This window comes from Protopterus annectens, chromosome 11.part0 (genome assembly GCF_019279795.1).
Source record: "Protopterus annectens isolate FY-2018-M chromosome 11.part0, PAN1.0, whole genome shotgun sequence".
Taxonomy (NCBI): domain Eukaryota; kingdom Metazoa; phylum Chordata; order Ceratodontiformes; family Protopteridae; genus Protopterus; species Protopterus annectens.
In genome coordinates, this window is record NC_056745.1 from 947,493,940 (window position 1) to 947,638,118 (window position 144,179).

Genomic DNA, 144,179 nt, shown 5'->3' on the forward strand with positions numbered 1-144,179 from the left:
ACACACACACACACACACACACACACACACACACACACACACACACACACACACACACACACACACACCTTCCTCTCCACACACAAAAACAAGCTCTCTACTACATACACCCCTACCTAAATATTCTAACTCCGAGGTCACACTACATACAAACGCACACAAAACATGACCACACAAGCTACATTCTCTTCGCACACATCACAGGAACAAAACATACTAACACACACCACAGCCCCTACCCAAAACCCTTAACACATACACACTTAGCTGAATACATAACCACAGTGAATTCTCTGAAGCGTGAAATTGAAAACCTTTGGTGTTTGAGGTTTTGAATTTCAAGCTTCTGAGGTTTTGCTCTTCTCAGTATTCCATTTTATGGGCTCAAAATACTGAATTTTGATATTTCAGTATTTCAAGCTTTTAAAGTGAATCTATATATATATATATATATATATTTTTTTTTTTTTTTTTTTAGGTATTTATGTTTCCATGTATATATAAATATATATATATATATATATATATATATATATATATATATATATATATATATATATATATATATCTATATATATATATATATATATATATAAATATATGCATCTCCATACACATATACATTTATATATATATGTATATATATATATATATATATATATATATATATACATATATAAAGTCCACAAACATATCCAGCACTCGAAATAAATCCAGCAGGTCAAAGTGAACAAAAAGTTTATTAGACAAAATGTCCAACAAAAGCACAAACCGGTGGCCGGTTTCGCACAAGGCATCCTCAGTGCCTCTAAATGTGCCATTTACCAACCTATTCTTAAAATTGTCCCACACTCAGAGAGTTGTAGTACTGTAGAACCCTTGCAAGTTGAACATCGAGAATTAGATACTTGTTTTAATAATAGATTAATTCTGACATACTGTAATAACAGCCATCTCATTATGGATATTATTATTAAGAATTGGAACATTTTTCGTTCCAACAGTGCAGTATTGGGTAAGGTAGACGACAAGCCTGGAGTCACCTTTAGGAGAGGTAAAAACCTGAAAGCACTGTTAGAACAACCTGAAGGCAACTTTACACGAACGCCGGGCATGTTCAAATGCCAAAACTGCAATCAGTGCAGACATATTTATGAATCTAATAGATTCACAATTAATAACATTAGTTTTGACATACATTGTAGGTGTACATGCAACTCTAGGATGGTAGTCTACTTAGCCCAATGCCAAAGATGTGCAGGTTTTTATGTTGGCAAGACAGAGCGTAGATTTAAAGAGCGTATTTACGAACATCAATACGCCATTAGTAAAGGTAAACTAGAAAACGCACTTGCCAAACACATTACCCAGCACAATGGTCACTATTTTAGATTCATGGTGATAGACCAGATAATTGAGAACAAGAGGGGGGCTCCTATACACTTACTTTTGGAAGCATCAGAACTCCATTGGCAAATCAGATTAAATGCATATATGACACCAGGATTGAACGATAGCTGCTCTATTAGCAGCCTTTTAAAACTTAAAAATTTGTCTAGATGATTTATTTATGTGTTTATTTTGTTTGCATTTATGGGTTAATACTACTGTATTTATGATAACATCGAAATATATTTTTTTAGTAATATGCATTTATTTTTAGTACTTTAAATATTTGTTTAGCCTAGTATGGTTAGAAGATTAGGTTTTTAACTTCTGTACTTCAGCACTGTTGTTTTATGCGAATGAATTATAGATTTTAACTTAATATGGGAGTGATTAATTTAAAATGTTTAATTAGGTTGCTTTTACGTGATTGGTCATTAGTTTATTACTAATGAGCATAGTACTACTTAAGTTCCTCTGCTACTAGTGTTTAATGTCTGAAGAAGTCTGCATATGTTTGCAGACGAAAAGCGCTTCATAAAATAAACTAGCCTGTCCTGTTACTGCCGGAATTGTTTTTTTGTCTTCCTTCACTGCTTTGATCCGCTTTAGTTTCTTGGTTTGAGTCTGTTATTTTTTGAAGTTTATGGCATCCGGATCGTCTAGCAGTGATGACTTTTCACCAAATGCTGTCCCAGCATTATTTAGGAGCTGCAATAGTTCCTTACCGGCACCAGCTATATCTCCTACGGCAGCTCAGGACAGTCTGTTCAATTCTTTATTTAATAGAATGGACTCGCTTTGTGCGAGATTGGAAAAACTCGACACTCAGCAACAAGAGATGAAAAACCTGTTTTTGCCTTCGTTAAGCAACCTTAAAGCCATTTCAGTTCAACCAACGCCAGGGGGCGTTGTACAACGTCGAGAGGTGAGTGTTCCACCTTCCTTAACAAACGGACGTGATGTGTCGGATGTCCATGATGAAACAAGTGATTTGCCTTCTACCAACAACGGTATGCTATCCTCAACCACTTCTAACCTCCCCAACAGCTTAGAATGACTACCACCTCTAACTGTGGGGAACATTTAACAGCAGGAGAATGCCTACTAGGTTCGGCTGTACAAAACGATGTTCAGCGCCATCCAATTTTGCAGCAGTACAATGAGAATGCCAATGTTCAGGCTACCTGTAATCTTCTAAACGGAGCTCCAGCTTTGCAGCAGGACAATGAGAACGCTAATGTTCAGCCTACCTGTAACCTCCTAAACGGAACTCCAGTATTGGGAAATTGGTTAACAGAAGATTTTGTCTTTTTAAGACACAGGGATGATCCAGTGGATACGAGGTTCACTAATCACGTTGACCACCAAGAGGTAAACAATAATTTACTATCAGATAAATTGAAATTATTTGATAGGTTACTTCTTAAAATTAAAAAGTTAAAATTAGAAATTTCGTATTTTAAGGAATGTATTGAATGTAAGGTGATACCAAAAGGCCTGAGACATTTCCAATATCCAACAGGCCTAGCTCCTAATTCTGACTTTCACAAGGACCTGCTCAATTTGTTTGACCAGCAAGGGTTCGATTTATTACACTTAATGATTAAACATTACTCAATTTGGGTGGTGCAGCTAACTTCTGAAATAACAGAGCTGGACAATTTTATTAAAACACATGATGAATTTTCCAGGTACAAATATGATTATAGCAGATGCTTTAGTGGCATCAACCAGTACCTGAACAAACTGAAGCAAAACAAAGTTAAAAAATTAGAGCGTGACCTCAAGGCTTACGAACAAGGGGTGGCGTATCCTCCTCCTGCCCCTTCGCAAGTCTGGCAATTTAATACCATCAACGACAACTGTCCTACGGGTCCAGCTCTTAGGGAAACACCTGACAATAATATTGGTGATTTGGACACCTTTGGTGACTTACAACCTGAACAAGTTGTGAGGAGGAGCGAGAGGTTGCAAAACCGGAGGCTGCAGTCCAGTAACAACACTACCTCTTTGCAGACTGGTCAGCAGCAGGTTTTTTACCATGCCAGTCACCAAGGTGCCATCCCAAAGAAAAGGAACAATTACAAGTCACTAAACAAGGGGTACCAACAGAAACGCAATCAACAGAGACTGTAACCATCAGTTCTGTCAGCAACAATGTCCTTACCCTTAACTTCGAGACAGGACTTGTGAATGCTGACAATAATTCTTCTTGCGTTTACCCCCCTCTAAACTTGCTTTCTATTCCAGTTACAAGTCCAGCGAATGTTCCAGATAGGAGCTACTCTGCACTTACTCATCAGGATATGAGACCAGTTATCTCCACAAATCATATAGGAGATTTTAACATCTATAACTTTTCCTCTGTTCCTGTACCGAATGAACTAGCAGATTTCTTGTCAAAAGGACATACGTATGTCCCTCAACAAAAGTTGGACCTAGTGGGGACTATCATTGACATTAAATTGTTTACTCGCAAGTTGAATTTCAACTTGCTGTTCGACCACAATACTGACAGTAACAATACATATGGTAACTCTATTAGGGTCCCTAGTCTGTACAACCCTCCATTACATCCTTTAATTCAATGTTTCAAAAACATGTGTGAACTTGACTTAAGGGATAGGAAGTTATATTCATCAAATGTCGGAATTAATGATATTTGTAAGGAAGAAATGTTACTACTTGAATTTGTGAAGTCACATTGCTTACGCATTTGTAAACCTGACAAAGGCGGAGGAGTTGTAGTATTTGACAATGTTGACTATTTTGACAGAATGCTAGACTTACTTTCTAATGAGGCATATTCTGTGAGTTCTAGGTCTGAAGTTAATAACGCTTACCGCAAAATCAAAAACCACTTAGACGAAATGTTCTTTGAAGGTAGACTAGACCAAGAGCAACACAAATACCTTACTACCTTATTCCCGAGATTTCCCTGTCTCTTTGGGATCCCTAAGATTCACAAGGATCTAGAAAACCCCCCATGCGGCCATTAGTTGATGGAAGAGGTTCTCCAACTTATCCCTGTGCCAAACTGGTCGACACTATTTTACAGAAATATTTGCAGGATGAAGAACAAATTTGCAGAGACTCATGGTCCTTTCTAGCAAAAGTAGGGGAGTTTACATTTAACAACTACTACAACTTCTTGACAATAGATGTCAAGGACTTGTACACTTGTATCCCCCTACAGATTGCGACTGAGTGGGTGGCCTTTTTTCTTAACAATAAGGGCGCCCCATCTAATGAAATCTCACTAGTACTTGAACTTTTAGATATGATTTTATTTAACAACTACTTCATGCTAGGTGAGAATTTTTATCTTCAAAAAACAGGGGTGGCCATGGGGTCGCCTTGTGGGGCCAGTTTGGCTAATATTGTAATGGCTTACTGGGAAAAGGAGAAAGTTTTGAATAACCAAACCCTCATGTCTAAGATCAGGTACTATACTCGGTACCTGGATGACATATTTATACTATTAGAGGGTAGTGAAGAAGATAGTAAACAGATTTTGGATTCGTTTAATACATCTACCGACTTTCTGTCTTTTACTTCTAATTTCGGTGTTGATGCTATTGCATATCTGGATATCTGGTTAGCAAAAAAAGAGGAGTTGAATAGCTATGCGGCAACCATATATAGGAAGCCTAAACACTCCAACTCTTTCCTCCACTTTAGCAGTTGCCACCCTAACCACCAAAAAAGTCAGTAGTTAAAGGGCAACTTGTTAGAGCAGCCCGGATGGTAAGTTTAGAAGACGACTTCCTGGATGAATGTAAAACACTTATGAATATGTTCCTTCATAGAGGGTATCTACCTGAATTACTTGAAAGTTTGGTAAAGGAGGTTACTAATAAGAGACGGAACGGCATTTACCAACCTATTCTTAAAATTGTCCCACACTCAGAGAGTTGTAGTACTGTAGAACCCTTGCAAGTTGAACATCGAGAATTAGATACTTGTTTTAATAATAGATTAATTCTGACATACTGTAATAACAGCCATCTCATTATGGATATTATTATTAAGAATTGGAACATTTTTCGTTCCAACAGTGCAGTATTGGGTAAGGTGGGCGACAAGCCTGGAGTCACCTTTAGGAGAGGTAAAAACCTGAAAGCACTGTTAGAACAACCTGAAGGCAACTTTACACGAACGCCGGGCATGTTCAAATGCCAAAACTGCAATCAGTGCAGACATATTTATGAATCTAATAGATTCACAATTAATAACATTAGTTTTGACATACATTGTAGGTGTACATGCAACTCTAGGATGGTAGTCTACTTAGCCCAATGCCAAAAATGTGCAGGTTTTTATGTTGGCAAGACAGAGCGTAGATTTAAAGAGCGTATTTACGAACATCAATACGCCATTAGTAAAGGTAAACTAGAAAACACACTTGCCAAACACATTACCCAGCACAATGGTCACTATTTTAGATTCATGGTGATAGACCAGATAATTGAGAACAAGAGGGGGGCTCCTATACACTTACTTTTGGAAGCATCAGAACTACGTTGGCAAATCAGATTAAATGCATATATGACACCAGGATTGAACGATAGCTGCTCTATTAGCAGCCTTTTAAACTTAAAAATTTGTCTAGATGATTTATTTATGTGTTTATTTTGTTTGCATTTATGGGTTAATACTACTGTATTTATGATAACATCGAAATATATTTTTTTAGTAATATGCATTTATTTTTAGTACTTTAAATATTTGTTTAGCCTAGTATGGTTAGAAGATTAGGTTTTTAACTTCTGTACTTCAGCACTGTTGTTTTATGCGAATGAATTATAGATTTTAACTTAATATGGGAGTGATTAATTTAAAATGTTTAATTAGGTTGCTTTTATGTGATTGGTCATTAGTTTATTACTAATGAGCATAGTACTACTTAAGTTCCTTTGCTACTAGTGTTTAATGTCTGAAGAAGTCTGCATATGTTTGCAGACGAAAAGCGCTTCATAAAATAAACTAGCCTGTCTTGTTACTGCCGGAATTGTTTTTTTGTCTTCCTTCACTGCTTTGATCCGCTTTAGTTTCTTGGTTTGAGTCTGGTATTTTTTGAAGTTTATGGCATCCGGATCGTCTAGCAGTGATGACTTTTCACCAAATGCTGTCCCAGCATTATTTAGGAGCTGCAATAGTGCCTTACCGGCACCAGCTATATCCCCTACGGCAGCTCAGGACAGTCTGTTCAATTCTTTATTTAATAGAATGGACTCGCTTTGTGCGAGATTGGAAAAACTCGACACTCAGCAACAAGAGATGAAAAACCTGTTTTTGCCTTCGTTAAGCAACCTTAAAGCCATTTCAGTTCAACCAACGCCAGGGGGCGTTGTACAACGTCGAGAGATGAGTGTTCCACCTTCCTTAACAAACGGACGTGATGTGTCGGATGTCCGTGATGAAACAAGTGATTTGCCTTCTACCAACAACGGTATGCTATCCTCAACCACTTCTAACCTCCCCAACGGCTTAGAATGACTACCACCTCTAACTGTGGGGAACATTTAACAGCAGGAGAATGCCTACAAGGTTCGGCTGTACAAAACGATGTTCAGCGCCATCCAATTTTGCAGCAGTACGATGAGAATGCCAATGTTCAGGCTACCTGTAATCTTCTAAACGGAGCTCCAGCTTTGCAGCAGGACAATTGAGAATGCTAATGTTCAGCCTACCTGTAACCTCCTAAACGGAACTCCAGTATTGGGAAATTGGTTAACAGAAGATTTTGTCTTTTTAAGACACAGGGATGATCCAGTGGATACGAGGTTCACTAATCACGTTGACCACCAAGAGGTAAACAATAATTTACTATCAGATAAATTGAAATTATTTGATAGGTTACTTCTTAAAATTAAAAAGTTAAAATTAGAAATTTCGTATTTTAAGGAATGTATTGAATGTAAGGTGATACCAAAAGGCCTGAGACATTTCCAATATCCAACAGGCCTAGCTCCTAATTCTGACTTTCACAAGGACCTGCTCAATTTGTTTGACCAGCAAGGGTTCGATTTATTACACTTAATGATTAAACATTACTCAATTTGGGTGGTGCAGCTAACTTCTAAAATAACAGAGCTGGACAATTTTATTAAAACACATGATGAATTTTCCAGGTACAAATATGATTATAGCAGATGCTTTAGTAGCATCAACCAGTACCTGAACAAACTGAAGCAAAATAAAGTTAAAAAATTAGAGCGTGACCTCAAGGCTTGCGAACAAGGGGTGGCGTATCCTCCTCCTGCCCCTTCGCAAGTCTGGCAATTTAATACCACCAACGACAACTGTCCTATGGGTCCAGCTCTTAGGGTAACACCCGACAATAATATTGGTGATTTGGACACCTTTGGTGACTTACAACCTGAACAAGTTGTGAGGAGGAGCGAGAGGTTGCAAAACCGGAGGCTGCAGTCCAGTAACAACACTACCTCTTTGCAGACTGGTCAGCAGCAGGTTTTTTACCATGCCAGTCACCAAGGTGCCATCCCAAAGAAAAGGAACAATTACAAGTCACTAAACAAGGGGTACCAACAGAAACGCAATCAACAGAGACTGTAACCATCAGTTCTGTCAGCAACAATGTCCTTACCCTTAACTTCGAGACAGGACTTGTGAATGCTGACAATAATTCTTCTTGCGTTTACCCCCCTCTAAACTTGCTTTCTATTCCAGTTACAAGTCCAGCGAATGTTCCAGATAGGAGCTACTCTGCACTTACTCATCAGGATATGAGACCAGTTATCTCCACAAATCATATAGGAGATTTTAACATCTATAACTTTTCCTCTGTTCCTGTACCGAATGAACTAGCAGATTTCTTGTCAAAAGGACATACGTATGTCCCTCAACAAAAGTTGGACCTAGTGGGAACTATCATTGACATTAAATTGTTTACTCGCAAGTTGAATTTCAACTTGCTGTTCGACCACAATACTGACAGTAACAATACATATGGTAACTCTATTAGGGTCCCTAGTCTGTACAACCCTCCATTACATCCTTTAATTCAATGTTTCGAAAACATGTGTGAACTTGACTTAAGGGATAGGAAGTTATATTCATCAAATGTCGGAATTAATGATATTTGTAAGGAAGAAATGTTACTACTTGAATTTGTGAAGTCACATTGCTTACGCATTTGTAAACCTGACAAAGGCGGGGGAGTTGTAGTATTTGACAATGTTGACTATTTTGACAGAATGCTAGACTTACTTTCTAATGAGGCATATTCTGTGAGTTCTAGGTCTGAAGTTAATAATGCTTATCGTAAAATCAAAAACCACTTAGACGAAATGTTCTTTGAAGGTAGACTAGACCAAGAGCAACACAAATACCTTACTACCTTATTCCCGAGATTTCCCTGTCTCTTTGGGATCCCTAAGATTCACAAGGATCTAGAAAACCCCCCATGCGGCCATTAGTTGATGGAAGAGGTTCTCCAACTTATCCCTGTGCCAAACTGGTCGACACTATTTTACAGAAATATTTGCAGGATGAAGAACAAATTTGCAGAGACTCATGGTCCTTTCTAGCAAAAGTAGGGGAGTTTACATTTAACAACTATTACAACTTCTTGACAATAGATGTCAAGGACTTGTACACTTGTATCCCCCTACAGACTGCGACTGAGTGGGTGGCCTTTTTTCTTAACAATAAGGGCGCCCCATCTAATGAAATCTCACTAGTACTTGAACTTTTAGATATGATTTTATTTAACAACTACTTCATGCTAGGTGAGAATTTTTATCTTCAAAAAACAGGGGTGGCCATGGGGTCGCCTTGTGGGGCCAGTTTGGCTAATATTGTAATGGCTTACTGGGAAAAGGAGAAAGTTTTGAATAACCAAACCCTCATGTCTAAGATCAGGTACTATACTCGGTACCTGGATGACATATTTATACTATTAGAGGGTAGTGAAGAAGATAGTAAACAGATTTTGGATTCGTTTAATACATCTACCGACTTTCTGTCTTTTACTTCTAATTTCGGTGTTGATGCTATTGCATATCTGGATATCTGGTTAGCAAAAAAAGAGGAGTTGAATAGCTATGAGGCAACCATATATAGGAAGCCTACACACTCCAACTCTTTCCTCCACTTTAGCAGTTGCCACCCTAACCACCAAAAAAGTCAGTAGTTAAAGGGCAACTTGTTAGAGCAGCCCGGATGGTAAGTTTAGAAGACGACTTCCTGGATGAATGTAAAACACTTATGAATATGTTCCTTCATAGAGGGTATCTACCTGAATTACTTGAAAGTTTGGTAAAGGAGGTTACTAATAAGAGACGGAACGGCATTTACCAACCTATTCTTAAAATTGTCCCACACTCAGAGAGTTGTAGTACTGTAGAACCCTTGCAAGTTGAACATTGAGAATTAGATACTTGTTTTAATAATAGATTAATTCTGACATACTGTAATAACAGCCATCTCATTATGGATATTATTATTAAGAATTGGAACATTTTCGTTCCAACAGTGCAGTATTGGGTAAGGTGGGCGACAAGCCTGGAGTCACCTTTAGGAGAGGTAAAAACCTGAAAGCACTGTTAGAACAACCTGAAGGCAACTTTACACGAACGCCGGGCATGTTCAAATGCCAAAACTGCAATCAGTGCAGACATATTTATGAATCTAATAGATTCACAATTAATAACATTAGTTTTGACATACATTGTAGGTGTACATGCAACTCTAGGATGGTAGTCTACTTAGCCCAATGCCAAAAATGTGCAGGTTTTTATGTTGGCAAGACAGAGCGTAGATTTAAAGAGCGTATTTATGAACATCAATACGCCATTAGTAAAGGTAAACTAGAAAACGCACTTGCCAAACACATTACCCAGCACAATGGTCACTATTTTAGATTCATGGTGATAGACCAGATAATTGAGAACAAGAGGGGGGCTCCTATACACTTACTTTTGGAAGCATCAGAACTACGTTGGCAAATCAGATTAAATGCATATATGACACCAGGATTGAACGATAGCTGCTCTATTAGCAGCCTTTTAAACTTAAAAATTTGTCTAGATGATTTATTTATGTGTTTATTTTGTTTGCATTTATGGGTTAATACTACTGTATTTATGATAACATCGAAATATATTTTTTTAGTAATATGCATTTATTTTTAGTACTTTAAATATTTGTTTAGCCTAGTATGGTTAGAAGATTAGGTTTTTAACTTCTGTACTTCAGCACTGTTGTTTTATGCGAATGAATTATAGATTTTAACTTAATATGGGAGTGATTAATTTAAAATGTTTAATTAGGTTGCTTTTACGTGATTGGTCATTAGTTTATTACTAATGAGCATAGTACTACTTAAGTTCCTCTGCTACTAGTGTTTAATGTCTGAAGAAGTCTGCATATGTTTGCAGACGAAAAGCGCTTCATAAAATAAACTAGCCTGTCCTGTTACTGCCGGAATTGTTTTTTTGTCTTCCTTCACTGCTTTGATCCGCTTTAGTTTCTTGGTTTGAGTCTGGTATTTTTGAAGACTTGATTGTTTAATACTTTCAGAGCTATAGTTGCTATGCATAACCTGTACACATTTCAATTCATACAATACCAGAGTAAACACAACCAGTCCAGGGTTTTGAGTTTTATTGACGGGCAGTTACAGTTTTGTTTATATATAACCTATATGAGACTATTACTGTAATATTGTCTGGTTTATTCAGTACAAACCATACCCATTTTTAATACTGCCAGGTGACATTCTACACCTTTATATTTATTTGGTATGAATACTACCAGCTAGATTGTTACTCACCAGCCTCGCAACACAGTCTTTGCAACCTGCTTGCATGGGCTTCCTGGTTCGCAGTACACTCAGCTGGAGCTGTAAAGAAGATAGAGAAACATTTATGCATACCTATCCATCACATACACAGACTGGACTTTGGTAAACAGTTATTGATATAAATACTTACACATGGCTGGGACATCACCCCTCTGCCATGCTTCTTGGACCCACTGGTCCAAGAGCTTCCTCTTCCTCCTTTTCAAGTCGGCATAGTGGTGCTGGACATGCTCACCAGTCTGAGGGATGTCAGTGCACAGGTGAAGTTGTGGGCAAGACCTTCCCAGGCCTCTGCTTTGTATTTGGAGCCCTGGTACTGGTCCTGCAGCAGTCTCATGTCATGGTTTTTAACAAGTAGTCCTACCATGGCCTTGGACTCCTGTATGCCACAGCGCTACGCCCAAAAATGCATACCCTCTCCAATACCACCCATACTGCCTACAATGAGGAGCTACAACTATTTATGAGCTGTATTCCTGCATGCTAGATTTAAATACAGCCGATTTCCTGCACTTTGCTGTGACTGGACGGTTTTGAATATGCTGAGCTAAGCTAAGCTACAGGCAAACCTGCTTAGCTAAGGTTGGCAGTTCTTAAATGGGCAGGTTTAGCACTGCTTACCAATGGGAAAATCCACTTATCTGGCCTTTTCTTTGCTTAGCATTCATATTTAAGCAATGCTTACACCAGGAAAGCATAGCTGTGCAATGCTTAACATTGCTTAAGATTTATTTTATAGACTATCAGCTGTATGGGATTGAGTCACCATTCCTGACATATTATAATTTTGTTTACCTTCCCTGATATCCCCCTATGAGCATTCATTACATTTATTCTTGTGTTACTATACTGTATGGAGCACTTGTGTTTATACAGGGGTTTCATATCTTTTCTGGACTGACGCCTCATTTTTAGATCTGCTACACAACCCTGGGTGATAAACTTTATTTACTAGCTCATTTATTACAACATATGACTTTTACAACTAATTTCACATATAAAAGTGAAAAGACTTCATTGGAGGAGTTGAACCATGAATACCTGCATGCAAAGCTGCAATTCTAACCACTACACTATTTCAGATTACTTTCTTAGCTGATATTTTCCTATTTAACTCCTTCAGATATTTAAGCTATGCTAAGCACAGGTGTGCAAAGTGCACATCTGCTCAGCTATGCTTAAACTTTATTGCAACACAGAACAAAAATTAAAATATATGCAATTTAATTTTGTTTCATTTTAATGGTATAACAGGTATGGCATTAGCATGAATTTTCTGATGTGTATATGACAAACAGTTGAGTTTAAGTCTGCACATCCTTTGAAAAGTCATGCTAATTAGAAACCTGTTATTCTATCAACTTTCTGTTTGTAAGAGCTATATTTAAAATGTGTCCCTATTTGTCCCCCCAACATTTTCAATTTTGGCCATTGTTTGTGTCTTTGGGATTGAGAGATATCCTCTCTCATTTTGAATTGCCGAATGGCAATTCTGGAGTGTAGGGGGCATGTGTATTCTGAGAACACTGCTCTCGGACATGTCTCCTGTACTCGCATACAGAACCATGTCCATTTTAGAGCACAGCAGCGTGCCTTCATGCATATGCATGGCGCACTGCCATGCTGCATGGGAAAAGTCCCTTCCCTGCAGGAATAAGCTATTCCTACATGGAAGTTTGCTGAATCCAGGAGAGTGTTTTTTCTGGCTCTTATTCTAATCATTGCTCTTCCCTTCTTTTCAAAAGCAGTTTTGCTTACAGTTTGTTGCTGATGTCTTTTTTTGTCTGCTGTCACTGGTGCATATGTTTTGGTAACTACATTATTTGCTGCTACAAAAATCAGAGATCTCCTCAGTTTGTTGCCGCTTTCCTCTTTTACTTTCTGTTACTGCTGCATAAGTTTTTACTGCTGCATTTTCTTTTGCCACATCACTTGGTTCATTTTCCACATTACCATTCTCTGCAATTCTGAAAACAAATATCCCCATGTCATCTCATGTAACAGTTGAACTGAATCATACAGCTTGATTCTATTTAACAAAACAATATCTGCAAGCCCTCATGACACCAGTTCTATTATCTGCACCACTTCAGCAGACTTACTTCTCCATTGAGACAGCTAAGCATTGCTCATTTGTAACATCCACCACACAGGAATCGTTGTGTACATTCTGAAGCTCCTCTCAAGCAAATATTTCTCCAAATTCTTATTTTCCACCTCCAAACTCTCCATAGCTTTTCTCACCTCCTCCAGGCTACTGCTCTTAGGCCTCTTTCTTGTTGCCTTAGGAGAACTCTGGCACCATCTAGTAGCTCCAAAAGGTACGGAAATTTCCCTTGTGCTAGCTAAATTCCCATAGTAGTGTAAATACCTCTTGGGTCTCCCATGAAAAGAGGCCACTAACCTGGTTGTTTTAATTGAGACAACAAGGGATAAATAAAAAAATACCACCAAAACTTTATCTTATTGCACAGCAAGCATCACCAGCTTAACTAAAAGCACTGCATTCATTTTAACAGCTAGACTTACAGAGACATCAATGCATTCTAATCAATGTTTATAGGTGTCAAGCTTTAAGATATGTGTTTCTTAAGTATAGACAAACAATTCATTTATGCTGTGTTGATGAGATCACTAAAATGTCAAAAATAAGCATGCCTACAGCTAGCTGGGTTTGACTTTGTTGGACTCTATACTCACTAAAACATTAAGGTAAAAAGTTGTGGACATACAGTGTTTGTTTTCTTGCATTTGTATTGAATTTTTTTTTACGTGACTGTTTTATGCTTTGGTTTTGAAATTAGTTGGGATATTTTGCAGGCATCTTAATGTTTCTGGACATCAGGCTTTAAACTCTGTGCTTCTAAAGTATAGCAAAACAATTCACTTATGCTGTGATGAAGAGGTCACTAAAAAAAACTGAAGCATTTCTGGCCACATCTAGTGGGCATTTTGCTTCACTGGCTTGAATGTACTAACAAAAACTTTAAAGGAAAAAGGTCATCAGCATAAAGAAGCCATGTAGCTGAAACACAGTGTGTCCTTAAGGGTTAATTTGTATATATTCCACAGGCTTTCATTCTAGGAGGTTTAAGGCATAACACAGCTTGGCTAGACTTTTCTTGCAGCTTTTACAAAATGGTTTCTCTGTGTGATCTTTTTATCCTTTAGTTTTAATATCACAACAAGAGGATTTGATGGCAGCTGAAATCTGGTCCTCTAGGGCCAACTTGTCAAAGATGACACCTAGCTCACATGGCGAAATAAAAACATATGTCTTCACCACAATAAGTTATATTTGGTGACACAACTGTAATTGAAGAGACCATTAAGTGTGACATGGATTGCCCTTGTCATTATCTTGCAAGTGTTAAGTTTGAGCCAATTGCTGCCCATCCAGTCATGGATGCCATCTAAACTATCAGCAATTTGGTTAAAATAAGGCATGGATTCCTGATGGAACAAGAGTATATATCATCAACATAACAATGATATTATAGTCCTCTTGAATAGAGGCAATATATATATATACATATATATATATATATATATATATATATATCTACAGATATATATATATATATATCTACAGATATATATATATATATATATATATATATATATATATATATATATATATATATATATACACACATATATATATAAATATATATATATATATATGTATATATATATATATATATACATCTGTGTGTGTATGTATATATATATATATATATATATATATATATATATATATATATATATATATATAATATAATATAGCCAACAAAAGAAGCTCCAGAATAAAATCCTGCAGTACCCAACATTTACAAAAGGAGAAGACTGAATTCACTCCTGATACCACTTTATGGATACATCTAAGAGGTTGGAGTCAAACCAGTCTAGAACCACTCCAGAAATATTGCAGAAATGCTCCAAACAGTCAAGAAGAATAGACCCCCAAATTCTGCAAGCCTTGCATGGCATGCAGGATTAGTGCAGGAGCACCAGCAGGCAATATGTCTGCCATGCAATCCAGGAATAGCCTGTAGCGGTTTGCATGAGCGCTCCTGCACTAGTCCTGCACGGACTCAGCCCCTGTATGCAAATTACCCCATTTGCAGTAGAAATCCATGCAAATGAGGTGAATTTGTGATCCAGAAAGCTGGAAAAAGGCCATGCAGGACTAGTCTGCAGAAACGTACTCCGCTAGTAATGGAGTACATTTCTGCAAATACCAAAACAGAGCTATGACAGCTCCAAATAAAGGATGTATATCATTTATGAAGCATGCCAATGGCCAAGTATAAGGCCATTGGCATTGAAAACACTTGAAAATAAAATCATCTTTTAATTATTTTTAGCTGATCTTGGCTGTTTAAGCATAGGGCAGTGGCATGCAAATGGGATTGGGGGAAAATAAGAAAATAAATGTAAAATAAGCATTCCAACTAAATTCACTATTCTGCCATTATAGTCAATGGCAGGCAGAAGACAACATGGCCAGTTAGTAGTGGTTGCTAAGGGGGGAGGACCAGTGTGAGACATGTAACTATGCATTAACAGACAATCCTATGCAAATGAGGAGAATGATAGTGAATCCCAGACTTTCCCAGCATGCTAGTCAGCTCCCAACAATGTAAGAGCAAGAATAGCTTGGTGCAAGCCTAAGAGTTAGCTGACATCATGGGGGGGGTGTCAGGAATACTGTAAGCAGATTGGAGCCCTGTGGCTCAGGTTTGCTCCTAGCTTAACACAGCTAGGCATGGGGGTGTGTCTGAGGCTGCATAGCACTCTTTACATTGGTTAAGTGGGTGTGCGTGCCACACACCAGGTTTTAAAGGAAAAAATAAAAGTAACTAGGAAATAACAGCTCTGTGCACATCTGTGCACTGTGTTTGTGCAGCGCACCCCCAGCCATAAATAGGAAGGCAAAACAGCAGTAGGAAGGTAATCTAGGAGAACTAGCATAGCTGGCAGGTGAAATGTATCAGAATCAGCCAATTACACAGGCAGCAGACCAGCCCAACCCAGAACACTCTTATAAACTATGCAAACACCTTCCCCTCTGGTTTTTCCCATACTCTACAACACTGGTTTATACAAGCATGGAAGTTTTAACAGACAAAACAACAAAATGATAGGAGCTGCAATAGCTATCATACAACTTGTGGAAGAGGCTGAGGGTGGTGAGGATGTAAATGCTGTCGACCAACTCACAGTGAGGAGATGTAGAAGAGTGTACAGACCCAGGGTAACCTACCAGGGGCTACATGAGCATAAGATAGTGGAGCACTATAGGGTGGACAGGTACCTCCTACAGCAAATTGTTGAGTTGTGCTGGCCATGCCTGACACACAGAACTAACAGATGGGAACCCATCCCAGTGGATACCAAGGTATGTGTAGGCCTAAGAATACTAGTTACGGGTACCTTCCAAAGGCCAACTGGGGATATGATGGAGATCTCACAGGCATCAGCATCCTATGTACTCCACCAGTTCATGGATGCCATGTCAGCACATGCTGGTGAACATGTATATTTCCCCAACATTCGTGAGGTGTTGGCCAGCAATATGCAACTGTTCCACCAAATAGCAGAATACCTTGAGGTAGTGGGTGCTATAGACTGCACGCACATACACATCAAAGCAACACATGATGAGCGGGGTAAAGTCTACATCAACTGCAAGGGCTTCCCCTCCATCAACTGCCAGGTCATGTGCGATGCCCAGGGCATAATAATGAATGTGTGTGCTGGCTGCCCTGGAAGTTATCATGATTCCCACATCTGGCATCTATCTAATGCAGCTGTACCACAAATTTGCCAGTGGGGACATCCCTTACGGTCACCTAGTGGGGGATGCTGGACACAGACTGGAGCCGTGGCTGATGACACCCATTAGAAATGCACACACACCCGAACAAGAACTTCATAATGAGGCACAGGCACAGACTAGAATTATAATCGAGCATGTGTTTGGGATGCTCAAGTCAGAGTTCCGGTGCCTGGGTACATCCGGTGGAGCCTTGCAGTACTCACCAGCTACATGTACCCAAATTGTCATCATATGTGCCATGCTACACATTATGATCCTGTGGAAACAGCTGCAGCAGGAACAGCATGTGGCAGGCCCACACAGCCCCCCACCATTGCCAAGGCCTGCACAGGAACAGAGTGACTCAGAGGAGGAACAACCTGAGCCTGCCCCAGTAGGCAGAAGGAGGCGTGCCCAGTATACCCTGGCCTTGGCAAAGAGGCAATGCATAGCACATACACTGACACAGGAGGGACCCAGGGAATTACACCTCTCTCTGACTCTCACATACAGTAAAAGGGGTGCTATGTGCATCCAACATAGGAAGCTCTGCAGCACCACCCTCAATACTGTGACACGCACAAAGTAACTCACTCAACCTACCAATTGCTGGATGAAGTAGAATGTGTTGTTACCTGTATCTGTGGTACGGATGTGAGCATACAAGGGAATCGGGTGGCTGAATGGTATGCCAGCAGATAGTAGACACCTATAGTGGCACCATGAGATCTGTAACAAATACTGATGTCACCATAGTAACCAATACTACACAGGGAGACAAAACCTACTGCAGGAAATGTGCTGTGTGTCCATATAACTCACAGATGCCAGTCAGGGAGGTTCACATACCCAACAACAGTCTCAGCCAGCAGGACAGGTGTAGACAAACATAAACAAAGGCTGTGCTATGGCCTCTGAATGATGCCTATGTGTAACCTCCCACCCCAGACCTATACAGACAGACTACAGCAGGTCAGGCAGTGGTATGTTAGTTCTGAAGGGTAGGAAGTCAGAAACTAATATGTAGGTCAATCAAAGCTAAGACCTGTAGTACACTGATATGCCTCTAGTCAGCATAATAGGTTAGAATACAGAATGAAATGGAGTACCTGACATACCAGTACAGTCATAGCAAATGTGTACAGGTGTCAGTTGTGCCCCCCATCCTATGTAGAACTGTAAAAACAATCAGGTGTGCCCCCCAATCCTGCAAAGAAATGTAGAAATAGTCAGGTTTGCCCCCCCCCCAATCCTATGTAGAAATGTAGAAACAGTCAGGTGTGCCCCCTCCTCCAATCCAGCGTAGAAATGTAGTAACAGTCAGGTGTGCCCCCCTCCCACAATCCTGTGTAGGAATGTAGGAATGTAGAAACAGTCAGGTGTGCTCCCCCCAACCCTACTTAGACATGTAATAACAGTCAGGTGTGCACCCCAAACCTAAATAGAAATGTAGTAACAGTCTGCTGTGCCCCCAGTCAGACGTATACACATTGTAACAGTCAGGTGTGCCCCACCACAACCCTATGTAGAAATGTAGTAACATGAATGTGTAGGTATAATACCAGTGGAGCACAGATGCACAGAGGTGGCCAAGGTAGCAGGATAGGTTGTAGCATCTGCACAATATGCAGGTATGTGTGTGTTAGATTGGTGTGTGTTTCATATTGTGTGAGAGTGGTTGGTATGTATGCATGTTGAGGTAAGACCTGGTGGCCATTGCCCACTACTGCTGATGACAGGGACAAGTCCTCACAACTGCAGTGCCAAGCACAATACTCACCAGTATAACACACGCTAGCAGTACGCCATTGTAAATGTATGGTGGTAATATGTGTCACCATCTGAAAGACTGATATGGCATGGCTGTTGGGCTATATATACAAACAGTACACAGGGGTAAGTACCCCAGACATACAGTATATATTGTGTCACTGTGAAATGGACACACCATTGCAATAGCACATACAGGTATGCATCACATTATCTGGTCCTGTAGTAGGGGATACCAGTGTTGTCTGCCCAAACACTCGCAGATCACAAAGGAGGTAGGACTGATGCATTGGGAAACAGCTGATGTACCTGCACATGCAAGCATAAGTGGAATGCCCAATACATATCTGTATGTCAGATGCAAGTTGTGTCCAAAGCACACATGCACCCAGCTCCCACAAACACCATCCACAGGTACCTCCCTGGTTATACCCCTGCTGTAGGGAATGGGTACAATATGACCCCACCTGTATATGGCAATAGCAAAAGAATGCAGCATGCAGTGCAGGTGTACCATGCAGGCATGTTCCTAGCTGTAGGTAGCATCCTGTCAGCATCCACACCACCTGATCAAGGCTGATAGAAGGTATTGGCATGAACACCTAGCACACCTACCCTGTCACCCAGAGGGAATATACTGTATGGTGGTCTGAGACTGTAGGACTGACAGAATGCAACAGCCTGCCACATCTGGCCCACATCAACACCTAATGGCCCACAGGCCTCTGCCAAGGGCCTGTGTCTCACACATACTGCCAATGCATGTTATGTCATGGACACCCAAATAACAACACAGCACACTCCACATACGTCATATGCAAGGCCATGTGGACAAACCACAGTAACATGTACACCATGTCCCACTGCATGAACTGTGGACCAGCACCAACACACAGCTGTGATGAGGTGATAGCCATAGGGAAAGTATCAGAGAATGTATGTATAATGTAAGGAAGAGGATAGAATAACAGAGGGGGGTGGGAGCGTGGGCAGCATGGAATGTGCAAGGTCCGACACAAAACTGCATGCACACACTATCCCTGGCTGTAAACACATAAATGGGTGGCTAAATACCTGCCCATACACCATAATAGGGGTAATGTCATGACTAATGGCCCTTGCTTCTGGGTAACCTATGTGAATCTCTACAGCTGTGAGGTATTGCCATAGCAATATAAGGTCATACTCTGATGTTGATGGATGTACAAGTATGGGATCCTCTGCCAGCACTGCACCAAGGTACTGAAATGGATATACAGACCCAGCAGCAAGTGTCTGCAGCTCCCCCTCCAGGATGGCATAACCTACCATGAATATGTAGGCATCTGCCCAAAATACCGCACACAGCTGCAGTCACCCTTGTCCCCCAAGACATCACTATGAGCAGGAATATCCACCTGACAGTACATGAGGACAGAAAACATTGCAGTGTATAACAGTACACATGTCTGAATATCTCTGCTAACAGCAGTACCATGTAGCTGAAGCAGCACAGACACAATCACCTACAGTACACACTATCCCCAGCACACTTTGTCCCATATTGCTAAATCATTGATGGATACCCTGCAGAAACAGTTTGCTACTTGTAGGTGTACAAAACAAAGGTCTGCACTGGAGTACAAACTACCTGGAATTGATCCACACATGCAATACAGAAGGGCATACTGGGCATGCTCACACACTTAAATAAATAAAGCCCATGTCTGCAAACAACAGTGGACCGGACATATCTGGCAGTTGCAGATGTTAGTACAGACACTCCTCAGTATGCACCACTCATGCTTTGCATACACAGTGGATAGGAATACAGACATATATCCAAGGACAACACACTATAATATGCCAAAAGTAAATGCACATAGATATGTGGAAGAGAGTGACTGTGACAAGGAGACATCCATTATGAGGTCTGTCCCACCCAGCTCACAGCCAAATGGCTACAACCACATGAGGTTCAGATGTCACTCACTGTAGATGCTAGCCACTGGTATCTGTCAACATTACAGACTATGTGGTGCAACTGCTAGCTGTACAACATGACTGTACAAGGAAGTGGTCATCTTGCAGCTGTATACATGTACCTGTGGAATATATCCCTGAGTGTGCCCGCATGTGGTGTGTCAACGTCTAGATGAATGGGTTATGGCCCATCCACACACACTGCCCTCCCCATAGCCCTACTATGACAAGCCTGCTGAGGTCATCCACTTTAAAATACACCTTTGGGAAAATTGTATCCCAGTAATCTCTGAAGCGTGTCCTATAACTCCGTACTGCTGTAATGTGATAAGATAGTTAGGAAGGAGTTCTAATCCCTGACATAGTAACTGTGTGTGTGAGTGTGTGTCTCTGTCTGTATAGGGAGCAATGCTTTTTAGGCTAATCACACTCCCTACAATTCAAATGCCCTACTTTGGCAAGGCTGCTGATATCACCCACCTTGAAATACACCTTTGGGAAAGTTACAGCCCAGTAATCTATGTGGAGTGTCCTATAACTGCATACTGCTATAGTGTGATAAACTAGTTAAGTAGGAGTTCTAATCTCAGACATGGAAACAAAGTGTGATATCGAACTCTGGTAACGGTTCTATCCCCACACATGGCAGTTGTGGATGTTTTGTGTGTGTATCTATGTCTGTATAGGGAGCAATGCATTTTAGGCTAGTCACACTCACTACAATTAAAATGCCCTACTTTGGCAAGCCTGCTGGTGTCATCCACTGTGAAATACACCTTTGTGGAAGGAGTACTCTAGTAATCCCCATGGTGTGGCCTCTAACTGCTTCATGCTGTAGTGTGATATTGAACTCTGGTAAAGGTTCTATCCCCACACATGGCAGTTGTGGATGTTTTGTGTGTGTTTCTTTCTCTGTGTAGGGAGCAATGCATTTTAAGCTAGTCACACTCGTTACAATTCAAATGGCCTTCTTTGGCAATCCTCCTGATGTCATTCACTGTGAAATACACCTTTGGGGAAAGAAATACTCCAGCAATCTCCATGTTGTGTCCTATAACTGCGTACTGATGTACTGTAATAAACTAGTTAGGTAGGAGTTCTAATCCCAGACATGATAGGTGTGTGTGTGTGTGTGTGTGTGTGTGTGTGTGTGTGTGTGTGTGTGTGTGTGTGTGTGTGTGTGTGTGTGTGTGTGTGTGTGTGTGTGTGTGTGTGTGTGTGTGTGTGTGTGTGTGTGTGTGTGTGTGTGTGTGTCTGTGTTTGTAATTTGTATCCTGTGGGGAGGTGGCTGTGAGTGTGTAACAACTGTACTCAATTTGCAGTAGGTTTTCCAGATTTCTTATATGGTGGCCCTAGTATACATCATATTGTCCACAGTACAGAGATAACAGTTGTGAAATAGCCAAGAGTCTGGGGTGCAAATCCATACCCCTACATGTGACATCAAGGCCCGGTGAACAAGGTGAGCAACCCTAGTATTACCCAGAGAACACTCTCAACCCATGTCTCATATACACACACACACACACACACACACACACACACACACACACACACACACAAACTTGCTTAGCCAACAGCCACTATGTTGGTAGTACCCTGCATATTACCCACTGATAATAACCATGGTGTGACTGCAGTGGGCTACCGAGGGTATGGCACCCTGCCCATCAGTCCAATAGGCACATATATGCTGACAGTGCACATTCCCCATGTTCCTCACTGGACACCTGCAACACCTGTGGTGCCATCAAATGGTACACACAAAGGACATACCATGCCTGAAAATTATGCCCTATATGGACAGATGCCACTGGCACCAGGGTATACTGGCATGCTATCAATGTAGGTGCAGGGTAAACCTGCTGTCCATTAACAGTTCCCACCACATAAGGCCAGGACAGGCAATCTGATGATATCAATCTGTGTACACAACATGGGCCAGACAACCCAGGTACTGTTCCACATGTCACTGTACATGTATGTGGGAGGTGTGCATATCCCAGACACCGTCCATGTCATGGATTATGGAACACATACATGGCAAGCAATGCACAGCATTGGTCACAAGCAATTGTCACCCAGGTGACTGGATGGTGAATACAATACCCACCCGTGTGGGAAAATCCATAAACTACACCCCTGAACCACAATGCAGACCAATGTCATGTGACCTGATGCCAAAGTATACCCATCACCTAGCCTTCTATAGCCATCTGGTACAGTCGATCACTACACACCAGTGAAGCAATGCATCCATGCATGTCAGTACTGGCACAGTGTGTATGTGTGTGTGTATGTGTGTGTGTGTGTGTGTGTGTGTGTGTGTGTGTGTGTGTGCGTGTGTGTGCGTGTGTGTGTGTGTGTGTGTGTGTGTGTGTGCGTGTGTGTGTGTGTGTGTGTGTGTGTGTGTTGTATGATGCTTATGATCACATTCACACTCACTACAACACCCACTGGCATACTGAAGCATACTGTCTGATGTCAGACACCTCCATATACCCTTTGCCCATATAGCCTCTGTACAACCTCTGTGGTGCATGTGATACCTGCACAGTAATGTGCTGTGGCAATCTCACTAGTGATGAGTTGTATTCCTGGCCCTGCCAAGTGTGTCAGTGTGTGTGTGTCCCTGTGAGAGTGTGGCTGTGTTGACACTGGCACCTGTTCATGCGGACAGGCATGTGTACTACACCTACCATATAGGTAGCATATCCCTGTTGCAAATGTTGCTCACCATCACATATACGGTTTGAGGGCTCCTCAACATGTAACCTATGTGGCACATCCAATAACTGCATAGAAATGTGATAACAGTACGTAGTCATCAGAGGTTTGATACCCTGTGCTGGTAGGTGTGTGACACAAATATGCTTAAGTGTTACTCTCCCACCCCTACCTGACTTTTCTTTGTCTCTATCTGCCTCTCTAACTCCCTCTCTGGTGGATTTGGAGACCTACACCTGCTTTGCTTAGGCAGCAGCATGTGTATTTTAAGTGATGCTCATGGTCAGCTGATAGCCTCCGCATGAATTGCAGCCCTCCTCTACCTGATTGCATGTGGAACAACTGTGGTAACATTCCCATAGCTAATTCCATGGAAACACACTCCAGTATCTAGGAACATCATCTTGATGTTGGGCCTTTTCATTCACTGTGAGCAAGAACTCAGTCTGTTGTTTGGCAAACAGCATCTCAGATGGAGTGGGGATTTACCTCTAACAACATACACTGTAGAGACAGGGCAACACACAGAAGGGGGATGTGCCTGACCTGACTACAGAGTGTAAGTGCTGCTATACTGCATTTGGAGTAATGTTGGTTTAACAGGGTGTGTGTGGATATGGCTGTCCTACATATTTTAATACCTGCCATGTCAGTGCTATGTTTATGAGGAAACCCCCATCTGTAGGGTCATCGGCAGACTGGGCAGTGTGTGGTGCCTTTTGTTTCATGTGTTACCCACAGAGCACCTATCTGTGAACTGCAGAAGGTAGTGTGAGGATTGCAGTCTGTAGATGGTGACAGCCATGAGAGTTACTGACTTCATATCCCTCATAGGACATATGTTGCAACAAACCCTGTTACAATAGTATATGTATGAGGTGTCAATACTTGCCCTGTGTATGTGCCTCCAGCCACAACCCTATCAACCTTTGCACATATGTCATGCAGTAAGAGGTGCATTTGTGCTGTACGCCATAATTAGTGATATATCTGATAACAAGCCAGTGAAATATCAGACTGCTACACATATAATGTATAGTAGAGGTTATATTTGATGACATAACCTGGACATTCTGTGGTTGTGTGTACAGTACTGAGGTCTGTGTACATATGGTGAATGTCGACACTGTGTGTATTGTTAATATGTACTTTGGCCTGTGTACAGACTGTGGTATTTCATTGTTCTTGGTCCCATTCTATCTGATGTTACATGTTGCTCCACTGTATGTTACCCTATCAGCCTACATGTTTGTAGGTCCATACACGTACATGTCCCATACCACAGACAGGCATCAGACCACACTGTGTAGCAGCTCAGTATATGTAGGGTTAGTGTGTGAGTGGCACATATGAGGATGGTGTTGAACAGATAGTCCATTTATTGTAATATTACGCTAGCTTAACATATGTGGCTGTGGCTGTGTCACATTGGTTGTCGTTATGCACTTTCACACAGGTGTATCTTACCCCGTGCTGTGACATGCCTGTGGAGCCTGCTATATATGCAGGTACATGTGCATTCCCCCATAGGAAATGTAGGCCATTGTTGAGCCAGTCCATCTGTAGCCTGCACAGTCCTTCGTTACATGCCTAGCAACTTAGTGTACTTACCCAGTGAGATGTCATATCCAGATACTTGCCAGCTGTACTGCTGCCAGGCTTTCCTTAACAGTCATGTATGTCAGACAGAGCAGTGGGATGCTGTACAGATGTATGTCAATATCAAGTGGGTAGTATGTGGCCATGGCACCTACCAGCAGTTATCATGTGTCAGGACAGACAGGGGTGTGTGACTGCATAACCTATGGGGGCAAATGTATACCATGGCTGTTAATATCCACATTGTCAGACTTAGTCCACATGTCTTGCACTAAGGGGTTCTGTGTATACCTCTGGACTGTCCAGAGTGTGTCAGAATGTCCACATATGTTGGTCAATATCTCTGCTGCAGTCCACAGGAGCATTACATGCTAGCAGCGGTACTCTATATTGATGTCCTTAGGATGTCTGTCTGTAGCCAATGGTGCACATGTTAAAAGCAGATGTGACTTCCCACACACACCATGTCTGTGAAGACAATCCCTATTACAGTAGCAATAGTCTACAAATATACCTGATATACATACCTGACATCCCTTGCACTACGACGGTACTATAGGGGCTGAGGTAGGGCTACACTCCATGTTCAGGACATATGGTGAAATATATGTATATATAATTATCCAGATATCTATACAGATATATACACAAATACATATCGACATATATAGATGGATATGTATATTTACAAAGATATACATATAAACACCCAGGTATTTACATATGCAGAGCAATATATGTCTACACATATGCAGATAGAGATGCATATGCACATATACGTACAGATATCTACATATATATTGACAGTAGTAGGTATATCAGAATAGATATGTATGCACATATAGTTATAGATATCTACATATATACCAACATAACTAGGCATATCTGTACACATAGGATTTGCATACATATACAGTTAGATATATATACATATATATATATATATATATATATATATGGATCTACTACTTTTGATCGACAGCACATTTGATCGAAAACCAGTATTCATGGCAATTAACAGGGATTTGTCCCCCTCCCCAAAGTCATGCAACCCTGGAGTTGATATATAAAGGTAAAGGGGTGGGGGGCACAGCCCCCACATTGGGGGATGTGGGGGCTAAGTCCCCCACCTAATTTCCTTTAAAATAAGAAAATAAAAGAAAATGTATATATTTTAAAAGAAAATAGGTGAGGGGCTTTGCCCCCCACACCTCCAAATATGGAGTTCTGTGCCCCCCACACCCCCCTACCTTTATATATCAACTCCAGGTTAGCACGACTTTGGGGAGGGGGACAAATCTCTGTTAATTGCCATGAATACTGGTTTTCAATCAAATATGCTGTCGATCAAATGAGTTTCGATCAAATGTGCTGTCGATCAAAAGTAGTAGATCCATATATATATATATATATATATATATATATATATATATATATATATATATATATATATATACACACACACACACACACATGCAAAGAGATGTACACATGGCCATATATATGTAGCACTATACAGATGTGTATACAGACATATGTATGAGTATACATGTGTATGTACATATAGACATATATATACACCTGTTATATATATACAACCATATCCTGTTATGAGTAAACCTCACAGTTGTGTATACCTTTCCAGATGTATCTCACCATATGTAGCTACTATGTGTACATTATGATAAAACAACATATGTGATGCAACAATCATATTAATAACAAGGACTACACAATTTTGGAACTAAAGGCAATTGATCAATACTACTCAATATGTGTATTGACAGCTATATTGGTAAAACAACAGTGGTCTTCACAGTAGTCATGGCATAGTGGTTAAGTGCTGTGACTTCAGTGTACAGGGTCCTGGGTTCAAGACCTGCAAGGACTGTTCATTTTGTTGCTGGGCAGAACAAGGGCTGTCAGATACAGAGTGGTTAAGGCAGTTTTGAGCAGCTTTAAGTGGGTTTGCACGGGTTTGCGTGAAGCCAAGCAGTGCTGAGCTATGGGTAAATGTACAGGCACTTACACAGTGTAGGCTTCACTTACCAGTGCGCAAATCAGCTCAGCTGTTATATTGCAGCAATGTCGATACGTGTTAAGCATGGCTTAGCCCTGGTAACCAGGTCACACCACCCAGTCTGGTAACATAGCAGGCTAATGACATTTGTATTAAGTGTATGTAATGCCATGTACAATACATGCGCCTATGTGCTTTCACTATGGTAGCAAGGGGCGTGAGTGTCATGTGTGGGCCACAGATGTATATGAGTCCTGTACAGCACTGTTAGCCATGTGAATGTGTTAAATACTGGTGTATTAGCCCAGGGTACATGCTGTCACTCTGGCATGTAGTGTATCATGGCAGTACTACTGTTGACAGCGCTTACCCAGGCAAAAGCAGAGTGCTAAATGTAGTACTGATAACAGGCACACCTGTGAGCATATATGGGCACTGAGGCCTTCCTGTTGTATCCCTGGTGTGTGAGCTGTGTCACAGTATATACCCCTTACTGGGTAATGATCTGTCATGTGGAATATAACTGTAGACTACCATCTGTACAGCACATTAGTGAGGGCTGCTGACATGTGGTTATGGCATACATATTGTTGTCAGACATCTATCTGTCAACACACTCATCCTACTGCATAGCTACTTGCCAAGTTGATGACTGTCAGTCCCTGTACAGATGTGCAGATGGCAGGTATCCAGCTGGGATATGTACAGGCAACCTAAGCTTGATTGAGACAGACATGTCTGCCCAGCTGTGTAAGAACTGGCCCATATAGGAGATGTCACCCTGTCTGCACCACATGCCATGGGTACCTTCTCTACACTACCACAGTCAACAGAACATGTTTGGGTACAGGTTTCCATCACAGGCACTAACCATCTGTTGTAATACATGCTGCATACATGTCGACTTGATCAACTCAGTGACCATGTGCAGGAGGTACCTGGAGGATTGGTTGATGCATAGCATTCTCACCCTGAAGGTCACCATAGTAGTGTCTGTCGATAGATTGCCCGCTGCCACCTGGCAGGTGGCAGGATACTACTGTACACACAACCCCTACACAACCCATCTCCTCTTGGACAATAGCTAGGTACACAGCTATGACCACCTGCAGCGATGCACCCCTGTACTGACACATGTGTACAAGCGCATGACTGAGTATAGCAGTGTCTGTGTGTTAGCACACCTGTACTTGGGTAATCCACAAGGGCCTTCACAAAAATTGCAACACCCATTGTCACAGTCAGTTGTGGTTGCTGCTGGACATTATATATACACTGTTAAGCTCCTCCCCATACTGGCTACACATGCCTTGCAGTACCAGCACAACAGTGTTTTACAAATGGGTTGCTAGACATGGGATACCCATTGTGTTCTGACATGTGTGTGTAGTTGTGCATGTCCGTATACCTGTAGGGTACAGCATTCTGAGGCCACATACTCTTATTACAATATCCATTGTCACACAGTAGGACAGATAGTGTTGTTGCTGCCCATAGGTGAGCCATGAGAATGCAACACCCTACTATGCATGTGGCATGTGCATTAGATGCATATCCCTGTAGTACCACTGTTGGGGTATACTATGGGTTGCATCGCAGTCACGGCCAATGTGTGATGGTGGGTATGGCAGTGTTATCATGGGTTTCAGGGAATACAATATCCACTGAGGGATGTGGGTGCTGTGTACACTGTCATTACACCAAGGTACACCCAGTATATGTCAAATGTACCATGTTATGGTTACCAATGTAGCCATCAACCATACAGGTAACTGATACCACAATCTAAGCCAGTTATGCATGTGCTGTGTGCAGCCCACCTGTAACACATTGGACACATGGTCTGGTTAGTATCTTGGATGTGCGTCTGGCTGTTATGTGTCTATTAATGTGTATATGAAAGTATGTCACACTACGTATTGTCCACATACACCCATTACATTCCCCATTACCATACTGTATATGTCTGGGGATGTTCTGCATGTAACAAGTAACCTGGGACACACATTACCCTAAACACTGTGTGTTGTGTGCTGTGTACAATGTAAGCCACACACTTCAGTATCACTACATAGCTAGGTAGGGGTCTAGTCCCAGTGTTGCCAAGTAACACTGTGCATGCATGCATGTGGATGGGTCTACATCAGGTTGCAGGGTATACACACCTCAGTGGGTCACCTGTCCATGTGGCACAGGCAATAACCATTTTAGTAACCTGTGACATATGTTCAACTGTACCTCAGATATGTCACAGCCATGGTGTCGCCACAGTGCCATACCCTGTTGTGGAATATGACTGCAGACCATCCTCATGCTGACACATGTACATCTACAACACAAATGGATAACATTATAGGGACCACAATCAACCAGTGTTGCTTGCAGCTATAATGCATCATTGCTGGACGGTTACACTATCTGCCATATATGAATTACACTTCACTTGTTACAACATATTACACTGCAGTACTGTGGTACACTGTAGTACAGTCACCGTGTGCATCAGAACCATATTGGCCTGTCCCTGCATTGATGGTATGGATGACAGGGATGTGGTACAGGTATCATCATATGCACAGGGTGTGATGTTGGTTTGCCAAAGGCCAAGGGTGGGCCATACTTTTTACACCATGTGTGAGGGTGAGGGGTGTACTGCGGTGAGCTGGGCATGGTGCTGTGGTGTGTGTAGGTATGGGGTTGTCCTAGATGTGTTTGCATAGTGTGTGGGTATGCATGCACACAGTTCTGCCATGTGGCTGCCCTACACAGGTAAATATGGACAGCTGCAGACCATACCTGGCAGGGTGTACAGTTCACCGCCTCTGGCCATGGGCATGTGGACTCTGCCTGCCTGGGTTTCCATGGGCATGTCCGGGTACAGGCCTCAATGTGCTACTCTCACCTGATGATGACAAATGTCCGCTAGTACCAGGTCCCTCCTGGGACTGGCCAGGACCATGTGCTCGTGGCCTGTTGTGGTGTGGTGTGGACAGCACCTCCCCTGCAGTGCCTGTGTTGGTACTGCCACTACAGGAGCCCCTTGGTGTCCTAGCACGTCCGAGTTGACTGCCAGCTGTTGGCATTGCTGGCCTATGCCCAAGTGACCAGTGCCACACTCCCATCATATGTTCAACCACGGACAGACCATGGTCGATGAGGGCCATCATCTCACCAGACCATCTATCCATGAACTCAGTTAATCCACGGATGGCAACAGCCAGTTCATGGGCGTTGTCACTTGCAGATGTGAGAGCAGCTCTCTGCAGCTTCAGGCCCTGTCTGGTATAATGTTCTATATGTGCCTGCACTGCCATGACAGCCTGAAACATGCACCTGCTGGTACCACCTATGTCACCTCTGCCAGGGGCATGATGTCCAGCGGCCCTACCATGAGCACCCTGGGACATCTGCCTATGTGGTGCCCTGCTGGACATCTGGCTATGCCTGCTGTGACCGGACACAGTAGGCATGGTTACCACATTTTCCTGTGCACTGCCACCAAATGCCAGCTGTCCCTCAGCTATGGCCACTGGTGATGTGGTGTGTATAGGCACTGAAACTATGTGTGGGGTTGGGGTGGCTAAAAGGGGCATGTCAAATGTTGGCACAGTGTTGGCCCCTGACAACCCCACCTGTGCCTCAACAGTACTATCATCATCTTCGGTGTCTGTATGGACACCAACATCAGATCGCATGCAGGAGGGACCCTGACCCACCTCACCACATGTGGGGAAGACAATAAATGCACTTCAAAACCTGTACAGCATTGCCTAACAGTACACCCACACACACACACACACACACACACACACACACACACACACACACACACACACACACACACAAACACCTCCATAATACCTACCTGTCCATGGCTTTACAGACAGTCCCACGTATATGTCCATGTGGTACCCCATTCTGCATCACACTTGTTAACATATACACATTGATACCTCTCATTAACATATCAGTCCTCTAAATGCCTACACAAGCGGTCACAAATCAAGACCTGTAACTACTTTACCTGCCTGGCCTGTGTGTAGTGGTTTTACATGGCCTCACTGCTGTCATTTGGTATGCACCCTCTGTATGTCGGACATCATGAGCATGGCCCCTATATGTGTGGACTACTATGTGCTATCCATAATATCACGCACTGGTGTGTCATGTGTATGTAATGCTCAGTACATGCCAGATATGCTGCTCATTCTGCCTAGCATGTGACAACTATAATATCTGGATACACTCCCTGGTGTTGACTAGTACTTCCCCAATGCATCTGTGGTGCTGCATATGTGGGTTGCAGGTGACATCTCTGCTGAATGCAATATAAAGGGTGCACCTGATGTCTGCCTTCCCTATCAATGCCTGTTCCATGCTAAAGACCATATTATACAACCAGCTGTCCTGTGATTACACACATGACAAGTATTTCTGGTCTGTAATGTGGCAGTCCATGTACATGTACTGTATGATCCCAGAGGGAGGTACTGCTGTATAAACACCCCACAATCACACATGTGCATAAATGGCCAGCCACACAAACACACAAACATGCACACACGCATCCTACATGCATCAACCTCCCTCCAATTCACCAGAGTGACCCTACAGACAAACTGACTACCCACCAGGATGCACATACACACATACAGGTGAAGTTGCACAATGAAAGTACACACAGTCCTCCTATTACCCCTCTGTCAACATGCATAACATATGGTACCCGACAGCATGCAGTGCAGCTATTGTCAATCCATGCTGGCAACAGTATACACTTAGTGATGCATGTGCTGTGTCACTAGGTGAAACCCCTTCCCTTGGATACCACTGCACACATGAACACAGTATTTCTGTGCACCTGTCTTCACCCTGCCATGTACTGTGCACCACACCTCACAGGTGTTATGCCCCATTGCTGAATGTGTACTACTGTGTCAGTTATGTCAGCTTTAATGCTCACAGCCCGTATGTTTTCCAGCAATGCATACCTGGTATGATATGTGGACAGATGTCATTTGTGAATGACTGATGTCTGATGCACAGCTCTCAACATCAGCAGACCATGTATGACCAATCCAATACTCTTACATTGACAACCATCAGTGCATACCATACCTATGAGGGGTGTACACACCTTTATTGATTTGACGCACCCATCCTTGATCCGCCATGGGACCACATCACCGCATATCTTAGCAGTACATGAGCCCAATATGTGACATATGTCCTGTACTTTCACATGCAGTGTCTACAGAATGTGTTAGATGCTGACTGTGATGCATACACACCGTGTGGGCATATGTGTTCACACCCTTATCATGACAGTTTATTGCACCTCTTGTGTGTACTACAGCAGTCACTACTCCTGGCAGGGGTATACCAGTGTGGGCCATCTGCATTTGCCAGTTTATGTTCAGTCAGCCCTACACATGTCCCCCTATTCTGCATGATTGCAAGGTCTACTCATGTGCACATCCCTTGGTGTTCACACATTGCTGTCACTATTGCTGTGGGGGTAGGGTTATGGTTGTCACAGGTCCTGAACCTGACTATGTGCAGATAGAGCCATTCCTACCATCCTTAGGATCTCTGCTGCAGTGCACTGGTGCGTCATGCTGACACTCCCCCCTCCTTCAGCCTTTTTGCAGATGCATGTCAAGTAAGCCCTACACATGTATGTCACTTTGCAATACCACATACACTGACCACCACATGTTACAACCTAGTCCCAGCTGATAATGTGCACTACTGTAATGCCTTATGCCATAGTGTATCTCTGCAGCAGTTGCCATTGTCCTACAGGAATGTACACTGCTGTTGCACTGTATATGGGTGCTGTTCCGAACATGTCCCTACTGTAGGCCATGTCTCCCACCATTAAGTTACTCCCTGTGGACACATTCTGCAATGACAGGATGTTAGTTATCATGCAGGTGTCTGACATACCCTTCCAATACCCCATCATAGTCACCCCTGTGACACCATGCATTTCACAGCAACAATACGTGCACATGTACAGCATGCATTCTGGGTAGGTGTGTTAGAGGTGTGCATGGAATATACCATCACCATTATATGGCCGGTGTGTTGGCAAGCATCTACATAAACCATAGTCACCAGCTACAGGCTGCTGCCTTGGTGGTATCCCGGAGGGACCTACATAAGAGGGTGAGAGATGCAATGTCAGTGACCACACCTGTGGCAGTGCTACAGGGTGGGTGCAGTATTACAATACATCAATGGTACATTACCACAATACTACCACATATGGACATCTGTTTATCATTACTATGCAGCAACACAATATATCTATGACATGTGAAATATGCATGATCTTCCTGTACCGATGTGGATGTATACGCAACAGTGGTCTACTGATGTGCCCTGTGGCCTTACCTGCACGCTCCTCGGCCAGTGCGTGGGTGGCACCCACCTCCACAAAGGTGTCCAGCAATTGGTGGCTGGCCAGATGGGCAGGTGCCATGAGGCTGACCAGGAGCTCCTCCACATGTGTCAGGGGATGGATGGCATGCCCCCCTTGTGGTGAGGTGATCCCTCTGGACTGCAGCAGCATGCTGATGGGCATTGCAAAGCAGGTCAGAACATGATGCTGGACCTGCTCATAACTGCGGTTGTGCAGTCTGACATCATTGACCCTGTGGACTAGGTCGTTCCACAGGGTGGTCAACTCCTGCTGCTCATGGGTCACCAGCCAAACAGGACAGGGTAGTGCTGTATTAAATGGGTGAGCAGTATCTCATTTTCGGCAGCTGAATATGATGGTAGCCGTGCATGCGACATCTTGGCTGAAAGACATAAAGATGGAAGCAAGTCTGAACAACTCATACAGAAAGGTTACCACAGTTCTTAATACACATCTCTGTCAGCCCCTTCACCATATCTGTGACAGCAAACTGTACACACAACTCATTAGGCATAGCTACAGCTTATCTACTAGTGGGACAGATATTTTATTGTACCACACTTTCTGCTATGTGTTTGTAGCCATGTTCCTTGTGTGGACACTATAATTGCTGGCCTGTTACAGACTATTCACCTGCATGCCACTGTCAGGGTCACCATAGTCCTATATATCCCTGTGTTATGGCTGCTTTGCGATTGCTGCACATCTGACATGCTGTTGGGCATGTTCCAGGATTGTGAACACTATTACTACCAACATATGTTCTATAATGGTGACACAATAGCATGTATATGTACTATTGCCCAGCAGAACCACCTCTTCAAACCCATCTGTCCATGTTACCCGGCCACATCATATGTATGTCCCACCCTTGGGCCTTCTCATGTACTGGTCCTGCAATACCATCAGGTGGAACCAGCCCAGAGAATGTTAACCCCCCCAGGGGCACACACAGACATGTTCCTGTCCCCTGAGGTCAGGTCCAGGGTCTGGTCCATAATGGGCTCCACAGACACATGTGGGATGAGTTACATCACTCTGAGGCACCCAGTACACATTCACATGGCTGACATGCTCCTCCTGCTCAGCCTCCAGGCCAGGCACCTTCAGGATGTGGACTGCTGTTGTGAGTAGCAGTGGGTGGGGGCTCATTCCCATTGTGTCCATACTGGGGCCCATGGTTCATAGGTTCATAGATTAGTACTAGGCTAATTGCCCTTGTGAGCCATTTTAAGCCTATCTAATTATCTCTTGTGAGACTCAAACCCTGCACCTTGTGTTTGCAAGGCAAACACCTTAACCACTAGGCCACCTTTCCATGCATTATCTCTAGATCTTAATAGGGCTGTAATGGACTTAGTAAGCCATGGAGCATGGTGAAGTTTAGATCTAATTGTTCTTATGGGGCTATTGAATCAAGGATCTTAGTAAGAGTACTATTAAAATAGTCTACTGCTTGGTCCAAGTGGAGGATATGTAGTTGTTCTCAGTTACATTTTTTTAATGTAGAGTTGAGCTCTAGAGGGTTAACATTGCAATCATTTATGACATGTCTATAGACTGTTGGTGTGGGTATGTTAATACGTTTGTGTAGGAGGAAAGTTGGCAGGTGGTCACTTGGTCCATCTGGCAGACAACCTGTTTGCTAGTTGTGTTCTGGGTAGTTTGCCAATGTTCAATCTAGTATAGATTCCTTTTGGGACATTTTATTTACTCTAGTTGGTTCTTGAATGAGTTGAGAGAATCCATACAGGTTGATGTAGTTAGCGGGGTTTGTAGAATTGCAAGCTAGCCAATCAGTGTTTAGGCCTCCTAGTAGAATAGTCACTTGTGGGAGGTTATCTTTCACCCATTGAATAATTTCCTCAATTATTGGAGAGTTATTACCTGGAGGGATGTACGCAGATAGAATATTGATGCTCTTTTTCTTGTTAAGGAGTAGCATGGAGCCTATGATCTCAGCAGTATTAAAGTTTGGTAGAGGAATTAGAAGAGGTTGTAAGGTAAGTGTATTTTTATAGACAATTTCAACACCCCCTCCCTTTTTTTCTATCCTATCTAGTCTTAGGATATTATAGCCCGGAGGGAGAATTTCCTCATTCTGTGTGCTGATTTTTTGCCAAGTCTCTGTTATGGTTAAAATGTCAGGGGAGTTATGAGTTATGAATGTGTGTAAGTGAGGGAGTTTGTTTAATATACTGTGTGAGTTAAGGTTAATGATAAGTAGATCTGTAGTGTTTTTGCTTGGGGGTATAATGTTGCCTGGTCCTGGATTTTGGCGAATATCTCCAGAGGTGAGAAGGTATTTTTTAATAATAGATGAAGTCTGATTGTTTGTAAAATGTCTATGTGGAGTTTACATGATATTTTTTTAGAGTATGATAATGGAAAGTGCTTGTTGTGTACAAGTAATGTGTTGGGGTGTCCACATCACAGACCATGCAGACCATCCAGGGTGTTTACCCCCAACATGTGTCACATACCACCCCTGTAGACTGTTCTCAATATCTACTAACCCTGATCACCTCCACAACTATACCTGCCATACTTCCCCATATTCCTATTCCATACTTCACAGACAAGGGCAATGTGATCCCAACAAGGGGTTCACATACATACCTGTCCATGTTTCACACACTGCCAGCTGTAGATATCTGTGTGTATTGCTATGTGTGCTGTTTCCTCGCACATAGCATGCAGCACTGTGGTGGTAATATAGTGGACATGTATTTGCATACATATATGTTTGTGTGTGTTTTTATATATGTAGACATGTGCATATATGTATATATCTATATATATATATATATATATATATATATATATATATATATATATATATATATATATGCAGATATATGTGATGTATATATGTGCTCATATATGTGTCTACAATGGGTATCTGTACATTTGTGGACATACATGTAGATATATATATTATATATATATATATATATATATATATATATATATATATATATATATATATATATATTATATATATATATATATATATATATATATATATTTATTTTTTGATTTGTTTTATATATTATATATGTGAACATATGTACACATATGCATATCTATATGTAGGGTACATTCAGACATCAGGTCCACAATCTCACAACACCTTCCTGCACAGCTGCACTGTTCTGCCTTGCTACAACACAGACAGGTGCCACATATGGACACAGCCTAACATTGGGGGGGGGGGGTATATGTAGGACCAGATTGCAGGTAACCCTATTACACACCTATGGCATTCCTGCATGCTACATTACAGATTAACCTGAGTATCCTGCAAGGGGTGGAATGTGGGTCCCACGTGTCCATCATAATGGCATTACTTCCACCACCAGCTATTGGCCACGTAATATACATACTTCCCATTACACTACACACACTATGATGGTTTACATCTTGTCAGTCTGTGCTGATCTGCACAGTTGATGGCCATGGTCCACTACCCACAGGGACAGATACTATTGTCCATAGCAGTTGTTCAGTTGAACATCATTACAACAGCACCTGATGGCACATATAAGTCATTCCACATCATCTATCCCATTATAATGGACCAGGTACTACATTCAATTACATGCATATATACTTCACATACCTGCTGTGGGAATGATGTCTGTCCTGGATAGTTTGCTGGATATTATTATAGGTTTCCTTTTGCTTTGTCTTTTGTTGTGCCTTTGCCTTGGGCTTTTATTTATTCCTTTTTTCTTTCTCTTTCACTGTCTCTCTCTCTCTCTCTCTCTCTCTCTCTCTCACTTGGTCTCTCTCCAGTAAATGGATTGAGCTGCTTTGAATAGATTGGAGCATGGCTTTTGTAGGTGATGCACATGATCAGGTGATAGGCTCTGCACCAGTGTCATTCACTTGCTACCTACATGCAGCTTACTGTGTAGTACTTCCAATTACCACTGTCATGGCAATCACCTACTATAAATCCCTACATCATGTGAGTGTGGTCCCTTTACCTTTCCTGTGTGATGGACATCCTTCCTGTGTGTGGGCATCAGTGTTACAGACAGCAGGTAGCAATACCTCTTACAGGAGAACCTGCACACTCAGGCCAGCTACATATTTGTAGGAGGTTCCAGAACTATAGACAGAGTGCGAGTAGAGGAGTTGTTATATGCATTGTATAGTACTGGTGTTACAGGGTTTGTGTGTACAAACCAGTTTACCTTGGAAAGCAGTCTGTCTGCATAGCTCTCAACTGTGGGCGTATCCTCGTGATGGCCATAGGTGTGCCTGTTATGCTTTGCCTGTCCACCACACAGGTCTTGTGTCAGATATTTCACTGGCAATGTGTGTTTTGAGTGCTATCAGTACATGGCTACATCCATTTCTGTTTCTAACTTCAAATCCCTGACTAAGGGTATGTTTCAGACTATCCAGTAACATGAGCAACTTGCTTAGTGTATGACAACGGTTTTCCACATATGGGCCTGTGTTTCAGCCTCTGTCCTCCACCTACATACCAGGCTTTGCACATATGACATGCTGTCAAGGGTTGTTCTGTAGTGGGCTATGATTAAGTCATGTTGCTATTCCTGCCATCAGTCCACTTCTGTTGTGTCCCCCCACACATACAGTGGGGCTGGGGCCATATATATGTGGGCTTCACTTACACAATACATGTGTGCCCTTATGCACTCCAGAGGCCAGTGTATGTAACAGTGGTATATAGCCCTGTATTACTGAGTCTAGGGGGGATGCACCATAACTAACCTAGGCTATTACAACATGTGGGTGTATCAGGGGTAAGCTGCCTTAATGTATCTGGATGTACATTACCATACAATCCACCTTGGGTAAATGCAGGCCTACTGCCTTCTGCCATACAGACTGTTCTGTTTGTCAGTGTGCTTGTGATGATGTCAGTTATGCCTTGTTATGTAACAGTTACATCCCATTGTGTCAACTGAGGTCTTTACCCCCTAGGGATTGTCTACAGAGTGTAGATAGAGGCTGCTGAACTATACATCTGCATTACTTACTGTTGACTGTTGGGTATCCTGTGGCCCAGTCTGTCTTCACTATCATACTACTTGAAGGCCTTGGCCTGGACAGCAACATTTGTAAACCTTTCCAAATTACTGTATTAGTATACCTGTTTCACAGTTGCATTACTCAGTTTATATGGATGTCCCTGTCTACACAGCTATATGACATGCCATATACAACTGTAATAGTACACAAATAAAGCTTTCCCATTTATGCAAGCCTGTGTGTGGTGTTATAGCCTTTGGCCTCTCTGTGGGAATATGTTGCAGGCAACGATTGTCATTTGTATGGGTGGCTCTTACACTGTTCAGTTGGTAAGGTGGTAACTGTAGGCATAGTGGCTGTTCCATATTGTGTGCACCTTCTACATATGTATCTTACTATACATATCTCTGTGTGTGTATCTGTAGTTACATATATATCTATATGGAATCTGTACAGATCCCCAATTGCACTTTCCACTGAAACATAAATCACCGAGCATACTTAACCGAAAGTGCTGTTCACCAAAGCAGCACTTTCAGATAAGTATGCTTGCTGTGCCAGTTGTACAACTGTGCAGATAAGGGAAAATTCCCTTTTCCCCACTGTAGTGCGACCTCGGAGTGAGAATATTAAAGTAGGATGGGGTGTGGGGGTGCAGGGGGTCTTGCCCCCCTGCATAGCAGTAGGTTTAATGGGGTTTTTTTTAAACATACTTTAACAAAAGCACTTTTTTGGTAAAAGCGCTTTCGTTAAAGTGTTCGGTAATTATGGATTTGGACTTTTGATCTTTCGATCAAAAGTCCTAGATCCATCTATATATATGTGTATATGTGTATATATATATATATATATATATATATATATATATATATATATATATATATATATATATGTGTGTGTGTGTGTGTGTGTGTGTGTGTGTGTGTGTGTGTGTGTGTGTGTGTGTGTGTGTGTGTGTGTGTGTATCTGTATCTGTATCTGTATATATGTGTCTGTGTATATGTATCCTAGAAATGTTGATTGCTTCCACATTGTACATTCCCTATAGGAGCCAGACTGTACTGCATGATATGTTACTGGTACTAGCTGACATCATACAGGTGGGATGGAGTACTGTTAACATCTTGTGCCCATGTCATGTCATATCCTGCTTATGGGATCTGCAACAGTTGGCAGTGTATTGCAGGGCAGACATGTTTGGCTGTGGGGGGAAATACCTATTCATGCAAGACGTATGTTGTTTGGGGCCTCCCAACCCTAGTAACGGTGCATGTGGACAGATATGTTTATGTTATGTTCCCATTGTTATCTACAGATATATGTCCGTATATACCTATGTATATATATATATATATATATATATATATATATATATATATATGTATATATATATATATATATATATATCTGCTTACATACAGTATATATAAATATATATATATATATATATATATCTGCTTACATATAATATATATATATATATATATATATATATATATATATATATACATACATATAGATGTAGATATATATATATATCTATAGATGTATGCATTTGTATGTATGCATGTTTATATATATATATATATATATATATATATATATATATATATATATATATATATATATATATATATATATATATATATATATCCATATATATATTATAGCTATATCTACATATATAGATATGTTATATCTATGTTGATATTAATACACACACACACACACACACACACACACACACACACACACACGCACACACACACATATACATCTACATGTTGGCGTACATTTCCTGTACTGTTGTATGACTGGACTGGATGATATGTTTGTTAAAAAATCAGGGTTATGTATATCTGACATGTCTTAGTGGTAAATCACTTTGGTTATGGTGTGCAGGGTCCTGATATTGAGCCTAGCGGATGCTGTTTATTTTGTTGCTAGGCAGAACAAGGGCCATTTGATACAGAGTGATTAAGGCACTTTTGAACAGTTGTAAGTGGGTTTGCGTGGGTTTGGGCGGAGGTAAGCACTACTAACTTCTGGTTACAGTTTCTTATACTCAGTTTGCTTTTAAATTGCTTAACCTGTGTAGGCATTGCTTACCCCCATGCAAACAGGCTTAAACCTGCTTACTGCTGCTTAAAAGTGCTTACTCCCACTTACCCCCACGCTAATTTCTTTAAAAGAAAAGAAAAAAGGGTTGATAAGAAAGTGGTGAAAAAGGGGCACAAAGAGGGAAAGACAGTAGGGGAAAATAGTTAGGGATGTGCAGGAAGGGTGTATGGAAGGTCCATAGCTGCCCATTACTTCTACAGCAGCAGCTGTGCATATTTACTAAATTCAGAGGTAGATTTGGACACTCAAACCCCTGGGAGAGGGGTGAGGATAATAATAATAAGTTGTGATGCCAATTAGGCTGGATTACATGTGTCCAGTGGACACGTGTGCGAAATGGACAGCTATGTATGGGGCAAGATTTTTCTTTGGGAACAGATTACCCTTTTTTTTTCAGGTGAGAGTGGGATGTTGGGGAGGGATAGTAGGTATATTTGGGAAGGTAGGTTGGGTAGTTTAACAGACAAGACAAACAAGATGCATACAGGAGCAGTATATGACACATGTGGGGGGTAAACATCTTGATGGGGAGGGGTGGTGGGAAATCGGAAGCCCATGAGCCCCCTAGTGGAAACAGTGGAACTGAGGTCCCCACCCATGGGCAGTCACCACTGCACCTTCACTGTCCCGATGGTGGATCTGCTGGGGGCTGAGTCGCAGAGCTAGATTGACTCTCTAGTTGCGACATGCAGCCCTCGAGCTGACGTAGATCACCAAGCTGCTGGTTGAGCTCTCTACACACCACAATCCAGACCTCGTGACGGGTGACAGGTTCCTGTCTGTGCCTGCACCCATGGGGAGGGTAAGCCCCATCCCCTGAGGTGGTTCCACCAGAAGTTGGTGCAGGACCAATGGATGAGGAGGTCCCAGGTTGGGGCCCAGACATGCTGGTGCCCTGTGCCATGGCCAGCTGAGATGGGACAGGTGGGTCTGCTGGGACCGGCCTTCCCAAACGTGCCATAGTGTTTAGATTTTATCATCATATGTGGGTTAGCAATAGTCAACATATTCCAGGGTTAGGTATAACAGCATGCATAGATATTCCCATTAACCCAGACACCAGATTTGGAACAGTTGCATAGCAAACAGAACATGTGTATATATGGGACCACAGTAGTAATAACAAAAGCATGCAGGTACATTGATGGCATCATGCCACCAATGTTGGAATAATTCAATATAGCACATGCATGGAAACAAATATAAATATTTATCAACCAATAAGACATAATCAGAACATTGGAGCCATTACATACTGGTTGAGGTGGGTATGTAGTTTATTGTTGGTGATATGGTTGGGGGGAGAGAAAGCTGTCAATGAACAAGTAGTATATTCCTGTAGTCCACATTGCTTTCCTAGTCAGTGCTATTATCTGTACCTTACAAGTATTACTACACTACCCTATAACCTTAGTTTGAACAGTGACATGGCTGTTGTCATCGTTATACATGAACTACTTTTTCCTGCAGTATACACCTCTTACCTGGTATACCTATGGAAGAAATGTTTGTTAACACTAACTGTTTCTACACATACTCCCAGGTTCCAGGTTGATGTTGTGCACATAGCTATCCAACTCTTTCTGCACAGTCTCTGGCCATGTCTTGATCACATGTAGGTGTACTGGGACATATATAGACTATTGCCCTCTTCAACCTTTATTGACTTGACACACACATATACATGCTTTCCTACACAGTTATATTATGTAGCACAGTGTGGGTGACAGTGATCAGTGATACTTTATTATTCAGAGAAACTGCAACACTCACTATTCCCTAGAATACCAGAGTAAACAGTACCAGTACAGGTTAAAATTTTTTTTATTTCTCAGCACAGTGTTCGTAACCGACATACCTGTGGGAGCAATGTTTGTTAGCACTACCTGGATGTTGCCACACAAAGTTCCAGATTACACATTAGTATTATGCACATACATCTCACTCTGTTACTGTACACACTCTGGTCACAGCTTGACAACATGGGGGTGTAGACAGGACATACTTGGCTTATTACTCTTCTAACAGTTTCTGGAGTTGCTACAGTGACAGGTTTGTTCTCATAGATGTTTGACAATCACTTGTATTCCCTGTTTGCTAGCTAAACATCTGGGATTATTCCACAGACTTCCCAGGGGGACAGGGGACAGGGTGACAGGCAGCAGATATGGGCCCATATACTGGACATTCTGGTCTTATCTGTACAGTTGCGAGGTATGATTCTGTATGCAGCCTACTTCCACTCCCAGGATTCAGACCATGGCTGTGTCTGCTACAACTTAAAGACTGTCCATCAGAATTGTGTCTGCTATATAGATATTGCTGTATATCTCCTATCTGCTTTCTGTCTTATAATTCTCCTGTACTTTGGCATTCTGACCTTGTATTACAACATTCTTATACAGATTTCCTAGACAGTTATATTTTGTAGGACAGTGTGGGCGACAGTGATGAGTAATACCTCATTATTCAGAGCAACTGCATCAGTCACAGTGCCATACAGTACCAATGTAAACAGTACCAGTGCAAGGTATCATTCTTGTATTTCTGGGCACAGTGTTGGTATCTGACAGACCTGTGGGAGAAATGTTTGTTAGCACTACCTAAATGTTGCCACACACAGTACCAGATTACACATTACTATAATGCACATATATCTCACTCTGTTACTGTACACACTCTGGCCACAGCTTGACAACATGGGGGTGTAAATGGGACATACGTGGCTTCTTACTCTCATAAGGTTTTGGGGAGGTGCTAGTGTGCCAGCTTTGTTCTCATAGATGTGTGTCAATCAGTTGTATTTCTTCTTTGCTGCCTATGCGTCTGGGATCATCCAACTGATTTTCCAGGGGGACAGGTTGACAGGCACCAGATATGGGCCACTTTACTGGACATTCTGGACATATCTGTACAGTTGTGGAGTATGATTCTGTATGCAGACTACTCCTACTGCCAGGATTCGAACCATGGCTGTGTGTGCTAAAAAGACAACAGTTCACCTCTCAGTTGGATGTGCTTTTCAGGTTTTGTTGTCTACCTTTTCCCTGTTTCTTGTCTCTGTGTCTCTCAGTTGTACTAAATAGCCTCTGGGGATTACACCAGTCATATACAGGCATTCTTACACATCCTATTTATGGTGTACAGTGCGGGTAAGAGTGCTTAATTCAACAGTACTATTACGTGATTGCAAATCTACATTACCATATGATACCAGAGTATACAGTCTAGTGTTAGACCTTTATTGCCATGCTATTATGCTTTTATTTACATACAAACTATATGAGACTCTTCCTGCCATATTCTCCAGTGTATGCAGTACTTGCCTTGAACAATACAGGATTTATACAGGCAATTAATTTACTAATACTTTTAGTTTTATTTCCTATGACAGTAAATACATGAGCATTACTGACCTGCCTCACATCACAACATCACTAGGTGACTTCCATGGGCCTCCTGGTTCACAGCCCACTCCATTGCAGCTGTGGGGGATATAAGAGAAATATTTAGCCATACCTATCCATGATATATATGAGCTGGCAATTATTACACACATAGTAGGGTGATACTTACACTCAGCTGGGACATCCCATGCCATTCTAGTCTCTTGGATCCACTGCTCCAAGAGGTCTCCCTTATGCTGCTTCAGGTCGGCATAGTGATGCTTGACCTGCTCACCAGTTCGGGGTATGCCAGTGGCACTGGTGAGCTCACAGGCAAGACGGTCCCAGGCTACTGCCTTATATTGGGAAGCCTGATACTGGCCCTGCAGCAGTCTCTGCTCATGGTCTTTGACAGGGAGTACTGCTATAACTCTAGAATTCTGTATGCACCAGCGCTGTGCCGAAAAGCGCACACCCTTTCCCCTTCCTGACATGGTACCTGCAAGAGGAAGCTACAACCAGTTATGAGATGATTCCTGCCTGTTTGGTTTAAGTAGGGCCAATTTCTCACTCTTTTCCATGACTGGCCAGTTTTGAAAATGTTAAGCTATGAGCAAATCTGCTTATCTAAGGTTGGCATTGTTTAAATGGGTATACCACTGGGTAAACTGAGTTAGCTGGCCCACACATTGCTTACACCTCCTAAGCTAGCCTGTGCAATGCTTAGCATTGCTTACATTAGACTTTGCGTTATATTTTCTTTTTGGCAATGATTTCTTATTCATTACATCTATATATATGCCTGGTATCCATGATTAATGTGTACGTACACTGTATGGTGTCCTTGTGTTTTATTGGGGACTTCAATACTCTATTACTATTACACCTCGCTTCTGGACTTACTGCAGTACTCCAGTTCACATATTTATGTTATGTAGTTGGTTATGGAACATATGACTATATACTGACTCCTTTCACAGGTTCAGTTTGATTTCACTATAGTGAGGACTTGTTTGGTAATACCTCACTCTTCTGTATTGATGTGATGGCTTGGTGGTTAACTACTGTGACTATAGTGTATAGGGTCCTGGGTTCAAGACCTGCCAGGCTGTTTATTTTGTTGCTGGGCAGAACATGGGCCATTGGCTACAGAGTGATTAAGGCAATTTTGAGCAGTTGTAAGCAGGTTTGCGTGGGTTTGCATGAGCGTAAGCACTGCTAACCTCTGGTTACATATGCTTACACAGAGTTAGCTTCAAAATTGCTTAACCTGTGTGCGCATTGCTTATCCCCATGCAAATGGGCTTAAACTCACTCACTAGTGCTTAAATATGCTTACTACTGCTTGTTGGTGCTTACACTTGCTTACTAGTGCTTTATTCATTATGACACTGACATCTCACATGTGCATTTAATGTGGTACTCCGGTTCACAAATATATGTTATTTAGTGGGTTATGCAACAATAATATTGGTCATAACATGCTTTGCCATGGAAAATGGAATATGCTGCAGTGGGATTTGAACTGGGAATGCCAGCTCGTAAGGAAAATGATCTGCCCACTACACTATTGCTATGCTGCTTCATTTGCATATATCTTCCTTGTTATCCTCTTCAGCCATTTAAGCTGCATTAACCATAGCTAAGTGATGGGCACACCCACACACCTACAGTTAGCTTTCATCAGATTTTAAAATAAAAAAGGATTTGTTCATTTTATTTGTATCTGATATTGCTGTTGTACACATGGGGGAATGTTGCTGGGATATGCAGACATCTATGAGCGGTCTCACTGATTTTGTAGGTCTTTCTGCTGTTTTCCATTGTGGGGGCGTGTATATTGTGAGAGCTCTGCTCTCAGACACTCCCCCTGCACTTTTACTTGCTCCGTATAAGGTTAGGAGCTCAGGCAGTGCACCTCGTTACTATGCATGGTGAGCTGCCGTTCTGCTTGTAAATGGCCACTTCCATGCAGGACTAAGCTAGTCCTGCACAGAAGTTTAGTAAATCCTGGGGAGAATGATTGATTAGATCAAATAACAATGAGCAGAGGCATATCTTGGTTAGGTTTAAGGGGGCAGCCACCCAGGGTGCAAGATGTCAGGAGACACAATCTTCATTAATGGGACTCAGTTTCTGAAAGTTGATATTGCATTTGCTGAAACACTTTAGCTCTCTATATGTTGTCTGGTGTTTTTCTAACATTCAGAAATGAATGCTGATAATGTATTTTCCATCAGGGTTGAAATTCCTAGTGCTATGTTTGATGTAGAAAGCTGCTTATTACATTTTTAGTGAGAAATATTTGTGTTTTAACAAAGAGAAACTTAAAGTTGAGGGGTGCCAGTTGAGGGAAATGACCCTGAGAGCCAAAAGGGCTAGCAGGTCCTCTGCCAAGGCGAGATCAAGCAGTACTAAAATAGTGAAACAATGTCAATCCTCAGTGATAAGGAGATCATTCAAAACTCTAATTAGAGCCATCTCAGCACAATGAACATCTTTATAGTGACACAATAAATGTTCATCGATGCTATTATTTTACAAGTATTTTATTTTTATTTATTGCATTTGTTGGCTGGGTAAGTCTGGCTGGGCAGAGAGTCCTCTTTTCAGTGGGGGGCCAGGGAGAAAAACACCAACTTATACATGTTATAGGTTTATACACAGTGCGGAAAAAACAGCATTTTATGAGTATATATATATATATATATATATATATATATATATATATATGTATATGGTTTATGATTAAAGATATTTTGCAAATGTTTATACAATGTGTAGAAAAGGCATTTTGAAAACTCTGCATAGTAATGAAGTCATTGCAGATAGTACAATATGACATGGACACAGGTTATTGTTTTGATCAAAGGAAGATGATAAGCATAATTTGATACATAGCATTTTCAGTGGACCGGTAGCACTGTATACCTCAGTAAGCAGTTTTATAACAAAGACATAAAATAGACAAAGTTGCGTAAAAGCAGCATTCTTTTATATTTTAGTTTTTTTTTTCTTTTTGCTGTTTTTCTTTTTGTTTGTTTTTTTGTAAGTCAGCAACAGGTGTAGTAAACTAAAGACTGATTGAAGATAGAGAAGGACAAAAGTAAGTGAAAGTGCAAAGAAGGAGGAGATGGAGGGGAAAATGAATATCCTGGCTCTCAATGAGAATTGATGGTGCCTTGACTAGCTGCCAGTGGAGTCAATGACCTGATAAGAGAAAGCTTGGCGGAAAGTAGCAAGTTGCTAATTTGCACTCCTCTGATGATAAATCTTTGCATGTAAGCAGGCAGTCTAAACAGGTCTATATTATATTATCAAAAGTTGATTTCAGCAAACGCTCACATGAGTGAAAACGCTGAAAATCAAACTTCTTATTGTTGGGGGCTGCGCCCCCCGCTAACTATATATTCCAGCTCTGAGATTTCACTACAGTGAGGAAAGGGCCAATACCCCACTCCTCACTCTACCACAACCCCACAAACACCCTTTTGATTTCCAGCGTTTTCACTCACGTGAGCGTTCGCTGAATTCAGCTTTCGATAATATAATAGGGAACCATCTAAACTGCTCAGCCTTCATACTGTATGGAACAGAGTAGCTGGTCGGTTTGCCAAAGCATAGAACTCCCAGGATAAATAATCAGGTTTCTTCCCAGAGACCTCCAGCCTGGGAAACAGAATAATAAGAATCAAAAAACAAACTTGTCCTCAAAGAGACTCATACGGTTATGCTTGTGGTCCAGCATTTGTTACATCTTCCCAAGCTCTTTGAGCAAAGTCTTACATGACAGCTGCCATCATGGAATGTATAACTTGGGTCCATATTGTTTAGTGAGGAAATCAGAATGTCATTGTAAGCATCACAAGTTTTTCAGTACTGGTACTAATCATACAGATGTTCAGGACAGGTGAAAAATCTCAGGGATGACACAGCCTGTGCTCCTGCACATTGTATAATCAGCATCAGATGAATCCAGGAGACACTATTCCTCTGTGAAATGAACAAAAAGTGATTGGACCAAGTGATGGGCTATACCATCCAATGACTTGTCATCACTTTCAGGTGAGAAACTAAGTCCAGGTTATGACCAAATTTATGTGTGACAGAAGTAATCACCTGATCAAACTCATATCCCTTTATAATAAAAAGGAATTCCCTTATAAAAATCACGTATTCCTTTTCAGCCTGAATATTAAAATCATTCAGAACTAACGTCTATATGAAACATCAGCAAAGTAAAAGTAAAAAAGTCAATGAACTCCTGCAGGAACATTCACACTACCAGATGGACAGTAGATAAAGAGGTACCCACAGGTAACGAGTTGCTAGAATGAAAATTGATCAGCTTCAGATCAAAAGTAAAAAAATAAACACTGGTAATCCCACTACCAATCCTCCTTGAGTGCTAACACACCAAGAAGGTCCCAAGGAGACCAATACTTTAACAAAGTTCTCAGTTAACCAGGTCTTGGTTATGAAAGCTAGGTCCTCATTTCACAGCAAGCCTAACAATATTCCAGAATTGCTGCAGTGTTGACTCTACAATACCACACAAGTGCAGGTCCTGCTTAGCTCTGCATGGTGAAATTAGGGAATAATGAGTACTTCATGCAGGGTAGGTGCATTACAATCTGCATGCAGTTTCACTGCATTGTGGGAACTGTTATGAATATGTATTAGTTGAGGATCAGAACTGTTAGATTACCAAACACATGCCAAGATCTAGAATTACCAAATCTAAAACAGATGTAAGTAACTAGCCTGGGTAAACTGGGTGGAAAATGAGAGCTAGAACCATAACTGGCCCTTTGCATAAAGGATAATAAACACCATGATGCACACTGTATGAAAAAATCATCAAGTAAAGCAAGATTCATAACAATAATGATTGTTAATTTCAGAGCTTTGGCCGGCTAACATCCACCTGAAATCAACTGGACGTATAAGTGAATTTAAGTACACTTTTATCTGCTCTTTTTCATATAGTACTGTGTTTATTTATTCGTGTTTTTCACTGAATATTAACTCAACTGAAGTTGTGGCTGTCTCTCTACACTTAGTTCCTCAGCCACCCTCCCTGTTCTTGTTTTGGTGTTAATGTTGGTGGCTTTGAAATTGCCCGCCCAGAAATTGTAGATTTGTATTTGGATACTCCTTCTGGGCCCATCTCATTTGCTCACTCAACTGAGTGCAGTGACATCATATTCTGATTTCCGGCACTCCTACTGTGTACAAAGAGAGCATTTGGGAAGGACAACCTCTGTAGCCTCTTAATCCTGCTCTGTTCTCTCCCTCAAAAAAAACAAACAAAAAAAAATATATATATATATATATGTATATATATATATATATATATTTTATTCAGCTGCTCTTACTGTAACTGCCTTAGTTGCTGTTCTGCGTGCTATCTGTTCAGTCGCTCTTACTGTGCACTTATTTCTGCTTGTAAGTAGCCTTCTAATTTATTGCCTTCTGCACTTGTTTTTTAGTCATTTGTTAATTTAATTGCATTTATTTTAACTGTATTTGCAGTAGTGTTGCTACACACACGGATGTGCTGCCCTGCACTGCAATTTGAATTGTATTTACTGCTGTTTTAGCTGCTTTTCTGTATCAAAAAAAAAATTCTAAGCTTGTTTCCTGCCTTTCCTGTAACTTGTCAAGTCCAGATACAGACTTGCTGTATCCAGGACTGTTGGTAAGCTTCTGAGCCCCCCAAGCCTTTCTGTGTTGGAGAGAAGCCTTCTAGCTTATCAGTGGGAGTGATAAGCACTAGATAGCCTATCTACCATGGGAAGAGTGGGTTTTGGCTCTGAAATTGTAGTTCATTGTCCGCTTGGGCAGTTTTTCCATCTCTTTCTACTTTCTGGTTAAAAGCCTATTTTGCGTTTGGTCCCCGCCTTTCCTATAACTACTGTAGTCCTGGTACAGATTTGCTGTATCCAGGACTGTTGGTAAGCTTCTGAGCCCTCCAAGCCCTTCTGTGTTGGAGAGAAGTCTTCTAGCTTATCAGTGGGAGTGGTAAGCACTAGATAACCTATCTACCACAGTAGGAGTGGTTTCTGGCCCAGAAATTATAGTTTTTGGCCATTTGGGAAGCTTTTCCATCTCTTTCAACCTTCTGATTTAAAAGCCTGTGTTTGCACTTGTTTCCTGTCTTTCCTGTTACTAGTCTAGTCCAGGTACAGACTTTCTGCATCCAGGACTCTTTGTAAGCTTCTGAGCTCCCCAAGCCTTTCCGTGTTGGAGGGAAGCCTTCTAGCTTATCAGTAGGAGTAGTAGGCATCAGGTAGCCTATCTACCAGAAGAGGAGTGGTCCCTGGCCCAGAAATTGTAGTTATTGGCTATTTGAGCAGTTTTTTCCATCTCTTTCAACTTTCTGGTTTGAAAGCCGCACTTGCTCCTGTTTCCCGCCTTTCCTATAACTAGCCTAGTCCGGTTACAAAGTTACTGTATCCAGGATTGTTAGTAAGCTTCTGAGCCCCCCAAGCCTTTCTGTCTTGGAGGGAAGCCTTCTAGCTTATCAATGGGAGTGATAAGCACTAGGTAGCCTATCCTCTATGGGAAGAGTGAGTTTTGGCCAAGAAATTGTAGTTTATTTGGCTGTTTGGGCAGTTTTCCATCTCTTTCAACTTGTACTTGTTCCCCCACCTTTCCTGTAGCTAGCCTAGTCCAGATACAGAGTTGCTGTATCCAGGACTGTTGGTAAGCTTCTAAGCCCCGCAAGCCTTTCTGTGCTGGAAGAAAGCCTTCTAGCTTATCAGTGGGAGTGGTAACCACTAGGTAGCCTGTCTACCACCAGAGGAGAGGTTCTTGGCCCAGAAATTGTAGTTTATAGACCATTTGGACAGTTTGTCCATCTCTTTCAGCTTTCTGGTTTAAAAGACCACTTCTGCGCTTGTTTCCCATCTTTCCTGTAACTAACCTACTGGGTAGCACTAGAAAGCTTTAAACTGATACAAGCCTTCTAGCTTAAAAGAGAGACTTTTGAGTTATTAAGTATCAGTTTTCTGTACTTTCTTGCTGTACTTACCTGTTTTCCGTTTAAATGCAGATTTTCCAGCATTTACTGTGATTTAAAAGCTTGTTTTTTTCACATATTGTACTTATTTGACTGCCTGCCCTTTTAAAAAGTTTTTTGTTTAAATAATTTGTTTAACTGTTGTAGGCTACACACAAAAGTGCGATAGCCTTTTCTGATCATTTGTAGTTGTTTAAAGCTGTTTTAAGTGCATTTTGTACTGTTTTTGCCTTATCTTTTCAAAAAAACAACAAAAAGAAAAAACAAATACATTCCTTGTTTCCCACCTTTCTAAGCTAGTATATCCAGTTTTCAGGCTAGTGCTGAATTCAGGGCTGTGATACTAGTTTATAAGTTGCCCATACCTTACTTGGATAGAAGGAAGCTTCTCTGTTCACCTGTGAGAGAGAGAAGCTTTGAGCAACATATCTGTCTCTGGAGGAGTGATTCCAGCCCAGAAGTTAGTAGTTTATTGGCCATTTTGGGCTAATTTCTATCTCTTTCATTTCCCTACTATAAAAACCAAGTTTGCATGGTTTTGTGCACCGGACAGTGCCAGTTAGCTACGGTTAAATTATTCCCGGCTCCACTAAGTGTCCTCTTCAGTTTTTCCCTGAAACTAGTCTAACTCTCAACCTCATCATCATCTTCTTTCGGCTGTTCCTGTTAGGGGTCGCCACAGTGGATCATCTGTTTCCATTTCTTCCTGTACTCTGCATCTTGCTCTGTCACACCAACCACCTGCATGTCCTCTCTCACCACATCCATAAACCTTATCTTAGGCCTTCCTCTTTTCCTGTTACCTGGTAGCTTCATCCTTAGCATCTTTTTCCCAATATACTCAGCATCCCTCCTCAGCACATGTCCCAACCAATATAATCTTGCCTCTCTGGCTTTGTCTCCAAACCTTCCAACCTAGGCTGACCCTCTAATATACTTATTCCTAATCCTGTCCACCCTCGTCACACCCAGTGCAAATCTTAACATCTTTAACTCTGCTACATCCAGCTCAAACTCATGCCTTTTTGTCAATGCCACTATCTCCAACCCATGTAACATAGCTGGTCTCACTAACCTCTTATAGACCTTCCCTTTCACTCTTACTGGTACTCATCTGTCACAAATCACTCCTGACACTCTTCTCCACCCACTCTATCCTGCCTGTACTCTCTTCTTCACCTCTCTTCCACACTCACCATTACTCTAAACTATTGATCCCAATTATTTAAACTCATCCACCTTCACCACCTCTACTCCTTGTATCCTCACCATTCCTCTATCCTCCCTCTCATTCACACACATATATTCTGTCTTAGTCCTGCTGACCTTCATTCCTCTTCTCTCTAGAGCATATCTCTATCTCTCCAGGGTATCCTCCACCTGTTCCCTACTCTCACTACAGATCACAATGTCATCTGCAAACATCATAGTCCACGGGGACTGCTGTCTGAACTCGTCTGTCAACCCGTCCATCACCACTGCAAATAAGAAAGGGCTCAGAGCTGATCCTTGATGTAATCCCACCTCCACCTGAAATGCATCTGTCACTCCCACCGCAGATCTCACCACTGTCACACTACCCTCATACATATCCTGTACCATTCTTACATACTTCTCTGACACTCGCAACTTCCTCATACAATACCAAAACTCCCCTCTAGGCACCCTGTCATATGCTTTCTCTAAGTCTACAAAAACACAATCAACTCCTTCTGGCATTCTCTGTACTTCTCTATCAACACTCTGAGAGCAAACATTGCATCTGTAGGGCTCTTTCCCGGCATAAAACCATACTGCTGATCACTAATCATCACGTCCCTTCTTAACCTAGCTTCCACTACTCTTTCCCATAACTTCATGCTGTGACTGATCAATTTAATCCCTCTGTAGTTACTTCAGCTCTGCACATCACCCTTATTCTTAAAAATCTGTACCAAAACACTTTTTCTCCATTCCTCAGGCATCCTCTCACTTTCCAAGATTTCATTAAACAATCTGGTTAAAAACTCCACTGCCATTTCACCTAAACACCTCCATGCTTCCACAGGTATGTCATCTGGACCAACAGCCTTTCCATTCTTCATCTTCTTCATAGCTGTCCTTACTTCCTCCTTGCTAATCCATTGTACTTCATGATTCACTATCCCCACATCATCCAACATTCTCTTCCTGTCATTCACTTCATTCATCAACTCCTCAAAGTACTCTCTCCATCTGCTCAACCCACTCTCCTCGCTTGTAAGTATGTTTCCCTCATTATCCTTTATCACCTTTACCTACTGCACATCTTTCCTAGCTCGGTCCCTCTGTCTAGCCAATCAGTACAGGTCCTTTTCTCCCTCCTTAGTGTCCAGCCTTTCATACAACTCTTCATATGCCTTATCCTTAGCTTTCACCACCTCTCTCTTTGTCATGCACCTCATCCCTTTATACTCCTGTCTACTTTCTTCATCTCTCAGACATTCCCACTTCTTCTTTGCCAACCTCTTTCTCTGTATACTCTCCTGTGCTTCCTCATTCCACCACCATGTCTCCTTGTCATCCTTCCTCAGTTCAGATGTCATACCAAGCACCTTTCTAGCCAACTCCCTTACCAGTTCTGCTGTACTCTCAACCTAAGCACTCAAAAAGCACTTGATAAGACCTAATAGCAAGCACTAATATACCCTGTCACTGATTGCTCAGCAGGGCAAGGCTCTTTATTCACCCCTCACCAACCAAACAATTAAGCAGCTCACCCTACTATTCAGGCATGACTAAAGAGCAATTTCAGGTGTACTCTCCTGTCCAGCTGGTGAATCTGGGTATCCTGAGGCAATGTTACAACTGCCCTCTCCTCCTACCATAAAACACTAACATATGTGAGAGACGCAATTATACAGCCAAACTGGAAGCTAAGCTGTCTCCACCCAAGACTAGAACAGACAGTCAAGAGGAGAAGGTTAACACTTGCACCACACCTCCAGCCGCACACAGACCTACTATAACAGCACTGGCAAAAAATACACATAAATACACAAAATAATACTTGGAGGCCCTAAATAAAAACCTGCAAAAGCATCAGAGACCTCCAAAGCAGACAACAAACAACCTGCACCTCCCTTCACAAACCAGACAACACATAAAACAAAAAATCAGTGTGCCACACAATCACAGCCCGTAAGGTGAAATAACATACCTAACACACTAGTAATAGGTGACTCTATAGTCAGGCTCACTGACGTCCCACTCACTAGGCTGGACAAGCAGGTTACTGTTGGCTGCCTGTCGGGAGCTAGAATCCGCCACATAACACAAGCACTCAGGTCACTCCAGAACAAGTACAAATATGACTCTGTCATTGTTCATGTTGGTGTGAATGACCTGAGATGTACCTTCCTGGACTACTTGAAAAGAGACATGGAAGAGCTCTCTGATCATGTAGCCCAGGCTGGTGTGACCCTGATCCTGAGTAGCATTCTGCCCTCACCAAGAATGATACCTCAGTATAAAGAAAAAATGATCAATTTCAACAATTAGCTAAGCTTCTGGTGTCATTCAAAGGTGATCCAGTGTCTGTCCGCCTGGGACGACATGCTTGACAAGCCACTTTGCTTTGCAAGAGACAGCTTGCACCTGTCACCCCTAGGCTTTCAAATACTGGCAAGGCCCTTGCTGCCCCCATAGTGCCTTTTTTAGGCAAGGTTCAAAAGTCAAATCCACCTCCGTAAAAGCACAATTAATGAAAAAACTGAGGGTTATGCTACTCAACACCAGGAGTTTAAATCTCAAAATGCATGTGCTCGAAGCTCTCCTCAGTATGGAGAACATTGACATCTGTGCAGTAACTGAAACCTGGTTCAATGCTCCAGAGACCACCCCAGCACTACTGGGCTACAACTCATACCACACGTTTCGGCCACAGAACACGGACCGAAACACAAAAGGAGGGGGTGTATCCATATTCATCAAGGATACCTACACCTCCAGGTTAGTGGTGCAGCATGATACCTCTGAGATCATCCATGTGCAACTAACATCGGGCAAATCTGCATTGCACATTGTGGCCTGCTACAGATCACCCTCCATGACCCAGGACCACCACTCCACCTTTCTGGAGACACTGGAAAATATGAAGGTCCTACCAAACCACCCTGATATTGGGTGATTTCAATTACCTTACTATTCACTGTGAAAACTACTTGAGTACAAACTCCCAGGCCCAGTGCTTCCTGGAATTCATCAACTCAAATGCCCTGGATCAGCTGGTAAACTCCCCTACCAGAGGTGAAAACATATTGGACCTGGTCCTCACCAACATGGGAGACAGGTGTTCCATACCGGAGGTCAACCCGTCACTGGTTAGATCAGACCATAAAATAATCACTCTAGATGTCCACACCCCACCACCACCCCCAACTAAGGAAACCACAGTAAAACACTTTTCTAAAGCAAACTTCACCTCACTTAAGACAGAGGTGGTAAGATTCACAATCATATTGCCAAAGTAGCTAGGAAATCCTTCTATGTGGCCCATCTAATTACTAAAGGGTTTACATCTAGAAATAAAGAGGTTATAATACCCCTCTACTCGTCACTCATTAGACCCATCATAGAGTACAATGCCCCATTTGGGATGTACCTCACAAGACACTTCCAACAGCTGGAAAGACCACAAAAGTACCTCACCAAGAGGATTACTGGCCTCAAACATATGTCCTATGCAGCTCGACTGAAAAAACTCTGGCTGTACTCAGTGGCATATCGCTTACTCAGAGGTGATCTCTGCCTGACTTACAAAGCCATGTCCAATTCAGAATTGATGGACATGCTCCACCTAAAGAAATCCAAGTCACTGTGAGCAACTCGCTCTAGTGAGCTAAACCTCGCCACAACAATAAATAGAACATGCTTGAGGGATAGATTCCTGTCACAGAGACTCCCCATGCTTTGGAACAAAATTAACTACATCAGGCAGAGCCCCTCACTAACACTCTTCAAGAGAAACCTTGATGAGTGGATGGATAAGAGAAAATACACCCCTGGGATCACTTCATTGGCTCTGCTTGACAGAGGATCAGTTAATTAATCAATGGGGTGGCGAAAGCCGACACACTCTGGTTAGGCTTAGAAATGCCCTTGAGCAGATAGCCTAGTACTTACCTATGAACCTATGATAATCCTAAGCACAGTGAAAGTACAGAAGTATAATATCCAAAGCACTGTAAGAAAAAAAGGTGATGAATTAAACTGCACAAATGGTAAAATAATACTGAGATGAAGTATCTAAATGATTAAAACAAACAATAGGGGAAGTGTGCCAGGGAGCTTAAAAAGTAACTTGCATTAGCTACAGACACTAGGGTATTGTTTTAAACACTGCTTTCAACAAACTCCAATTACTAAGTTATGAAACTAATTCTGAATGTGTTCCTTAAGAAAGTTGTCAGCATTTGATAAGTATTTAAGTGTATGTAGCTATAGGCCACTCCAGTTTCATAGAGCGATAAAGCCTTGATTGCAGTCCAGCCAACCTGGGTTCAATTTGCAAATCATACAACCGACAGAGCAGCAGAAAGGATTGAGCATTACCATCTTGGGGGAGGGGAGGGGCTGGTTCTGTTAATGTCGCTGATGACAATCCTAGGTGGAAGTTGAAGACATTGTTATCAGGGAGCATGCTCAAAATAAGAAAATAGGGTTTGGGCATGACTGAGCATGTCCCTACTGCATGCCCATACCAGACTTCACCACAGGAACTGGAAGGGAAGGAGGACGGTAGGTCATAAGAGAACCCCCCCCCCATTAACAGCTGGACAGTGATACCCCATTTGGGCATTGGACTAGAGAGTGAACTAGAGTGCCAGTAGACCAAGCAAAGGATGTGAGGCACTTTGGAGGCTGCCAGAATGACAGTTAAGGGGAGAAAAAATAATTAGGAAAACATATATGCAACTGTTTGCTGAGGGTATGCAGCCTCATGGTTGACTTGAGAAGCCTGGAGCAGAAGGTAGACTTCCTAGTGTTAATTAATAAAATGTTTATGGGTACTGCAGAGATTAAGTGTATTTTTCCTAAGATTGCAGAGGATGTCCAGAATTTAATGGTCAGGATGGACTTTCTACTGTTTGCAAGAGATATAGTTAATAATTGAATACCACAACATGATGACTGAATCCCTCACAATCATATCTGATGAACTGAAGAAACAGCAACAGTGGAATAACCTTCATTTGGTGGGCTTTCCACAGGGAATGGAAGGAAAAATCACACAGGCTACCTAGAGGAGAATTTGGCAATGGTCCTAAAACTCCCACATAATATTCTTATTGAAAGAGTACACAGACATCTTTGCCAGCCTTCTAAATCAAATGGCCCTATGAGGCATATTAACTTGTAGTCATTCTCTTTTGAGAAAAAAGAGCTCTAGCTGAGAGTGGTTGGTGAGAGAAGAGAATTTATTTTAACTGGCTAAAAAGTAAAACTAGTGAAAGACTTCTTCCAATATTTATTAGAGCACAGAAAAACTTTTAACCAGATCTGTTCTGTGTGATACAGAAACATACTCACCTCTCACATTTAATACCTAGTAACCTTGCTGATTACATGAAAAGGAAGAATCATGTTTTCCAAACCTTGGAATCAGAAAACTTCTAAGTTTCTTGCAAATGCAGTTTCTTGCAGAAAGCATGCCTAGCTTGTCAATGGACTTTCCTTCTGCTAGAGCTGATTTGTCTAGACCTGAAGATAAGAAGAAACAGTCCGATGCTGATAGCTACCCCACCCCATTGGACTGTTGCCTTCTAACTTGAGAACATTTACTGCACTTCCATTATCCAGAGAGGGCACAACTGCATTGGGTCCATGTAGTACTAACAGTCTACCCAAACTGGATAAATGACCAGAAAAGCTATCAAGGAAGGTAGTAGCTTGGTAATTGTTTGCTGTCCCTATTGATAACAAAAAGCCTGTATAAAGATAAAGAGAATGTGCAGTGCCTCATGCCCCAGACTCTAGCACTACCAGGTGTTATCACAACAGGTAATTTACCTGTAAAATGGTTTACACTCATATCTGGATAACAGCGGCTACATACGTCAGTGGGGTTCTTCATTTGTTTTGTATTATTATTTGTTAAAATGTTAATCTTTCAACCTTAAATCTGAGAGGTATTTATTCCAAAGTAAAATGGAATGCCATGCAGACATGGAAGTTACATCTTATAGGTTCATCGATTAGTACTAAGCTAACTGCTCTTGTGAGCCATTTTAAGCCTGGCCAATTATCCCTTGTGAGACGCAAACCCGCCACCTTGCGTTTGTAAGGCAAACACCTTAACCATTAGGCCACCCTCCCAAGGTGTCCTATTTGTGCAAGGGCTAAAAGTTGTGAATAGACTCTGTTGATGTTTGGGATACTTTCTTGGAGGTGCGAAGATAGTAAGTCTCTTTCCCACTTCTAAAAGGGGGTACCAATATCTGTTAATAAAATTCTGATAGGAAAGGTGGGGCAGGGGCTGGCTTTAATGTCTATGTATGTTGGTAAAACTGTCTTGGTATAGTTCATAGACCCACTACAGCTCTTTTTTTTCAGATATCTTTGCAGCAGTCAGCTAATTTAAAAGTAACACATTCTCATTGATAATGTGTGAGATTTTATCTGTGTAGTAGATCTCATACTGGATAGGTCAGACCCTAAGTCTGAGTATCATATAACAGTGAGGGAGTTGGCATGTCATGAGATTCAAAGAATAGAGTTAATTGATATTTAGTGTGTCCTGCAAAGGATCAAGGGTTTAGATACCTTACATGTAATAGTGGACAAGGTAGTAAGACAAATTAGTTTCTATCTTTCCCAGATCTGCTAAGACCAGAACTGGATATTTAATTTGTACAGTATACGATGGCAGACCTCAGCCTAGGGAGTAAGACCTCACCTCCAGCCAAGGTATGGAAGTTAGACTCCTTAGTTCTAGTGGAACCCAAGCTGATGAAGTTCATATTTCATGAAATTTATAATTATATGGAACTCAACCCACTACACTTCATGCTAATCTTAGTCTGGTGGGAGTCCTTAAGTGAAAGATCTGCTCACCAACCAAGGCATTATTGTTAGAGAGGCTAGGCAAAGAAATCAGATATGAGGAGACTGAAGACCAGACTTTATGCTAAGTGTCACTCTTCTGGCTTTAAAAATAAAATGTACCTGAAACAGTATAGTATGCTAAGACCACTCTAAATAAGGCTACGATGGAGAAAGCCTCCATCTTTGTTAAAAGCGAATGCCTTGCAAGAATAAGCAATGGCTGATAAGCCTAGTAAATTACTAATTTTCAGGCTAAAAAGGAGACAGGATAAAATAAGGCCAAGAATAATTAAAGATGATCATCAAATACTATCGCACCCTAAGGCAATTAATGGAGCCTTTTAGTGATACTAGTCCTTATATTTGAGTCCTGAGATAAGCAAACCAGAACTGCCCCCCAGGCTAAGACACCTACCTTGTGAAACTATTGACCTCAAGACTCTCTGATAATAACAAGGACAAATTACCATGCAGTATTTCAGTGACAGGAGTTAGGTTAGCCCATATGGGCACTAAGAAATGTAAAGTGTCAGGCCCATATGCAGGGGTCTACAAGTTGTTGCAAACACAGCTGACTACAATCCTTACAAAGCTTTTTAGCACTATTATGACCTGAGGCTCCTTATCATTATCCATGAGGGAATCCCAGATAGTTATTATCCCATAGCCACAGGAAGATCACCTTAAGTTAGGAAATTACAGGACAATTTCCCTAATAAAGTCAGACACCAAGTTGTATGCAAAAGTGCTGGCCCTTCCCTTATTGGTATATCCAAAGCAAGCAGGCTTTATAAATGAAAGGTCTGGTGCTTAAAACCTTCATTTTTATCCTTCTCCACCTTCATGTAGAAAGGACTCTCCCTAACCCAGCAGTAGTTACACTGGTGGACTTCAAAAAGGCATTTGATTAAATACAAGGGAACTACTTATGGTTGTTGTTTCTTTTGGCTTTTCCCAGTTAGGGGTCGCCACAGCAGAACTCCGGTCTGCTAATGATTGGTAGTTAATTTTTACATGCTGAGTTACCAGCCCTGATGAACAACCTTCAACAAAGATATGCCCATTCACGCATGTCTCCACACAGAAGACGCTCTAGCTGAGAATCGAACCGGACAGCATCTTACTGTGAGGCGACAATGCTACTGCAGCACCACAAGATCTGTTATTCCATCAGACTATACTGCAAGGATAAAGTTACATATTCCTCCCCCTTTGCCAGGGTATACATAGGGGGTTGATTGTGTCAGCCCTTCTTTTTATGCAGAGACACAACTCAGTTGCCATTTGTTTCCTGTGTTATTTCTGTTGGTACAAGAGACCCTGGCTCTGTCTCTTAGAAAATACTTTGACATACATGGTTGTAAACTGATGGGAAAGGAATTAAGAGTCCTACTATCTGTGGATAATTGATTTATATTCTCTGAAGCCCCTCTGAGTGATATCCTTGTAGCCCTAGGTATGCAGTCCTTCTTCGATGCTGTTCTATTTCTATGTGGTTTCTCATTTAAAAGTGACACTAGAAAAGACAGAATTGTCCCAGACTAATGTGATTTCATTACTTCTATCAAATGATAATTAGGTGCCACCTATTAAGTGGTGTACAGCAGACTGGGGTATCTAGGTACCAAGCTGTACAGAAATCCACTAACTATCTAAACTCTTCTTATTGCTTGATGTAACATGCTTGATGGAAATTACAGCTGTACTAGTGGGGAGGAATTTCAAGGATTAAAATAATGTTTTTTTCCAAAATTGTATTACATTTTAGACATAGTCCAACTCTCTCTAGTTTTTACTGGTTCTCAAAAATAAAAGGCTCATCAGACAATTTATATAGTAGGAAAAAGGGGATTGATTCCTAACTCTGTTCTCTTCCTTACTAGCATGGAGGGAGGCACAAGATGGCAGTTGCCTTTATTTTGCAACACTAAATTGGAAATTCCTTCTTATCCACATCTGTTTGGGCAGAAATTGAGACTGAGCTACTGGGGAGCAACTCAATCAGTGCTTTAGGCTGGTTTGCATGATCCCTCCCCCAAACATTTGGCAAACTGATTTACATTGACAACCACCTTTAAGGCTTTAAGCATTTTAATAAAGTGTACACCAGGGAGAGGCACTGTCATTTTGAGATCTCATTATGGGGGTATCCAAAAACAAAGATAGGTGAGGACAAGCTATGGTGGGTAAATTAGATCGGTAAGCTCATAAAGTAGATATCATCACTGTTCCAGGAGATAGACGGTAATAAGACTTTGACGACTTTGACACAGTGCAAGCATATTTATTACATGATGGCAACATTCCATACTAGTGATGTTAGGAATGTTAGGAATGTTCACATCAATGAGGTTAGTTAGTCCAACATGATTTTAATTAATTATTGAGTTTCATTGATAGTTAATTAGTATTGACTTAAATGGTTTATTGTTTGTTAATCAGTTCATAGCTTAGGAGTTGATATTTAGATGCTAGCAGTTACAATAATATATGTCCGTCTTATGATGATAAGAAATATGATATCTGATCAGTAGTCTCAATAAGTCTTTTATATCCAGTGCTGCATGCCAGACTTATTAAAAAGAATATCTGTATTAATGTATAGTTATATTCTCCTAGCTTGTTTGCACAACAGCTAGCCACTGCCAGGGTAAAGGTCCCAGAATCCAAGTCAAGTGTATAACAAATGAATTGATACAGAATTAATAAAAAATCCCGGGAATTCCTAGTAAGGCTGCAGTGAGAAGAAAAGAAAAAGCATCAGATAATCCAGGCAGACCAGTAGCCACACACACCACAGTAACTGGAAAAAGAACCAAAGATATGAAATTACATCCAGCCAAGATAGTCTACAATCAAGAAGGTAGGGGACAGATGGAAAAAGGATACGTGGAAAGTTAGGGATGGAAAGGAGGTGGAAAATTAAGACACTTAAAAAGGTAGAATAGATAGGCTTAATTGTCTCCTTTTACCATCAATCTAGTATAATGAAGGTGCAAATTTGTGTTCCTAATCTCTTATTTCCTGTGCGTTGGGGAATGTAACACATATCAGAAGTTTATACCTCATGTTATCAGCAGCATTTTATTCTTTTTGAATGGCAGCCAGCATGCCATTACTGCTGGCTGTATGTCCACCCAGTAATGTCCTTAAGTAGCAATGCCATGCACTCTCCGGTCTTTCAAAATGGTGTCCAGTGAGTGAGGCGCTCTCTCTGCCCGCTCTAGAGAATAACTCTTGAATAGGATGCTGCCTTGAGTCAATATTTAAAGGAAAATTTTACCAGCACATATAACATTTTATAGCTACTTGGTATTTTTAACTGTTTTTGTTAAAACTTATTCTCTTTGGAGTTACAGTTTTATTGTGTTTTTGTTAACTTTTTGCATTTACACTTGACTGGTTGAAAACAAATTCCTGGCATGGATATCAGATGGAGTGAGCACATGTATTCTCAAACTTCCAAAACAAAGCTCTCTGCTCTCTCTCCACAGATCTATGTCAAAATAATGAATTGCCATAACGTCAAGTTGCAAAACAGCGAGACAGAAATGACGAAAGTTTACATTCACGCATGTCCAGATCTTCGTATGTTTTCACCGTGAAAGGAGTCAGCTGGCCAGTGTGGGGAACTTTGCTCTTTTCTCCACTGTAGTATGATCTCAAAGTTGGTATATTTAGTTGGGGGAGGGTATGGAGTGCTTCAGTTTTGTTTTTTTTTTGTTTTTTTTTAAGTTTTATTGGCCAATTGTTTACTTACCAGGGGAAAATTTACGATGATATAGACGTTTGTGAATATAAACTTTCATTGTTTCCCTCTCACTGTTTTTCATCTCAACAATATGGTAATTCATTATTTTGACATAAATCCCTCTCCACACCCACAAATAAGTAAATCCAAAAGGAGGAAGACCAAGAAGAACTTTTGTCAGAACTTTAAGAAAATTTGTCATATTGCAATTGAAAAATATTTACACAGCTTGAGAACATTTACAGTTCTTTCATGGAACTTGTTAAATGAACTGACAGACAGAAAAGAGAAATTTCCAATGTGAAGATAAGATTTCTACTATTTCCACTAAACCTCATACAAATAAATTTGAGAGTTCCTTGCTGAAACAAAAACTCTTGACTTAGAAGTTTATGTAGATGCAATAATAGGCATCATAATGCATCATAAACCAAGGACTGTCTGAAGAATATGAGGCTTCTTCATTAATTTAAACAGTGTGGGAAACCTCTTCTTAACTTGATGGAAAACCTATTACTGAAGACAGCATGGTGATAGAATGTGTTAATCATGCCCGCTGTGTCAATGCATCATCAAACCCACCCAAATGAGTTCTATCAGAGTTAAACTTCCAGCATACCGTCAAGATGCTTAAGATGGCCAAAACATCAGTTTTACCTGGAATAGTTCCAAATTAAGATTTTCTCTAGACTTCCATTTGGAGTAAACATTAATTAAGAAGAAGCTTTCAATGAATTGTAATATTTAAATTAAGAAAATAATTTGTTTCCAGATATAATTTCAGCTGAACTGATAACCTCTGGAATAGACAAAAATATCAACTTGGAGATATTAAGGACATATTGGCTTTTTCTGTTAAGTAATTTCCTTTTAATTTGTGCTGAATATATTATTATTCTTTATTCTGGTTATTCCTTAAAGATTTTAAAATTGTACATTTCAGATCTCTTTATGAAGTTGCTTTTAGTGCTGCAGGTGTATATAATATGCCCTGGAAATGCCTTTTCATTTTGTTGTTATAATTTACATACGTCTTTAGGTTCTCATTTCTGTATACAGTTAACACATAATTATTTCCCTGTCTTATTTATAAAATGGATCAATAACTTCCTTGCCTTGACATCGGTTACTTAAGCAATAACCCACGCCTGGTTGTGGGTAATTCTGGATTTACCCACGGATGGTGTGGTTTGGTCACGAGGCTGAAGCCTGAATGGCCAAACAAAGACAACTGTGGGTAAATCCAGCATTACCCACACCCAGAAGTGGGTTATTGCTATTATACAATGACATTATTTAAGAAAAAAATACTTACTTTTGTTAAATAATGGCATTGTATAATGCCTTCTTGCTGCCCATCTGCAGCTGTCCAGTATTCTGCAGCAGTTCTGATGTACTACGCATGCATATGGTTACGCAGTACATCAGAACTGTGTGTGGAAGCAATGGAGAAAGGAAGGTCTCTGTTGCTTTTAAAAGCATGTCTTGCTATGTTAAAAGAGTTTAACATAGCAAGATAGCTTTAAAAAAAGCAACAGAGATTTTCCTTTCCCCATTCCTTTTTTTAAAGCTGTCTCACTATGTTAAACGCTATGTTAAGCTTTAAAAAAAGCAATGGAGAAAGGAAGATCTCCGCTGCTTTTTTTAAGATATCTTGCTATGTTAAACTTGTTTAACATAGCGAGATAACAGCAACGGAGCTCTTCCGTTCTCCATTGCTGTCCAAAAAAAAAAAAAAAAAAAGACATACTAATGGAAAAAGTCCTGGCGAACGGATCTTTTTCCATTAGCATAAGTCTGATTTACAAAGTGCATGCTGACCAATCAGCATGCACGTTTTGGAATATTAATGGGGGGGGTCATTGTATAATTACTGTGTTTTAATTGTGTGCAGGTGCAGGAAAGCTCCACATATTACTTTTTTTTAATATGCTGTACATTTCTTTTATTTTCCTTTTTTACCTCTGAGTGTGTTATCCTGTCAGATGCAATGCACTATCAAATGTTCAAATGTGTAGTTTTTCACTAATTTCTCCTTCTTCAGGAGGATATAAAGTTAGATGGTGGTCTCTGACTGATGTAGTGTTTCACTTTTTAAATAACTTTGTTACAGTTTCATTTTATTACATTGTTGCTTCTGCATCATGAATTATCGTTCTGTCATTGTGTTCAGCTCACAAGTACCTGCCATACCTTTGTGCAGATTACCATGATGTTCCTGAAGGGCATTTTAATATTTTCTATTGAATCTGTTTAGTTGTAAAGGTCTCTGCAGATTAAATATCTCTGCTTTTCCTTTCTTCTTTTTTTTGATCACAGTCTAAATGATGCAATGTCTGATACATGCACTGATGTAATGGTCTACTGCAAGTGCTGATCATTGTATATAAAGGCGTATTAAATATCACGATTCACTTTTTTTTACTCCTGCATTTTGTTCTGATCTGGCATGCAAACTTTAGTTCTAAAGCCATAATGGTGCTTTTTATCCATTTCAAAGCAAAATAGTGTTGCTTTTTCTGCTTTTTCTGGTGTCACCTGAGAAACTGAAAATAAAAAAATGCTCAAAACTTACAAGATCAAGCCCAAATGCTTGAATCTCATAAGTTTGAACCAGCAAAAAGAAGTGAAACAGTGTTTCTTTTTGTTAGAACCTGAACTGCTCAGGATCACTGCTCCGTGGGGATTGGAGTATTGATCCTATCTCCACTGTGATACGATCTCAGGGTTGGAATATTTAAGTAGCAGAGTGTCTGGGGGAGCAGAGGACCCTGAAAAACAAGTATTTTGTGTGTATTTATTTTTCTGAGCTTACAAGACTGAGCATTTCAGCTCAATCTTGTAAATTTTGAGCATTCTGGCTTTCAAGCTTTTGATATTGAACCATTTTCCCACTGCTATTTTCCCTTTAATTTAGTTCCTCAGTTCAGGGCTTTCCCTTTCTAATGCAGCCAAATAAAGGATTCCATCATTATATATGCTGTTCTTTTTTGAGTTGGAGATTCTGCATTTAAAATAGGTAGCTGCTGATATACGTTTGGTTATTATTATTATTATGAAATAGGTTACGCACTGATTTTTATAGGGACATGGTTTAACAGTTGTCTGTTCTTGATAAACTATGTTCCATGTGCATGAGTCTAGTTGCTTGTCTTGTTTATTCTTTATTTAGGCATTCAGTTTAATTTTCTTTTGTTCATAAAATGGTTTGCTTTTTACTTTTTTTACCACAGCCTCCTTCCTCCTTTTGCTTATTATCTGGGACTTAAGCAATATTCCAAAATGTAGTTTTTTTTCTCTCTTTTACAAATGGTTGGCATTTCTTTGGATATAATTGCCACTATTTTGTCATCCACAAGAGACTGCTATACTGCCTCATGTGTTATTGTCAGCATTTGTTTATTAAATTTTATATATCTAACCCATGTGTATAATTTTATTTTCATTGCCATGTTTTATTCTAACCTTCAGTACATAGCTGCATAATATATTTTTGGCTTTTGAATTATATTAAAATCTTACATCTGCCTAGTTTCTTTGCTATATACTTCAGCTTGTAGAATTCCTTCTTTACCTTTGAAGTATACCCACAGTGGTGGTGCTGCTGTAGCGTTGTCGCCTCACAGTAAGACGTTATCCAGTTCGATTCTCAGCGAGAGTGTTTTCTGCATGGAGACATGCGTGAATGGGCGTACCTTCGTTGAAGGCTGTGCATCAGGGCTGGTAACTCGGCATGTAAAAATCAACTACCAATCATTATTGGACCGGAGTTCCGCTGTGGAGACCCCTAACCAGGAAAAGTCGAAAGACACAACAACAACCATTGAAGTATAGCATTTAGAAGATTACTGCATATTTTAGGTGTTACCACTTTGTCACGTCTCTAAGCTCACCTCTGATTTAGTGCCTTTTTCTTATATAGAGAGTTATCTTCTATCCTCTCTCCTATTTCGGGTATAATAACTACATGTTTACTTTTTACCCTTGCTAGTTTCATTGCTTTCATCAATACTCTTGGTAAAATCACTGTCACTTTTTAAATGGTTTATGTTGTATTCTGTCATCCTATTATAGATGCATACATCAGTTGCACTTTATCTATAAGGAATTGCTTCTATTTTTATAAGGTAGTCTTTTTCCATATATATAGTCTATAGCTTACATATCTTCCTCTCTCTCTCTCTCTCTCTCTCTATCTCTCTCTCTCTCTCTCCAATTATGGCATTTAGGCTATAGCTACAGCAATGATTGATAGTGAGTTTTGTCAGGAAATTCATTCTTTTTTTATACAATTATGTGTGTTATTTTATTTAATTTTTAATATAGGTACATTTTGCACTTTAGTCTTGTTACATATACAACATTCTTCAGACACTTTGTGGTAGGGTTAGACGTGTAGAGCTAAGAGCTGAGGATTTAAATTCTTAGTATATTAAAAGTTGGTTGTTGTTGCTAGCCAGATACTGAATTTAGTAGCATACCTTGTATTTACTTTACTTGGTTAGCTACTCTCTCTCTCTTATTTCACTCCTTACAAGTAGAATGTTAAATTTTATGCCAAGGAATCACTTGTTATACAAAACTGATGTTCACAATGATTTAATTTGGCAATCTCATATGGCTTCTAACCAATAGACTGCTTTAAGGAAAAAAAAGATGATTAGACACTATTCTTCAGATGCGCATACAAACTAATGGATGGGTAAGTATTTTAATTAAGAGAAATTCCAGTATTTCAGTTATTGTGACAGGATCAGATAATCTTGGCTATATATATTATTTTATATTTAAGCTTCTCATTTCAGATAAAACTATCTTTCCTCTTTGCATATATGCATTCTGTTCTAGTGAGTTCGATTTTCACTCCTCTGTAAAACTTCTATTAATCAAATTCCCTATCCCTCACTTGAATGCATCAGCCATGAAATAGATAAGAAAATTGGCATTTAAACAATCTTTAATTACAGCATCACTGATGCTATTCCAGATATTGTAAAATATATGGTTTCTTAGACCCATTTTGTCTCTTGTATCAAAATGATCCCTATTTTTTCTATTTCTCTTAAGGGCATCAGTCTTGATCTCAAATATGCAGTTCTCATTTATAAAGTTAATTCTCTACAAAGGCCAAGGAAGTAGTTATTTTTTGTAGATAACCTACCTGATAATTAAGAAATGCATCTTCATATGCACTTTAATAAAACTGTCCTCAGGGTCGTCCTTACAAGAAATGCTCACCTAGGTGAAGAGTTCTCTGGTGCCTCTTCCTGCTGCTCGCTGGAACCCCTCCCCCGCCCACAAACACATTAGGTCATCACTACCATGACCTCTTCTCAATAACCAAATTACTTTTTTCACTTTTATTCCATACTTTGTCTTTCTCTTCAGGTTTTCCCACTTCCTTTCAAAGCATCATAACTGGTCCAGATGTTACTGCTATAATTGTGAAAGAAATAATTGAATTGATCTAATTAATGATGGGATGAACATAAACCTTGAACAAGGGAAAAAATTCAGTATTACTCTTCATCTTCACTTTTTCCTACATCCATTCAACACAATTATGCAATCTGAAGAGTTCTGTGCAATATTTGCAGCTAACCACTAATAAGCAAATATGCCCATGACAGACATAACCAGTGATGTTATCGCAATCGCAATCAGTCATGTTAAATATTTATTCCAGGAAAACTTATAAAGTAATACATGTATGTGCACTACCAATGCACATTTATGGAAGGTAAACAGACCTTTCAGTAATAATTGGAAAGTACTAAATGAAGACAAATGTGCATCAGCAGTTATGTCTGAAAAGTGACAAATATTTATTTATCACTGGACCAAAAAGAGCCAGTTTTCAGTGAAGGCCCAGGGAGAAAAGCTCCACAATAATTGCAAGTTACATTTCACATCTTACAAAAGGACATAGCTTATACAGCTAATTAAGCATTTACAGATAAGCTCCATGATATTTGCAATTGGCTTGTCACAAAGTTACAAAAATGAAAAGACATAATTCAATTCTGAAATTTCAACATTAAATTAAAGTGAATATTTTTGTTATAAACTCAATTGTAGGTTTAACATTTCAAAATATATAGCTACTAGCCATTATCAGGTTAGGAAAATATTATGCATGGAGAGGGTAATAGTATATTTGAGACTGGAGAGTATAGTACAATAGATATTAGAAAATTAGTGGAGGGATTGTTTTGGGTGGGGGTGAAGTAATAGTAGAGGTAGTTGGATGAGTCAGTGCAAGATGGAATGAGGGGGGGGTTAGGTTGGAGCGTAGCAAGGGCATTCACATTTGGAAGAAAGATAAGAGAGTAGCTGAGATTTGAAAATTGTATCGTTAGGTAGGTTGTGCAGGTGTGTGGGAAAATAGTTCCACTGTTTAGCTAAGGAGTGGGACAGCAGTAGATGGCCAGGAGGTCATACAGGCTTGAGGACCTGAAGGAGATTTTGTTTTTTGGATCTGAGTGAGCGGTGGGGAATGTAAGTTTTTAAGGAAGTAGCGAGAGCTGGGCAGTTGGCAGGTTTAAAGATGAGCTTGTGGGCAATGGTGAGTTGCAGGTAACTGAGGTAGTTGTGTAGTTCAAGCCAGCTGAGGGTGAGGAGGGAGTGGCAGTGGTGGGATGAGTTTTTTGAATTGGTTGCAAATTTGGAGATCTTGTGGTAGCAGAATTCAAGTTTGAACCGAAGATGGAGATTGGTGAAAAGTGGGGCACCATACATAAGGGAGTGGAGTAGGAAGGTGGATGCAAGAGTTTGATGGGTAGAGGGGCTTAGGAAGTGATTGTGCCTGTAAAGGAGACCTAACTTTTGGTGGATTTTCTTGATTGTGAAGTTGAAGTGGGTGTCAAGTTTTAGTTCTTCATCAATAATGATGCCAAAAAGCTTGGTGTTGGGAACAATTTCAAGCAGGGTGTTGTTTTGGCTCTCCATGGTGAATGTGGATTTGTCAATGGAGTTTTTGGTAGGGGAAAAACATTAGTTTGGTTTTATTTGCATTTAGTGCCAGATGGTTAAACTGCATCCAGGTTTCTGTTTTGGAGAAGGCTAGTTGGGTTTTTGCAAGGAGCTCAGAGGGGGAAAGGCTGAGCAGATGATTGTTGAGTCATCTGCATATTGGATGATAGATGAGTCTGGGATGGATTGGTGAAAGTTATTAATGAATAGGTTGAAGAGGAGAGGGCCAAGAACAGAACCTTGTGGGACACCTGTGGGTGTGGGAAGGAAGGGGGAGGTTGAAGTTTTCCATTGGACAGCTTGTTGGTGGTTGGACAAGTAGCTGAAAACCAGGTGATGGTGGTGGGAGAGAGGTGTAGGTTGGAGAGTTGGGATATAAGTAGGGTGTGTGAGATGGTGTCAAAGGCCTTTGACAGATCTATGAATAGTGTGGATTTGAACTTAAATCTTGCCTGAGTCATGTTCGAGGTTTATGGTTTCAAGAAAGGAAAGAAGGGCAGTCATGGTGCTGTGGCCAGGGTGGAAGCCATGTTGGGTAGGGGAGAGGAGATTTTTAGTGTTATATGTGCCATGCGTTGTGCTTGCATTGTTTTCTCTAGTATTTTAGAAAGAGGGGAAAGGATGGCAATAGGCCTGAAGTTGGTGGTATCAGTATTTTTGCCACCTTTGTGGAGGGGTATGATGTAAGCAAGGCACCATATAGAAGGGACATATGATTCTTGTATGGATCTATTTATAAGAATAGAGGTGGGATAGGCAATACTGTCTACAGATTGTTTGGGGAAGGTGGGTGGAAGGTGCATTGCAACAGGGTTTGAGTTTGAGGAGAAACCTTTTTATAGTGCTTGTGGGGATGGGCTTGAGGCAGAAGGATGTGGAGGAAGGTTGATGATTGGGCTGGTGGCTGGGGCAGGAGGGGGTGGTGGTGGTGGAGGAGGGGGGGTGGGAAGGAGGCTGATAGTTTAGCTATGCAGTCTATGAAGAATGAGTTAAACTGGCTGGCTGTTTCAAGGTTGGAGAGGTTGGGGTCTGGCAGGGGTTTTCTTTGTTGCCAGGATGCAGCATGGATGAGATGGAGTCCCAGAATTTTTTGGGATTTGTTGAGTTCAAGGTCTGGAGTTTGGAATAGTGGACTTTGTAGTCTTTAATTATTAGTTTTCTTGCAGAGTTTCATAGTTGCTTATACTCAAGGAGGGTGTTAGAGTTTTTATGTTTTTGATACTGTTTCCATTTTTTGTCCCTTTAGTGCAAGGTTAGTTTAGTATCTTTTGATAACCATGGGCAGGGATTGGTTTTGATGCATTTGGTTTGAGGAGGGGCTTGCTAATTGAGAATGGTTAGGAATGAGTGGCTAAAGTAGGAAATGGCATCATCTAGAGGAAGAGTTTTTAGAGGGGACCAGTCATATGCTTTAAGCATTCGGAAAAAGTTAGAGGGTTGAAAGAGGAGAGGTTGCGGGTTTGGATGCAGTGGTGCTGTTTATGCAGTGGAGATGGGAGATGGTCGGTGAAGGCTGGTAGGTGATTGCTGAAAGGAACAGGTAATGTTCCGGCTTTGGTGATAAGGTTAGGGTGAGAAGTTAGGATCCAGTCAATGATGGTACCAGAGGTGCCATCTTTATTTGGTCTGGTTGGAGATTGTATTAGTTGGGAGAAGTTGTACAGGTTGATTGTGTGGGACTGGGCTTCAGAGTTAATAGTATTCCAGTTGATGTTGGTATCACAGAGTATATAGGTTTCATTTTTTATATTGGAGGAGAACCAGGACATGATGTTTTCAAGAGTTTTGATATTATCACCAGGGGGAATATAGAGGGCAGCAATACATATGGACTTGTGGTTGTTTATTTTTAGTAAACCTATTATAATTTCAGCATTGGCAAAGGCTGGTATTTTATTGGAGTAGGGAGTTATGGTATGGAAGGTGGGGTAGAATATTGCTACTCCACCTCCTTTTTTGTGGGCTCTGTCATTGCAAATGATTTGGAAACCTGATGGTAGGATTTCACTATATTTTATATGGGTTTTCAGCCAGGTTTCAGAAATGACGGTAATGTTGGGGTGGTTATAGGAGAGCCAGACATGGAGGTTAGGAATTTTGGTTTTAGGCTTTGTTCATTAAGTGTTGTAAGGCGAATGGACTTTGAGTTTGTGGGTTAAGTGGAGGATTTGATGAGACTGATGTTAGAGATTTGTCCGGGGTTGGGGTGGATGTCGCCGGCTAGTGAGAGAGAGAGAGATGTGGTGGAGTAGAAGAGTGAGGCAGTGTGTTGGGCAAGGGTAGCTTGGGTTGTGTGAGTACGCTTGCCACCCCTCCGTTTTTTTTCCGGACTATCCGGAAATCAAATTGATTCTCCAGTAGTCCGGAAAACACTGCACAAACTCCAGTATTCTGTTTCAAAAAGGAAACAGACTATCGGAGTTTGTAAATCGGCTGATTTACTATGCTTTTTTACAGAAAAGCATAGTAAATCAGCCGAAAGCAGGCAGCAGGAATGAAAAAAGAGGATGTTCCCACCGAGTGATGTCATTGTGATGTCACAAAATGGGTGGGATGCGGGTGGGAGAGGGGGTGGGGTGGGCGGGGTTAAATGGGTGGGATGCGGGTGGGAGAGGGGGTGGGGTGGGCAGGGTTACTGGTGACATGAGGGGCATGGCTTTACTCCGGTTTTAGCCACGAAGGAAGGTGGCAAACCTATGTGTGAGAGTAGTGATTTTCTGGTAACACATTTAAGAGGGGAATATGAGGGGATTGGGATGGGAGCAGTTTTGGTTTGAAGAAACAGATTGGGTTAGAGGTAAAGAGTTCATGTGAGATGGATGAGTAGGTCCAATGACCTGAGTGTCTGAGATATCCGCAAACACTTACAGATTATCATCGTAATATGTAAACAGGCATATATAAATACACTCATCATAAGTTGCAGAAAATGATGTAATCTGCAAAATTTCCAATAAAAAAATTAAGTAAAGGGAAGGGCAAACATGGCCATTTCATCATGGATAACAGTTGCTAACAATGACGTGGGATATGTGTTGGGAACACAAGTAATGCACACATCCAGAGAAATAGGGTGATAGAAAAGAAGATGTGGAGTGAAGGTGAAGAAGAGGGGCACTCAAGAGATATGATGGAAAAGGAAGTTCAGAGGGAGAGTCAGAGGGGCTAGGCTCCTTAATGGTTTCCAGGATTGCATGCCTGGTAATTATGTATGAACATATGAACTTTCTCATGAAACTTACCAACATAGGGAATATTTTTGTTCAGAATGTAATTGTCCAAACTGTTACTATGTAAGCTAGCCTCTACCTCTAAGCCCATAAGGCAAGCCACCACACAATCTAACATTCTAGTCATTGGGGACTCCATCATGAGGCACACTGATGTTCCCCTCACCAGGCTGAGTAAGGAGAAAGTCAATGTCAGTTGGTTATCAGAGGCTAGGATCCACCACATTATGCAGGCACTCAGGTAAATGGACCATTTCTCACATACCATATCAGTTTGTTTGACAATTTATGGGTTGTCAGTAAACATGAGGCAGTTTCTACATAGCCTCAGGATGACCATATTCACCAAGCCGGTAACAGTATACATAACAAATACCCTCAGCAGTCCCAAATGCACACTTTCAAAACAACACCCTCATCAACACATAGAGCTACATCTCATTGGACCACAGTTACCAATATGACTCAGTGGTAGTCCATGTGGGTGTAAATGACCTGAGATGTACCTCCTTAGACTATATGAAAAGAGACATCATGGAGTTCTCGGAATATGTGTCTCAGGCCAGTATGAGCCTAGCGTTGAGAAGCATTTTACCTTCTCCAAGGATGATGCCACAATATGAACAAAAGATGATTGACTTTAATAATTGACTTAGTTTCTGATGTCATTCTAAGGGGGTGCAATATTTATCAGCATGGAAGGAGATGATCAACAAACCATGCTGGTTTGCCAGGGATGGTCTGCACCTCCCCGCTATAGGCTGTCGAATATTAGCTAAAACATTGTCTTCCCCCATAGTGCTTTTTAGGCAATGCCAAACTGAAAGTACTTTAGACATAGCAAATCAAAGCCAAGAAAATCTAAAGGTATTACTGCTCAATGCTAGGAGTCTAAACAAAAAACTCCACTCCTTAGAAGTTTTCTTTACCCAAAAGAATCCTGACATCTGTGCGGCCACCGAGACATGGTTTAAAATCACTGAGAGCACACCAAGAGTGGTAGGTAATAATGCCATCCACACATTTAGGCCAGCTACTTCATAGGTAGGGACTAAAGGCAGTGGTGTCTCTATTTACATCAAAAATAAATACACTCCAAGGCTAGTCAAACAGGACAATGCACTTGAGATGCTCCATGTTCAAATCACCATAGACAAAATCCAATACCACTTCCTTGCAAGCTACAGTTCCCCCTCTATGACCCAGGAAACCCATACCATGTATTTAAACATATTAGAAACCCTAACCATCCAACCCAATAGCATATTCATGGGTGACTTTACTTACCCTGCTATTACTGGGAATCCTATACCACACCAAATGTACATGCACATAGATTCCTGGATTTTGTAAACATAAACTCCCTGGACCAGATAGTTAATAAGCAACCAAGGGTGCAACCATACTTGATCTGGTCCTCACTAATATGGGAGAGTGCTGCACACCCGCTATTCTAATGCCTTCCCTGGTAAGGTCAGACCACAAAATGGTCTCCTTTGAAGTAAGATTAAAACCTGAACCCCCAACTAAACCTGGAATATTTAGGAAATATTCTAAGACTAACCTCCTGCTGTTAAGTGAGAACCTGGCAAAATGTCAAGCCCCCATAAACCCTGAAAACACTGCTGTCTATGCAGAACTATTCACAGAAACCCTGTAAAAGCATGTTAATGGCTGCACAGAGGCAGCTGTACTCACCATGAAGTACAGAACTAACTCAGAAAATAAGCCATCCTGGTGGAATCATGAAATCAACATGCTGTATAACAGGAGGAAAAAATCATGGCAAAAATTAGGAGGTGCAGCACCCAGCAGGATAAAAGCACTTTCATCAAACTAAACAAACAACTTAGAGGGAAAATAAAGTCTACCAAAGCCAAATTTGAGGTATGTTTGGCCTCCCAGGCCAAGGACAACCACAAAGCATTCTTTAGCTATGTCCCCAACCTCAAAGGCGATACACAATTGTGTGCAGAGCCCATTGTAAATGGAGCCACATATACTGAGCCAGAAGACATAGCAAACCTTTTGGCTGATAAATTCAGCTCCAGTTTACCCGTCTCCCCTCAACATTCCCTCAGGAAATACCATCAGATATAACTCCCCCTACTATCACTAGGGAACAGGTCTTTAATGCTCTCTCTAAGACCAAGAACACTGCATCAATGGGCCCAGACAATATCCCAGGATGCCTTCTAAATAGCATGAAACATTACCTATCAGGGCCTCTGGAATTACTATTTAACTGTAGCCTCCAAACAGGTTTCATTTCTCATGAATGGAGAAAGGCAACAGTCATCCCTTTGCACAAAGGTGGGCTATCTACAGACCCTGGAAACTACAGACCTATAAGTCTCACTAGTCTTGTATGTAAAGCCATGGAAAGAATTACTATGCAGATGATCAATAGAGATATAGTAATTGTCAGACACTGGACCCAACCCAGTTTGGTTTCGTCAAGGGCAGATCATGTCTAGTCAACCTGGTGGACTTCTTTGAGAAAGATCACCAAAGCAATGGATGAGCCAAGGCATTTGACACAATACCCCACTCAGGCATTGTTGACAAACTGAAGAGGTTAGGTAAAACCCATATGTCACCAGGTGGATAGCCAACTGTCTCACAGACAGGACCCAAGAAGTTAGAATTGGGGAGTCCACCTCTACAAAGAGGGCAGTCACAAGTGGAGTGCCTCAGTGATCAGTCCTTGGACAGCTCCTTTTTGGCATTTACTTCTCAGAAGCCAAGGCCAATGTCAGTGATCTCTGGCTTACTAAGTTTGCATATGATTGCAAATTAGGAGCTGTCATTGAATCTCACACTGATACAAATGTTTTCCAGGAGGGGCTGACACAGACAAACAACTGGTGTCAGGATCATGGACTAAAATTAGATGCCAAAAAATGCATAACAGTATCCTTTGGGAAGTCATCCATCCCTTGTAACTATCTTATTGGTGACACACCCCTTACAGTCATCCCAGCAGTCAGGGACTTAGGGGCACACATAGATAGTAATTTAGCCTTTGACCATCATGTGTCTACAGTGGTGAGGAAATCATTCTATATTGCACAACTTATAAACAAAGATATGGCATCTAAGGCCAAGGAAGTCATTGTTCCATTGTATTTGGCATTCATCAGACCTATCATTGAATACAGTGCCCCCTTTGGTATGTATCTAACGAGGCATATCCAACAACTGGAATGCCCACAGAGGTTCCTCACTAAAAGAATACAGGGCTTAAGCAAAATGTCCTATGCAGATAGCCTCAAGGTTCTATCCCTGTATTCTGTCTCCTACAGGCTTTAAGGGGAGATCTATGCTTGGCATATAGGGCATTATTAGACCCCACTCTGATGGACCTCCTGCATATCCACAAAACAAACAACACCAGAATTACCCATTCTAAAGACTTAAACCTTGCCTGTGACATAAATAGGTTCTGCTGGAGATATAGGTATGTATCCCTGAGACTACCATGTCTATGGTACAGGCTCCCCATCCATATGAAACAGAGTTCCTCCCTAACCCAATTCAAGTGCAATTGGATGGGAAACTGGAAATTCATCCCTGGTTTGGCACCTATGTCTCTAAGGGACACAGGTAACCTGTAAATGGTTCATCTCCCAAACCCCTGCTTACACTTATCAAGGGTATCAGAACTTGTCAGAGATTTGGGATGCATTGCTAGGCTTAAAAAGGCCCTTGTGGTTGTTAGCCTAGTAAACACATATGAACCTAAGATATATCTAACCATGTGGACAAAGACCAACAAAGGTGTACAGTTATTGTATGCTGAACTTAATGTAGTATAGCAATATAATCAGTAAAATTGTGTACAAATGAATATGATGAATGATACCTCAATGTTGCAATCTTCCTGTATATATGTATGCATGAATATAATTTATACATATGTATGTGTACACACAGAATGACCTATACGTGTCAGTGTACATGTGTTTTTCCTTTAGTATGGACATGCACATACACATTTTAACCAAACATGAAGTTGTGCGTTTATATGGCATGAGAAGTAAACTAAAATTACAAGTGCTGCCATGTACACTACATAAGCTGTTATATACATTTAACATCACATTGTATGTAATATATGCAAAATGCATTGTGAGAAGTAAACTGGTGACATCTTTAACATACATGAATAACAGAGTGGAACAAAAACATTACCTTTCAGAAAACATTTCCTGCAAGTCAGGTATGCCTGTAATAATATTCAGTCTGGCCAATGACATACATAATGTTGGCAGTGGGATTTGAACAACAAAACTATGCAATCAAGACTGCATGTCATCACATTGCTTACAGTGATACCCATCGGCTATAACAGCTCAGGTTTCCCAATGTAATAGTTTGCAAGAAAACCTTTGTCTGCCCTTGAAACATAAATAACATAAAAGAAATTACTGCTCAACTGTGGTATTCAAGCTTACACATATAAAGTAGATATGAGGTCAGTCAATGAAAAGAAGTAATGGGTTATAACAGACTGTTATAAAATGTAAACTGCAGAGGCATCATATGTATGCCTGTACTACCCAGCAATCAAACATACATCATTATTAAAAGAAGTATACTCTATGATGTTTCTAGAAGTTCTGCAGATAATGGAGATAAGCATAGTCATCTGCGGCCGAAGCACTATAGGTGTCAATATACCACAGCCATGCTAGATATATAAAATCTCTTATGTATAACTTACCAAACAGCTATAGATATTCCATATATGTTGTGCAATAATAAATGCGTAACTGCCAAAATTTCATCTAGAATAGGCTACAGTGAGATTTGAACCCATACATAGGCAGACAACATTTGGATTGGCCTGTTGTTCAGGCCATTTGAGATAATGGACTTCAAATTGCTTTTGTTGTAAAAGTGCATGGAATAACAATGAAATGTGTATTTATCCATGGTATAAGGCTATCGAGTTAGCACATTGAGTTTAACTTTTATAGCCAGCAAAAACATTTGTATGTACTTTAAACAAGTAAATAGCCATTACAGAATTAGTGTGCAAGCATGGGATTCAAACCTGCACATGTAAATTAGGTATAAGGGCAGTCAATGCCCCCACATGCAGTGCTGAACTTATAGCCATAAGACAGTATAAGGATTACAGATCCACATGTCTTGTACTTAAATTGTACTTACAAGACACACATATTTCAGCCCTAATGACCCGCACTGGACTTTCATTCATTAAACTGATGAAAGAAGGCATGGATTATAAAGACTGTTGTGACTTTTAAACCTTAAAGTTTACTAATGTATGTGTTTCCCAGCACTCACATATAACAGAAGTATACTGTATGATGTTTCTAGAAGTGTTGCTGATAACAGTGAAATGCATATTCATCCATGGTCTATGTGCTAGAGGCATCAATACTCCATGGCCATTCTTAATGTGTAAACATCTGTACTGTTATAAGTTACCAAACAAATAAAGATCTTCCATATGTGATATGCAATATTAAATTAATTAACATACGATAATTTTTCAAAAATAGACTACACTGGAATTTGAACCCACACACAGGCAAACAAAAGTCACTTTAACAAACTGCTTAACTATTTGAGCTAATGGACATTACAAATCATTTGATGTTTTAAAACCAGATATTATGGAATAGTAGTAGTACTAGTATGTTTGAAGTCTGTATTAATATACAGGTGTAATCGATAGTCCTGCATGTTTACACTGGCCAGTACAGTTGTGGATAACCTCAGCAAGTGTTGACACATGAATGTTAACTTTAATGAGTAGAACAAAGTTTCCTCCATGTAAATTACTTTTATGAATACAGATACCTATAGAACACACTTGAAACACAATGCATCACATAAACACATATTCATATATGATATTATAGATGTTAACATGTGGAGTATGTAATTTATTGTAGCCATCTGATGGCTGACATTGGATCTCTGCAACCCTCCAGTGAAGATCCTCTGCATCCCTCTGATGTAGGTCATCAGAGTAGAAGTGGATCTGTACACCAGTCCAGTATATTCCAGTTTGTCCAGTGTGCTCCTTTGCAATCCAGTTCCAAGTTTTGATCATTGCAAAGTTCCTGGGGCATGCTCACATCCTCTGCTCATGTCCAGCATAGACAATGAGCATCTGTGTTGTCTCCTCATCTGTCCAATTTAGGGTCTGCACTCACGGAAACCTTCTCTCAATCAACATCCTCTGTATAATTCTCAATGGCTTCTTTAAAACACTTTCTAAAACATGTTAATTGAGATCCCACTCAGTTCGCAATGGTAAGATAAGACTATGCATCACTATTACATTTTAAAGTTGGCACATATAGGATGGTGGCAGACTATTGGATGGCATATGGCACGTGTTACAGATATTTCCATTTACTGATATCTATTGGGTAGTTGCATTGAGCAATATACACTTGCACTGAGCTATTGGTTAATGTACTGAGATTCGAGAACCTTAAAGCTAATGAACATCATTAATTATGTATGCTGCAAATGGTACTTGAAAGCTGTGTGCAATTTGCTAACCTCATTCTGGGATATAGTTGAATTAGAGCTAATTTCTAAAGGTAAGCCATCACTTGCTTGCATTGTTGAGGTGGAATACAGTGCTATTGTCACATACCTATGTTCACAATATGCTGTGTAAAACAACTGAAACATGTTTTTATGCATATGTTGTTTGAAATTCTCTGCATTACAATCTGTCTGTTATATAAAGGATAGGGGTAGACTTCAACAATATGCATGCATATGGGTAAATTTTCATCACTACCAATGAGGTTTTCTCCATATGATCTTCTATGACTAATTACAAACCAACCCTGGTGAACTACACATATGGATGGAATCAACATATATACATAGTTTTTGTAGAATAACATATAATGTCTGACAATTTTTTGCAGAGATCAATGACTTCCAAGGCTGTCTGTAAGTTCCATGTTCACTGACTGGATTACAGATGCTCTCTGATGAAAATCACATAGTACTAGGTGTGATTTCATTCAATGGGATATAGGCAACATGATGGCTGAGCATGTACATTGTTAGTTGTGGCTATATGTAGTCATGACTGCATAACAAGTCATTTTCATAAACCAATGATGTACTGCCTTGTTTCTGTATAAATTTCAGTAGCTGTGTTGTATACCATATCATGATGGTCACATTTGTGCCACTGTCTGTCACTGACTGTGATAATCCCTGGGATTCAATAAACTCCATGCAGGAAAAGCACTATTTTTGCACAGAGTGGTTTGTGTCTGTATAGCACAGCAGCACGCCTTGCATATTCATGAAGGCTCACTGATGTTTGACCTACATGGACACAAACCATGAACGAGTGCAGGAGGCATGTTCAACAAGTGCACGGACATTGAACATGCCCCCTGCACTCAGAAAGGGCTGTAAGGCACTTTCTAATATGATCTGGCATAATATTAGAGAATTTCTATAATATTATGCCAGTAAATTAAATAAATTATCATTTCAGTGTCCACGGACACTGAAATACATACGGCAGCAGGAAAGTAATGTGGGTGGTGTGACCAGTTCTGTGACACACTCCCTGCATTGTAAAAGTGCTGTATGATACCTCCGCAACCTGCTAAATCAGGAAATGTGTACAAAAGCACAGGTAATGGTGGATAAATCCATGAAAAGGGACACATCATACATATTGCCCTCACAAACTGAGAAAATTCATAGAAAACAAGTCATGCATTAGCATGAATTACTGAAGGATAGAAGTCTGAAAGCAAATGTATGCCAATATTCCCTGACAGTAGTCTATGTGGACAAAGGCAGAAATAATGGGGGGGGGGCAAAACACTAAAAATATGGACATATCTGAAATATTGTCCTCACACTTAGAAAGCTGATAGAAAACAGGATATGTATTAGCAGGAATCTCTGAAAGATAGAAGCCTGAAAGACAAATGCATGCCATTATTTCCTGATTGCAGTCCTCAATGACTTGTCAGAACACCACAATACTCACTATATAACATAATAATATAATAATAATATTATATATTTTTTTCTAGACTAAGGAATGTTTAAGTGTAGCTAAGCAGGTGTGCGTGTTATGGCCTCCACTTACCATAGCTTAAACATCCCATAGGAGATAAATACAAATATACAGATGAATTTGCCAACCAGCGATAGTGTAATGGTTAGAGTCCCAGCTTTACATGCAGGCATTCGTGGTTCGAGTACCAAAACAGGCAAGCTGCTTTTATATGGGAAAGCAGTGTTAAAATTATTTTTTTTAAACTTAAATTATGCAGTAACTGTTTTTTGTCAACTAGGGTAGTGTAGCTGGTGTACAATGTAAGTGTGAGTGCATATAACATGTGAAACCACCCATGTACACACAAGTGTCTCATACAGTATAGTCACAGCCCTTGCCAATGTAAGGAAAGCACATAGAGGGATTGTCATGTAAAGTACATCATATATGCTTAATAAATGAAGCCAGACTTCAGATATATTTAAAAAATTAAAAGTGAGCAATGGTTAGCAATGGTCAGCTATGCTTAGCAGGTGTAACCATTGCTAAGATGTGAGTGCTAAGCAGCAGGTAGCTCAGCTAAGTGGATTTGTGCACTGTTAAACACTACTCAACAACTTTTCCTTTAAGCAGTGTTAAAACTGGCTTAGCAGATTTGTGCACTGCTTAGCAGAACTTAACCTTTTTAAAATGGTCCAATGACAGCAAAGGGCAGGAATATCACACTATTTAAATGGTGCAGGCAGGAATATAGCCATAATCTGCTATAGTCCATCTGTGCAGATACAATGGCTGACATAGGAGAGGAAGTGCGCTTTTGGGTGCAATGCTGGAGCATCTGGGCATCCAGGGTTATGGCTGGATTCCTATTTAAAAACCATGAGGAGAGACTGCTGCAGGGCCAGTACCAGGGCTCCTAAAACAAAGTGGTACTGGCCCTGCAGCAGTTTCTCCTCATGGTTTTTAACTAGGAGATACTGCTGCAGAGCCAGTACCAGGGCTCCCAATACAAAGTGGAGGCCTGGGACCATTTTGCACATAACCTCAGCCAGTGCTACTGGCATTCCCTGGACTGGTGAGCAGGTACGGCATCACTATGAAACCTAAAGAGTAGGAAGGGGCACTCTTGGACCAGTGGATCTAAGATGGATGGGACAGGAATGCTCCAGTAGTGTGTAAGTATCACTATCAAGTAGTTTATAGCAAATACTAGCCTGAGAATGTAATAGACAGATATGCATAATGTGTGTTTTTCTCCCTTACAGCTGCAGCAGAGAGGGCTGTCAATGTGGAGGCCCATTCGTGGCAGACTGCTGAGGATGCACCAACAGGTTTGTTGAGTACAAATCTATTCTGCAGTATATTGTTAAAATAGCTAAGAAGGAGTACATTGCTTACTGCTAGTAGGTATACTGTTACTGTTTGAACTGAATAAATAAAAAAGTATGACTGGTGAATATGAAGTACAATAAACACCCTTAAAAACTGTTGTGTTTATTCTGGTATGTTGTTGTAGACATATAAAGAATGTATACAGGTTCTTTACAGCAAATATGGCTGTGACAGCATACATTAACTGAGGTTCATCTGTGAACAAGCTGTTAGGAGAAACCGTAGATGGTGTAGCTATAAAACAAGATATAAATTAAATGTAAAATATATACTGCACTAAGCACTGAACCCTGAATAGTAATATGGAAAGTATCAATGTGTTTACCATGCAGCATTGTCTTGTGTTAACCTTTGTTTTCCAGGTTGTAGTAATCCAAAGGAGTAATGGACAGTACAATAACTATCTGTCATGCAAGCATCACAGGATTACAAGTTCAGACTGCCTAACCAAGAAACTAGTAGGCAAAAACCATTGAAACAAAAAGCAGCAATTCACCAGTAGCTCAGTGTGATGAGAAATAGCTTTGCTGTCAATTTTGCACATCCAGACACGGTTTGAATGCAGGGAGTGGTACTAAAATGTGTGCATATCTACACACAAGGAATCATGAATAAATGTAAAAACAGTTAGGAAGTGTTAACAGATATTTCCCCACACATTTTACAGGTAAGAAAATGTTGCTAGTAGCTGTATGAAAGGTATACTAATAAACTGTGTACAACTGTTCAATTGTCCCACCTCATGCCTGCAAATGACAACAGGGTAGGTACATACAATATGCACTCTTCCCGAATCATACCTCTCAACTGTACAGGTATTCACTGAATGCCTAGATATTTGTCTCACATTTTTGGTCCGTTTTATATAAAGTAGTGGTGTCATGGCAAATCAGTGGCAAACCATTATAGACTGAAGTTAGAAAATAATGATAGACATACAAGTATCAGAAAAGCCATGCAAATGCAAAATCTGTTATTTTATCAACTTTCTAAGTTTGTAAGAGCAATATCTGAAAACTGTCCATATTTATGGGCCTTTGTCCCACTCTTATGCATGGCTTTGTCCAGATGTCATGCTCTAAGAGGTTGAGAGGTATGTTTCCGATACATGTCTCTCAAGTGTCATGCTGTCATGGCTATTGGTCACTGCTGCAAATAATCCTGGACACAGATAGGAAACCAGTTGATGTGTGCCAATAGCACACTCACATAACAGCAGTTCAGGGTACCCCTCCTGTGCCAGATATATAACCCTGACATGTACGAGTCCCCTCTAGTCATGTACCCAGAGTTGTCACAGTTTGCCTCATACCATTCCAAGCTGACAGTTTAATAGGTACATTTGTACTACAGTAGGCAGATGTAAAGTGAGGGCAGGCCCATAGAGTACTGAGCAGTACCGTTGTTGAAAATAGAAGCATAAACAGTTGTTAATAGATTTTCTGTCTCTCCCCCTACACCTCATCTGCATCAGTAATTGTTACTCATATACTACGGGTATGTTGTGCTCCAACCCTAATGCTAGGACGTGTGTTATATCATTGTTAATATGTGGTGCATGTTAACATATCTTGTTCAAATACCATTGTTGGTGGCCTGTTACCATCAGTGTTACTGGCATGCTGTTACTATGCATACTGTTGTTTCATTTATGCATGTGTTCTGTTTGCTATGCAACTGTTTCAAATCTGTTTTATGGGGTTAATTGGAACACCCATGCATGCTGTTATAACTAATCTTGAAATGTGTTGTTCATCTCTAACCAGCATATTTTGGAAAACCTCAACACCATAGCACATTTGAGAAGGCAGATCCCAGTAGATCCACCTGTCCCACATCATCTGGGTGTGGCACTGGGCCCCAGCATGTCTGGGACCCAACCTGGATCTTCCTCATCTGCTGGTTCTTCACCACCTTTGGGTGGAACCACTGCAGGGGATGGGGCCTGTCCCCCCTGGGAGCGGGCATGGACAGGAGGCTATCACCTGCAGTCAGGTTGGGGGTTTGGCACACAGCACCCTTTGATCTGAGTTTGGAGAGCAGCTGCTCCAGATCGAGGGATGCCTGGTGCACCTTGAGGGGCAGGCATTCCCGCCTGTCCAACCCCAAGCATCAAGCACAGCCACCTTTGGTGCTGTGAAGGTACAGTGGTGACTGCCCATGGATGGAGATCTCAGTCCCACGTAACCATATGGGGGCTCATGGGCTTTGGATTCCCAACCACCCACCATGTCAAATGTGTTTACCCCCTCATGTGTCATATATTGCCCCTGTTTGCTTTCTTGTCTGTTTTGTCTGTCTCCCTACACAACCTTCCTCCCCAGATGTACCTGCAATCCTTCCCCAACATCCCACTCTTACCTCAAAAAAAAGGAAAAAGGCATCTGTCCCCAAAAAAAAAATATCGCCCCATACATAGCTGTCCATTTTGTACACGTGTCCACTGGACACATGTAATGTGGTCCAATTGGTTTGATAACACATTTCTGTTGTCTTCACCTATCTCTCTGGGGTTTGAGAGTCCAAATTCACCTCCACATTCTGTGGAAATGCACACCTGTTGCTGTATAAGAAATTGACAGCTATGGACCTTCCCTACACTTGTCCTGCACATCCCTAGCTATCTTTCATATTGTTTTTTCTTCTGCATGCCCCTTTTTCACCACATTCCTATCACCCCTTTTTCTTTTCTTTTAAAGAAATTAACACATGTGTAGGCGGGAGTAAGTGAGTTTGACCGATGCTAAGTGTAGCCAACACAGATTAAGCATCTCTACAGTTAACCACGTGTTTTCATCGCTTAGCATCATGCAAACCCATGCAAACCCACTGAAAGCCACTTAAAACTGCTTTAACCACTCTGCTTCCATCAGCCATTGTTCTGCCTAGCAACAAATTAATCAGCCCTGCCAACTCTCAAATTCAGTGCCCTGTGCACCATATTCAGAGCAATGCACCACTGCACCATTTGAGCTGTGGGGATTGCTAATGCTTTTTCAAACATATCATGCAGTAGAGTCATTCAACAGTAGGGAAAAGATTCTGTAAAATCAGTCAGGTTTTGTATATATATATATATATATATATATATATATATATATATATATATACATATTATACATATACACATTTATATATGTATGGAGATGCATATATAGAGATATACATATAAAATATATACATATAAAATATATATACACACACACATATATAAATATATATATATATATATATATATATATATATATATATATATATATATATATATATATATATATATATATGCTCATAACATGTAGTGGAGTCACACCTCAGAACCATACCTCTCAACCTCTAAGTGCAAGAAATCTGGCCAAAGGCTGTCAAAATGGGGGGACAATTGGCCAAAACTAGGGACATATTGTAAATATTGCTCTTATAAATGTAGAATGTTGCCAGAGTGAAAGGGTTTTTTTCAGCATACATGTTTTGAAGGATGTAAGTTTTGAAACTGAAATGTATGTCATCATTTACTGACAGAAATCCTCATATCATCACAGTGATTTACCAGGGAAATAAAACTAATGAATCTGTGGAACAAACCAGAAATATGAGCAATAAATCTGGATATTCTGAAACAATCTGATCAGTCAAGAGGTATGCCAAGAACCTCTTAGTGCAATGAATCTGGACCAAGCCTGACAAAGTATGGGGGGGGGGGGCATGAAAATAGGGACCTATCTGAAATACTGTAGTAGATAAGCTGACACAGTTGCTGCAGTAACACCCTCCTGTCTGTCCTAACATATATTGACTGAAATAGCACAAGTCCAACACTCAATTACTTCTCACTAGTTAGTGACTTAAATCCTCACATCATCCCACTGATGTGTCAGAAATACACAACACTTATGGGGGCCAGGCAACAGTACATCCTACAAATATCTGGACATAACATCACATTAGGGAAGGTACACTCAGCTACTAAGTATGTCACCAAGCACTGTCCAAACTACAGTCATACTGACCCAATACTAACCCAAATCTGCTATGGGGAATTACACATGTATTTGCAAATATATCAGGCACTACAGGGATGTAACAGCGCTGAAAAACAGACACCAGTGTGAAAGTGCATATGCACAACCAATTTTACCACAGTCACAGTGACATACCAGTAAGAAAAATGAACAGTAGAGTATAAGCACTGTGTGAACCAAAACATCTCATCATGTTTGCCACTCACACACTACCCCTGCATATACTGACCCAATTCACAGTGTAGTATGATGCCTGACCATGGTATGGGACATGTCTCAGTCTACCCCTATAAACATATACAGCTGATAGACCACCAGAAATTGGAGCAGCATGCACAGTCAGATGGAAGAAGAGCCATAACATATACATCTACTCCCTCACTACACAGGCCAAATAACATTTACACACTACACTGCTACACAATCCTGACAGTCTGTCAACAATTACCAGAAATACATAGACCTCTCAACTGTTCAGAGTCTCACAGAATGTCCAGGCTTTGTCCTCATATATAAGGCCTCTTACACATAACATTTCTGGCATTCTGATGCATCACTGGGATGGTATCAGGAATGAAGGCACTAAATAATGATATACACTACAGATCAAACTCTTACTGCATGACATCTAGACAAAGTCTGACATACTTGGGGGACAGAGGCCCAAAAACAGGGGCATATATGAAATATTGTTGTTATAAACTGAGACAGTTGCTGGTGTAACAGGGTTTGTTGTAACATAGCTTTTCAGAGGGATATGAAGTCAGAAACACAAATGGATGATAGCATTTACTGACTGCAATCCCCACAGTATGGTACTGATTTTCCAAGACAGAAAATGTCTGAGGAACGCACCAAGCATGATAGTCCAAAATCTGGCCATTCTGCAGATAGCCATACAGTTGAGAGTTATGTCAACCACATAACACTGTCAGACATAAAATCATGCAGAAAAGCCATGTCCACACAAACCCTGTTAAACTAGCATTAATTCAACTGTATAACAGCAATACTTACATTCTCTCCCTATGTCTGGAACATTCTCCCCAAGTTTGTTGGGCTGTCTCCACAGTTTTCATTGTAAGAAGTATTTCCAACTACCCTATGTGTTGCTGTTGTTCACACACCTCCATGAAGTCCTCCTCACAAAAAGTGGTAATGCCCACATGAAGTACTCAATTATAGGAGTGTGTTGCCATGCCATTGGCTATAGGAATAACAACACAGCTGTTCTGAATGTAATTAGCAAGTGGGGTATACCAATTGGTGCACAGGCCATCAGCTGCTCATAAGCATTACCTACAAAATGCAAGCTGCTGCCTATGCAAAACAGATGTATGCCCTACATCTCAGAGAGAAAGAGAGAGAGAAAGGCAGACAGACAGACAGACAAACTAAACAACACATATTCGAATCAAACCAACTATACTGGGGGAAAAAAGTAAGCATGTAATGGAATGCAGTACATGGTATGTAATAATGTGAAATAGGAAGTTCAAAAAATATGTCTCAACAAGACTTGCTGTACTGATATGTTGCTAATCAGAACCTATGGCCATAGCGTCTGGGTCTGTCTGCAGTGACATACATAACACATCCAGAAGTAGATGGCTAAGGCAAGTGAAATCAAGCACAAGTATCAGCCGGTAACAAACAATTTAATAAAGCGCTTTTCGTCAGTACATTGTACAGACTTCTTCAGCAGTGACATACATCACAGCTCAGGCCCCTGAGTCACCCCAGGAAAGGATGGCTCACATATGACTACTACTGGAGTGTGTGTTGAACAGTACTGACTGTGACACTGCTAGGCTAGCTACTGGGATGTTGTAGATATCCATATGTTAATTATGAATACAACTATGATATACATGTTTGTCTCAAAAATGTGAGAGACCTATACAGGGTATTTGCATTGTAAACTACTGTAGCAGATGTGTGTGTTGAACTGCATGTGATATTCTGAGCTCATACCATTCAACTGTCCAGTGTTATGCCATACATGTGCCTCATATTTGTAGTCATTTACCTATAGAGTTGTGTTATGTCTGGCAAATCTTTGGTAACCTGTGAAGACTGACATTACAACATTTTCTTCTCATTCTTTTAACTGTTCCCATTAGGAGTCTCCACAGCAGATTATCTGTCTCCATTTCTTCCTGTCTGCATCTTCCTCTGTCACACCAACCACCTGCATGTCCTCTATCACCACATCCATAACCTTATTTTAGGCCTTTCTCTTTTTCTCTTACATGTCAGCTTCATCCTTACCATCCTTTTCCCAATATACTCAGCATCCCTCCTCAACACGTCTAAACCAACATAATCACACTACTCTCTGGCATTGTCTCCAAACCATCCATCCTGGGCCGACTGTCTAACGTACATATTCCTAACCCTGTCCTCCCTCACCACACCCAGTGCAAATCTTAACATCTTTAACTCTGCCACATCCAGCTCTGACTCCTGCCTTTTTGTCAATGCCACTGTCTCCAACCCATATAACATAACTGGTCTCACTACCCTCTTGTAAACTTTCCCTCTCATTCTTAATGGCACTTGTCTGTCACAAATCACTCCTGACACTCTTCTCTATCCTCCCCATCCTGCCTGTACTCTCTTCTTCACCTCTCCCCCACACTCGGCATTACTCTGAACTGCTGATCCCAAGTATTTAAACTCATCCACCTTTGCAAACTCTACTCCCTGCATCCTCACCATTCTTCTATCCTCCTTCCCATTCACACACATATATTCTGTTTTAGTCCTGCTGACCTTCATTCCTCCCCTCTCTAGAGTATATCTGCACCTCTCCAGGGACTCTCAACCTGTTCCCTACTCTCACTACAGATCACAATGTCGTCTGCAAACATCACAGTCAACAGGGACTCCTGTCTGATCTTGTCTGTCAACTTGTCCATCACCACTGCAAATAAGAAAAGGCTTAGAGCTGATCCCTGATGTAATCCCACCTCCACCTTAAATACAATTGTCACTCCCACCGCAAAACTCACCACTGTCACACTACCCTTGTACATATTCTCTAGCACTCTTACAGATTCCTCCACCACTCCTGACTTCCTCATACAGTACCACAACTCCTCTCTAGGCACCCTGTCATATGCTTTCTCTAAGTCCACAAAGACACAGCGCAACTCTTTCTGACCTTCTCTGTACTACTCCATCAACACTCTCAGAGCAAATATCGCATCTGTAGTGCTCTTTCCTGGCATGAAACCATACTGCTGATGACTAATCCTCACCTCCCTTCTTAACCTAGCTTCCACTACTCTTTCCCATAACTTCATGCTGTGACTAAACAGTGTTATCACTCTGTAGTTACTACAGCTCTGCACTTCACCCTTATTCTTATAATTGGTACCCAAGCACTTTTTCTCCACTCCTCACATATCCTCTCACTTTCCAAGATTTCATTAAACAATCTGGTTAAGAACACAACTGCCATTACTCCTAAACACCTCCATGCTTCCACAGGTATGTCACCTGGACCAACAGCCTTTCCATTCTTAATCTTCTTCATAGCTATCCTTACTTCCTCCTTGCTAATCCATTGCACTTTCGGATTCACTATACCCACATCATCCAATCTCTCGCTCTCTCATTCTCTTCATTCAACACCCCCTCAATGTACTCTTTCCATCTGACCAACACACTCTCCTTGCTTGTATGTTTCCCTCATTATCGTTTATCACCCTTATCTGCTGCACATCCTTCCTAGCTCTGTCCCTCTGTCTTGAAAATCGGTACAGGTCCTTTTCTCCTTTTCTCTATACTTTTTGTCCAACCTTTCATACAACCCTTCATACGGCTCATCCTTAGCCTTTGCCACCTATCTCTCTGTCATGCACCTCATCTCCTTATACTCCTGTCTACTTTCTTCATCTCTCTCTGACAATCCCACTTCTTCATCAACCTCTTTCTCTGTATACTCCCCTGTACTTCCTCATTCCACCACCAGGTCTCCTTGTCCTCCTTCCTCTGTTCAGATGTCACACCAAGCACCTTTCTAGTCATCTCCCTTACTAGCTCTGCTGTAGTTACTGCCACCCACTGCCTGTCTTAACTCTTTCCTGAACTCAACCTCACAATCACCCCTTTTCACTTTCTACCATTTGATCCTTGTTGCTGCTCTCACACCTCTCTTCCTCTTCTTGATCACCAATGTCATCCCACAGACCAACATTCCATGCTACACTTTCCCTTGTCACCACTTCACAGTCTCCAATCATCTTCAAACTGGCCCTCCTGCATAGGATATAATCCACCTGTGTACATCTTCCTCCACTCTTGTATGTCAACCTATGCCCTTCAGTCTTGTTAAAATACATATTCACCACAACCATGTCCATTCTTTTTGTAAACTCCACCACCATCTCACCTTCTGCATTCCTTTGCTTAATACCATACCTACCCATCACTTCCGCATCTCCTCTGTTCCCTTCACCAACATACCCATTGAAATCTGCTCCAATCACCACTCTCTCACCCTTGGGTACAGTCATCACCACTTCATCCAACTCACTCCAAAGTTTTTCTGTCTCATCCATCGCACCCACAACTTGAGGAGCATATACACTAACAAAAGTCATCATTACACCATCAATTTCCAGCTTCATAAACATCACTCTATCCAACAGTCTTTTCACCTCCAAAAACACTCTTGGCATACTGTTCCTTTAGGATAACCCCTACACCATTTCTCCTCCCATTCACACCATGATAGAACAATTTGGACCCAACTCTGATACAACTAGCCTTACCCCCCTTCCATCTGGTCTCTTGCACACACAATATATCAACCTTCCTTCTGTACATCATATCAGCTAGCTCTGTCCCCATACCAATCATACTGCCAACATTAAAAGTTCCTAGCCTCACTACCACACTCCTAGCCTTTCTCCTCTCTTCCTGCCATATGAACATCAGACATCCTCCAGGGTATGTCTGTGAATGCAAAGGCTGCTGTGCTATCAAATGACTTAAGTGTGTTACAGCAATATTAAGAAAGTGTCACTAATATTGGCCCATCGCCCCCCATGTATGTGTGGCATCCTCCAGATATCCTGCTGTAGCAGGTTGACAGGAATGACTGAGCAGCAAGAGTATAAATACAGTGTGCCATACTGACAAAGAACAGAAATGTATATCTGGTATTACCTGTGTGCATGTATGTATGAGTAGGTGTACCTGGCTGCCTCATAACAACAGACATGGGATGCAAAACGTCAGGTAAATAAGCTGTACATGATGTACACATGTGTAATCTTAGTTTCTGTGCATCCAACAGAGCTAGATTTCTATAGCTACTGGTTGTTGCATTGCCCTGACACAGACATGGATACTAAAATAAGCATGATTATCAGGTTGAAATTGGAGAGGTGTCCAACTGCATTATGACCTTGTGTCCATGCCTACTACAAACAGCTGTATGACCACCTACATAGCTGTATGGACTCAGCAATACCTTACTTATTAAACCTGTCTCCACCAAAGTAGAGTAATCCCCTTTGCTGGACAGCAGCAATAAACAAACCACATAATCGGTCGCTATATTGGCTGTACAGGGCAAAGTAGGAGCAGGCACCAACTTGGCAGTAAGTCAACCTTTGTCTGAACAAGCATATAAGGTCACAAATGGATTACTGTAAGGCTAACTACAAGGACAAATTGGACACATCCACCAAGGGAAATCACAAGGCAGTCTCCACATATGTCTGCAATCTCAGAGGCAACAACACAACACACCCTGTAATGGTGGTCAACCACACCACATACACACACCATAGCTATAGCCAACCTGCTGCAGACAGGGTTAGGGCAAACATCACCCTCTGGCTCACCATCAGTATAGGTGGATATGTACAGCACCTGCACCCGTCCCCTCATCATCATGGAGCAGGTGCATACTGCCTCATCAAAGTCAACAAAAGCAAGTCTCCATGGGACCTGATAACATTCCTGTCTGCATCCTACATGAACTCAGGCATATGCTTCCAGCTCCATTACACACTGTATGCAAGCAAAGCCTGAGCACCGTTGACATCCCATCTGCAAGAAAGGCAGCCACTGTCATCCCTCTACACAAATGTGAATAATGAATGGTGGTTTATGCAATGTACTGGCCCTCACCGGGGGAACATGACACATTAAGACCAGGAGTGCAACACAGGTTCATACTGTGCTGATAGATGACAGGGGTATAATGTGGTTGTAAGTGGTGGCTAATGATAGGCAATATTGATGTGCTGGCTCTGTAAATAACTCTGGGCAATGTCTGAGGTCCTGTGATCTGTTTCCCTGTTTATGTCTTCCAGGTGGCACGCAGCCTCAGCCGGCATATACTGCAAATGAGAATGCAGATATCACTGATGCAATAATCCCACACCATGCAGTGCTGTTCAGCCATAGCTGACAAAATCTGCAGAAGCGGACTGCACTGTTGGATGACCTTGTCCATAGAGTTAAAACCTTAGACCACCATGGCTGCACATACGATCAGGTCAGGCATCGGGCAACTGACCTGATACATCATGCCCAGCAAAGGGCTGCTGTATTGGCCAGGGACCGTACTGCTACAGGTGGGGGTTCAGCCACACAGGCCCCATTTACAGCAACAGAGGTGTTCCTTGCCAACCTTGGGGCAGCCCCAACACAACAGCCAACACATGAAACACAAGTCGTGGAGGTGGGTGACACCCAGTCAACAGCCAAGGAGCGTCCAGGTAAGGTCACATTGCACATCAATTTAATCATGTAGCAGTCATGCTGTCTTCTATAGAGTATCTAGATGCATATGTCAGTTCAAACTGCATTTGTAAGTGGGGTTTAGTAATGCACACAAGTGCACATCTATGGTGAGGGACAGCAAATTGTGTACTATCATAGCTTGTACTGTACCTGTGCAGAAACATATCATTCATCTTGTACCAATGCCAAATGGGAGTCTGCTGACAATACCTCTCCCCCACAACTACATAGGTCCCTCTGGTCTGGATGTGGGATAGCAGCCTGAAGCCGGTGAGTATGGGATTTTGTTGTTGTGGCTCACCAGTACCCCAGGCATGTTAAGGTCATGCATGTGACCATGCACACAACTGTTACTCTCAGCCATTTTACAATATGTGCATGTTCACTTGTGGTGGGATTAACTGCACTGTATCACAGTGGTCATCACAGGGGGCTATTTACAGGAGATGTCACATATCTGTAGCATACCTCACAACCTGTCATTGCAAGAAATCTGGGCAAAGACAGACAAAATGGGAAGACGAAGGCCCAAAAATAGGGACATATTTTATAAATTAGTGTTATACGGTGCATATAAATGGTGTACACACACCTGTTAGAATGCCAGGTATTTGTGATATACAAAACTGAGAGCACAATAAAACATTTCTGATCCCTTCCAACCTTTCATTTCACCTAGAACCTGTACAATTCAATTGTAAAACAAACAATTATGGTACACAAAAAACTTACAAGAAGCTAGATGTATACGTGTGCACAAGCTGAAGCTAATACTGTGTTGAAGCAGCTTTCAGTATTATTACAGCGTTACGTGTTCTTGGGTACACACCCCTTGCCATCAATTACAGAAACTCTTTGATTAACAGCAAATAACAGTCAGCTGTCCTACCAGGATTATCCTAAATGCACTCAGTTGCCTGCTACAGCAACAGCCATAGTTCACATACAGCTCATGAAGCAGCAAAAGGATCTCATTTGTGAAAGGTATCAGCCCAGAGAAGGGTACACACACATTTCCAGAGCATTTCATATACCATGGAACACAGTGAAGACAGTCATCAAATGGTGGTGGAAATATGGGGCAACAGTGTCATTGCAAAGAACTGGACATCCCTCCAAATGTGTGGAAAAGACAAGACCCATACTGATCAGGGAGGCTGCCAGGAATCCTACAGCAACACTACAGGAATTGCAGGAATCTCTGGCAAGTACTGGTTGTACACTACATGTGACAACAATCTCCCATATTCACCACATGTCTGCCCTATGGGGTAGGTTTAGAAGATGGAAGCCTTCTGACACACAGAACAACATCCTGGTCTGGTGAATTTCTCAAGAAAAATACATCAGGTCTCCCAAAATCATGTAGGGAAATATGTTATGGTGTAATGAGACCAAGGTTGCACTTTTTGGCCACAATACCGAAAGGTTTGTTTGGCACAATAACAACACTCTGCATCACCAAAAGAACACCACCCCCATGGAGAAGCATGGTGATGGCAGTGTCCTGCTTTGGGGTTGCTGTTCATAAGCTGGAAGTGGGCTTTTAGCCAAGGTGGAGGGGATTAGGAACAGTTCAAAATACCAGTCCCTTTTGGCTCAAAATCATCATGTGTCTGCTAGAAAAATGTGGATGGAGAGGATTACACCTTTCCACACACCAATGATCCATACCATACATCAAAATCCATAAACGAATGTCTTCACCAGAAGACAATTAACGTTTTGGAATGGCCCAGCCACAGTCCACACATACATCCAATAGAAAATCTGTGGCGTGCCCTGAAGAGGCCTGTGCAGAAGAGATGCCCTCGCAATCTGACAGAGTTGGAGGGTTTCTGCAAGGCAGAGTGTACAGATATTGCTAAGTCGAGATGTGCAATGCTAATACACACCTTCCCAAGAGGACTGACTGCTGTTATGAAATACAAAAGGTACTTTAACAAACTATTAGTTTAAGGGTGTACACAGTCATGCAACCAGCCTTGTGTACGCATTTCAACTTCTATATGTTAGCCCTAACCAATGTGTTTGTTCTTCAATTGGATTGCACAGGTTATAGGTCACATTAAAGGTGGGAAATGTTATCACATGATTTCTGTAGTCTCATGTTATATATCAGACAAACCTGGCATGTTAACATGGGTGTCTACACTTATTATATCCACTGTAAGCTTAGAAGATTGTTAGTGTAACCAATTCTGTTGTACCATAAAAGTACTGCAGGTTTTAAAGTGTGAAACTCAAAATATGTCATTAATTAGTGACACTAATCCTCATATCGTCCCAGTAATATGACAGACAAACACAGGATTTATGATGAACAGGCCAGAAATATGAGCCACACATGCAGACATTCAATGACACTCTGCACAGTTCATAGGTAGATACTAGACTATCAACCCTAGGTCCTATACAAGCCTAGTCAAAAAGGTACCCTGGCTTTCGCCTCTTCGCCACCCAAGAAAATTATTTTCCTGTGCCCCTGTGTTTTCCTGTGCCCCTTTTCTCTTTTAAAATTTTTCTTGATAGAGTTATACAAGACTGAAACCCATGCTCAAAGATCTGAATCTGAATATCCAGAACCACTGCAAAACAGAAATGGAATGAGAGTTGGCCAAAGCATAAGATGAATAAATAGCACATACAGTAGAAATGCAAAGAATAAATTGTAGCATAAGATACATATCAACTTGCTGCACCTTTCAAATGGTTCAAAGAGAGTAAATACTAATCTGTCAAAGAATGCTGCAAAGATGAAGTGCAACAAACCTACTTTTTGCTTTAATGGTTCAAAATATGAAAGCATGTTTTTATGATTCATTTTTAAAAAGAGTACGCTCGAACGGTGGAATTGAACCACTCTGTCGCTACACAGCTACAGGTTTGAAACCTGCACCCCAGACCCCTAAAGTTCATCCAGGCGAAAAATTGAGAAGTATGTTCTGTAGGAGTTGCCACTGTGCTATACAGGTGAACAGCAATTATGTGTCCATGGGTGCAGTGTGTGCTGCTTGAAGGCCCATCACCTACTAACACTACTCACATATCACAGAGGTGTATATAGGTAGTAACATTAAGTGGAAAGGGCTGCACTGCATGATGTTGAGGGCCTGTCCAGGGTGTGTATGTAGTGGTCTGACTGTGTTGTGAATGTCACCAGTTGGCTATTATGAGGTCTGTGTAATACCTGTAAAGACAGCTGTATGCAAATGACAGTTTTCTTTGCTACAAACATGGTTGTGCAGCTTACATATTAAATTTTTACTGTGTCAAATGACTGCAACAGTTATTGTGTATTTTACTCCAAATTTGCAAGTAGTTAAAGAAGTCAGTAACATTTCAGAATAGCTGTCTTAATTTTCTGGAAGCAAGAACTATTAATATATATGTTATGTATTTACCATTGAGGGGCTCTGTTTGCTTTAACACCTAAAAAAAACACTATTTTACTACTGAGGTACAGAACTTGTACTAACTAATTTGAGAGTCTGTACCATATGTTCACAATTTTTCACAATGTATGGCCATTTACATTATTTTTCTCATCTCATGCATCATTACCGAGAAAAGCTTAGTTCTGCTTACTGTCACACCTGTGTAACTTGCATTGCCACTTCACTGAATTGAGATTTTATATCATCAGCCCTAAAAGGTTGTAGTTCTACAAAATCAATATATTTTGTTCATTTTTCAAATTTCTGACACTTGTTTCTTGTTTATACAGTGATCATCTAAGAAGAGCAGGGAATAAGTAAGGTGGAAACTTGACTGAAAGAACTATAATTTCTGTTAATGAAATTGCAACCCCTTAATTTTTCTCATTTTGGAATTAACATTTGATGGAGTGTTCTTAAAAGATTTGTTCTATACATTCTGTCCATTCAACATTTATCAGTAGATGTAACATAATTAATGCAAGAGCTGATAATATATTTCTTTATAATACTAAACATCTGTGAAATAAATTTAGTGTCTTATGTTCAGATTTCTTGCTAAACAATATTGACAGCATCATTATCTGTATTACAAATGAATCTTGGCATAAATGTCAAAATATAGGGTCATCTGAAGACTGTTATGCATACCATAACTGCAGACACAAAAACAGATGGAGAGCATGTGTCAAATTAATTTAAAAATCAGTTCATATCTGAGATAAGTTATGGTTGTCATAACTCATAAATGCTTTAGATTATCTGCACTTAGACCACACTACCATATATTTAATAGGGTGTTATTGATCTTAGATTACCTGTACTAATTATTATTGGGTTTAACTGTAGCTCTACATAATCATTCTCTAATCAAGTGAGAATGTGTCATAATACAATCATCATTTAGGCAGCTATCAGGGCATTTCTATTATGCACATACCCAGTGTGCATACCCATTGACGTCCAAGTGTTTGGCGTGCAAAGGGCCATATTAAGGGTGTGTCACCTACTTCCATAAGTGACAAAACCCCTCAGAAAGCTTTGCCCACCCTACAAGCAAACACATCCATGTGATCTTGAGTCTCTTTCAGAGATTCTAGCATGGAGTATTGCACCCTTAGTATCCAGTAAGTGTAGCATTGTCACCCTTTTCATTCTCCTGACCGCTCTTCCAGCTCCCACACTATGAATCAAACCCCGGACTGAAGACTCATAGTCAGGAGTTGATCCCTGTATGACACGGAGCTGGCAGAGCAACATTGTTGATGAATGAACTCAACTACCCTACCACCAATGACACAGGAGCAAGATAAATGAGAACATCTTTATTGACTTTATATATAAAAACAGTCTATTGTAAGTTATGTTTTCCACATGACAGAGCCCAACATTCTAAATATTTTTATTATTTATTTGTTAATTGTACAACATAAGCATATTAATGTCGCAAAACATGCATACAGATCGAACAGTCAGTTTGCCCATTGTAAATCTAGCATTACTCTTATAAATGAGTTCTGTAACTACAAATATTGTTAGTATGACATTTCCTGGTAATTCAATAATCAGTCTTAAAAGATATCTAGGGGTCTCACTGGAAAACATTTATCATTAGTTGCTATTACAAATTACCATACAAACAACCACCTCTTAAAATATTTTTTTGCTCTTGTATTTTCTCATCTATTTACAAAAAAAAATCCTCTGAAAAATGATGACATTGTCCAAAGTTTTGTTCCCAGGATTCTTTTTCTTTATTTATTTTTTCCATTACCTTCCTCTTCTACTAGGCTAATGGCACAAGAGCCTTTACAACCCTAGCCAATAACACCCAAGGTATGACAGTATTATATCTCATTTCCCCAGATAAAGGTCAGGGTGGTACCAGGGTAGTGGGTCTTTGAGTTTTGGGGTCCTGAGTCATTTTGAAGACTGCCTCTGTCCATAAGAGACATGGGCAGTACCCCAGGAGTGAGTTTACAGTCCCCTATCCAGTTATGCAAATTCTTTTTGAAGAGACTGAGGGACGGCTTTGTTTACAAAGATGAGAAGCTTATCACATAGTCTTTGGGATGTAAATCTATCACTGGTGCTTGTTTGTTTTAAGTATTACAAGTCATAGCTGACAAATCCAAATCTGTCCCATGAATGTAGACACATCTGTTGTTGTCAATTGCTGTCAAGTTGATAGGTTCATAGGTATTTACTAGGCAAACACTCCAGGAGACAAGCCCAATTTTCCATTTACCCCAAAGCAGTATATGGTTAAGTGACTTGATCAGAGGCAGAGCAGAAAAATGGTGGCTGAGGGAATCAATCCCTAGATTACACAGAACAACATGTTAACAGCTCATAGCCTTAATCCTTTGCCTTAACTGTCAGACATGATGTCCACTTATGGTGTCCTTTGGATAATTATCCTGAATTGTGTTGTCCTCAGTCAGAAAACTAAACACTGATAAAAAGGCATCGACTGCTGTAGTTATTGTATCAACCCACTGCATTGCTGGTGTTCCTGTTTTACAATGACCTTCAACCTTATCAAGCATGGTGCATTTTGCTAATGATGTTTTTCTTTGCAAGATATGTCCAAAAAATGAAATGGAAGCATTATCAGTTGAGTTTATTCCCTCTATTACCAATTTGGTTGTTTTGGGTGCAATACATGGTATAGACTGTATTCATCTTCAACACCATAATTATTCCTGTTTTTTGCTTCACCACCCAGCTTGGCTCCCTATAGAACTGTTGGCACTTGAAATGCTGAGTGCAGACAAGCCAAGAAAAAGACTGAAAACACAGGAGAAGAGCTCTAGCCTAAATTGTCATATGCGTAGCTAGTGATGTGCACTAAACTCAGCACCAGAATTTGCTTCTATTTACATCATTTAGCATTTCTATAATTTGGTGCTACAAACATAGCCAATCTGATTTATAGTATGCATATATTTGGTTTTAAGGAAATAAGACAAATAGCTGCTAACACACTTTATCCTGTAGTTCTGGGTTTGATTCCCCCAGTCTCCATTTGTAAAGTGCATGCCTCTGAACAGCTACCTTAATCTGACAATGTTTTCAGACAATCCCTAAAAACACTGTTGCATTGTGGGTTTACCTGACTAGTAAACGAGTAAAAGAAAAACTTTTAAATGTTATGCCTGCATCATGATATTGATTGCAGTTTCAGGAATTTTGAGAGCAAAGATGAAACATTTTCAAGTCCTGAAACTTAATTTTCTGGTTAGAGATTGCAATTTGTTATGCCATGTTGCCAACACAGAAGTACCTTGTAAACAGAGATGCGTTCCTTCACACAAAAATACATTTTTAGATAAAGTCAGCATCCAGAAACTAGCAGACTAAACATTAACGGGCAAAGGTTAATGTCATGCATGCTGCAGAACATGCAAGCCTGCCACTGCAGATCAGGTTCTGACTGTTAGTCTTACCTATTAAACAAAACAATGATAGAGTACAGCAGCATGCATTTAAAATATAGTATAAGTGTTATTAATGAAAATGTTTGACAAGTCAATGCAAACACTTAAACAATATTTTTATAATTCAATGAGACAAAAAATATAAAAGTTTCCTAAAGATGCATTTGTTCTCTAGATTTGGACTATTTTTTTGCTGAATATATTATGCATAATAATAACTCTTCATGGTGTTGTTAGGCAGAAACAGAATGATGAAAACTGCCCTGTATTTTTTATTTTACAGTTCTCTATTTTCAAAAAATAAAACTTATCAAATTGATTGCTTGTTTTTACATATTTATTAGGATGTCCAGGGCGATAACTGTATGGTTTTCATGTACACTGGTTTAATCAGACTAATGTATTAAACTCAAATGAACGTCTCAGTAGTTGATTTACTTATAAGGTTAAGTCTGTGACACATTATCAGACTTGCCTGACACTAAGCACTGAAAGAAATGGCAACATACCTCTCAACTGTCCAAATTTTTCCAGAATGTCCAGATTTTTGTCTCATATTTTTGATCTTTTCCTCATAAAATTTTGGTTTACTGGCAAATCATTGACATGTCATTGCAGATTGAAGTCAGAAAATGGCAGACATTTGAGTTTCAAACTTCATGCTCTTCAAAAAATTCATGCTAATGTAAAATCTATTATTCTATCAACTTTCTAAATTTCTAAGAGCAGTATTAAAAATCTTTCCCTATTTTTGGTCCTTTGTCCCCCCATTAATTATGGCTTTATCTGGATTTCTTGCTCTAAGAGGTTGAGAGGTATGAATGGCAACACTATTAGAAACTGGGTGATAAGAAACACAAGTTGAAATAGAATGCAAATACACTTTAATTCAAGGTTTCCAGACATGTTCATATGCACATTAAGTTGTACGAGTTCTTTAATGAGATTATACTTACCAGAGAAAACAAAAATGTATCTTGTTTTATTAAGCATTTGCTATAGTGTCAACTAGAATGCACATTTATGGACAGCAAAAATTGACTTTTACTTTTCTATTACAATTCCTTCATTTTTTATAACACGTCACTGTATGGTTGGGATTCTACTTCTCTCTATGCACATCTATAAAACTAATCATATAAACCCAGGATGCAAGATGCTAAATACAGCAAGATAATGAAGTTTTTAAACAAGTGAAATCCTGGCTGATAGCAGCTGATGTAAGGAATATACATTTACTGTGCTTCCATTACTAAGAACCACTAAAAAATGCAAACAGTAAAATATTATACCACATTTGGTAAGTTTCCTGTCATTAAAGAATGCAAATCATGTATATTTTAAAGCATTAATAAAAGCTAGGAGCACTATAAACCTTTAGAGTTATGCTAGTTATTTGGTCAGTCTCCTGTCATTACAGAATGCTCGTCATGTACACGTTAAAACATTAACAAAAGCTAGGAGCACTGTAATCCTTTAGAGTAATGTTAGTATTTTGCAATGAATGTTAAGGCAGCAAAGTTAATATGATGTCATCATAAAAGGACAACGTAGAATAACCAGTCAGCATTGCCATAATCTGTGCATAGCATCATTGCCTGCAAAAAGAACATTGCGTTCATTGCATTTATACCACAACAGGAAAATAAATATATAACCAGAATATGCCTTAAGAAAAGCTTAGCTGACACTTGTTGTAATTGCATGGAATCTACCACTTCCATTTGCCCAATTATCTTTTCACAGACTATTGCATTTATACTGACTTACTACATAGTTTCTAAAAACAAAAAAATTAAGCAGATCCTGACTGACAGAGTGACTGCAGTAAGCAAAATTTCAGCCACAATTTCTGTAAAGAATGAGTGATAAGAAATCTAAGCAAAACATCCCTAATTAAAATACTCATATCCCAAAACTAAAATCATTCATAATTACCATTATGTGAGACCAGATTCACAAAACCTACATGCAAGTCTGCACTACCAACCCCCACCCACAAAGCTGTGCAAGCTTACATTATGAGCTCACACAATACCATCTCTGTGTCATGTTTTTCTTTCCAACCCTATCTGCAGAAACATCTGCAGGTTATATTTTTGTGTTGGTTGAGAAACAAATAAGTTGGACATACAATGACATTTTTTTAAGTAATAGCACAGTGAATGAAAGCAAATCTCTAGTAGCCACATCTCTTACAAAATACTTAATATCTGTCCAATGCACCTTTGTAAGTATTGTACAATAGTATGATTACTTATATTTGATTATTAAATCTTGAGAATATGTTTTGTTCTACCTTATTTTACACCTAGGTGCCATTAAAACTTTTCATTGTATTACTTTTATATTCTTTTAAGTCTTGGGCAGTCCTGAAAATTGTCCAGATAGCATTTGGTTGAATGATCATCTGAGTTAACATTTGCCATGTGTGTCAATTTAACTCATTACCCTACTGGTGGATGAAGCTTGAACTCTCAAACTATGACTGCCAGAGCTTCAACTCAACAACAGTTGGAGTTTCTCCATAGGAAATCACTTTTAGCGAGTTGTGCCAGAAGAAATTCTCCTTGGGGGAATTTCCCACTTTTTAAGTGCAACCTCAGAGTTGGTATACATAAGTTTGGGGGAGTGGGGGGTTGCTCCCCTTTAAAAATACTTAAAAATATATTTTTTGGCAAGATGTTTTCAGTGAATATAATCCAGGTATTCTGATCCTCAGTGCATTCACTTTCATCCACTCATAGTGGAAGAGACTTAGCTAAATGTTTATTTTGTAAAATGCACAAGATTTATTAAGTAAGAGCAACAATCAGTAAAAGAGGAGTAAGACTGTCTGTGGTGTGTGTGTGTGTGTGTGTGTGTGTGTGTGTGTGTGTGTGTGTGTGTGTGTGTGTGTGTGTGTCTGTGTGCATGAATGAGAGAGACTGTGTGTGGATTAGGGTTAGGTAAGAGGATAGACTGCAGAAACATGTGAGTGTTTATGTTGGGGTTAAAGTAAGAGTTACATTAGGATATAGATGTGAGTGTGTGTGTGTGTGTGTGTGTGTGTGTGTGTGTGTGTGTGTGTGTGTGTGTGTGTGTGTGTGTGTGTGTGTGTGTGTGTGTGTGTGTGCATGAATGAGAGTGACTGTGTATGGATTAGGGTTAGGTAAGAGGATAGACTGCAGAAACATGTAAGTGTTTATGGTGGGGTTAAAGTAAGAGTTACATTAGGATATAGATGTGTGTGTGTGTGTGTGTGTGTGTGTGTGTGTGTGTGTGTGTGTGTGTGTGTGTGGGTGTGTGTGTGTGTGTGTGTGTGTGTGTGTGGGTGTGGGTGTGTGTGTGTGTGTGTGAGCGTGTGTGTGATATTGTGCATGTTTTGTGTCCTCGATATCTGGTACAGTGGCAGTGTTATTAGAAGGGTATTTCTAAGTTTAAGAGTAGGGCTTAGGTTAGACGCAAGGGCAGTGGTAGGGTAAGAATGTGTTTGTAAAGTGAGCAGGAGCATGTCCCTTGTCCACTTTACTAGTGCATGCCAACCCTAACCTTGCTCCTAACTCCAATTCTACACCTTACCTTACGAAAAAAACTTCCCATAATACTACCACTATTCAGCAAATTATGTCTGAAGTTAGTGGTAGGGTGAACACACACACACACACACACACACACACACACACACACTTTGCAATTTGGTTTATATACAAACACACGGGCACTCCTGGGGAAGGCTGGCACAGGTTCACTAGCTATGCCCCCTTCTGCCCAGACTATAAAGTATAAATCACTGACACCAACCACTCTTAGTTATCAGCTACTAATAAAGGCCCTTACCAAAGGGTACCCAATTCTACTGTGTAATGTTACTGCTATCCAAATAGTAAGTGTGACCAGAACTTTTAAGGATATTTAGAAGTGGCCTATACAGTATCACCAAATACATATGCAAGTAACCTAAGAGCTTAAATATGGGTCTATATTGAAAGCTCAAAAGCCCTAATAACCGAATACATAAACACTGACATATTCCATGAACTGCAAATACACTGAACGCCCTAAACCATGAAATTCAAAAGCGTGAATCGTCATAGTTGTCCCACCCCACCACCCGCTACATACTACCTACCCAAACAAACTAAACACATACATACACTAACCAAAACCATACTTCTAACCATAAACTAAACCCTACTTCTAACCCTACACTAAATCTTGCATATACCACCATCTACGCACTTACCTTAACCCACACCCTAACCCTAAGGTCCGTAACTATCGTACACTTACCTTAACAAGCTATACCCAAACAAAATAAATAATCCACGCACATACACGTAACAAAACCCTACATCTAACCCTACACTAAATCTCACATACATTACCATCTATGCACTTACCTTAACCTGCACCCTAACGCTAAGGTCCATAACTATCGCAAACACTTACCTTACGAGCTATACCATGGAAGGGCCAACCATGACGATTTGACATTTGGGATTTTGTGCTTCAGGACGACCGATGTTTATGTGGTTCGATGAAGACGTGTCGACATTTATGTATTCAGGTAAGTGCGTCTTCGAGGATGTAATAGGTAACCCTTAAATATCTCTAAACAAAACCAGCCACAATAAAAAGGTTTAAATATATTTAATAATAAAAGTACAACACAATACTCATTAACTCAACACAGTGACAATAGAGTTCAGAATCACAGGAAATATTTTAAAACAACATTGCAGAACAGTCTCACATAAATACAGAAAACATGTAGACTACTCTTACTATATTCCTATCTAACTCTAAGAGATACTATGCCCTAAATGTCTTACTTACAGAGCCAGGCAGATATAGGTGAAAAGTGCTGAAGAGATGTTTACAGGTCCAGAACAAAATGCACAGACTTTCTCTCTGAGATAGTTCTTAAATTAATAATACACATTACTGCTGGGTTAGCTAGATGATATCACTGTTTGACACCTACATCTAGTCCCAGGCTAAACAGATACCAACAGAATTTAAAATGTCTCTATGAAAAATACTTATCTCTTAGAAGCTGACACTTATCTCTTAGAAACTTGCCTGAAACTGGAAGTCATAAAACAATTACCTTGGAAACCTCTAATTACCTCTATTTCCAGACAATAGAGCCTAGACATCCTGTCTCTTAGCTGAGATAAATCAACTTTATAACAAATCATAAAACTTTTTACTTATTTTCTCAGTGTTTGTAAGTTAACTCTGTATGCCCCAACTTCTACTATGAAAACATACATTTTCACAGGCATATAGTCCATATATATTTCTCCTCTTCTTCAGCAGAGAGCACTATGGTTACATTTTTGAAGCTCAGCACATAATATATAGTTTAATCATAACATATAGTTACCTTACATTTGTAAAACCTGTGGATCAAATTAATATTTACAAATGACATAGGATTATTTGCAAAATTTTATCTAGCTGGGCTGACAGCCTTCACAGTATGTGTATGGACACACACACACACACACACACACACATGCACACACACCACACACATAAACTTTATACATGTATGTATCCATGTATATATATATATATATATATATATATATATATATATATATATATATATATATAAATGTGTGTGTGTGTGTGTGTGTGTGTGTGTGTCTGCATATTATATTGGTCACTAGCAGTCAGATTACCATAATTCTATCTTTCACTGATTCCATCATTTGCCCTTCAGTGAAGATTAAATTGAAATCAGTTGCAATAGCTTTTTGCAGCCACCTCTTACACTGGGGATCCCATGAGGATCACGTGTTTCTGTTAATTAATTCTTATATTCCCATATTTAATCCATTCTGTCTTGACTTTTTTAGCGAATGACCCTTAGCCGGTCACTTAAGTATACAGTGTTTCGAGATCACCCTTTAAAACAGGTATTTGCACATGGAAGACTTACCTTTGGGTGGTTTAAAAATAAAAAAAAAATGGAAAACAAATTAAAACAAAGTAAGCATGAACTTTTTGTCATCTTGTAGTCTTCAAGTGCCTTAACACGCACTCATGACTTATTAAAAATGGCAACAATTATCATGCCAGCTCTCTGCAGATCTTGAAACATTGTGGGATAATCAGGCAGTACTATCTTGCACACCTTTTATTTTGGAGTCCCATCTGGATCCTTCTTCAATGATTGTCTGATATTGTTAGGATAACTAAGATTCTGTTAGGGTACAGCCAACAGAAGCAGTCAATGCCCGGGGGGGTGGTCCAATATGCACTTTTGTCTTTTTAACTTATGCCACATATGGAACACTACAGCACTTCATTTCTGACCACAAATGCAATACTGTCATGAATGCCAGTAATACAATGAACACTATTTGAGATCCGATGATCGCTCCTCTGACCATTTCTGCACCTAGGGCAGCTGCCCCCTTCACCCCACCCTAGCTACACTTCTGTGTTAAGTAATGGTATTTGGAACATCTCAACTTGTCTCTTAAGTTGTCTTTACAATTTTTGTTTATGTTATCTGAAAACACTCAACATAATTCTGAGTAAATTTAGCATCATATTTACTTCTCTGTTTGGAGAATGTGTTTGTGTGATGCAATAGGTAAAATTCCAATTCAGATGTCACTAGCTTCTGCGATGAAGTTACAAGCCATTTCCTCATAGATTCACCACCATTGTATCAGATGAAGTGCTTATAGTTTTCTTATGTTTTCTTTTTGCAGAGTGTTACATATTTGTTATTCTCTTCTTACATCAGGTGTCATATTTCTGACATTTTCCACAACCTTTTGTGGAATAATAAGTCATTCTAATTAAATTTTAAGTTCATTTGTTAATCTCTGAAGTTTTCATATCTTTAAAAGTTTTGCTTGGCATTATGAGGGTAACTACAGGGAATTCCAGAGCATTTATTAACTGTGACAGATGACATTCCTGTGCTTAAAATGTATTTTAGTTTGAAAGATTTATTGTTGTAATCTAATATATGCCACAGGATACTGGACTGATGTTTAAAATCTATTGTAATGTATATGCCAGCAGAAATATGAAGTCGTTTTGCTTTCATTCATCTAAATAGCAGGAGGGTTAGACACAGAGCCATCCTTGTCATCCCTCTCAGTCAAACAACAGCATAGCTATCACAATGTCATATTGTCTTTTTAATTAACGAATCATTAAGGCTCTCTGCTTGTAAGACTTTGCTTGCCTCAGTATCCAAATATAGATACAATGTAGAAGAGAATCAACTATAAATAATTCGCACCTTGTATGTTTTCTAATTTACTTTCTTGGCTTCATGAAAGTTTCACTTCTGTATTATTGTTTTAGCCTTTGCAACTAGAGTAGATGAACCGTCATGCTCATAAAGAAATGTTTACAGTGCTGGTATCCACTGCACATGTTGCAATTCATGTACTTAATTTCATTGCATTGACCCTTTTCACGCAAACAACAAATGTCCAGTGCAGTACTTGTTATGTCACAACAAATATCTTAGCATGTTGTATGCCACTCACCTATCTCATTGCATAGTATTCACTTTGCAGCAAGTCTAAACTATTTAATCACACAAAAAAAAAAACTATCTTATCATATTTTCTACCAGCTGAAGTGATGATGTAACATATACTCCATTTTATACTTACCTGTTCAATATTGAACCTTCAAGTGTCCGTAACAGTTGTACCATTAATACTCTTAGTACACACACACACACACACACACACACACACACACAAGCACACACACACACACACACACACACACACACACACACACACACACACACACACACTTTTTTTTTTGGCTTACAGTAAGTTGCTTGGAATGAGCTTGTTCATATCGCACCTGCCTGGACATAATTGTTTGAGGTGATATTTACTTGTATTCTGCTGGATGATCTATATCAGAACAATTTGTTTCTGAAGATAGTATATCAGTTTATGACCTCTGAATTCTGAGTTCTGAGTCTACAGCACCCCAGAGAAAGGGCAAAATATGACTTGGTGCTACATTGATCACTCTTTCTATAAGATGCAGTGACCTCTGAGTCTTCTTCTTCTTTCGGCTTTTCTCATTTAGGGGTTGCCACAGCAGATCATCTGTCTGCTCATGATTGGCGGTGGAGTTTTACAGTGTCGAGTTGCCAGCCCGGCACCCAACCTTCCACAGAAGGCACACACACACACACACACACACACACACACACACACACACGCACACACACGCACACACACACACACACACACATACACACACACACACACACACGCACACACACACACACACACACACACACACACACACACACACACACACACACCTAGGGCCAATTTAGAGTGTCCAATCCACCTGCAGCATGTCTTTGGGATGTGGGAGGAAGCCAGAGCACCCGAAGGAAACCCACACAACCACAGGGAGGACATGCAGACTCTGCACAGAAGGCACCCCAGCTGAGGATTGAACCAGAGAACCTCTTGCTGCAAGGTGGCAATGCTAACCACTGCACCACCATGGCAGAATACTAAACTAAGTTAAGGATGAGAGGTTGTAAAATAAAACAATACACTTTGTGTTTTATAATGTGGTCTATTTTCTTAGTTTCTGCATAAATATGAGTGTATGTATTATGAGAATATGTGACTTTGGGCTATTAATTTCAAGCAGCTTTTGCTGGGAGATGTGCCTTACAGTATTTCATCTAAAGGAATTATAGGGGATGTAATTTTATCAGGAATTCATCCAAAGTTATTATCCATAGCCTGTCCAAACATGCAAACTTTGACACCACTGTTTAGCCATACCTACTGAGGTATTTGTTTTACAAGTCCCACAGAGCAGATACTTCTTCCCATCTTCATGACACACATATTTTAATCAGACATGTCATTATGCATATTAGCTCAATAACTTAAACTTTCCTTTAATAAAATTCCTTTTTTCTCAACTATATCACATTCACTTCTGATATATAATTGCTGCTTGTCCTGTGCTTTCCCCCAACAAAATATGCCAACACCAGGTTCCAGAAGAGTTTGACAAGAGTTTATTGGAAAGTATGTTAACATATTTGGATCAAACATATTTGATTAACAATCCAATATGCCTTTTTAGTAGAATCTAGAACAGAAGCTGCCATTAAAAAGGAATAATAAGTACAGCATATAACATACTGCATGATAACTATAAGAACCAATCAGAGGAGATTAGAAAGGATTGGGAAGAGAGCATGGATAAGCAATTCACAAAAAACAATGAGAGGATGTCTGTATATCTACTAAATATGCAACAAACTCTAGAGGATTTAGGATTTTTTTTGCTTGGAAATGTTTACATAGATATGTTTACACCCCAAGAAGACTCCAGAGAATTTTTCCTCAGGTAGACAGCAAATGTTGGAGGTGTTAGAGGGAAGAAAGAGGTAATTGGGACCATATTTTCTGAGACTGTGGTGAGTTGGCAGGCTTTAAGGATTCCCTGTGAGATGCACTGTCAACGATACTGGGTGGGAAGATTGGTGTGACAACAGAGATGATTTTTCTGAGCTATGATAGAGAATCAGAATTGCCTAGACATGGTAAGGCCTTGCTGTGTCTAATCAGGGTAGCTGCCAAAAAATGAATTCCTGGAAAACGAGAATGAAAATCTAAACCAACTATACTAGTAGCTATGAATATAGTAACAGAGATAAAACAACTGGAATTGGGTAGGAGCAAACTACATAGCAAAAAAATGGGAATTGTGGGAATAATACATACGGGGGAGGAATGGGGTTTAAAAGAAGGCAGGACTTAAATGAGCTATGAAATGTTTGACTGAAAATGATTGGATAGACTATAAATTATGCATAATGTCTGCAACTGGGAATGTGTCAGTACGGTTTGTGATATAAAATGCTTCAACTAGGATTTAGGGTCGCCTTAGGTCAAGTGGTGCCCTGGGCAAAAGGGCTCCATAGCGCCCCCTCATACTACCTGGTACCACCATCCTGGTCTATTTACACCATCCAGTTTACTGGAAAAGTGCCCCTGCTAAACCAGAACCCTAGGCGGCTGCCTAGTTGGCCTATACATAAGGCCAGCTATGCTAGGATTGTGTTGGTGTGGCTTGTTTTCATTTATATAAATGTATGATTGCCTGTGTCCTAAGTGATGGTTTAATGAAGATGTTTCTTGTTTTAAAAAAGGGCAGGAATTGAATATATAATGTTGCTTAGGTTATATGATATATAGCAATATATGTGAAATATAATGTTTGTAAATGTGAACATGTTAATAAAGTTTGATTACTTTTATATAATTGTAAATTTGTCTATGTTACAAGTGATAATTCAATAAAGGTGTTTAATAACAAAAAAAAAATCCAATATGTCAGTCTTCATTTCAATATTTTGACAGCGGTTCTGTCGATCTTAAATCTTCATTCAGATGATTCATTCAAGAAATTGCCATACTTCTTATGTTCTCTCATATATCTACCAATTTGTTTAATCTACTAGCTACTTAGAAATTTAGTTCATCCACAAATTAAACCTATTATCTACCAGTTAAGATCATCTGCCAGTTATCTACTATAGACTGGTAAGTGCAGCAATTCCCACAGAAATCTGTTCATTTAGTGGCAATGAACCCTTCCCCAGTAACTGTAACTTGATTCCCCAACTGATTCCAGCAATCTCTTTGGGAGGCTTCCTCCACTTTAGTGCACCTCCATAAATTTCACCATTTGACCACAAAAATCATCATTTCACCATGCAAACTTTGCATATTAGTATTTTCATCATCTTCGTAGGAGGCCTTAACAACCATGTCTGTGGTAGCTCAGTTGCCCCATCTTAAATCCATTACATCATTGAAATATAGCAGATGCATTTCTGAAACTTACAAAAATAGACACACAAACACAAATGAAAGAAGTAACTGATCTTATCCTCTGCTATGCCTCTTTATTGATTGTTCTTCATCCTACAGTAAGATTTTCACATACCCAGGGAATATGGATAACTAATAAATGCAAAGTGATTGTTAGTGATACAAATTGAGATGCAAAGCACTTCTGGGAATCCTTCCATGAACTCACTGGAAATATCTGGCATAAACTGCATTTATCTGGCAGACAATTAAAAGTAGAGGTTAATTTGAAGATAACTGACCATGAAATATCCAAACACAAAACAAACATTTGCAACTACAAGGCATTACACTGCAGTAACATCCATTTTCAAAATACAGTTTAAAATAAAGCTAATTAGCTAATAATTCCATATTCTGTTGTGTGGTACATGCTAGGTGAATGTTTTGCATAAAATACTTGTAGCTGTAGTATCATTTTTATTTCATTGCAGTTTGACCATAGAATTATGAGGTGCAGTCTGTGTGAATATGTGCATGCGGTATAGTTACTATGCATAGTTTTGTTTGCAAATAGGTGTTCAGAAATAGTCAGGACGATAAGCAAACTGGTATTTACCTTGTAATTGCATGTGTGTGTGTGTGTGTGTGTGTGTGTGTGTGTGTGTGTGTGTGTGTGTGTGTGTGTGTGTGTGTACACAAATGCGAGTTTGTCAATGTCCATGTTTATGTGTATGTGTGTGTGTAGGTATGGATATAGGTATATCTAGGTGTGTGTGAGGGGGGTATGCATATGTTTGTGTAGGTGTATGAATCCCTTATAGCTAGATTATCTGTGAAATGAAAAATACATATATGTCATAGCATGTTTGATACAATAAACCAGCAGCCGTGTGTAGTACCTCCCAACATGAATACACATTAAAACATCAATATGTACAATAAAGTGAAAGTATATAAATGAATACTCCTTAGTTTGCAGAAAACATTCTCTTTGTAGCTCTGGAACCCAGATGGCATGCAAGCATAAGTGAAGATGCACATCTGTGAGTAAGCATTGGGAACAGAGCAGAGATACAAGTAATGACTGAGACAAATTAGAGATTGCGAAGTAAATCAGCTATGTGTGTGAGAAAGTCCTTTTTCTCTTGCAAACATTTTTTTAGGAATAGAAATGACATAGCTGTAGAAGAGTGTCATCTAGTTTACACTGGCCTGGTATTACAACACTCATGTTTTTATTTTAGATTTAAATGGGATAATATAACAATAGCAGCAGTTAAAAGTATGACATTAACAAGTCATGTAAGATAAAGTAAATCCCTCTTTCACATCTAGGCAAATGACTTGATTGTAATAGTTTGTTAAGATTCTTGCCGGGAAGGGAGTTAATTATTGTGAGGATCCTTGTTTTAGAGTTAAATCCTTTTATTTTTACATAACGCAAATAGGACCACTTTAAAAATACTAAAGGCCTTTTCTGATCTGATATTTAAGCTGCTGCTGCTGGTGATTTCAGTGAGTCTGCAGACCAAATGACTGAGATAAGTGCTCTTGCAATGACATATAGTTTCCTTTCAATTCCTAATCTTGCCTGATTTGAAGATTTTTTTTTCAGAAAGATGTCATTCTGTCTAACTTCCAGCACAAGCACCTGAGGCAATAGAGGTATACCTTACTGTTAATTATGATTGTACCCAGAAGTAACATTTAACTGCAAAAATGAAGGCTTAGCAATGAATACTAGTCTGAGCATAAGCAAACAGAGCAGGTCTGTTATTAAGGAAGGCAGAATTAGGTTGATTGCATAGTTTTGTTAAACATTGTTTGATTTTTTTTCTGTATAGGTAATTGGATCAAACTCCTAATGGTATATCACATGACAGGAAAATGTACTTAGGTTATCTTATTGCTTTGGTCCATTTGGATTCCACTTAGCTGGTATATTTTACCCAGTGTAAACTTGTATACTTTTGAAAATATTCCACTTGAATGATAGAGACTACCAGTAGGATATATTTCTCAGGCATATATTGCTGACATATTATATAACAGTATAGAAAGTGCCAAGTTATAGGACAAGTTGGGATTAACTTTAAGAGATTTAAAAAAATCAGAAAAAAGTCCACATTTGTTCTTGTTATCACAGTAAGTACATTACAATGCCTGCTATTAGTATTCTCTAGTTGGTGTCCTTTATAGAGATTTATTAATTATAAGCCCAGTGAAAAGGCCACCTTTATCTCATGCTGCCCACATGGTAAAGATAGTTCATCCTGGTATTTCTGTAGAATACTCAGTTGGTGCAGCGGTTAGCATTGCTGCCTCACAGCAGGAGGTTCTCTGGTTTAATTCTCAGCTGGAGTGTCTTCAGTGTGGCTTCTACATGTCCTCTCTGTGGTTGACTGATGTTTAAAGACATGCATGTGTGAATGGGTGTGCCTTTTTTGAAGGTTGGGTGTCGGGCTGGCACCGTAAAAATCCACTGCCAATCATTAGTGGACTGAAGTTCCGCTGTGACGACCCCTAACCGGGAAAAGCTGAAAGACATTAGTTTGACTCAGTTTGTCTTCAGTTTCTTCGAAATGATACAGATCTCCCTCAATACCTGGCCAAGTTCTTTTCCTTAGAAAAATGCACACACACACACACACACACACACACACACAAACACACACACACACACACACACACACACACACACACACACACACTTATTCTTGCATTTATTTATTATTTATTTATTTGTTTATTTATTTATTTATTCATTTACTTTTGCATTCATGTGCTGGGAAAGTCAGTCTTAGCAAAACTCCTTTTCAGCAGAGGGTCAGAGTTAAAAACTCCAGTAGCGATATAGCATGAACATTTAGAACACAACAACAAAGCAACAAACAACAGCACCTCAGCAACAATAGCAACATCAAATACACATTTTAAAACTAAAATGATGAAATTACAAATATAATTACAAGAAGCACATTCCCCCGGATTCTCAAAAGCCTGCACGGCGTGCAAGATTGGTGCAGAAGCTCAAGCAGGCAATATGTCCGCCGTGCGATCCAGGAACAGCCTGCAGGGGTGTGCAAGAGCGCTCCTGCACTTATCTTGCACGGATGAAGCCCTTGCATGCAAATCACCCCATTTGCAGGAGAAATCTATGCAAATTAGGTGAATTTGTGATCCAGAAAGCTTACGACCGTCCGTGCAGGACTAGAGCAATCAGCAGAAATGTACTCGGTTAGTAACCGAGTACATGTCTGCAAAATCCAAAACAGAGCTATGACAGCCCCAAATAAATGCTGCATATCATGTAGTAAGCATGCCAATGGCCAAGTATAAGGCCATTGGCATTGCAAACAGTACAAAAATGTAAAAAGTCAACTTTTAATTCCTGTTAGCCGATCCTTTAAATGTAGGGCAGCGGCACACAAACGGGATCGGGGAAAAATAACAAAACAAACATAAATTAAGCATTCTAACTAAAATCAGTATTCTGCCATGAAAGTCAATGGCAGGCAGAAGACAACATGGCTAGTGAGTAGTGAGTAGTGGTTGCTAAGGGGGGAGGCTCAGTGTGTGACATGTAACTATGCATTAGCAGGCAATGCTATGCAAATGAGGGGAAGGATAGTGAATCCCGGTTTTCCTCAGGATGTGAGACAGGTCCCAACAGTGTAAGAGTATGAATAACTGGGTGCAAGCCTAGGAGGTAGGTGACATCATGGGGGGGTGTCAGGCATATTGTAAGCGGATTGGAGCCCTGTGGCTCAGAGTTGCCCCTAGATAAGCACAGCTAAGCTAGGGGGTGTGTCTAAACCTGCCTAGCAGTCTTTACAAAGCCTAAGCGGGTGTGCGCGGCATGCACCGGGTCGTACAGGAAGAAAAAAGAGGTTAAACCAGGGAATAGCAGCAGTGTGCACATTTGAGCACTCTGTGTGACAAGCACATGGGCTTAAACAGGAAGGCAATGGGAAGGGAAAACAGCAGTAGGAAGATAATCAAGGAAAACTAACTTAGCTGGCAGGTGAAATGTATCAGAATCAGCCAATTACACAGGCAGCAGAACAGCCCAGCCCAGAACACTACTATAAACTAAGCAAACACCTTCCCCACTGGGTTTTCCCACACTCTACACCATCGGTGTAAACAAGCGGGGAACTTTTAACACTCACAACTGCAAAATGTTAGGGGCTGCAATAGCTACCATACAACAACTTGTGGAAGAGACTGAGGGTGGTGAGGATGTGAATGCTGCCAAGCAACCCACAGTGAGGAGACGGAGAAGAGTGTACAGACCCAGGGTAACCTACCAAGGGCTACATGAGCTAGAGATAGTGGAGCACTATAAGGTGGACATGGACCTTCTACAGCAAATTGTTGAGCTGTGCCAGCCATGCCTCACACACAGAACTAACAGAGGGGAACCCATCCCAGTGGATACAAAGGTATCTGTAGGCCTAAGAATACTAACTACAGGTACCTTCCAAAGGCCAACTGGGGATATGATGGGGATCTCACAGGCATCAGCATCCAGGCTACTCCACCAGTTCCTGGATGCCATGTCAGCACATGTTGGTGAGCATGTATATTTCCCCAACACCCGTGAGGTGTTGGCCAGCAATATGCAACTGTTCCACCAAATAGCAGAATACCCTGAGGTAGTGGGTGCTATAGACTGCACGCGCATATGCATCAAAGGACCACCAGGTAAGTGGGATAGGGTCTACATCAACCATAAGGGCTTCCCCTCCATCAACTGCCAGGTCATATGCAATGCTCAGGGCATAATAATGAATGTGTGTGCTGGCTGCCCTGGAAGCTATCACGATTCTCACATCTGGCATCTGATGCAACTGTACCAGAGATTTTCCAATGGGGACATCCCACATGGTCACCTAGTTGGAGATGCTGGATACGCACTGGAGCCATGGCTGCTGACACCCATCAGAAATGCACACACACCCAAACAAGAACTCCATAATGAGGCACATGCACAAACAAGAATCATAATAGAGCATGTGTTTGGGATGTTCAAGTCACAGTTTTGGTGCTTGGACACATATGGTGGAGCCTTGCAGTACTCACCAGCTACATGTACCCAAATTGACCTTGTATGTGCCATGCTACACAATATGATCCTGCAGAAACAGCTGCAGCAGGAACAGCATGGGGCAGGGCCACACAGCCCCCCACCAATGCCAAGGCCTGCAAGGGCACAAAGTGACTCTGAGAAGGAACAACCTGAACCTGCCCCATTAGGCAGAAGGAGGCATGCCCAGTATGCCCTGGCCTTGGCAAAGAGGCAACACATAGCACATACACAGACATGGGAGGAACCCAGGGAATAGCACCTCTCTCTGACTCTCACATACAGTAAAAGAGATGCCAAACCTTACACTACCTGTGCCTAACCATGTGTAGGGAGTGTACTATGTGCATCCAACATAGGCAGCCCTGCAGCACCACCCTCAATACTGGGACACCCACAAGGTAAGTGACTCACACATGCCAGTTGGGGGGGTGGACACATACCCAACAAGAGTCACAGCCAGCAGGGCAGGTGTAGACAAACAGAAACAAAGGCTGTGCTATGGCCTCTGAATGAGGCCTATGGGCAACCTCCAGGCCTACACAGACTGACTACAGCAAGCCAGGCAGTGGGATGTCAGTTGTGAAGGCTAGGAAGTCAGACACTAATATGTAGGTAATTATAAGCTAAGTTCTGTAGTACACTCATATGCATCTAGCCAGCTTGATAGGTAAGGCCGCAGACTGAAATGAAGTACCCGACATACCAGTACAGTCCTAGCAAATGTGTACAAGTGTCAGGTGTGCCACCCCCCCATCCTATGCAGACATATAGTAACAGTCAGGTGTGCCCCCATCCCGTTTAGAAATATATAAATAGTCAGGTGTGCCCCCCCCCCCCACTATGCAGAAATGTCATAACAGTCAATGCCAGCTGATCGATGGATACCCTCCTGAGACAGCATGCAACTTGTCAGTGTACAACACAAATGTCAGCACTGCAGTAGAAACTACCTAGACTTGATCCACACTTGCAATACAGATGGCCATACTGGGCTTGCTCATACACATGGAGAAATTAAGGCAATGTAAGTCAACAACATACTGAAAGGTCACACTGGGCATGCTCACACACTTAAACACATGAAGGCCATGTCTGCAAACACCAGTGGACCAGACATATCTGGCAGTCACAGTTGTTAATGCATGCACTCGTCAGTATGCACCACTCATGCCTTGCACACACAGTGGACAGGAATACAGACATATATGTAAGAACAACACATTATAATAAGCCAAAGGTAGACGGACATAGATGTGTGAAAGAGGGTGATTGTGACAAGGAGCCATCCAGGTCTGTCCCACCCAGCACAGAGCCAAAGGGCCCCAAACATGAGTTGCAGACTTCACTCACTGCAGATACTAGCCACCAGTATCTGTCAGCAGTACAGACTATGTGGTGCATGTGCCAGATGTGCAACATGACTGCACAAGGACGTAGTCATCTAGCAACTGCATAAACATAGCTCTGAAATATGACCCTCTGTGTGCCCGCATGTGATGCGTCAACCCCTAGATGTATGGGTAATGGCCCATGCACACACACTGCCTTCCCCATAGCCCTACTATGACAAGCCTGCTGAGGTCACCCAATGTGAAATACACCTTTGGGAGAGCTGTGGCCTAATAATCTCTGTGGTGCAACCCGTAACTGCATATGGCTGTAGTGTGATAAGCTAGTTAGGTAGGAGTTCAAATCAGAGACTTGCCAACTGTGTGTGTTTGTGTGCATGTCTGTCTGACTGTGTAGAGAGCAATGCTTTTTAGGGTAGTCACACTCCCAAGTTTTTAATGCACAACTTAGGCAAGGCTGCTGATGCCACCCACCTAGAAATACACCTCTGGGAAGATTGTAGGCCAGTAATTTCTATAGTGCATCCTGTAACTGCGTACTGCATGCCACTGTACATGACTGTGGGACGTGTGCACATCCCAAACACCGTCCATGTCATGGCATATAGAACACATACATGCCAAGCATTGCACAGCACTGGCCACTCACAATGGCAACCCAGGAGACTGGATGGTGAATACTATACCCACCTGTATGGTCCATTCCGGAAACTACACCCCTTAGCCATATTTCAGACCATTCTCATGTGGCCTGATGCAAAGGTACACCCCTCACCTAGCCTTGAACAGCCCTCTGGCACCATCAACCACTGCACACATGCATGCTGGTACTAGCACCCTGTGTCTGTGTGTGTGGTGTATGATGCTTCTGACCACATTCACACCCAGTACCACCCTCATTGGCATACTGAAGCATGCTCTCTAATGTCAGACACCATCACATACCCTTTGACCATAGAACCCCAGGTAAGTGATTAGGAAGTGTATTCATTACCCTGCCAAGTGTGGCAATGTGCGTAAGTCCCTTACAGAGTGTGGCTGTGTTGATGCTGACACCTGTTCATGTGGACAGCTTGTGTGCTACACCTACTGTATCAGAACAGTGTTGCAGATGTCACTCACCAGCACATATACATCTGGACAGCTCACAAACATGTAAACTATGTGGTGTATGCAATAACTGCATACACATGTGATAGTTATGCATAGTCAGTCAGGTGTATGAAACCCCATACTTGTAGCTGTGTGACACAAACATGCTGAAACTTTACTCGCCCACACCTTCCCTGACATGCATTGTCACTGTCTGTCCCATCCACACCCTCTCTGGTGGATGTGGGATGTACACCTGCTTTGCTAGACAGCAGCTTGTGTTTTGTACGTGATGGCCATGATCAGCTGATGGCCTCTGCACCAGTTGCAGCCCTCCTCTAGCTGAGTGCATGTGGAACAGCTGTGGTAACATTCCCATAGCTGATTGCATGGTAACACACACCAATATCTAGGAACATCATTTTGGTGTTTACCCTTTACATCCACTGTGTGCAGGAACTGGATCTGGCATTTGGCAAAATGCATCTCAGATGGATTAGAAATTTACCTCTAACAACTTACACTGTGGAAACAGGGCAACACACAGGAGGGGGATGTGCCTGACCTAACTACAGACTGTAAGCACTGCTATACTGCATGTGGAGTAATGTTGGTTTAGCAGAGTGTGTGTGTGTAGATATGGCTGCCCTACATGTTGTATTACCTGCCATATCAGTACTATGTTTATGAGGAATCTGCATCTGCAGGGTCGTCTGCAGACTGGGCAGTGTGTTGTGCCCTTTGTGTCATGTGATACCCACTGAGCACATATCTGTGAACTACAGAAGGTAGTGTGAGGATTGCAGTCTGTAGATGGTGAAAGCCCTGACAGTTACTGACTTCATATTCCTCATAGGACACATGTTGCAACAAACCTTGTTACAACAGTACATGTATGAGGTTATCACAGCAGCATGTCAATATTGGCCCTGTGTATGTGCTTCCAGCCATATCTCTGTCACCCCCCACCATATTAGCCTCAACAGACTATACACACAACTCATTAGGTATGGCTACAGCTTAACTAACATTTGGACAGATTGTGTAGTGTACCACACCTTCTGCTATGTGATTGTAGCCATGTCCCCTGTGTGGACACTAACATTGCCGGCCTGTTACAGACTATTCACTTGCATGCCATTATCAGGGCTACTATGGTTACATATATGCTAGTAGTATGGCTGCTCTGAGATTGCTGCACGTCTGACAGTCTGTGTTATAGGGGTGTTCTATGCATGCTGTTGGACATGTACCTTGATTGTGTAGACTATTACTACCAACATATGTACTATGACAGTGACACAATAACATGTATATGTTCCATTGGCCAGCTGATCCACCTCTCCACACCCATCTGACCAGGATACCTGGCCACATCACATGTGTGTGCCAACCTGGGGCCATTCCATGTACTGTTACAGCCATACCATCAGGTGGAACCACCCAGGGGATGTTGGCCCACCCATCACCCTTGGGCACACACCAACATGTCCCTGTCCCCTGAGTTCAGGTCTAGGCCTTGTTCCATACCAGGATCCACAGACACATGAGGGATGTGCTACATCTGTAGGAGGCACCCAGTACACATTCACATGGCCAACATGCTCTTCCTGCTCAGCCACCAGACCTGGCACCTTCAGGATGTGGACTACTGTTGTGAGTGGGAATTGGTGGGAGACCTATTCCCATTGTGCCCATATTGGGGACCATGTTGCATCCACATCATAGACCACACACACCATCCACAGTGTTTACCCACCACATGTGTCACATACCATCCCTGTAGACTGTCCTCTATATCTACCAATCCTGACCATCTCCACGTGTTTTCTGCCATACTTCCCCATATTCTCATAGCATACTTCACAGGCAGGGGAATTGTGGTGCTAGGACTGGACTAACATGTGACATACCAATCCATGGTGCACACACTGCCAGCTGTAGATATATGTCTGTATTGCTATGTGTGCTGCTGCCTCACACATAGCACACATCACTGTGGTAGTGATATAGGGGACATGTCTTACCATACATATCTGTTAGTGTGTGTGCTTGTACAGATGTAGACATTTGCATATCGGTATTTAACTATATGTGTGTAGCTATATGTGACTTCATATATATGTGCACACATATATATGTCTACACATGGGTATATGTATATTTCTGGACATACATGCTGATATACATATATATCTTTAAATATTATATATGTGACATATGTACACATATGCATACCGATATGTGGTGTACATTCAGACATCAGCTCCACAATTTCACAACACCTTCCTGCACAGCTGCACTGTACTGCCTTGCTACAACACAGACAGGTGCCACATATGGACACAACCTGACATTAGGGGGTATATGTAGGAGCTGATGGCAGGTAACCCTATTACACACCTATGGCATTCTGGCATGCTACTTGATAGATTCACCTGAGTATCCTGCAAGTGGTGGGCCGTGGCTTCCACATGTCCATCATAATGGCATTACTTCCACCACCAGCTACTGGCCACATAATATACATACTTCCCATTACACTACACACACTATGATGGCTGACATCTTGTCTGTCAGTGCTGACCTGCATGGTTAATGGCTATGGCCCACTACACACAGGGACAAACGCTATTGTCCATAGCAGTTGTTCAATTGAACATCATCACAACAACACCTGATGGCACATATAGCTCATTCCACATCATCTATCCCATTATGGTTGACCAGGTACTACATGCTATTACATGTATATATACCTCACATACCTGTTGTGGGAATGATGTCTTGTTGAATGACAGCTGGCTAAATGCCTGTGATGTCAGCTTTTTGTTTGAAGAGCATTGTCTTTTCTTTCTTTCTTTCTCTCTCTCTCTCTCTCTCTCTCTCTCTCTCTAGAAAATGGATTGAGCTGCTTTGAATAGATTGCAGCCTGGCTTTAGTAGGTGGTGCACATGATCATGTGGTGGCTTCTGTACCAATCAATGTACTCCACTTGCTAACTGCATGCAGCTTGCTGTGTAGGACCACTGTCATGGCAACCACCTACTATGAATCCCCACATCATGTGGGCGTGGTCCCTTTACCTTTTCTGTGTGATGGACATCATTCCTGTGTGTGGTCATCAGTGTTACAGACAGCAGGTAGCAATACCTCTTACAGGAGAACTGGCACACTCAGGCTAGCTACATATTTGTAGGAGGTTCCAGAACTACAAACAGAGTGTGAGTAGAGGTGTGCTATGCTTTGTATAGTACTGTTGTTACAGGGTGTGTGTGTACAAACTAGTTTACCTTGGAATACAGTCTCTCTGCATAGCTCACACCTGTGGGCCTATCCTCTTGATGGTCAGAGGTGTGCCTATCATGTTATGTCTGTCCTCTACATAGGTGCTGTGTCTGATATTTCACTGGCAGTGTGTGTGTTGAGTGCTATCAGTACCTGGCTACATCCATTTATGTTTCTAACCTCAATTCCCTGACTAAGGGTATGTTGCAGACTATCCTGTGACACCAGTGACTTGCTTAGTGTATGGCAACAGTTTTCCACATATGGGCCTGTGTTCCAGCCTCTGTCCTCCACCTACATACCAAGCTTTGCACATGCACATGCTGTCTGGGGTTGTTCTGTAGTGAGCTGTGAGTATATCACACTGCCATTGCTACCATCAGTCCACTGCTGTTGTATCCCCCACACATACGGTGGAGCTGAGGCCATATATGTGTGGGATTCACCTACACAATACTCCAGTGGCCAGTGTATGTAACAGTGGTATATGGCCCTGTATTATTGAGTCTGGGGAGGATACACCATAAATGACCTATGCTGTTACAAAATGTGGGGGTATCAGGGGTGAGCTGCCTTAAAGTATCTGGATGTACAGTACCATACACTTCACCTATATTTACATTACTTACATAAATTGGGTTAATGCAGGCCTACTGCCTCCTACCATACAGACTGTTCTGTTTGTCAGTCTGCTTGTGATGGTGTCAATTATGCACTGTTATGTAACAGTTACATCCCATTTGTTCAAATGAAGTCTTTACCACCTAGTGATTTGGTACAGAGTGTAGATAGAGGCTACTGAACTATACACCTGCATTACTTACTGTTGATAGTTTGGTATCCTATGGGCCAGTCTGTCTTTACTATTATAAAATATGAAGGGCTTGGCCTGGACAGCAACAGTTGCGAACCTTTCCAGACTACTTTATTAGTATAACAGTTTCACAGTTGCATTACTCTGTTTATATGGATGTCAGTGTCTGAACAGCTATAATACATGGCATATAGAACTGTAATAGTACACAAATAAAGGTTATCCATTTCTGCAAACTTGTGTGTGGTGTTTTACCCTATGACCTCTCTGTGGGCATATGTTGCAGGCAGCGATTGTCATTTGTATGGGTGGCCCATATAGTGTCCAGTTGTTAAGGTGTTAACTGAAGGCATGATGGCTGTTCCATAGTGTGTGCACCTTCTACATATGTATCTTATTGTACATATTTCTGCGTGTGTCTGTGTAGTCATATGTATATCTATACATATATAGATATATCTATATAGATATGTATATCTGTATCTGCATATATGTGTCTTTGTATCTGTATCCTGGGGATGTTGATAGCTTCCATATATTACATCTCCTATGGGAGCCACACTGTACTGCATGATATGTTACCAATACCAGCCTGACATCATACAGGTGGGTTGTAGTACTGTTTACATGTTGTGTACATGTCATGTCAGGTCCTGCTTATGTGATTTGTAACACTTTAGTGTATTGCAGGGCAGACGTGTTTGGCTGTGGTGGGGGGTATGCCTATTCGTACATGATGTATATTGTTTGGGACGTCTCAACCCCATTAACAGTGCATGTGGACATATTTGTATTTGTCAATCTACCATTGCTATCTACAGATGTGTGGCCATATATATGTATATATTACATATATATCAATAATGCCCGAATTGGGAATAGTGTCAAATGCTTTAGCAAGGTCAAGGTAAGCCATGTGCACCCACTGTATCACTCCCTCCTTGGTCAGATCCGACCACAAACTCATAACCCTGGACATCCTCACCCCTCCACCTCCCCCAGTCAAAATAAACATAGTCAAAAACCTTTCCCAAGCAAACTACAAACTACTTGCATCCGAAGTGGAAAGCTTCACTATTCCCTTGCAGAAGGATAATGATATCCAGGATGCGGAATCCTACACCAAGGCACTCTATATGCATCTTCAGGATTGCATGGACCATGCTATCCCAAATAAAACCAAGACTCCTTCCTCAAGCAAGAAGAAACCAGTCTGGTGGACCCTGGCCATAAGCAAACTTTACAATAAAAAGAGGAGACTTATACAAAAAAAGGCCAAATCTCAAGTAGAAAAATCATCCCTGATCAGCATTAGTAAGAAATTGAGGGCCCTCATCAAGTCAACTAAAGCTAATTTTGAAAAAAAAGTTGCCAAGGATAACTATAAGGCCTTCTAAGGCTACGTCAAAAACCTAAATGCTCAGGTCTGTTCTGAGCTAGTACAAAATGGAACAAAATACACTGACCCTTCTGACATTGCCAACATCTTGGCTGACAGGTTCAGTGCAAATCCCCCCCCTCACCACCTACAGGGCCTATTACCATTCCAGGGGATTGTGTAACTCCAATTATTACTGATACGTTGGTTAACAAGGCTCTATCTAAAACTAAAAACACTGCCTCCATGGGACCAGATGGTGTCCCAGGCTGTGTCATACGCGAGCTCCAAAAGGAATTAACCCCGCATCTTAATACCCTGTTCAGTCTCAGCCTCTCCACAGGATATGTGCCCAGAGAATGGCGCACAGCAACGGTGGTACCACTACACAAGGGTGGGGCCACAACTGACCCTGGGAACTACTGACCAATAAACCTGACCAGTCTGATCTGTAAGGCTATGGAACGAATCATTATGGAACTCATAAATGGAGAGATTGGGAACCTCCAGTCGCTGGACCCCACACAGTTCGGCTTCGTCAAGGGCAGATCATACCTCCTGAACCTGGTGGATTTCTTTGAGACAGTTACTCAGGCTATAGATAAGGGAAAGGAGGTACACATGGCTTATCTTGACCTTGCTAAAGCATTTGACACCATTCCCCATTCAGGTATTATTGATAAGCTCACCAGCCTGGGCATAAACCCTTACATCACAAGATGGATCGCAAACTGGCTCTCAGACAGATCCCATAAAGTAAGAGTAGTGGGATCTATGTCCGAATCCAGACCAATAATGAGTGGTGTGCCTCAGGGCTCTGTCCTGGGGCCCGTCCTGTTTGGCATATACTTCTCAGAAGTACAGGCAAGCACATAAGGGCTGTGGCTGACTAAGATTGCAGACGACTGCAAACTGGGTGCTATAATAGAGTCTCCGGCTGACATGGAGATCCTCCAGAAGGGCCTAAATGAGACTGATGCATGGTGTCAAAGCCATGGTCTCAAGCTAAATGCAAAAAAATGCGTAGTAATCCCCTTTGGAAAAAACAGAGTACCCGCAAACTACAACATAGGAGGTAATCCCCTGAAATCTGAAGAAGAAATAAGGGATCTAGGGACCCAAGTAGATAGCCAGCTTTCCTTTGATAACCATGTTGCCAAAGTGGTTAGAAAATCCTTCTATGTGACCCATCTGATCATGAACAGGTTCGCATCAAGATCTAAGGATGTAATGATGCCCCTCTACTCTTCCCTCATCAGACCCATTATTGAGTACAATGCACCAATTGGAATGTACCTGGCTAGACATCTCCAGCAGCTGGAGAGACCACAGAGGTACCTAACCAAGAGAATTACTGGCCTCAAACAGTTGCCCTATGCAGCACGATTGAAAAAGCTAAGACTGTTCTCTGTTGCATACCGCTTTCTCAGAGGCGATCTCTGTCTAACGTACAGAGCCATGTCCAACCCAGAATTGTTGAACATGCTCCATCTTAGCAAAACAAAATCTACTCGAGCTACATACTCTAGGGATATAAACCTCAACACAACAATGAATAGAACATGCTGGAGGGATAGATTCCCTTCGCAGAGACTTCCCTTACTATGGAACAGGGTCCCAATCTACATAAGACAGAGCCCCTCACTATCACTCTTCAAGAAGAACCTTGATGAGTGGATGGGTAACAGAAAGTTCACACCGGGGATCACACCAACAGCACTACTAGATAGGGGCCAAGGGTACTAGCTGCTAGTACAAGGGTCTAGGGAACTACTAAAGGGGCGGTGAATACCGCACAATGTGGCTGGGCTAATATATGCCTTCAGGCAGATAGCTCAGTACCAACCTATGAACCTATGAACCTATATATATAATATATATATATATATATATATATATATATAGATATATAGATATATATATAGATATAGATATATAGATATATATATAGATATAGATATAGATATCTACATCTACTGATATGTTGCATCTGTTTAGATATTACTATATTTACTCACACAGATACATTTACAAGTTGGATTACATTATCTATACTGTTTAATGACTGGGCTGGTTGATATGTTTTGAATACATCAGAGTTATGTATATCTAACATGGCATAGTGGTAAATCACTTTGCCTATGGTGTGTGGGGTTCTGTGTTCGAGCACAGCAGAGGTTGTTTATTTTGTTGCTGGGCAGAACAAGGGCCGTTGGATACAGAGTGGTTAAGGCACATTTAGTCAATTGTTAGCGGGTTTGTGCAGAGGTAAGCACTGCTAACCTGCCATTACATCTGCTTACAGGGTTTTAGCTTCAGATTTGCTTAACCAGTGTTGTCATTGCTTACCGCCACGCACATGGGCTTAAGCCTGATTACTAGTGCTTACATACGCTTAATATTGCTTATTTGTGCTTAAACCTGCTTACTAGTGCCTTATCCAGTCTGACACTGATACTTCACATGTGCATTTCTTGCAGTACTCCAGTTCATATATAGGTGTTAATTAGTGGGTTTTGCAACAAAACTATTAGTTATAATGTGCTTTGCCATGTAAAATATACCGTGCTACAGTGGGACTCGAACCGGTAATGCCTGCTCATTAGGTAGATGCTCTGCCCACTACACTATTGCTGTGCTACTTAATTTGCATATTACTTCCATAATGTCATACCCATGGTTCCTTCCCCTGCCCCTGGAGCTCCACATACACAGCAACCATCCATTCTCCAGTTGCTAGCCCAACCATACCACACCTGCACACATTGCTCTCTCTGCACGTCTCAATACTCATCCAGTATACTGTCTCAACCCAAGCTTCTGCAAGCTCTTCATCCATTTAGTCCACGTACATACGAGCCTTGCCATGATCGTACTCTGGTACTGGTGCAAATATCGATGTGACTCACAATTTTTGGTCCATCCCACCAGGGACGGACCTGTTGTTGTGTCAAGATTAGACTTGGATGGTCTACACTGTTTCTCCCACTGATAGCATCCTGCCAGGGGTTTGAGAAGCAGCAGTTCACTCACACACCTGGCCAGCCTAATCTCCCGGTTCTGCGGATCCGACATCCCAGATTTGACATTCTTTGCATGAAGCACACCCACACACACCCTCGACGTGCACTGTTTTTTATTATGCTCTTAAGTATTATGCAAGACTACTGTTTTCATAGTATGATTGGATAGGCACTGGTTTTATGATACACATAGACTGCTCAAAATACTGTAATTGAGCAATGTACAAATGGTTGCTTGTATTAATCTACATACATTTCCTATACTGTTGAATGATTGTGCTGGATGATATGTGATAACAGCAGCTGTATGTGTATCTGCCATGGCTTAGTGGTAACTCACTTTGACTATAGTGTGCAGGGTCTGGGGGTTGCAACCTGGGAGTGCAGGTTATTTGTTGCTGGGCAGGATGAGAGCTGTTGGCTACATAGTGACTAAGGCACTTTTGAGCAATTGTAAGCGAGTGTGCGCTGGTTTGCATGAGGGTAAGCAATGCTGATCTCCGGTTACGGCATCTTACACTGAGTTAGCTTCTACATTGCTTAACCAGTGTAGGCTTTGCTTACCTCCACACAAACAGGCTTAAACCCGCTTACCCCTGCACTACATTTTTTACATTTGTTGACTGGGAAATTCCAACTTAATGCTTGTCCATTCTCAGCTGTGGCCCAGGGAGTAAAGGTCCACAGTAAAATACAGCTACTCATTACAGTTATACAGAGGTGTTCACATTCATAGAGAGTAACAGACTTAACATAGCTAAATAACATATTCTTCATGCTTAGTTTACGTTAACATGTAGGTATTATTCATGCTTAGGTCAGGTTTACATGTCAGGTATAACTGTTGACAGAGGTCAGTTTAAGGTGAAGTTAGATTCCAGTTTAACAGTTCTGGATAGGATACACTCAGGTATTCAGGTTAAGATTTAGTTATTCCATACCTGTGTGGTAGAGTAGAAGAGAAAAGTGAAGGAGTAAGTAGGCAGGTAGAGGGGGAGACATTGTAACTGTATAGTAGGCTGTGGGAATAGATGGTAGGGGAGCAATAGGGAAGGTTTAAAGGATGTTGGGATATGTATGTGAGGCAGGACAAGAGGTGTCGGTTTCAGTAGCTGATGTAGGGGAATAGAGTGTAAGGTGGGGGGTTAGCCAGGTGGTGAGCATGTGCTGATCCAAGTGTGCTTGAGGTGTTCCTTCAAGTGTTATTTACATGTGTCCTTTGAGACAGCTGAGATAATAGATGTGGGTAGGGGGTTCCAGATTCTGCCAATATAGTTGAGGAAGACGGTGTCACCTAATTGTAACTTTATACTGTAATACAAATGAAAAAGGGGTTGATAGATAAGTGGTGTTAAAGGGGCACAAAGAGGGAAATATAGTAGGGGAAATAGCCAGGGATGTGCAGGAAGGTCGAAGGGAAGGTCCACAGCTGGCCATTTCTTCTACAGCAACAGCTGTGCATATACACTGAGTCTGAAGGTAGATTTTGACACTCACACCCCTGGGTGGGGGTGAGGACAACAATAATAAGTTGTGATGCCAATTAGAATGGCTTACATGCCTACAGTAGGGTGCTGCAATCATGTGTTCTTTGGTGTTATTTAGTGGGTTTTGCAACAACAAATCTGGTTATAATGTGCTTTGCCATGTAAAATAGACTGTGCTGCAGTGGGACTCATACCGGGAATGCCTGCTCATTAGGCGACTGCTCTGCCTAATTCACATTATTGCTTACATCCACAAGGCGGTCCAATTAGAACTGCTCCAGCCAACACCTGCACACCTCGACCCATAATTTCATACCCATAGTTCCCCCCCGCTCCTCCTCTGCAGCACTCATCCTTTCTCTGGGTGCAGGTCAGGTCTAACCACGCCACTACACACTGCCCACTCTCCACTTCTCAAGACCCATCTCATGCGCTGTGTCGACCCATGGGTCATCAGGCCTTCCCAAGCTTGTAGTCTGAGTACATATGTGCCCTGCCTTGATGAGTCAGTGTAATGATGGGAATCCAAATACCCAATAATTTTTGGGTTGTCCTGCAAAGAACTTTCCTGTCTTTATTTCTAGATTAGACTTAGTGGGTCCAAAGTGTTTCCCCCACTGGTTGTATCCTGCCTGTGGTTTAGGGAGCAGTGGTTTGTTTACTTTGTTTGTGTGTTTGTTTGCATGTTTCACTTGTTTGGCTGGGGGGTAACGGTACATGTTACACATATGTTGATTGGGCCCCTCACCCCCATTGGCGGTGCCTGTGATTATATATGTCATTCCTATGTGCTGTATCATATCATAGATATATATCTGTGTGTATATATATATATATATATATATATATATATATATATATATACACACACACACACACACACACACACACACACACACACATCTACATTTATAGCTACATGTCCTATAATGTTGAATGGTATTGCTGGATGCTATGTTTGTGAAAACGTCAGGGTTATGTGTATCTGCCATGGCTTAGTGGCAATTCACTTTGTGTGTGGTGTGTAGGGTCCTGGGTTTGAGCCTTGTAGAGGCTGTGTCTTTTGTTGCTGGGCAGAACACAGGCCATTGTATACAGAGTGATCAAGACACTTTAAAGCAGTCGTAAGCGGGGGTGCATGTTTTTGCTTGGTGGTAAGCACTGTTAACTTCTGGTCACACTTTCTTCTACTCAGTTAGCTCCCATATTGCTTAATCTGTGTAAGCAGTGCTTACCCAAGTGCAGACACACTTAAACACGCTTACTAGTGTTTACATATGCTAACTACTGCTTATTTGTGCTTAAACCTGCTTAGTAGTACCTTATTCAGTATGACACTGACACTTCACATGTGCATTCCCTGCAGTACTCTAGTTCATACATATGTGTTATTTAGTGGGTTTTGTTGCAACAACAGTGGTTATAACATGCTTTGCCATGTAAAATAGACTGTGCTGCAGTGGGACCCGGACCGGGAATGTCTGCTTGTTAGGTGACTGCTCTGCCCACTTCACACTATTGCTTACATCCATTTCATTGGTAACCACTCATTGTCTTCTACAGAGTCCTTTTAATCAAATTATGTTAGTAATAATCTATTTGTTGTTGACTTATTTAGTGTATGCTCCTCTGTTGCATTTAATTTATCCAAAATGACATATCTGACATGTTTGGGATCTCTTAAGGGTAACTAAATATTGGATATTTTCTAAGTCAACATAATAATTGTTTACACTACTAACATTCTATCCTGATATATAAAATACTATAGAATAACAATAGAGTACTATAGAATTTCATATCTCTCTTTTAAGAAAAATTTCCATATAATAATTTAACATATGGAGCTCAGTTGATATTGTTGAGTAAAGGTATGAGTGATAATCTGATAGATCTATCTTTATTTATTGGATTAGGAATTACTTTCATTCCATGTTTAATGGGAAATTCATATTTACCTGTATTTGATACTTTAGAATTAATGTTTTATTGAAGTACTTTTTTAAAGCCTGACCAGAATTTTGCCCTACTTGTATTTAAAGAAAGAACATTAAATTACACTCCCAAGTTTACACACACATAAAAATAACATTCAATGTTATCTGAGAATATGGTATAACTACTATAATCAAAATAAAAAAAAGAAGCAAAATGTTTCCGCCAACAATAACTTGAAATGGATTTAACATTCTTATCATTAAATACAAATGGCTTAAATAATGCAAATAAAAGATCAAACTTACTAAAATATTTAAATCTAAATAAAGCACAAGTAGTATTTCTCCAGGAAATGCATTTTAAGACTAATGATAGCTTTATTTGGAACCCTAAGGACTATACAGTCTTAGCCCAATCCTCCTATAGAACAAATACAAAAGGAGTATCAGTTCTCTGGAAGAAAAACATAATCACTCCAAAAATTATTTATAAATATGAAGACAAAGAATGTCTACTAGCATTTGTTATAATTAAATTTAATAACAGAATATGGACCTTAGCTAATCTATATTGGTTCCCAGGAATTGGAGCAGGAATGGTTAAAAAACATCTAGATTTTATTTCTAACAATTATAAAGGAAATCTTATACTGAGAGGAGACTTTAATTGTACCTTAGAAGCTTCTGAAACCACCAAGAAGTCTTTTCGCATAGCACCTATTTCAAAATCCTTAAAAAAATGGATTGATTAATTTCATTTAATAGACACTTTTAAACTAAAAGATGATAAATCCTTATTATTTTCCCATAAAGACCACAGATTTGTAACACAAACCAGAATAGAGAAATTATTCATAGTTCAAGATTTACAAACAAAAATCCTCAACTTCTCAATAGTTCCATGCCCCTTCTCAGATTTTGACTCTCTGATAATGAAGCTCCAAATAGAGTTTAAACCTTTAATATTCTCAACTAGAATTCCATCATATATCACGAAAACTAAAGAATTCAGACCATGGATGTTGTTAGAACTACAATTATTTCTTGAAATTAATAACACAACATTAATCAGTAGAGTCATGGTTTGGGACTCATTAAAGGTGTATTTATTTGGTAAGACCCTTAGCTGGTACAAAAATAAAGTTAGAAAGTGGGAATCTGAATCATTAGACTTGCAAACCAGACTCTTGACAGTAAAATCTAAAAAAATCAGAATTGTCCAAAAGTCAAAAAAGAAATAGAGGAATTAAATAAAAAATACAATGAAATTCTGGCGCACAAAACTTGTCTAGCCTTGGAAAAATTAAAAATAAACTCATTAGCCACCTCCCCCAAATATCTACATAACTTATCTACAATTAAAATACAATCTAAAGCAAATAACATTAGTAGTATATATCATGAAATGAAAGGGAAAAAAGTATCAGATATAGGATACATCCTTGAAGCATTTTGGTTCCATTATATGGAACACTTCAAAAAAAGAAGATTTAGATACCAACCAAATAAACTTAGATACAAACCTTATCAATATAAAAAAAATTCCAGAAAACTTAAAACTAGACCTGCAAAAACCTATATCCTACAAAGAAATTGTTGACAAGATAAAAGAAAGTAAATCTAAGAAAGCTCCAGGGATAGATGGTATAATTACAGAAATTTACAAACTCTTTCCTTCAACATTAATCTCCCTTTTTCATAAAACTTTGCTAGAAGTCCAGTCAGAAGCAAAAATAACCATCCTCATGGAAATATTCTCTCATAACACCAATTCTAAAAGATAATAAACCATCAGACCTTTGCACCTCATACATACCTATATCATTACTGAATAATGATTACAAAATATTCATGTCAATCCTAGCTAACAGAATGAAAATCCCACTTTCAAAAACAATAATGATCAAACTGGATTTTTATATAACAGGTACACACATGATAGTATTAAAAGGATACATAGTCTTATAGATTATGTGAATAAAGAAGATAAACACTTGTAATCGGATTAGACATAGAAAAAACATTCAGTTCCCTCAGTTGGGAATATCTATTTAAAACTTTAGCACCATTTGAATTTCCTCCTCCTTTCATCTTACTACTAAAAACATATATATTAATAACTTAGCCTACATTAAATTAGGTCCTTTCACCTCATAATCTATCCATATAATGAAAGGTACTAAACAAGGATGCCCCCTTTCTCCTATTTTATTTGCCTTGGCTATAGAAGTACTTGCAGAAATAATATGCAATAATCCAATAATAAAAGGAATTGAAGTCTATGACCAGTACATATCTAAAATAATGCTTTTTGCTGATATTTTATTAACCCTATCAAACTCTAGAGAGTGATTAGGAGAGCTAGAAAAAGCAATGGAGAAATTTAATAAGATTTCAGGTCTATACTTTAATAGATCAAAATCAAAGTTTCTATTTTTAAATAAGAAAAAAGAACTACAAGTTACAGATAAATCCATCATAGGTAAACAAGAACATACGCTAAATTATTTAGGAATAGTGTTATGCAAAAATATAAACGAAACAATATTAATAAATTATAAAAACATTATTGAAACAATAAAAATATATATATATAGAAAAGTGGAACAAAATTATATTAACTTTTGAAGACAGATTGCAATTAAAAAAATGGTCTTATTGACAAAAATACTATATGTAGCATTAGCAATACAGTTAATTCCTGAAAGATGCATTATTAAAGAAATAAACTCATGTTTTATAACATTTTTATGGTATCCCAAAAAGAATAGAGTAGCTCTAACTCATCACATTAGACCCTGGAAACAAGGAGGATTGAACTTCCCAGAAATGAAAACATATATAAAAGCGTCTGTGCTTAAAACTACAATAGACTGGATAAACCCAAATTATTTTGCCAACTGGAAAGAATTAACAATGGCTATATTAACAAATGAATTTAATCTGTTAAAAAAATTTAATAGTAGACAAATCAAACAAACCCTGGTACATACTATGCATAATTATACAATATAATATAACAAAACCTTCTAAAACAGCACTGATTAATCATTACATCAATTCCTTTAGGAAACTTATCAATGCAAACATAGATCAAAAACTTTGGTTTGACCTTTTAACCCCATTTACCATCACTAAGAACTTTCCTCACAGAATATATAGGGAAACAATAACCTCCTGGGAACAAAATGGATTCTTATGCTGGTTTCAATGTGTAAATAAATTAAATGTTTTAGATATACATATGATAAAAACTGCTTACAATATTCCAACACAGGACTGGTTAACCTTACAAAGCCTTCTAATGTACACTTAAGATTTATGCAGATTAATTAATAATTCCTCATTTAAAGATATTCCAAATCTAATACATTTTCTGTATGAATTTATATATAATAGTTGTGAAAAGAAAAATTCCATTTCAAATCTATATAAAGAGTTAATAACATATAAAACAATTCCCAAACCATCATACTGGCAGTTCTTAACAAAAGGTCAGTCATTGCAGCTACCAGAAGAAACTAAAACTAACATCTTACTATCAGTTAATTACACCTCTAGCACACAGTACTGGGAAATATTTAACTGGAAATACTTACATAGAGCATTTTTAACATCAGATAGAATTAAAAAGATCAGTACTACTACAAATGTTTTTTGCTGGAGGTGTGAAAAGTCAAATAAAGCAGACTGTATTCATATTTTTTATGAATGTAATAAAATCAAATCATATTGGAAAGGAATCAATCATTTTTACAAGCTTTATTTAATGAATCCTTTACCGTAACTAAAGCATTGATTATACTAAATGTAAATGAACGTCCCTACCTGAATAAGACAAATATGTATTTGTTATGGACAATACTTGCTAAGTCTAGGAAATGCATAACCAGAAGGTGAAATTCAAATACGTCCCCAAACTGGGAAGAATTCTACACTTTACTGAAGACAACTGCATCAATGGAAATAAAAATCAAAGAACTACAAATCTATCCCAGGCCATTGGTAAATAATCCTTGGAAGAAAGTTATATCTTTGTTGGACACTCTGCAGTAATCGATATTGTATCACTGATAACTGATCTGTTAGTTCTATATTTAATAACATACAGTGTATATAATTGAAAGTCAGGCTATTGTAAATATTGTATATAGTTGTTTAAAATGATATTTAAAAATATTATGTAAATGTTATTTTAATTGAAAATAAAAACTTTTTGAGAAAAAAAAACAGTACTTCACTTTCCTTCCAAAATCTTCATCCCTTTCTTCACCACTTTATCCCACATTCTCTAGCCCCAATTTTATGTAAGAATCTAGCCCTTCTCCTTCTCAGAACTCTATCTTTTCAACTTGTCTTGCCTTCACCTTTATAATTAAATTCTTCCAAAGATCATCTTGAACCAGTCATTGTTCAGTAATGACTTTATAATCCCTCCTCAGCAGTTTCATATTAGACATGTCTTCTCTCTCTCTAATTCTCCAAAACAATTGCTACACACTCACATCATCTGTTTTGGACATCAATATTTACTGGTCACTAATCTTATTTATTTATTTATTTATTTATTTATTTGCTCTGATACAACTGACATCAATTCTGCAGCAAATTACATAGCTCCAGTGCTTCCTGGGGCCACTGCATTTTGGGGGCACCCCAGATGTGTCCTATTGTGACTTGGTCTCATCTCTTCAGATAGCAAGAATTCTTGGTGATCACCCTGCCTCAGTAGTGACGTATTCTCTATCAGTAATCCTAACCACATATCTCCCTAACATCCACTAATCTTTGAAGAAAAGAAAACTGCCCTAGATGTCTCAAACTTGTTTAACACAACACAAATTCAAATCAAAACACAAGAAAAAGTTTGTTTGTTTGTTCTTCTTTCGTCTTTTCTCAGTTAGGGGTCGCCACAGTGGAACTCCGGTCCACTAATGATTGGCAGTAGAATTTTATGGTGCTGAGGTGCCAGCCCGATGCCCAATCTTCAACAAAGGCACTCCCATTCTCCCATGTCTTTCGAACACCACTCGACCGCGGGGAGGACATGCAGACTCCACACAGAAGGCATTCCAGCCGAGAATTGAACAGAAGAACCTCTTGCTGTGAGGTGACAATACTACCGCTGCACCACTGTGGCTTAAAACACAAGAAAAAGTGGAGTCAATAAATCCTTCTCATGAAACTTTAATGCCACAGGTTAAGCACTTTCAGCCAAAAACTTTGGCCTTCTTCAGAACAAACAACTCAATAAATGCAATCCTTTTATATAAAATGGTCAAAAATCTTAGCCAATCATATCTCAATTCCAATTAGTTAATTGACAAAAAACATTTACCTAAAACCATTTGCTTAAAACATTCACATAAAAGGGGGGGGGCACATAACAACATGTTTCTTAAATAAAACATTTAAAATGTAAATTCTATTTGCATTTGTTGTAGTATACCTTTCTTTTTAAAACTGCTTTGTAGTTAACTCCATTGTTCAAACCTGGTGTCCTGCATGCATCCATTAAAATCTGACATTTAAATTCCTTATAATCAAGTTGCCCATCTCTGTCTCCATTGAAATCCTGGGTAACATGATCAATAACCCCAAAGTGAAATTAACTCCATTCTTGTTACCTGCACATGTAAGGGTGTGCTTGTAAAGGGCATTGTCCAGGTTATTCTTTTTTTATGGCTTAATAATGTTCGTATATTCTGTTTTTTAATTGCCTGTTGGTCTTTCCAATATAGAAAGAAGAACAGACTGAACATTTGGTCATGTATACCACATATGTGGATTTACAGCTAAAGGTGCCAGGAACCTTCCAATCCCTTTTTTGGATACAGACTTCAAAATTTGGCCCTTCTGAAATATATTTGCAAAAACTGCAACTTTTGCACTTAAAAGCACCTCCACCTTTGCTAACCCCCTTGTTGTGCCCACATTCCAACATTTCTTTGAAATTTCTCGCTCTTTTATTTACAAAAAGGGGTGCTTCTCCTACGACTGCCTTTAAATCACTGTTTCATGTTAAAATTCTCCAATTGTTGGATACAATGTCCTTACTTTCTTTACTGTCTATAGTAAACATTAACAACATAGACATAACCCAATCTTGGTCACCTTGCATATTGCCTCTTGTACCCTTCTTGTTGCAATTGGTATTCAAAACCTCATGTACTATTTCAGGGGGATACCCTCTGTTTTTAAACCTAGAATGTAGCTCTTCCACTAAAGAATCTAACTTTGTTTCATCACTTGTAAGCCTATTTAATCTTACTTACTGTCCTTTTATAATGTTGCACTTAACATAAGTAGGATGCATACTAGAGTAATGCAACAAACCATTGCTTGCTACATTTTTATAACTGATAACTGACCCTAAAATATCCTTCCCTTCTTCTTTCAAAACGTCTATGTCTAAAAAACAAACTTTTGAATTATCCCAACCACCAGTGAATCTCAAAAAGGAGGTGCTGTTGTTCATGTCTTCTAAGAATTTGGAGAGTTCAGACTCTGTTCCCCTCCAAATTCAAAAGAGGTCATCAATAAAACGATAATAGGTTACAATCACACACATAGATAGATAGATAGATAGATAGATAGATAGATAGATAGATAGATAGATAGATAGATAGAGGTAGATATAGATATATACAGATAGATGGTTATGTATCATTTTGTCAAAAGTAGCTTTCACTGATGTACCAGTATTGGAAAAAAATTGACTGAAAGTACATTTGACTAAAGGTGGGTTGGCATATATAATTAGCAGGAGGTATGGGGTGCATGAAGCTGGCCCCCTGCATAAAATAATACTGTTTTTTCTTGATGAAGTGATTTTTGACCACCTGTGATCAGTGTAGTGTAGGATGATATAGTGGGTTGGTAATTTAATGAAATGCAACCGCATAGACATATACAGCTGCATAATGCATACCAGTCATCTGTCTTCACTCCTTATCCTGCACCATCCTTTCCTTATTCACCATGAAAAAACAGTACTTCACTTTCCTTCCAAAGTCTTCATCCCTTTCTGCACCACTTCATCCTACACTCTCTAACCCCAATTTTCTGTAAGAATCTAGCCCTTCTCTTTCTCATATCTCTATCTTTTCAACTTGCCTTGCCTTTACCTTTATAACTAAATTCTTCCAAAGATCATCTTGAAACAGTCATTGTCCAGTAATGAATTTATAATCCCTCCTCAGCAATTTCATATTAGACATGTCTTCTCTCTCTCTAATTCTCCCATAAAATAGCTAAACACTCACATCATCTGTTTTGGGCATCAATATTTACTGGTCACCAAATCTTTATTTATTTATTTGCTCTTCTACAACTGACATCAGTTCTGCAGCAAATTACATAGCTCCAGTGCTTCCTGGGGCCACCGCATTTTGGGGGTATCCCAGATGTGTCCTATTGTAACTTGGTCTCATCTCTTCAGATAGCAAGAATCTTGATGATAACCATGCCTTGGTAGTGATGTATTCTCTATCAGTAGTCCTAACCACATATCTCCCTAACATTCACTAATCTTTCATAATGTCGAGTCTCACCACTTACAGCATGGCAACTGCATGCCTCTCCAGTATTTTGTCACCACCCCCCATGGGGGAAGCAAACAGGGAAAATTCCCTTCATCCCCTCACCCATTGCTGGTAAGATCCTTCAGTGTTGGCATTACTAATCTGTCCCCAGCCATCTGGTCACAGTCAGGCCTCTACTCCTGTACACTGTGGAACAGACATTCATCAAATCATAGTTGGTTGTCTGGTCATAATCAGGCCTCTATTCCTGTACACCATGATGTAGACATTCACCAAATCCATCTGTCCCCATTCATCTGATCATAGTCAGGACTCTGTTCTTGTACACCGTGGAACAGGTATTCTCCAAATCTTAGTTCAGCTCTGTTTTCTCCCACATTTGCTATGAATCAGGAAAGCCTGAATTTTACTAGTTTTAAGACTAAACCACTATCTGTATATTAGGTTTTGTAAAAATTAGGCAATTTCCTAGAAGTTTTAAACTAGTACAGTCCTATCTGACTATAATAGAAAATAATCTTCAGCATACTGCAGTATCCTTCATGTTGTAGTAAGCTGTTCTGTGCTAAGATTAATCAAAAGGGGAAATTAAGTGGTTCATAAGGAATGCCAAGAACATAGTACGTCTAGTACACTTATTGCTTCTCCATTAATATGTTTTCAGCTGTTACACAGATGTGAATTAATCATTTCATTATGCAGGGACTTGTCAGTAGGCTCTTTATGGAGTATGGGCTAGCAATATACTTATTTTGCAAAGCAGTAATATTGCATGAAGAATTAACTGAGTGCACATTAGAGTCAAACTTAGCTACTATTGATATGCATGAGTAAATACAATGTTAGGACTGAGAATTAGTGCTAATCGTATGTTTGTATTTTCCATATCTTTAATCACACAATTTATTATTATTTTAATTAATGGAGAATCTGCCTTGTGACATTTTTGAAATATTTGCTGTATAGTAAATACCACCAATTAGGTCTCCCAATCCATTACTTCATAGTCTTGCTATGCATCTCCTTTTCAATAGCATAAAAACAAGTTAAAGATAGAGGCTAGACAATAAATGACCATTTAATTTTGTTCTTTCTCTTTTAGCAAAAAAATAAATAAATAAATAATAATAATAATAATAAAACTGTCACAGTCTACAAAATAAATAAGGCTAGTCAGCCAAGAACCAATTAAAGATGCAATGTGAAAAGCCTGCCTGTACATCCACAGCAAGCACAATGCAAGGGAGAGATAAATCTTCTGCCCCAGGAGAATATATTTAGCCTGCTTTAATAATGTGTTTATGCCTCAGACATGTTTAATGAAAAGATGACTACCACAAAATATTGACAATTACCATGTTTTTGTTGTAGAATTTAAACATTTGAATATTGCTAGGTACTAAAGCTATTTAGTTTGCAAGACAGTCAGTAGCTGACATTTTAACATGCACAGAAAGGATTTGTCCTGAGCACCATAAGCAAAAATAGTTTCTATACTGCTCAGTCTTTTATCACTGTTGAAAGCAGCTGTAATTTTTTTCTTCTATGCTAACCATGGGCCCCCTTGGAGCTATGGGCCCCTGGTAGCAGCCCAAATTGCCCCAGTTATAGTCTACCATTGATGATAAATAATTAAGTCTGAAGAATCAACCTATAATCATTACCAGCTCCAATAAGGTGTAATAAATTAAAGACATGCAAGCTAAACATTGAAGCCAACCAAAACATTTCTGACAGACTGTCAAATCCATAGTCTCTAGTAAATTCTTTCCTAAAACAGGTAACATACATCTTACTGATAATATAGTAACAGAAATAAAGATTAATGTAGTCAATCTGCCGCAGCCCAACAATAACATTTTTATCGATGCCTTCTCTTGTGCAACTATAACCCCTCTACATACATTCTTACAAAACCCCTTTTTCTATTTCAATTTTAAAATTATAAAAACATCATCTGTTCAGCAATTACTAGATAAAACAGACTGTGATTACAGACTTGCAATTACACTAGTTCACTCTAAAATGCTATGCAAGCCACTGGGCCTTCGTTTATAATCTTATTCTTACTACGAAATCCATTCCACATAGCTTTAAGCATGTCTTAGTGGTACCACTTACCATACTTCTCAACCTCTCAGGGCAAGAAATCTGGACAAAGTGAAAATTAATTGGGGGGACAATGGCAATGAAATATGGACAGATTTTAAAAACTAATCTTACAAACCTAAAAATGTGTTACAATAACAAGTCGTGCATTAGCATGCATTTTCTCATGGATATGAAGTCTGAACCTTGAATGTCTGTGATTATTTAGTACCCTTCATCCTCAATGATCTGCTAGAAACCCATACATTTTATGAGGAACAGACCAAAAATATGAGGCATAAATCTGGATAGTCTGTGAAATTCTGGACAGTTGAGAAGTATGGCACTTGATAAGACTTAATTGTCAACCAATGGTGCTGACTATTGCTGTGTAGCTAATCCTAGCACTTCATCTAAAATCCTAGAAAAGTATATTTATGAACAGATTTTAGAATACATTTCAAATGTATCATTCTTAAACACAAGTGATATACATATTTTGCATAGGTTGCAGCACAATCACTACCCTATACACACTTACTAATCAAATTTACACTAATATGGAAGAGGGATTTCTAATCCTACCAACCTGTGACTTTTGTAATGGGTAATCCAGTGGATTTCAGACTACCTTACCAACAGAACATTCAGGAAAGTGGGGTCTAACTCTCATTCAGTCTCTTGGACTGTCACTAAAAGTGTTGTGTAAGGTTCAGTACTTGGTCCTCTCCTGTTTACACTGTTTAGTAATGACCTCCTATGGGACTTGCCACAAATAAACTGTCTACATTATGACAACAAGATTTTCTTAACAAGAGCTAATAAAAGACTAGTTTACCTTAGAAACCTTTATTTTTCTTTACTTATGTCTTTATATTCATTTACTGGGATAGTGCACTAATCAGACATGATCGATTGCAGCCACATCTGATGTGAAAATATAGTCAGTTGGCAATCTAAAATAAAATACAGTTAGTTACAAATAATAAGCTGGAAAATACACTTAGAATTTATAATCTCGGGAGTTAAGTAATATAAAAAAATAAACAAACATTCTAAAACGCACCCACATGGAAGGTAAAGTCATGAACAGAAAAAAAAATAAAACTAGAAATTAACTGTATAGTGGCATGACACTGCAATAATACCAAATAAATCTTATCAATTTTAAAATTTTTAATAACAAATTGCTCTTACTCGCTTTCAAAATTATTGGCACGTCACCTGGAACTCCTCTCAGCCTGAAAGGTACCTATAGCACCTCAATTCCCAACCTCTACCAACTAGTACACTCCAGAGATACTTAGTAATTACACATATTTTTACAGTTTATATGGAGAAGCAGGTCAACAAATTGGCTATCCAGCTAAATGTATCATTCAAAGTATAAAGTATTGCTACCATAAATACATGAAAATTCCTAGGAATCAGTTTCTTGCTCTCTACAACTGAATACGGTATACCTATTTTTGCATTATTATCACCATGGAATACATTTCTTATTTAAACAACTGAAAATAGAACACTGAGGTTTATACACATTCCACACAACAGAAAACATCTATGTATAACCCTAAGCACTATTGAAGGTATACAACTGGCTAGATGATCATTCAAGTTGACTATAAGCAAAAAATATTTCATTAAACGTGCCCTTGCATGCTGTAATAGCTTGTCTGACAAAAATATGGAAACTTGCCTAAATAGCTGTAAGAGACTTAAGCTAAAAATCAAAAGTAATGCTGAGGAGAGAATCCAACCAGAATACTTCAGAGCTTGAAATATAAACCAACAGCCAGTGTATAGATAATATACTAAAGGTTTATTTAACAAGTTAAGCACTTTCATCCCAATGAATCCAGGAACTTCTTCAGAACTACTGGCTATTCTAAAAATCTCCAATTAACTAGTAAACATTTGGCTAGTTAAGACATCAGATGAATGCAAATTATCAATACATAACATAGCCAATAAATATTTAAAACAATTATAAAAGGTATCAATAAATAAATGATAAATAAAATGAACCGTGCTGTGATGTAGCAATAATAAGACTCCATATTGCAAAACTCTATAAAAACACTAATTGTTGAAGAATATATACAGTACATATGACAATACCTAGATTTTAATAGGTTCATAGCTTAATTGCTCTTAATTTGTGTACACTGTTCAAAGAAAACATGTCATTTAAAACAGGGGTGAAACTTGCTTCTAGCTTTAATTGCCATAATAATTCAAGATATTCCAGCTTGCTTTCCAAATCCTAGTGGAGGCCCTTGGGAAAGCAAGCTGGAATATTATGAATTATTATGGCATTTAAAGCTAGATACAAGTTCTGCTCCTAGATTAAATGACATGCTTTATTTGAATAATGTACTCAAATAACTTTCTCCCATCCGCATACCAAGCCACTCCTCCAATAGTTACCTAAATAAGCACTAAATCCCCTTTTTCACACCCAAATGTGGACTAAATATTGATTAATTAAAATTAATTATGGCAATATTTTATACCCTTAAAATTATATTCACCTCTCTAAAAAATATCATTTCTAAAATTTATCAAACAAATATTTATATAGGCCCTTTGAATAACTAAGTCCATTTCTTCATCTCTTATAGAGCTCAAAAAATTCCCTACTTCTTTATTAAACTAATCTCTAAATTCTTTCAGTTAGACCATATAAAGGCTGAAATTATCATAAAAGTAAGCATTGTTTTAAAATTAAATCATATGTTAGCTATTATGATGTTATGGTCTAACATTGAGCATGGTAAGACTACTCCATCTGTATTACACTTATGATCATTTTGAATAGATAATTTATTGAAACAAGTTAGTTTCATACATTTCTGACTGAATTTATTTGACTAAAACTTATGCATCCACCTCAAGGGAACCTTTCTGAATTCATAGACAGCCCTACCTCAGTGCTTTTAGACAAAGATGTAGTGGACTGTCTCTGCAGCTATGCAAGATGCTAATGAGACAATCTAGGGTACAGACATATGCTAGTTAGCTATGCACTCTTCCCAAGAGAACTGCCTCTGGGGAGGTGTCTAGGCACTAAGTGATTCATAGAATTGCTTGGTCATATGGATTATCACCTCCATACTTTGCACCTATGGGTAGTTAACCAGGCTAAAAGGTCATGTTCATCCATCTCTATACACGTGAGTGCTATAGAATTTAGTTATAAGGTAGTGTTAGGAGCTATGTGCATGAGTGTGTGTGAAGAGTTGTATGTGTGAATGCATGTAAATGTGTTTGTTTGCCTGGGAGATAGAGGTGGGGGTTACAGAGAATGTTAGGCAGGTGTAGGGGAGGGGTGAATGGATGAGTATCTGTCAGTACATTTGGGAGGGGAGGGGTTTTATGTGTGTGTGTGTGTGTGTGTGTGTGTGTGTGTGTGTGTGTGTGTGTGTGTGTGTGTGTGTGTGTGTGTGTGGCATGGTCTGGTTGTAATACTTCAACACACTCATAGACAAGCAAGCAGGGTGGTGGTAGCCACTTGCCAGCAGAAATGCACCTATGAATGACACTTAGAATGGGGACAGAGGATGGCAGATACCATAAGCCACCAGGGATACCATCTTAAACCCATGCCTAAACAACACTTAATCAGAACAGGGATTAGGAATGGGGAACCACTATCCACCAAGAAAATTCTGCAAAAATGTACTTGAGCATCACTTTAATACAACACTGTTTTAGGAGCACTAGCCACCAGGAATACTCAAGATGTAGGCCTTAAAGGTACATATGTGCAACAAAAAGTTGAGGGAATCACTAGACACAAGGGATAAGTAGCATGCCTTAAAAAGCACTAAAAATAATTAAAAATTTGTATCCTCCCACTTCCCACAGACGATATTAGTTCTGTACATGGAGAAACAAAAAAAATAAAGTACGAAGGGGAAGAGATTGGAACCAAATACCTTTGACAGACAAAACCTTTTCATTAGCATACTGTGCTAACTGATAAGGCGATGCAGTATTTTTTTTTTTTTAATATATACTGATAACCTCAGGCATTGTGTAATGCCT

General features: G+C 40.2%; 1 non-coding gene across 1 annotated transcript; it reads right to left on the reverse strand.

Moving 5' to 3' along the window:
- Positions 1-96,154: 96,154 nt before the first annotated feature.
- On the reverse strand, positions 96,155-96,241 carry TRNASTOP-UCA. The gene has a single exon. It is a non-coding gene; the product is annotated as a tRNA-Sec (tRNA).
- Between the last annotated feature and the right edge of the window lie 47,938 nt (positions 96,242-144,179).